Source organism: Amblyraja radiata, chromosome 1 (assembly GCF_010909765.2).
Source record: "Amblyraja radiata isolate CabotCenter1 chromosome 1, sAmbRad1.1.pri, whole genome shotgun sequence".
Lineage (NCBI taxonomy): Eukaryota > Metazoa > Chordata > Chondrichthyes > Rajiformes > Rajidae > Amblyraja > Amblyraja radiata.
In genome coordinates, this window is record NC_045956.1 from 134,683,957 (window position 1) to 134,821,414 (window position 137,458).

Sequence of the window (137,458 nt, forward strand, 5' to 3'; positions counted from 1 at the left end):
TGTCTTAACCGTAATAGTACATTTGCATTTATGAAAGATCAATATCATTAAGGCAATGCAAAGGTCATGACAATTACTTAAGTTTACAATGATAGTTCACAAGCAAAATAGTCAATGATGCACTTTTCAATGAGCATGCACCAAGCTCATACTGACTACAATTCTTATACCACCATGTCCTCACCTTTTGGCTATCTGGATCTGTTAATGTGTAATACATACTGTTTTATCATTAAGAGGTTGAATTTGGTCCAAGAAGAACTCAACAAGTCAGGCAACATCGGTGGAGAAAAATGTTTCGGGTCTGGACCTTTATTCTGAATTTTGTACATCTTTTTCCCTGACTGTTAATTTCACGGAATAAATTTGCATAATTCACATCACATCTCAATTTTATAAATAATCTGCAATCCACTGGTGACCTATGTTTGGTTGCCATGGTAAACAATGCTATTCATTTCACACCTGGGTAATAACCATATAACCATATAACAATTACAGCACGGAAACAGGCCATCTCGGCCCTACAAGTCCGTGCCGAACAACTTTTTTCCCTTAGTCCCACCTGTCTGCACTCATACCATAACCCTCCATTCCCTTCTCATCCATATGCCTATCCAATTTATTTTTAAATGATACCAACGAACCTGCCTCCACCACTTCCACTGGAAGCTCATTCCACTCCGCTACCACTCTCTGAGTAAAGAAGTTCCCCCTCATGTTACCCCTAAACTTCTGTCCCTTAATTCTGAAGTCATGTCCTCTTGTTTGAATCTTCCCTATTCTCAAAGGGAAAAGCTTGTCCACATCAAGTCTATCCCTCTCATCATTTTAAAGACCTCTATCAAGTCCCCCCCTTAACCTTCTGCGCTCCAGAGAATAAAGACCTAACTTATTCAACCTATCTCTGTAACTTAGTTGTTGAAACCCAGGCAACATTCTAGTAAATCTCCTCTGTACTCTCTCTATTTTGTTGACATCCTTCCTATAATTGGGCGACCAAAATTGTACACCATACTCCAGATTTGGTCTCACCAATGCCTTGTACAATTTTAACATTACATCCCAGCTTCTATACTCAATGCTCTGATTTATAAAGGCTAGCATACCAAAAGCTTTCTTTACCACCCTATCTATATGAGATTCCACCTTCAAGGAACTATGCTCGGTTATTCCCAGATCCCTCTGTTCAACTGTATTCTTCAATTCCCTACCATTTACCATGTACGTCCTATTTTGATTTGTCCTGCCAAGGTGTTGCACCTCACATTTATCAGCATTAAACTCCATCTGCCATCTTTCAGCCCATTTTTCCAAATGGCCTAAATCACTCTGTAGACTTTGGAAATCCTCTTCATTATCCACAACACCCCCTATCTTGGTATCATCTGCATACTTACTAATCCAATTTACCACACCTTCATCCAGATCATTGATGTACATGACAAACAACAAAGGACCCAACACAGATCCCTGAGGCACCCCACTAGTCACCTGCCTCCAACCCGACAAACAGCCATCCACCATTACCCTCTGGCTTCTCCCATTCAGCCACTGTTGAATCCATCTTGCTATTCCTGCATTTACACCCAATAGTTGAACCTTCTTAACCAACATTCCATGAGGAACCTTGTCAAAGGCCTTACTAAAGTCCATATAGATAACATCCACTGCTTTACCCTCGTCAATTTCCCTAGTAACCTCTTCAAAAAATTCAAGAAGATTAGTCAAACATGACCTTCCAGGCACAAATCCATGTTGACTGTTCCTAATCAGACCCTGTTTATCCAGATGCTTATATATATTATCTCTAAGTATCTTTTCCATTAATTTGCCCACCACTGAAGTCAAACTAACAGGTCTATAATTGCTAGGTTTACTCTTAGAACCCTTTTTAAACAATGGAACAACATGCGCAGTACGCCAATCCTCGGGGACTATTCCCGTTTCTAATGACATTTGAAATATTTCTGTCATAGCCCCAGCTATTTCTACACTAACTTCCCTCGATGTCCTAGGGAATATCCTGTCAGGACCTGGAGACTTATCCACTTTTATATTTTTCAAAAGTGTCAGTACTTCTTGTACTTTGAAACTCATAGTATCCATAGCTACTCTACTAGTCTCCCTTACCTCACATAATTCAATATCCTTCTCCTTGGTGAATACCGAAGAAAAGAAATTGTTCAATATCTCCCCCATCTCTTTTGGCTCTGCAGATAGCTGTCCACTCTGTCTCTCCAATGGACCAATTTTATCCCTCATTATCCTTTTGCTATTAATATAGCTGTAGAAACCCTTTGGATTTACTTTCACCTTACTTGCCAAAGCAACCTCATATCTTCTTTTAGCTTTTCTAATTTCTTTCTTAAGATTCTTTTTACATCCCTTATACTCCTCAAGCACCTCATTGACTTCATGCTGCCTATAACAGGCTGCCTATAACAGATAAGGGTAGAAGAGTGTTGAGCTTCTGCCAGCATGTGTGCGATAAAAACCATCTCCGTTTTATCCCACTGGGGACTGATGAAACAGGGGACTGTGGCGCAGGCTGAGGGGCGTCGCCACTGGCAACGCAGCCGTTGCAGAAGTGGGTTGTTGTGCTGGTATAGGCGGATTAATGCCGCTGGATATGGACGGAAGTACACTTGTACGGTCTGGATAATACGGAGGTGGAGCTGGCTCATTCACAGGCAGGATATGTTGTCTGTTATGCCTGTAGGTGCCGCCATCGGCACTGACCAGATATGAGCGTGGCTCAGAAGCAGTTCCAGAAATTACACCGAAACGGTCATGGCCTTTGTCAGTCTGCAAACAAACCACCTGTCCCTTGGTTAACGGTGGCAGCAGATTACTTGTTTTGTCATACCACTGTTTTTGAATGTCACGCTTTTGTTGTAACCTGGACTGGACTTCCAATGGCGGAACCACCTGTGGGATCAATGCCTGATCCACCACAGGCACCATTGCTCGGGTCTGCCTCGACAATAAACGTTGAGCAGGTGAACCGAAAATGGGGTTGCAGGAGATGTTGCGTAAGTTGAGTAGATACAGGAACACATCGGAATTAGCTCTGTAGGAATGTTCCATGAACTGTTTAGCACTTTTGACAGCCCCCTCAGCTAGTCCATTCGACTGTGGATATTCAGGGCTGCTGGTGATGTGGCGAAAACCCCATAGTGCAGCAAACTCCTTAAAATGTTGGCTGGTAAATTGACTGCCGTTATCAGGTAACAGTATGCACGGAGCTCCGTGGTCTGTAAAATGGCGAGCAAGCTTCGAAACTACTCCGCGAGAAGTGGGGCTGCTAAGAAAATTAATGTCAAACTATCCAGAATACGAGTCGACAAGTACCAGGTACTGCTTGCCATGCCACTCAAATATGTCAGTTGTCACTGTAGACAACGGGAGGACAGGAGCTGGATGTGAAAGAAGTGGTTGCTTTTGTTGATGAGGTGCCAGGCTGTTACACACTGCACAGGACGCCACATTCTTGGTGATGTATTCGGCCATGCCAGGCCAGTAAAACATGTTTCTTGCCCGTAGGATGGTCGCTTCAGCGCCTGGGTGCCCTGCGTGGACAGCGTCAAAATACTTGTTGTGCAGCGAAGCAGGGACCACAGCCTTGTGTCAATAGACAATAGACATTAGGTGCAGGAGTAGGCCATTTGGCCCTTCGATATGATCATGGCTGACCATTCCCAATCAGTACCCCGTTCCTGCCTTCTCCCCATATTCCCTGACTCCGCTATTTTTAAGAGCCCTATCTAGCACTATTTTAAGAGCCCTTCCTATCTGTCCTTTTACAATAATGCCATCCTGCAGCACTACTTCATCACGGACGGCAAAGAAAGGCCGAACTGGCAGCGGAACGTTATAGTGTTGATCTGGCCAGCTGTGCTTAATGGCAAGCGACCGTAAAGTACTGTCAGCAGCAGTGTGAGCAACCATGTTCTCCATACAGGATGAAGGAATGAAAGACACAGTCATTACGATAAAGTCATCATCCGGCGAGGACGGACCCTCACATGTCCTTCGGGGTGCAAGCGAGAGAGTGTCAGCCAGGTGCATATCCTTAACACGTTTGTAGGTCAGAACGGTGTCATATTTTTGAAGCTGCAGCAGCATCCGCTGTAGGCGCCCTGCAGAGGCATGAATCGGTTTGTTAAAGATGCTGATCAGAGGTTGGTGCTCAGTTTCAATCTTAAACGTTTGTCCGAAGATAAAGTCATTACATTTCTTGCAGGCGAAAACAACCGGCAATAGCTCTTTCTCAATTTGGGCATATAGTTGTTCTGTGTCAGTCATAGTGCACGAGGCATAGGCAACAGGCTTATTACCGCTACCATCATTTTGAAGACATGCTGCACCTAGTATGTGTCACAAACAAAGTGACCGGTGGTTTAGGATCAAAGTAACGAGAGCAGGAGTACAAGACATCTGCTGCTTAAGAGTGTTGATCGCCCTCTGCTGTTGCTCGTACCAGGTCCAAGCAGCGTCTTTGTGTGTAAGCTGCCGCAACAGGCGGGATATTTCGGAATAAATTTGCTCAAGTAGTTAACCATGCTAAGGAATCTCTGCAGACCGAGCATGTCTGTGGGTGCTGGGAGCTCATTGATAGCACTGGTTTTCGGCACATCAGTTTTTAGGCCATCTTTAGTGAACACATGGCCTATGTATTTCACCTCACTTACCCTGAATTTACATTTTTGAGGGTTTAGCTTGAGGTTAATGGCCTTGGCACGATCCAGGACCTTCGTCAGATTAACTTGGTGTTCTTCGACAGTTTGTCCCGCAACGAGGATGTCATCCATTAAATGGAGCATGGGTAACCTGCAAACAACTGCTCCATAGCTTGTTGAAATACTTCACCAGCAGAGCTTATGCCAAAAGGCATGCAAAGAAATCTGTAACGCCCGAATGGTCTGCTGAAAGTGGTTAACTTGGAGGAGTTGTGTTCGAGCGAAATCGGCCAGAATGAACTCTTGGCATTAGTACTGTGAATACTGTGAATACAGATAAATGTGATCAGCCATGATCATATTGAGTGGCGGTGCAGGCTCGAAGGGCCGCATGGCCTACTCCTGCACCCATTTTCTATCCACTTTGGTAGCAAAAACAGGAAGGCAGATTACTATCTAAATGGCGTCAAGTTGGGAAAAGGGGAAGTACAACGGGATCTGGGGGTCCTTGTACATCAGTCTATGAAAGTAAGCATGCAGGTACAGCAGGCAGTGAAGAAAGCGAATGGCATGTTGGCCTTTATAACAAGAGGGATCGAATATAGGAGCAAAGAGGTCCTTCTGCAGTTATACAGAGCCCTAGTGAGACCACACCTGCAGGATTGTGTGCAGTTTTGGTCCCCTAATTTGAGGAAGGACATTCTTGCTATTGAGGGAGTGCAGCGTGGGTTAACAAGGTTAATTCCCGGGATGGCGGGACTGTCATATGCTGAGAGAATGGAGCAGCTGGGCTTGTACACTCTGGAGTTTAGAAGGATGAGAGGGTATCTCATTGAAACATATAAGATTGTTAAGGGCTTGGACATGCTAGAGACAGGAAACATGTTCCAGATTTCTGCTTCCTGCCTCCCATTCTGTCTACTAGCTTTCTCTATTTGAGTCCCTCGCCCCAACCATTCTAGTTTAAAGTCTCCCCAGTAGCCTTTGCAGTAGCCTATGGTAGGTTGAAGACTATTCCATGCTTTAATTGTGCGGGGGAACTCCATGGAGCAGCCAGCATCTCTGGATAGAAAAAAATGGGTGATGTTTCGGGTAGAGACCATTCTTTACATTTCCTCTGGTTTTAGTGTTTTTAGTTCAATTTAAAGATACAGCGTGGAAACAGGCCCTTCGGCCCACCGAGTCAACGCCGACCACCGATCACCCATACTCTAGTTCTATCCCACACATCAGCGACGTAAGTCAAGAGTGTTTTATTCTCTCACGTCCAAATAGAACAATGAAATCCTTACTTGCAGCAGCACAACAGAATATGTAAACATAGTACTCTGTAAACAATGTTATAAACGAGAAAACAAAACTCCATATAGACAGCACCCATATTCAGGATCAATTCCGGTTCTCTGGCAATTTTAGATTGCAAATTTATGGCCAATGTACTGCCCCAATAGCCTTGAACTGAATTAAAACATAGTTATCAACGTATAATTTTTTGCGTGTTGGAAAATAAAATATAGTGGCACAGCTGGTGGACTTGCTGCCTCACACGCCAGAGATCTGTGTTCGATCCTGTCCTCGGGCACTGTCTGTGTTAAATTTGGACATTCTCCCTGCAAGCTTGTGGGTTTCCTCCCACACCCCAAAGACGCATTGGCTTTGTAGGTTAGCTTGTCTCTGTAAAATTGCCCCTAATGTGTAGGGAGTGGCTGAGGAAAGTGGGACAATATCGTGTGAATGGGTAGACAAAAATGCTGGAGAAACTCAGCAGGTGAGGCAGCTTCTATGGAGCGAAGGAAATAGGCGACGTTTCGGGTCGAGACCCTTTTTCAGACTGATGTCGAGAGGGGTGGGGGGGGGGGAAAAGAAAGGAAGAGGCGGAGACAGTAGGCTGTGGGAGAGCTGGGAATGGGAGGGGAAGGAGGGAGAAAGCAAGGACTACCTGAAATTGGAGAAGCCAATATTCACACCGCTGGGGTGTAAACTACCCAAGCAAAATATGAGGTGCTGTTCCTCCAATTTACGGTGGGCCTCACTCTGGCCATGGAGGAGGCCCAGGATGGAAAGGTCGGATTCAGAATGGGAGGGGGAGTAGAAGTGCTGTGCCACCTGGAGATCAGGTTGGTTATTGCGAACTTAGTGAGGTGTTGTGCGAAGTGAGGTGTTGGTCTCACCGAGGTTGATCATATGCTGAATAACCATATTTTTGTTTGGAAGTGAAAAGAGATAATAGAAATTGCATTCATTGCAACGTGTAAAAAGAGATGAGATAACCATATAACAATTACTGCACGGAAACAGGCCATCTCGACCCTTCTAGTCCGTGCCGAACACGTATTCTCCCCTAGTCCCATACACCTGCGTTCAGACCATAATACAGAGATACTGTATTATAATTTTGCTGCATGTCATTGTGGTATATATCATGTCTTGATATATCGTTTGTGACTTTATTTGAAGCAGAAATAATATGTGAATGCATCATTGAGCATAATTCCTACTGGTAACTACGCACTTCGTCCGAGCACATTATCGCACGTGTCATGCAAGCCATCTTAAATGACCACCTAAACTGTTATTTGGCAACCTAAAAAGCTGCCGAGGTTGCCCGGCTGGCAACAGGGAATAAAAGTAAAGCGAGGGCCCTGACAGTGCGTATGAGATAGTGTGGTCTTTTAATGACAGTGTTTAAATCTGATACAAATCCATATTTCTTCCTTGTTCTTTTTGGTTGCTGCAACCGTGGTTTAGTAATAACATTCACTCCGTTAATGAGGAGAGTGACCATGGGATCTCGGTGTTTACAAAATAACTCTGACAAGGAATGCATGTTGATACTCAGTCCATCGACAGCAGGTATGAACTTCATCCGAACAAGGAATTTTATTGCAAACTGGTGTATATATCAGTAAACTATTCTGAATCTGACATTATTTTTTGCATCTCTTTAAATCTATGTCTCTTAGTCTTTCAGTCATCCACAATGGGAGCAGCTTCTATTTATTTTAACAAAAGTCCGGGGCGGGGCAAAGAAAGGAGAAAGGAAGAGGAGCCCGTCGGCTGAGGGAGAGCTGTGAAGGGGAGGAGACGGCAAGGGCTACGGGAAATTGGAGAAGTCAATGTTTATGCCGCTAGGGTGCAAACTGCCCAAGTGGAATATGAGGTGCTGCTCCTCCAATTTCCGGTGGTGCTCACTCTGGCCTTGGAGGAGGCCCAGGACAGAAAGGTCGAATTCGGAATGGGAGGGGGAATTGAAGTGCTGAGCCACCGGGACATCAGGTTGGTTAATGCGGACTGAGCGGAGGTGTTCAGCGAAATGATCGCCAAGCCTACACTTGGTCTCACCGATGTAGATCAGCTGACATCTAGACCAGCCGATGCAATAAATGAGGTTGGAGGAGATGCAGGTGAACATCTGTTGCATCTGAAAAGACTCCTTGGGTCCTTGAATTGAGTCGAGGGGGGAGATAAAGCGACAAGTGTAGCATCTCTTGCGGTTGCAAGGGAAAGTGCCCGGGGAGGGGGTGGTGCGGGAGGGAAGGGAAGAATTGACCAGGGAGTTACGGAGGGAGCGGTCTTTGCGGGGGGGGGGGGGGGGGGGGAGATGGAAAGATGTGGCGAGTGGTGGGGTCACATTGGAGGTGGCGAAAATGACGGAGGACTATATTACCTGATACATTTTACTAAATTAATAGAATAAAAATGTTTCAGTTCCATCTGACTCATAATCTACAACTAGATCTTGAACTATCCAAAGGATAGGCTGTGAATATTGAGTACATTCCTAAACCTTTACATCTCTACCTGATTCCTTCAATGGTGTCATATGAACAGCTATAAAATAGTAAAGCACAAAAAACAAAACAACCAAATGAGAAAGAGTTGGGAGTAGGAGTACGTGACAGCATCTCTGTGAAGGGAAAGTGAAAAAGGTGATTGGTTCGTGAGCCTGATAGCCCTGAGGAAGAAGCTGTTCTTAACTCTGGACTTTTAGGCTTTCAACCTCCTATATCTTCTTCCAGAAGGCAGAAGATTGGAAAGGGAATTACCCCAGGTTGCAGGTCTCCATGACAATACTTTCAGTCTTCCTGATGTAGTCTTTCTGTTAAGGCAGTGACAAGCTTCTGATATATCGGGCAATGTTCTGCAAGTTTAGGTGATCAAGAGCAGAACTGTTGCCATACCAGGCTGCGATGCACCCAGTCAGAATACTTCATAGTGTGCTCTGGTTGAAGTTCAAGAGAATCATCATCGACATGCTGACCCTTCTCTCAAACTAAAGTAAATTTGCTGACATGCTTTCTTAATCTCCGCTCACTTGAAGGCATTAGGCTAGGTTGCTGGCCTAGCAACATGAACCTATCAACTTGAAATGCTATGGGAATACCATATTGTCAGAAGTACTGCCTTTTCCATCAAGATTCCACCGGGTGGCGCCGTCAGCGATGGCAGCCTCGCCAACAGTCTGTCTGTCTTTTTGTCTTTTTTTTTGTTATTTTTAGTGTTTTAAAAGTATGTGTTAATGTTCTTTGGTTTGTTTTATGTGGGGGGTGGGCGGGGGATTGGGGGAAACATTTTTTCAATCTCTTACCTTGCCGTAGATGCGATTGTTTTCCGGATCGTATCTCCGGTCGCTCCGCGGACTAAAGTCATGGAGCTGGTGGTCTTACTCGGGACTGACTTTGAGCCCCACCGCGGGGATGTGGACTTACCATCAGAGCCGATCCCTTGCCTGGGATCAGCGCTCCAACCACGGCCTGCGGATTTTACCATTGATGAGTTCTAAGTCTCGGGTAGAGACCGATGTCAGGAGCTCCAAACGACACAGAAGGTTTCGACCTGCCCCGACCCGGGGTCAGATCGCCCGGCGCGGGGGAGCTGAGATTCCCTCCCGATGCAGGAGCTTGATCACCCCAACACGAGGCCCCAAACACCACCTGCTATGGGAGCCAAGAAGGCCCCATGAATGGAAGGCTCGAGAACAAAAACAAAAAAGGGAAGATATTGAACTTTTTTTTTCACCTTCCATCACAGTGAGGAATGTGGAGGAATCACTGTGGTGGATGTTTATGTTAAAATGTATTTTGTGTGTTCTAGTGCTTTTTATTGGTTATGACTGTATGGCAAATGAAATTCCTCGTATGTTGCAAAACATACTAGCTAATAAAGTATGATTATGATTATTTTCAACAAGGAATTAACTAAAAACTCATCGGGTCTGATCTGTGATCTTATACTGTATTGTTTCAATAAGAACATGGTAATAATCCCTGGAGTCCTGGCGAAACTATAACTCTTAATATCTCTTAATATTACTACTAATATTGTAGGATGGAGGATTCTGCTGCACACACATTTGTGACATAATTTCCTATTATTGACTGACTATAATTCTAAAATGCTTAATTGGCTGCAGAACTCTTTGAGACATCCTGAGATAATGAAAGGTACAATAACATATAATTTGCATATTTCATTATTTTTTGTATTGTTAGACAACATGTTTTTGATCTTTTCTCTCCTCCAGTTTATTCCCTCCCCTTCCACCTTTACTTTCAATCTGAAGAGAGTTCCGACCTGAAACATCACCTATGCTTTTTCTCCAGAGATGTTGTCTGACCCGCTGAATTACTCCAGCATTTTGTGTTTTATGCGTGGGCATTGTTTGTCAGGAATTTAATCACCATTGATGAATCAAATGTTTTAATTTAGAATTAATATACATACATCTTTGAACAGAACAAACTTTTCATAGGAAGTTTTGCTGTCACAAACGAACTACAAGTGACTCAGATATTGTTATCTACTTCACTTTATCTATTCTATCTTTTGATTTAGTTTATGGACTTTAATTCTTGGCTTCTTTGAGTATTTCCTCTACCTCATGGATCTTGAAATCTACATTTGTCACACGTGGAACTCTTTTGTGGTATGATCCAGCGAACTGCTCTTCTTCAGCAACTTGATAATTGCTTCTTGATTGAGGTGATGGATAAAGGGGAGAGCCACTACACAACTCGATTGGAAAAACTGTGTGCAAAAAAAGTTGAACGTTTTACTTTCAATTAGTGTAGACAGTATGAAAATCCAGGAAAATGTGTCCAATCAAGTATTCAGGGAACATGTAATACAAAATGATTTGATGGATTAATGTGTGTATTGACAGTCCATTTCCCTGCATTAAAGTCGGAGGCTTGCAGGGATGGTCATTTTTCCTGCAAAATTTTCAGCCCCATCAACGGATTAGCATAAACCGAATCTTCTACATATTCAGAAATGAGTAAGACCCTGGAGCAGGGAGAGCCTGCATTTCCTGATTACGAAAAATATCATCTTTGTATCTTATGGACCTACAAAAGCTGATTAAGTGAAAACTTCTCCTGAGAAAGCATTCCATCAGAAATGTATCAGCCTATTAAGCACTTTGCTTATGCGTAGATAAACTATTTCACTTGGGATGATGGCAGTCCTAGTGATATTTATTTAGTAGCATTAGATTAGCTACACATCTTATGTGAACTTATTTGAACTTATAAATACACAGCTTATTTATTTATTTTACTTTTCTTTTTCATCGGTTGGAGCTGCATACTAAATCTCGTTGCACTGACGTGCAATGACAATAAAAGATATTATTATTATTATTATTATTATTATTATTACATATTGTGAAATTTGTCACATATATTCCATACGAGATGGGGATAGCAGAATCTTCCTTTGATGCTTATTAACAAACTAGTTGAGTTTCTGCTACAATCTGGAATTTTCAGAATGATTTTTCAGATGCTAGCCCAAACCTACCAATTTCACAATTTTGAACTTGCAATATTTGAAGTCCTAGTTTGGTACTACAACTACCAGACAACAGCTGTTAACAAAAGGTAACATTCTTTTGTTTAATGGAAGGGATATATTCATATTGCCGACACACACATGCAAACCATAGCCGAGTTGCATTCATAAGAATTAATGGAGAAGGTTATTTTGTTGTTCCTCCTGTTTCTGCACCTGCTGTCCTGAAGCAATGTACTGACATTCATTTTGGTAGCTGATCGGCAACCGGATTTTACTGGTTGATGTCAAGGTTTAAGAATAAATCAATAGATCTGAAAACCTGCTTAACATCAATAATCAGGGCTTCAAATTTCACAGCTTCCCTATCCTAAGTTACTATTTTAGTGTTCTTTCAAATTCTTGATGTGTGTTAGTAAATTTTTCGAATAGGAGTAGCATTTTCCCTGCCTCCTCATTTTCCACCTCTGAAGACACCCTTTAAAATATATCTTTACCAGCTTTCATTTAACCATCCTTATATCTCTTCTTTTCTCTTCACATCAGTACTTGTCAGAGCATGCTTTCGTTTGAGATTCCTTTGTCTGTTCAGTGTGAAGTTTTCGTTGTATATTTTTTACTGGGTTCATGTTATTAACGATGATCAACTGGGTTGGTTCCTACATATTTGAGAATGGGTTTAACTCCAAATGTCCAATATCTAATTTACTTTCTGAATTCAGTAGTGAGAGCAACAGCAGTTCATATCAATGGTCTGGTAAACACAACATTAATGAATAGTTATTTCATATATTAGTTTAGAAGAGATCCATATTAACTTTGATTAAAATAAAGTGCCTGAAAGATATTTATACTATATGCAGGTTATGTAATTAATGTGTATATAAGAAGAATTTGCTGTGTGCATATACATCACATATGCAACTGTACTTTAAAGATTTCTTTGTATCATTCTGGTTTCATTTACTTTGTTCAATTTTCTTCATTTCCAGGTAAATCTTTCTGTTCTTCTCAGGGTATGTTACTTCATGCAATGCTAATTTATAGATGGCTTTGCGGTTACTAGTCATCAGGAGAAACATAATTGTTGAAAGGCAGAAGGGCCATGTGCACGCAGGTAATCCAAACTAGAAAGCAACACATAGTAAAACAGTTAGATAGCAGCATCATTTCTACTTCAAGCTATTGATGAATGTGTCTGAATTAATGCTTTGATAGAAGACATGCTGCTGGAAAGAATTTTATTGTTCAGCAGAATGCAGTTGATAGTCAACTTTTATCGTTTATTTTCATATTAACGCTGTTCATTTGCATCAACAATGCAAAAAGTAATCTAAATATAGTTTCAAGAATGGAAATACAAAGTTAATATTTATACATTCCATAAAAGGCTTCAGGGTATTTGAGATTGTGCTATAAGTTTGTGCACTCTAGATACAGTTGCCTTTGATATTGGTTTGGTCATTGTTAAACCTGAGTTAGCTTGTGTCTGCTCAAACTGGTGCAATTAGGACAAGGTATTCAGCCACAATATATGAATATATCTGTCCATATTTTTAGCATGCATTGCTTCATTTCCCCTGTTAGTTTGCATTTCACTGATTAGTGGCTCAGTACTGTGCACCTACCTGACCAAGTGATGAGCTGACTAACCTAAGAGTTATAGCCTGCAAGCCACAGTTTACTGGGGCTGTGTGCTACTGTACTGTCTGCAAAGGAGACAGCATGGAAGAGCAGCTGCGTTATCTCACAGGCATGGATCTTCGAAAGATAGAGTTATACAGCATGGAAACAGTCCATTTGACTTGCCATGTACATTCCAAGCGGTACGAACCAATTTAAATTAATCTCATTTTCCAACAGTCTAGAAACATAGAAACATAGAAATTAGGTGCAGGAGTAGGCCATTCGGCCCTTCGAGCCTGCACCGCCATTCAATATGATCATGGCTGATCATCCAACTCAGTATCCCGTACCTGCCTTCTCTCCATACCCTCTGATCCCCTTAGCCACAAGGGCCACATCTAACTCCCTCTTAAATATAGCCAATGAACTGGCCTCGACTACCGTCTGTGGCAGGGAGTTCCAGAGATTCACCACTCTCTGTGTGAAAAAAGTTCTTCTCATCTCGGTTTTAAAGGATTTCCCCCTTATCCTTAAGCTGTGACCCCTTGTCCTGGACTTCCCCAACATCGGGAGCAATCTTCCTGCATCTAGCCTGTCCAACCCCTTAAGAATTTTGTAAGTTTCTATAAGATCCCCTCTCAATCTCCTAAATTCTAGAGAGTATAAACCAAGTCTATCCAGTCTTTCTTCATAAGACAGTCCTGACATCCCAGGAATCAGTCTGGTGAACCTTCTCTGCACTCCCTCTATGGCAATAATGTCCTTCCTCAGATTTGGAGACCAAAACTGTACGCAATACTCCAGGTGTGGTCTCACCAAGACCCTGTACAACTGCAGTAGAACCTCCCTGCTCCTATACTCAAATCCTTTTGCTATGAAAGCTAACATACCATTCGCTTTCTTCACTGCCTGCTGCACCTGCATGCCCACTTTCAATGACTGGTGTACCATGACACCCAGGTCTCACTGCATCTCCCCTTTTCCTAGTCGGCCACCATTTAGATAATAGTCTGCTTTCCTGTTTTTGCCACCAAAATGGATAACCTCACATTTATCCACATTATACTGCATCTGCCAAACATTTGCCCACTCACCCAGCCTATCCAAGTCACCTTGCAGTCTCCTAGCATCCTCCTCACAGCTAACACTGCCCCCCAGCTTCGTGTCATCCGCAAACTTGGAGATATTGCCTTCAATTCCCTCATCCAGATCATTAATATATATTGTAAATAGCTGGGGTCCCAGCACTGAGCCTTGCGGTACCCCACTAGTCACTGCCTGCCATTGTGAAAAGGACCCGTTTACTCCTACTCTTTGCTTCCTGTTTGCCAGCCAGTTCTCTATCCACATCAATACTGAACCCCCAATGCCGTGTGCTTTAAGTTTGTAAACTAATCTCTTATGTGGGACCTTGTCGAAAGCCTTCTGGAAGTCCAGATACACCACATCCACTGGTTCTCCCCTATCCACGCTACTAGTTACATCCTCGAAAAATTCTATAAGATTCGTCAGACATGATTTACCTTTTGTAAATCCATGCTGACTTTGTCCAATGATTTCATCACTTTCCAAATGTGCTGCTATCCCATCTTTAATAACTGACTCTAGCAGTTTCCCCACTACCGATGTTAGACTAACTGGTCTGTAATTCCCCGTTTTCTCTCTCCCTCCCTTCTTAAAAAGTGGGGTTACGTTTGCTACCCGCCAATCCTCAGGAACTACTCCAGAATCTAAAGAGTTTTGAAAGATTATTACTAATGCATCCACTATTTCTGGAGCTACTTCCTGAAGTACTCTGGGATGCAGCCTATCTGGCCCTGGGGATTTATCGGCCTTTAATCCATTTAATTTACCCAACATCACTTCCCGGCTAACCCGGATTTCACTCAATTCCTCCAACTCCTTTGACCCGCGGTCCCCTGCTCTTTCCGGCAGATTATTTATGTCTTCCTTAGTGAAGACGGAACCAAAGTAGTTATTCAATTGGTCCGCCATATCCTTGTTCCCCATGATCAACTCACCCGTTTCAGACTGCAAGGGACCTACATTTGTTTTAACTAATCTCTTTCTTTTCACATATCTATAAAAACTTTTGCAGTCAGTTTTTATGTTCCCTGCCAGTTTTCTTTCATAATCTATTTTTCCTTTCCTAATTAAGCCCTTTGTCCTCCTCTGCTGGTCTCTGAATTTCTCCCAGTCCTCCGGTATGCTGCTTTTTCTGGCTAATTTGTACGCATCATCCTTCGCTTTGATACTATCCCTGATTTCCCTTGTTATCCACGGATGCACTACCTTCCCTGATTTATTCTTTTGCCAAACTGGGATGAACAATTTTTGTAGTTCATCCATGCAGTCTTTAAATGTCTTCCATTGCATATCCACCGTCAACCCTTTTAGAATTAATTGCCAGTCAATCTTGGCCAATTCACGTCTCATACCCTCAAAGTTACCTTTCTTTAAGTTCAGAACCATTGTTTCTGAATTAACAATGTCACTCTCCATCCTAATGAAGAACTCAACCATATTATGGTCACTCTTGCCCAAGGGGGCACGTACAACAAGACTGCTAACTAACCCTTCCTCATTACTCAATACCCAGTCTAAAATAGCCTGCTCTCTCGTTGGTTCCTCTACATGTTGATTTAGATAACTATCCCGCATACATTCCAAAAAATCCTCTTCCTCAGCACCCCTGCCAATTTGATTCACCCAATCTATATGTAGATTGAAGTCACCCATTATAACGGTTTTGCCTTTGTCGCACGCATTTCTAATTTCCTGTTTGATACCATCTCCAACTTCACTACTACTGTTAGGTGGCCTGTACACAACACCCACCAGCGTTTTCTGCCCCTTAGTGTTTCGCAGCTCTACCCATACCGATTCCACATCCTGCAAACTAATGTCCTTCCTTTCCATTGCGTTAATCTCCTCTCTAATCAGCAACGCTACCCCACCTCCTTTTCCTTTCTCTCTATCCCTCCTTCTGCTACCAGGTGATTCAAGTTCTCGTCCTGTCACTTCTTAAATGCTGCCAGTGAATCTGCTTGCAACACTCTATCAGGCAGTGTATTCCATGTACTTTCCAATCTGGATGGAAAAGTTCCCCCTCAGATCCTTGCATTTCTTACCCTTAATCATCACTGCATGGCTAAGCACAGCCCCAATGCCATCTATAAATTTGCTGATGGTACCATTGTGGCTGGTTGAATCACTGGCAGTGATGAACAATCAAGACTCAAGGATGGCGTTTTGCCTCCCTAGTGCCAGGGTCCAGGTTGCAATGGACTGGCTGCCGAACATTCTCAAGGGGAAGAGGGAAAGTCGTTGTGCACATTGGCACAAATGACCGATGTAAGAAAAAGGATGATGTCCTGCAGAGTGAATAGAGGGAGTAAGGCGAAAGGTTAAAAAGCAAGACCTCAAGGGTAGTGATCTCTGGACTACTCCTGGTGCCATGTGCTAGTGAGGGTAAGAACAGGAAGTTAGAACGATTGAATTTGTGGCTGAGGAGTTGGTGGAGGGATTTGGGATTCAGATTTTTGAACGATTCAGTTTGCTTCTGGGGCAGTGACCTGTACAAGAGAGACAAGATGCACCTGAACTGAAGGGGGGACCAATATCCTGGCAGGCAGGATTGCTAGTGCTACCTAGGATCATTTAAACTAGATTGGCAGGGAGACGAGTTGCAATTCAGGAGTGAGGCAGCTGAGAGGCTGGAAGTCGGTATAGAAGGCAATGAAAGCAAATTCAGACTGGATAGGCAGGAGCACGGCAAGGAGTGAGGAAGAACTGTTGGATTAAATAGCAGTTATTTTAATGCAAGAGGCCTGGCGGGTAAGGCAGGGATGTGGGATGGATATTATATGAAGGATAGGGATGTGCAACTGGATATTATAGTCCTTACGGAAACAGGCTAAGGGGGGGGGGGGGGGAGTACAGACGGAGAGGACTAGCATCTTAATATTCCTGGGCACAGCTACTATAGGTAGGGTTAAAAGAAGAGGTGGAGTTACTTCGTTGATTACCTCATGGCAAAAGTCTGATATGACCTTTCTGTTGATTCGTCCAGTGAGGTTATAACTGTAGAGCTGATACATAAAAAGGGGATGATCACCTTGTCGCTAGTGCACTATACGACCCCAAATATTCAATTGGACTTCGAAGAACAAGTATTCTTGGAGATTTCGATCTCGGATCGGTCAAAGTCGGCATGGATTTATGAAGGGGAAATCATGCTTGATTAATCTTCTGGAATTATTTGAGGATGTAACAAGTAGAATAGATAAGGGAGAGCCAGTGGATGTGATGTATCTGGACTTTCAAAAAGCCCTTGACAAGGTCCCACACGAGAGATTAGTGCGCAAAATTAGAGCACATGGTATTTGGGGTAGGGTATTGACATGGATAGAGAACTGATTGGCAGGCAGGAAGCAAAGAGTAGGAATTAGCGGATCCTTTTCAGAATGGCAGGCAGTGACTAGTGGGGCGCCACAAGGCTCAGTGCTTGGACCCCAGTTATTTACAATATATATTAATGATTTAGACGAGGGAATTAAATGTAACATCTCCAAGTTTGCAGATGACACAAAGCTGTGTGGCACTGTGAGCTTCGAGGAGAATGCTAAGAGGCTGCAGGGTGACTTGGATAAGTTGGGTGAGTGGGCAGATGCATGGCAGATGCAGTATAATGTGAATACATGTGAGGTTATCCACTTTGGTGGCAAGAACAAGAAGGCAGATTATTATCTGAATGGTGTCAGATTAGGAAAAGAGAGGTGCATCAGTTACTGAAAGTAAGCATGCAGGTACAGCAGGCAGTGAAGAAATAAAATGGCATGTTGGTCTTCATAGCGAGAGGATTTGAGTATTTGAGGAAAAATATTTTCACTCAGAGGGTTGTAAAGCGGTGGAATTCTCTGCCACAGAGGGCAGTGGAGGACATTTCATTAGATGGTTTCAAGAGAGAGTTAGATTTAACTCTTCGGGCTTAAGGAATCAAGGGATATGGGGAAAAAGCAGAAACGGGATACTGATTTTGGATGATCAGCCATGATCATATTGAATGGCGGTGTTGGCTCGAAGGGCCGAATGGCCTACTTCTGCATCTATTTTCTAAGTTTCTACGTTTCTATTGCAAATAGCTGCAAGACTAATAGGGTTTTCATTGTAGGAGATTTTACGTGTTCTAATATAGACTGGGGCTGCCATAGTTCCAAATGTTTACAGGGGATCAAATTGTCAAATATGTTCAGGAAAGTTTTCTTAGACAATATGTAGAGAGCCTAATGGGGCTTTCTCACGGGGCGACTTGACGCAAGAGGTAACCAGGGTTGAACATCGTGGGAACCTCGTACGATAACCGTACGGCATTCGTGGACCACCGTGGACCACCGTGGCGCTAACGGCAGGTACTCGTGTAACTTGTTGACTCGGGAGAAAATTCAAGCAAGCTTGAATTTCTCCAAGAGTGACTTGTACACTTGTGGTTGAACATTGAAACATTATATGGACGTAGTGGCCAGTGCGATATCCGTAATAACTCTTGCGTTTACCGTGGGAACTCTTGCGAACGGTGAACCCGGAAGCTGGACAGAGGGGACAGAAGGTGAGTAAAAAAGGTGGTCTCAATATCGCCAATGGAACATGTGTCCATCGAGGACGTCCCACCTCATTGTCATTGTTGGAGAATCTTTTTCACTGGAACACTTGCAGAGATGGCTCCCAGAAAAGCTCAAAGAAAGGGGGTAAAGCATGTCAGAAAGGTTTTTGCCATGCAGGAGAATGAGGAGAAGACGCAGCAAGAGAGACAGGTGGAGAGGCAACAGGAGATGCCACATATAACACTGCCTGTGGGCTCCTTGGAGCAGGGAGAGGGTGAGCAAGGTGGATTTCAGATTGCCTCCCCAGTAGCCGTTGTAGGAATAGCCTCAACAGATGCGTATATAAAGGGAAGATGGCAGAAGGTAAGGCCATATAACTTCACCAGGGAACAAGAGGGGGAACTTGTAGAATGGTACCAATTCAACAAAATTCTTTACGATAAATCCAGAGAGGATTACAGAAACAGGGAGAAAAAACGGAACCTGCTGGAGACGAAGGCTGCGGAGTGCTCATGTGAGTATATATAACGATATATTAGTACATCAACAGGACAACCATTTAATGTTATCCATGATTTAAAAACATACATTGCTATTGATGTAAAAGTGCTGTTTTTGCAGTTAACTTAAACTTCTCTTATAAGTGTGTCTGTGCCCTGCAGCTGCAAAGTAAAAAAGTCGCAGACAGCTTTTACACGCTCTGTGTTTGAAGTTGGAATCATGTCTCCAAAAGCCATAAAATAAATTATGCATGAGGGCAGGCAATTTCCTCTTCGCACAGCACATTAAGCAGTTTATCATATTGTCCAAATAGAGGTCTCCATTGAAAGATGGGCTTCACCCAGTGAGACTTCCTCTTAATTCTCTTTTTAATTAATCTCACCCTTCTGCCTTCACGCAAGCGTCCTCGATTCACATAGAGGGCTGCTGCATACAGCGCGTCAATGAAAAGCACCACCATCCAGTACTCGAAACTACTTAGTACAGGCATGTCTCCAAATGAGCCAATTCAACCAAGGGAGGATATTTATAGTGTGTGAAAAAAAAAGTGACATCATTTGTGCCACGTGATGATTTAACAACACTTCACAGTTCATAATGTTCATTCAAGATTTAACGGGAAAGCTCGGGAGACGGACAAGTCACTCGCACAAATAACAGAAATGCCGAGTACCCGTGGGAACTCTTTATCTACCCCCCGTTATATCATGTGATATCGTGCTAGACCACGACCACTTCACTCTGGTTACATCTTGCGTCAAGTCGCCCCGTGAGAAAGCCCCATTACAAGGGAGAGGGTAAAGCTTGAGCTACTCTTAGGAACTTGGGAAGGGCAAGTGACTGAAGTGACAGTGGGCAAGCTGTTTGTGCCTGTTGTCAATTTTAAATTAGCTTTAGATTATTTATGGATAACAAAAGGACAGACCCACAAGTTAAAGTTCTGAATTGGGGCAAGGCCAACCGATGGTATTAGACAGGAACTCACTAAAGTTGATGAGAATCGTTTTTTCCAGAAAGAGGGATGACTGGAAAGTAGGATACTTTTAAAAGTGTGATGTTGAGAGTTGAAGGCTTGCATATTCCTGTTAGCATGAAGGGCAAGGCAGGTGAGAGTAAGAAATGATGAGTAAAATTAAAGCTCTCGTCCGTTAATAGAAGGAAGCATGGGCCATGGTAAGCAGCTGGGGGCAAGTGTATCCCTGGAAAAGTGCAGGGATCTGAGGAGCATATTTAAGTAGGAAATCCAGAGATCAAAAAGTGGGCAGGAAAGATTAAGGAGAATCAAAAAAAAAAAATGAGAAGGATATAAGGGAAAGAGGATAACTAGAGAGCGAATAGGTTCCCTCAGAAACCAAAACAATCATCGGCGTGCAAAGTTGCAGGAGATGGGCAAGGTCCCTAATGAGTATTTCTCATCCGTTTTTACAGGAAGAAGCACATGAACTCTAGGGAACTTGGGACAGTTTATATACTGTAGATATTTTGATAACAATCTATATTGCAGTTGAGGAGGTGCTCGGTATCCGAAGGAGTATGAAGGTTGATAATCTCCTGAGCCTGATCAGATATATCCAAGATCACTATGGGAAGCAAGAGAAGAAATTGCTGGCTGAGATGTATGATTCATCGTTAGACACAGATGAGACACAGATGAGATGCCGGATGACTGGAAGATGACTAATGTCGCGTCTCTATTTAAGAAAGGCTGCAAGGAAAAGCCTGGGATCTATAGACCAGTGACCTGAACATATGTGGTAGGTATGTTATTTTTTGGACTGGAGGCCTGTGACCAGTGGTGTGCCTCATGGATCAGTGCTGGGGCTAGTGTTTGTGATTTATTAAAGCAGGTAGTATTGTAGAAAGTGAAGATGGTTATGAAGAATTACAGCAGAATCTTAATCAGCTGGGCAAGTGGGCTGAGGAATGGTTAATGGAGCTTAATGCAGATAAGTTTGAGGTATTATATTTTGGGAAGTCAACCCAAGGCAGAAGCTTCACACTGAATGGTGGGGCCCTGGAGAAAGCTGTAGAGCAGGGGATCTTAGGAGTGCAGGTACATTGTCCCCTGAATGGGGGGTCATATGTAGATAGGGTGGTAAAGAAGGCTTTTTGTGCATTGTTTATGTAACAAGCTGCCAGAGGAGCATTTAAGGCAGGTACCATAATAATATTTAAGAGACACTTGGACAGGAACTTGAATAGCAAAAGGTTAATAGGGATATGGGATGTGCATGGGCAAACTAGGCTAGTTTAGATATGACATCTTGGTCAGCATGGAAAGTTGTATTGAAGGGCCAATTTCTGTGCTGTATGACTGTCATTATAGTCAGCGAGCAGAGAGATAGAACATCTATAGAGTGGTGCTGCAAAAACAACCTCTTCCTCAATGTCAACAAGACCTAGTAACTACTCAATGACTTCAGAAATGGGAAGTTGGGAGACCACACGCTATTTTTAATTGGTGGATCAGCATATTCCTGGACCTTAACATCTCAAATCACCTGTCCTAGACCTGGCATGTGAGGTGTAATTGCGAAGAAAGCATCTCTTCTTTCTTAAAGTTTAAAGAGATCTGGCATGTCACCAAAAACATGAACAAACTTCTGCCGATGCACTGTAGAAAATATCCTGACTGGTTGCACAATGGCCTGATTCAGCATTTCCAATGCAGAAGAAGGCAAGAGGCAGCAGAGAGACCTGTCTAGTGGGTGAGTGGGCAGATGCATGGCAGATGCAGTATAATACGGATAAATGTGAGTTTATCCACTTTGGTGGCAAGAACAGGAAGGCAGTTTATTATCTGAATGGTGTCAGATTAGGAATAAGGGGAGGTGCAACAAGACCTGGGTGTTCACTGAAAGTAAGCATAGCAGGCAGTGAAGAAAGCTAATGGCATGTTGGCCTTTATTGCGAGAGGTTTTGAGTTTAGGAGCAAGGAGGTCCTACTGCAGTTGTACAGGGCCATCGTGAGACTGCACCTGGAGAATTGTGTGCAATATTGGTCTCCTAATTTGAGGAAGGATATTATTGCTATTGAAGGAGTGCTGCGTAGGTTCACCAGATTAATTCCCAGGATGGCGGGACTGACATATGATGAAAGAATGGGTCGATTGAGCTTGTATTCACTGGAATTAGAAGGATGTGAGGGGATCTTATAGAAACATATAAACTTCTCAAAGGATTGGACAGGCTTGATGCAGGAAACATGTTCTCGATGTTGGGGGAATCCTGAACCAGGGGTCACAGTTTAAGATTAAGGTGTAGGCCATTTAGGACTGAGATGAGGAAAAACGTTTTCATCCTGAGAGTCGAGAATCTGTGGAATTCTCTGCCACAGAAGGCAGTGGAGGCCAATTCACTGGATGTTTTCAAGAGGGGGTTAGATTTAGCTCTCAGGGCTAAAGGAATCAAGGGATATGGGGAAAATGCAGGAATGGGGTACTGATTTTAGATGATCAGCCATGATCAGATTGAATGGCGGTGCTGACTCGAAGGCCTACTCCTGTACCTATTTTTTCTCTGTTTCTATGTTTCTATCACAGACACAGCCCTCCCCATCATCAAAAGTATCTAATATGAAGTGCTGCCTCATGAAGGTGGCATATTTCAACAAGGATCCCCACCATCTGGGCAATACACTCTATTCACTGCTGTCATTTGGCAGAAGGTACACCTGAGGTCCCACACTACCATGTTCAGGAACAGTTACTTTCTCGACTCAAACCCCATAAATCTATATGTACCTCAACATTGTGAACATTGACGACTGCCTATTGCACTACCATGGACTTGTTTTTTTTACTATTAGTGTTTTGCTCTAATTTATTTTTTTTGTGTAGGCTTTTTTTCTTTTTACGGTCTTGCAGAATTTCTATGTGTAATTTATATGTAATTTTCTGTGTGTTTGCCTGAGTCTATGTGTCTGTGAAGCTACTGCATGCAATTTCTTCATTGTACCTCTACCTCACCGTATTTGTGCATGTGACAATAAATGCGCTAAGACTTGATTGACTTGGATGTCTTCTAGTCTAATCTGCCTCTGATATGGAGAATGGTCAATAGCAGAAAACCTATCTATACATGCCCCTTATGATTTTATATACCCTCCTTAACTTCCACCCCTCCTGGAAATACATACCTCTCCTTTCCAAACTATTTTCATAATGGAAATGCTACATGCCAGGCAACATCCTAGTGAATCTTTTCTGCACCTTTTCCTGATTTATAACATCCTTCCTATTATGTGGTAACTAATGGTAATGTCTGAGAAACATTTTTTATAATTGGAGCATAATCCCCCTGCTCTTGTCTTCAGTGTCCCAGCTAATGAAGGCTAGTATACCATTTGCCTTCTGAATCACGTTAACTACCTTCACTGCCAGCTTCAAAGATCTTTCTGGACATGGTAGCAGGGTAGGAAGCATCCAAAGAAATTCCATGAGAACAGCCGGGAATCCCCGTGAGAAAAGAGATGAACAGAAGGTGGCAGCAGACACCCGCACAAAGATTACCAGTCATCGCCATACACTGTTTTCTCCCCAAATCTCACAAAATAAGCTGTTTACTTTTTCAAAGTACAAAATCCATACTTAGTCACAACAAATGAATAATTATATATTTTTAAATTCCTATATTTCAATATTAATTTTCTATCAGAAGATCCATGACTTTTCCTTTCACTGATAAAACAGAACTAGTAAAATAATGATCATTTTTCTTGTAGATATATTATGGTGCACAGGGTCTTGGGTTTTAGTGGACAGTAACTCATATTATCTGATAATTGGGGTCAACATATATTTAACCTGCTCCAACACATCCTCCGAAATAATTCTGAACACTGGTGGCCCAAACAAAGCTTTTCACTGTTCCTTGGTACACGTGACAATAATAAACTTAAACGTAAACTTAAGGGGCTGTCCCAATTGGGCGACCTAATTGGCGAGTTTAGAAGAGTTTGAAAAAATGACATGTTGAAGATCTCCTTTGACTATGTTGAAGATCAGCTACAACTAGCTACAACTAACTTCGGGAAAATTGGACACTGAATGGTGGAGAGTGAAGCCAACCTCCTTCGCCCTCCTTCAACCTCCCTTTGACCTCCCTTTGACTATGATGAAGACTATCTACGACCCTTCGACTACCTTAGACTAACCTTGATTATCTACAACCAACATGCCGACCTACATCGACCTACTACAACTAAACCTACGAGTAAAAAAAGTATCGATTTTTTCCATGACAATCTTTTTTTATTTGCGGGCATTTTTTAACATATTGAAAAAAACTCTGCGACCTAGCTGAGGCCTCGAGTATGCGGAGACCACTCTCGAGCATGAAGGAGAGTTACGAAGACCTCCTACGACCTCGTGTCGACCATGCTGTGAGTATGAGTCAAGGGCAAACTCGCCGGAACTCGCGGATTAGGTCGCCCAAGTGGGACAGGCCCTTTACCAAGAGATTCTTTATAGCCCTTTCCAGATTGTCTGCTGCGTTTCCTTTAAGCTTCGGAAACACCTTGCATTATTCTGAGTTTATGAAAGCCACCACATAAATGCAAGTTGGCTCTTTGAATAACTAAACCTGTGAATTTAGTTAATGATATTGATCCATGGGTTGAGTTTTAAAGGAGAATGCATAAAAATTGTAATAATTGAGGATGATCACTTACCACAGACATTATATTCATGAGTGCTTCTCCTAAGTAAGCACAGAAAATTGCTTTTGGGAAAAAGAAGGAAAGATTAGTAAATATTAGAAAGATTAATTACTTTTATTTCATAAAATTAGAACACATACTTGTCTAGTCTTAAGATTGAAATGCTTTACAGTTTATTTGAGATGTAGAATAAAAAGAATAGGTTTTTAAAGTGTGGAAGCAAAATGTATATTGTAACATGTTTAAATCTGTGATGATGCGGGGACAGTTGATGGTTAAGTGAAATGCGTGTTGTGGTGTCAGGTGGAAAAAATACCCTGTAATATTGAGAAATGTATTTGAAGGACATGAAGACAGAAATAGGGACTGCCATTGGGTTAAATAACCAGCAGAGCTAGGCAATGACAGTCTGACAGGGGAGGAATAGTCTGTACATTGAGAGGCTTTGCAACACAAGATTTTTAATGAGCAACTTTGTGAGGTGTGTCATGTACATATTAGAGATGAGACTATCAGAGAAATTAGTACCCTTAGGAATGAATGTTTCAACAGTGAAGTATGCGTATAATATTTTGGGGATTGAAGGAGATAGTCCAGAATCAGATGTGGGGTAGAAACATGGTCCTGTTTGAAGAGAGTACCAAGATGTGCAGTCTGATCTAATTGAAACGCAAATGATTCCAGGGAACATTGATAGTGTCGATGCTGGGTGACTGTTTCCCCCAACTGTGGGGTTCAGAGCAAGGAACCCAGTTACCTGAACTACACTTCCTCCCACCCTGCCTCTTGCGTAGACGCTATCCCTTATACTCAGTTTTACTGTTTCCATTGCATCTGTTCCCAAGATGAGACTTTCCATTCTAAGATGTGCGAGTTGTCCTCTTTCCTTAGTAAACATGGTTTCCCCCCTGCTGTCATATATGGATCCCTCACCCACATCTCCTTTCTGTCCCAAAGTCCTGCTTTCACTCCACTGACCCACACCTACCCCACCGGACGCCTCCCTCCGTCACCTTCAATATGATCCCACCATCAGTCACATCTTCCCATCCACACCCCTCTCTGCCTTCCACAGAGAGCAACCAGCTATGCCTGCCTTCCTCGGCAACTCCTTGGTTCACTCATACCTTCCCACCTAAACTACCTAATTCCCAGGTATTTTCCGCTTCAACTGCAGGAGATGTAACACCTATCCCTATACCTCCTCACTCACCTCCATCCAGGCACCCAGGCAGCACTTCCAGGTGAGACAGAACTTTAAATGCACTTTCACTAACCTCATCTACTGCATCTAGTATTCTCAATGTGGTCTCCAGTACATCAGCAAGACTAAGCTTAGACTTGGTGATTGTGTTGTCGAACACTTATGCCTGGTCTACCATGGCCTACTGGACCTCGTGGCTGCTAACCAATTTAACTCTGCTTCCTATTCCCACACTGAGCTTTCTGACCTGGACCTCCTCCATCTCAAGGAACAGCACCTCATACTCTGTTTGGGTATCTTACAACCTATTTCTCCACACCCTTCCCCTTCCCACCTATATTCTTTTCCCTAGTTTCACAATTCGCTACTTGTCAATCCTTTTGTCTTTTACCTCTGTAATTTCATCTCTGACCTTTGTTCAACCATCTGCCTATCAACCCCCCCCCCCCACCTGCATCCACGTATTGTCTTAAGAAGGGTCTCGACCCAAAACGTCACCCATCTCTTCTGTCCAGAGAAGCTGCCTGTCTCACTGAGTTACTCCAGCTTTTTGTGTCTATCTACGGTTTAAACCAGCATCTGCAGTTTCTTCCTACACACGCCAACTATTACTTGCCAGACTTTGTCCTGCCCCTCTACTCTTCCAGCTTTCTTCCCCCTTCCCACCTCCCACAATCAGTCTGAAGAAGGGTCCTGACAAAAAACAGTCCCGACCCGCTGTGTTACTCCAGCATTTTTGCCTGTCCTGACCTAAGACATCACCTATCCACGTTCTCCAGAGATGCTGCCTGATGTGCTGCTACTCCAGAACTTTGTGTCTTTTTTTGTAAACCAGCATCTGCAGTTCCTTGTTTCTTCATGATCGGTACATTGGTGACTCACTCAGCCTGAGGTAAGGTTACTGGTGTGCACTAAATTGTTCTTGTAAGACTAATAACAGTTGTCTGCCAATTGGAAAATTATCTGTTTATTCTTCTGCTGCTTAATCTCCTTTAAGCAATTACGAATGTATTATCACAAACATGATGAGTGCATTGTTTTTGCAACCACCTTTAATGTGGTTTATTCAGCATTTTATGAAATGCCTACTGAAAATCTAAAGCATTTAAATGCTTTGAGAAATTAAATTAGATTTTTCAATTGCCATTTTGGATTTATAAAATCATGTTTGCAGCAGTTATTCACATTGTGTGTTCAATTATCATTTTAATAATGGACCGACACTTTCCAGACAACAGAAATCAAACTAACTAGCCTGTTCTACCTCTCTTTCATATATCACTTTTGAAACAGTCTTTCACCAGTAAAAAATCACTTGCTTCCACTCCATTTCTGTGAAGTATGTGATGGTTTATAGGCATTATATGGGACTGGCAGACTTTGCTGCAAATGGTATGTAAGGCAGGTTGTATATATATACAATATATCTACATCTCTGCGGCCATCACCAGAATGTAGGCCAATAAATTCCCATATAACTTTTTTTTTGCAAGGCATGACTTGGTCTTGTCACAAGACCTCTTGTCAACACCTTAATCCAGGCATTGGATTTGTTAGATTATGTCACCAGCCCCGCCAAGCAACGACTGTTAAATTGACCACAACCCTATCCTCTCTTATTTTTCTATTCAGCCTGACCACAAAACAAAATAGCAACACAGGTGTTGAAACAAGAAAATCATGGTTAAAAGTCTCAATGAACTCTTATGGATATATTCCCTGACAATATGGTAACCTCCAACTAATGGAATGTTTACAAGGTCTTGAGCTCCTTGAAGTCCACCATGATTAGCAACTGTGAGTAAACTCTTGGCTGCTTTACCAGAAAACAGTACAAATTATTTAGTGGCAATGACCAGCAGAACAAAGAGCTAATTAGTTGGAAATGCAATGCATGATTTCATTCCTTAGCCTTACTCAAATTACTGTATGATCTTGATATTTGTCTTTAGATTTAGAAATTTCCCCTCGGTTGAAACTCCATCCACACTTCCAAGCAGCGCATTTGGAAAGCAGTGACAGGATCGGTCAAAGTCTGCATGGATTTATGAAGGGGAAATCATGCCTGACTGATCTTCTGAATTTTTTTGAGGATGCAACAAGTAGAATGGATAAGGAAGAGCCAGTGGATTGGGTGTATCTGGACTTTCAAAAAGCATTTGACAAGGTCCCACACAAGAGATTAGTGTGCAAAATTAGAGCACATGGTATTGGGGGTAGGGTATTGACATGGACAGAGAACCGGTTGACAGACAGGATGCAAAGAGTAGGAATTAACGGGTCCTTTTCAGAAAGGCAGGCAGTGACTAGTGGGTGGGCAAGGCTCGGGTGCTGCGACCTCAGTTATTTACAAAATATATTAACGATTTAGACGAGGGAATAAAATGTGACATCTCCAATTTTGCGAATGACACAAAGCTGGGTGGCAGTGCGAGGCTGCAGGGTGACTTGGATAGGTTGGCTGAGGTGGCAGATGCATGGCAAATGCAGTATAATGTGGATAAATGTGAGGTTATCCACTTTGGTGGCAAAAACAGGAAGGCAGATTATTATCTGGTGTCAGATTAGGAAAGTCATAGTAGGTCATAATAGGCCGGTGACCTTAACATCTTTCGTTGGTAAATTACTGGAGAGTATTCTAATGGATAGGATGTACAGGCATTTGGATGGGCAAGGGCTGATTAGGGATGGTCAGCATGGTTTTGCATGTGAGAGGTCGTGTGTCACAAATCTGATTGATTTTTTTGAAGACGTGAGCAAAAAGGTTGATGAGGGCAGAGCTGTACATGTTGTGTACATTGACTTCAGTAAGGCGTTCGACAAAGTTCCGCATGGTAGGCTGCTCTGGAAGGTTAGATCACATGGGATCCAAAGAGAGATAGCTGAATGGATAGCAAATTGGCACCATGGAAGGCAGCAGAGGGTAATAGTGGAAGGTTGGTTCTCAGATTGGATGACTGTGACTAATGGTGTGCCTCAGGGTTCAGTGCTGAGTCCATTACTGTTGGTCATATACATCAATGATTTGGATGAGAACATATAGGGCAAGATTAGCAATTTTGCTGATGATATAAAAGTTGGTGGTTTTGCAGATAGTGAAGATGGTTGTGAATGATTGCAGCAGGATCTGGATCGATTGGGCAGGTCGGCAGAGGAATGGTTGATGGAATTTAATACAGAGAAGTGTGAGATGTTGCATTTTGGGACGTCGAACAATGGCAGGACATACACAGTAAATAGTAGGCCTCTGGGTAGTGTTGTAGAGCAGAGGGATCTAGGAGTACAGGTGCATGGTTCCTTGAAGGTCGAGTCACAGGTAATAAGGTGGTCAAAAAGGCTTTGGCCTTCATCAGTCAGAGTATTAAGCATAGACGTTGGGAGGTTATGTGCAGTTGTATAAGACGTTGGTGAGTGCATTAAAATATTGTGTTCAGTTCTGGGCACCATGTTAAAGGAAAGATATTAGAGTTAGAGTTTCCTTTATTGTCATTCAAACAATAGTTTGAACGAAATTGCGTACCTTGCAGTCATGAGAAAAAAAAGCAACAGAACACACAATGAACACAGTTTAACGCAAACATCCATCACAGTGAATCTCCAGGCACATCCTCACTGTGATGGAAGACAAAAAGTCTTAAAGTCAAGCTTGAAAGGGTTCAGAAAAGATTTCCGAGGATGTTGCCAGGATTAGAGAGTATGAGCTCTAGGGAGAGGTTGAGGAGGCTGGGTCTCTATTCCATGGAACGCAGGAGGATGAGGGAAGATCTTATAGAGGTATACAAAATCATGCGAGGAATAGATCGAGTAGATGCACGGAGTACTTTGCCCAGAGTAGGGGAATCGAGGACCAGAGGACATAGGTTCAAGGTGAAGGGGAAAATATTTAATAGGAATCCGAGGGGTGACATTTTCACACAAAGGGTGGTGGGTGTATGGAACAAGCTGCCAAAGGAGGTAGTTGAGGCTGGGACTATCCCATCATTTAAGAAACGGTTAGATAGGTACATGGATAGGACAGGTTTGGAGGGATATGGACCAAACCCAAATAAGTGGGACTAGTGTTGCTGGGACATTGTTGGCTGGTATGGGCGAGTTGGGCCAAAGGGCCTGTTTCCACACTATCACTCTATGACTCAATGACTATGACTAGTAATAAATGTGGGCCCAGCACAATATTCACATCCAGTGATTTAATAAAGACAAAAAAGTTGAGTAGAACTTTATTCACTGTTGTTGCCTGTGTGGCGGTCCCTGGGGGTTAGGCCACTCCTTGGGTCATCCCCCTCGGCTCTTGAGGGACAGGGATGATTGTCTTCCCACGGGGTTTCCCAAGTCCTGCTCGGGGCTGTTCTGTGTGTTTGCGATGATTCATTAAACTGAACCTGCCAGGCGTCTGGCCTTTTCCTGACCGCATCCAGGCCACTACAACTGGTGACCCTGATGTTCATCACGAATCGTGATGGAAAACAACGTCGTTGCGCTGAAGCTCCCGACTTTGTGGACTGAAGAGCCAGATATCTGGTTCCAGCTGGCAGAGGCACAGTTTGCTCTGCGAGGGGTGATGGTAGATGAAACTAAGTACTTTTACGTGGTCAGCGCGTTTTGACCAGGCGACTGTGAGGCGGGTTAAACCTTACCTCAGCGCCCCCCTGTTAACTAACAAATATAGGGGCCTTAAGGACCTGCTTATCAGGAGATTTGGCCTTAGCGAGTCTGAGCGGGCAGCTCGGATTCTCCGAATGGACGGCCTAGGTGACTGCAGGCCGTCGGTGCTCCTGGAGGACTTGCTCACCCTTATGTGCGACCACCAGCCCTGTTTTTTATTTAAATATGCTTACCTGCAACAGCTCCCGCCTGACATCCACCTGCAGCTCACAACCGATTCTTTTGCTGACACGCAGGCGCTGGCCGAGCGCGCAGACCAGCTGTGTATGTCCCGTCAGCGTGACCTGGAAGTGCCGGTCGTCCTTCCCGCGGCGTTGGGAGGTGCGGAGCAGTTCGGGGCCGCTATCGAATGTGTCTCCGCTGCCCCCGGTCGACCTCCGCGGAGTAATCAGGCCGCCATCCGGCATTCCAGCGCAGGCACGTCTCTCCAGCATGGCCCGTCGGCAGTTCCATCCGATGCCAGCAAAGGTCGCTATGGTTCAGCCCAGCCAACTTCACCTGCTATTCCACCAGATGCCAGCAGAGGGGGTTGGTGCTATTATCACTGCCGCTGGAGAGCTGCAGCCAGGCAATGTCGCCCGCCCTGTGCGTTCCCGGGAAAGGCAGGGGTCGGTCGTCAGTGATTCCTTCGATGGCCGGCCATTATCATCGCGTCTTCGCCTGGGATCGCCGCACCGGGGGTCAGTTCCTCATCGACACAGGGGCGGAGGTGAGTGTGCTGTCTCCCTCCATCGCTGACATCCGTGCGGGCAAACGCGGCACCCTCCTCACCGCGGCGAACGGGAGTGCTATTCGCACCTACGGAGTTCGCACCATCTCCCTCAACTTTGGCCACAGCTGCTTTTCGTGGGAGTTTGTCATCGGCGACGTTTCCCAGCTGGGCGCCGACTTCCTTCGATCCCATTCAGTCCTCGTTGATGTCAAGTGGCGGTGCCTGGTGCACTCCGTCACGCTGGAGCCGGTCTTCTTCTGTGTTGGTGATCTGGTTGCACGCCCTGATGGCCCCCTGTCGTTCGTGGATGCAACTTTCGCGCACATCCTGGTGGATTTTCCGGACATCCTCGAATCCCACTTCTGCTCCTCTGCCCCCAAACACGGGGTGGAGCACCATATTCTCACTACTGGCTCGCCCGTGCACGCCCGGGCGTGTCGTCTCGCACCAGATAAGCTCCGTCTAGCTCTGGAGGAGTTTCGCCTGATGGAGGCGATGAGCATCGTGCGCCCTCCGATAGCCTATGGGCATCACCGTTCCTCATGGTTCCCAAAGCAGGAGGGGGCTAGCGCCTGTGTGGGGATTACCGTCGCCTGAATAATGCGACCGTCTCTGACAAGCACCCAGTCCTGCACATTCAGGACTTCAATGCCCATCTGGCCGGAGCATCGTTGTTCTCCAAGGTGGACCTCGTGCAAGGGTACAACCAGATTCCGGTCCACCCCGACGATATCCCTAAGACAGCCATTGAATTTTTGTGGATGCCGTTTGGGTTGAACGCCATGCAGGCCTTCCAGCGGCTTACAGACTGTGTGTGCCGTGGCCTGGCCTTTGTATTTGTGTACTTGGACGACATACTCATGGCCAGCCGCTCATGGGAGGAGCACTGCATTCACCTCCATCAGCTGAGTCAGCGCCTCAGTGATTATGGATTGGCTATCAACTCATCCAAGTGCCGTTTTGGGGTGACGACCATCGAATTCCTTGGCCACCGCTTAACTCCACAAGTGGTGGTGCCTCTGCTGGCCAGGGTGGAAGCTGTCCGCTGGTTACCCCGTCCGACCACAGTTAAGGGCCTCCAGGAATTCGTGGGGATGGTAGCGTTTTATCACCGTTTCTTGCTCGCGCCGGCCGCAATTATGCGCCCGCTTTTCCACCTGATCGCTGGTCATCGCAAGGAGGTTGAGTGGTCCGACGAAGCAGTTGCGGCGTTAGAGAGTCCTAAGGAGGCCCTGGCTGGGACCATGATGCTCGTCCATTCACGAGAGGATGCCCGACCATCCTCATAGTGGACGCTCCTGAGGTGGTGGTTGGGCGTGTGTTGGAGCAGCTCGTTGATGGATGCTGGCGGCCACTCGCCTTCATCAGCAGGCACCTCAGTGGTGCTCAGCGGCATTACAGCACTTTCGACCATGAGGTCCTTGCCCTGTATCTCGCCGTACGGCACTTTCGCTACTTTCTGGATGGGAGGCCTTTTACTGCATTTATGGATCACAAGCCGCTAACTTTCGCATTTGCCGAGGTTTCAGACCCGTGGTCTGCCCGGCAGCAGAGGCAGTTGGCGTACATGTCCGAGTACACCTGCTCCATCCGTTTCGTCGAGGGCAAGTATAACAGGGTGGTCAGAACTGTGGTCGGCCATGGCACGCCTCCGGGGCGTTCGCCTACACCACACGACGGTGTATCATCTGCAGGCGAACGGACTGGTGGAGCGGTTTCACCGTCAACTCAAGGATGCCACAGGCAAGGAAATCATTAAAATGTCAACTTAACCCCAAAGGAACACAAAGAGCTGGAGTAACTCAGCATGTCAGGCAGCATCACCGGAGAACATGGATAGGTGACGTTTCAGGTCAGAACCCTTCTTCAGCCTGATTGTGGAAAAGAAAGCTGAAAGAGAGGAGGGCCAGAACAACAGCCTCCTCTTGAATGTAACTAAAACTAAGGAGCTGATTGTAGGTATGTTACAAAACTTACCTTCAGCGGCGCTGCAGTTCTGTCACTGCTCGTGTGGCGACTTTGGCGCCTTTGAGAGGGGGGCAGGATTAATATGCTGTTTTTTCCCAGCCTGTTCAAATCGATTTTTGTCAGGCTGTTTAGCTGCTGAAGAATAATCGCACTGACATCGGTTTTATTAAGTTTTTTTTAAACTACACTGGATATTTTAATAGCAGGAGTAATTTAAAAATCAACTTCTAAAGCCGTCAACACCGACAACGGGGACGGATTTCACATACAGGACAAGTAAAGGAAAGCCGTTTATTTTGCATATAAACATGTTTCTTAGGATGCCTTTAATCAAAATTTTACGTTGCGAAAAGGTGACTTAGGACCCATACAAACCGGCAGTATTTTTCCTGCCGATATGGGGTTTAAATTCACCGCAACCGCAACATTCCAAACGATCGCGTTCCACAAAATCCCACTCGCAAGATGATTTAAATGGCCATTAATTTACGGGAATTAAACACTAAATTCCTTCCATTTGGCCTATAAATTCATGACAATGAGATTTTAAAATCATGTTATATTGTGAATTCTTGTGTGAATGTTATTTGGACACTTAAGCTATTTAAAAATGTTCTTAAGAAATTGATAGATGTTTAGATCTAGTAATTGAATGTTGTAATTAGCTACAATTAGGTAACTAACTAATTATATGCTTTAATTTCAGGTCATCCAAGTAAGATTGTTTCATATTTATTTCAGAATGCTTCAATCTATAATAACTGAAAATGTCATTCAGTTCTCTTAATTTTTAAGAAAGTTATGGGCTTTTGACTGTCCTTGATCACAGCTTTTGAGTTAAGTCAATGGAAAAGCAATAGGGAACAAGATGCTAATTTCCGAGTATGAAAATGGCCATAACTTTTTTAATACTGAAGATATGAAAGTGAATTAGGTGTCAAATTAAACTTCTTTTTATGCTTTATCTGATGGGATAAATTGCAGACTTGTTTTTTAAATCTCAACATTTTGTAACATTGCTACTGATTGTGGACTTTAGAAGGGCACAACAACCGAGGACGTACACGCCACTGGGGATAAATGGGACTACTGTGGATAGGGTGAGCAGCTTTGAATACCTGGGAGTCCAAATCACTGAGGATCTGACATGGACATCACACTGCCGCATTCGTGAGAAAGGCAAGGCATCGCCTTTCCCACCTCAGGAAGCTAAGGAAATTCAGAGTCTCTCTGAGGATCCTTCAATCCTTCTACTCTGGTGCAGTAGAAAGTATGCTGACTGGAAACAACTCGATCTGATTTGGCTACAGTTCTGCCCAGGACAGGAAGGCTCTACAGAGAGTAGCGCATTGGGCCGAACGCACCAGGGGAAATGCACTCCCCCCCCCCCCCCCCCTTGCAGGACCTATACACCAGGAGGTGCAGATCCAGAGCTAGCAAGATCATGAAGGACACCTACCACCCCAGCAACGGACTGTTCCAGCTGCTGCGGTCAGGCAAGCGCTTCCGCTGTCACGCTGCGAAAGCAGAGAGTATGAGACAAAGTTTCTTCCCACTGGCCATCAGGTCTGTAAACTCTGATCTCACCGGGGCATAATTACTGTTGTGTCTTTATTTAAAAAATGTAAATACTGGTTCTGTTCTGTTGTTCTGTTGTTTTTTCACAATCCCGCAGGCATTGCCACTTTCATTTCACTGTACATCTTGTATGCGTATGTGACAAATAAACTTGACTTGACTTGTACAACTGCAGTAGGACCACCTTGCTCCTAAACTCAAATCCTCTCGCTATGAAGCCCAACATGCCATTAGCTTTCTTCACTGCCTGCTGTACCTACATTCTTACTTTCAGTGACTGATGTACAAGCACACCCAGGTCTCGTTGCACCTCCCCTTCTTCTCTGACACCATTCAGATAATAATCTGCCTTCCTGTTCTTGTCACTAAAATGGATAACCTCACATTTATCCACATTATACTGCATCTGCCACACTTCTGCCCACTCACCCAACCTATCTAAGTCACCATGCAGCCTCATGGCATCCTCCTCTCTGCTTACACAGGCCCGTGCGAAGCTTTTCAAAAAGGGGGGTGGCATGACAGGATTACAAAAAACTTGATGTGAAATAATGTGCGCGCTACGCACATCACAAGCGCGAAGCGTGAAGTCCCTCGATGCCAGGGGTTTTAGATGCTTTCTGATGCATTCTGAGCCTTATTTTGGAGCATTTTTGCACCAAATTAATGACCAATATTTCAGAAATTAACAGGCATCTGAGAGATAGTTTTTTTCACACAAAGGGTGCTGGGTGTATGTAACGAGCTGCCAGAAGAGGTAGTTAAGGTTGGGACTATCCTAATGTTTAAGAAACATTTGGACACGTATATGGATAGGACAGATTTAGATGGATATGGGCCAAACGCGTGTGAGTGGGACTAGTTTAGATGGGACATGTTGGTCGGTGTGGGCAAGTTGGGCTGAAGGGCCTGTTTCCACACTGCATCATTCTATGACTAAAAAGTGAAGAAGGAAAATGCATGTAGATAAGTAGAGCAGATTTGAAAGAGGAGGGAAACGAAAAGGCAGAGAGAGGTTTATGGGTGGAAAGGAACATAGGAAAGGAGGGGGGAGAGTGGGCTTGGGCAGATGGGTAAAGGGAAAATAGTCACAAAGTGCTGGAGTAACTCAGTGGGTCAGGAAGCATCTGCGGAGAATATGAATAGGCGACATTTCACAGAGTGCTGGAGTAACTCAGCGGGTCAGGCAGCATCTCTGGAGAACATGGATAGGTGACATGTCACAGAGTGCTGGAGTAACTCAGTGAGTCAGGCAGCATCTCGGGAGAAAAGGTATAGATTATATTTCGGGTCAAGACGGTTCTTCAGTAATATTCATGATGTGACATGCATAGACATTCCTGAATGTTACCCAAACCGTCGTGAGCTACTTTGTTACGGTGCTTGCCCTCTCCTATAACGTCTCTGCTGCCTTGGGTGATGCAGGATAGGACACAAGCTTTGTGAAGCTGTTGCCGTCTGTCCCAGCCTGGTAAAAACCTGGATGGAGTGGATTTGGACAGGATGTTTCCACTAGTGGGAGAGTCTAGGACCAGTGGCCACAGCCTCAGAATTAAAAGACATTCCTTTAGGAAGGAGATGAGCAGGAATTTCTTAAGTCAGAGGGTGGTGAACTGTGGAATTAATTGTCACAGACAGCTATGGAGGTCAAATCAATGGACGTTTTTGAGGAGGAGATTGATAGATTCTTGATTGATACCGGTGTCAGAGGTAATGGGGAGAAGGCAGGAGAATGGGTTTGAGAGGGAAAAATAGAGTCATAGAGTGATACAGTGTGAAAACAGGCCCTTCGGCCCAGCATGTCTCATCTGCACTAGTCCCACGTGCCCACGTTTGATCCATATCCCTCCGAATCCATGTACCTGTCTAACTGTTTCTTAAATGTTGTGATAGTCCCTGCCTCAACTACCTCCTCTGGCAGCTTGTTCCATACACCTACCACCCTTTGTCTGAAAAACATACCCCTCTGATTCCTATTAAATCTTTTACCCTTCACCTTAAACATATGTCCTCTGCTCCTCGATTCACTTACTCTGGGCAAAAGACTCAACCATATCTATCCAAATCATGATTTCATACACCTCTATTAGATCATCACTCATCCTCTTGTACTCCATGAAATAGAGTCCCAGCCTACTCAACCTCTCCCTATAGCTCTGGCTCTCTAGTCCTGGCAACATCCTCGTAAATCTTCACTGTACCCTTTCCAGTTTGATGACATCTTTCCTATAACATGGTGCCCAGAACTGAATACAATACTCTGAATGCGGCCTCACCAACTTCTTATGCAACTGCAACATGACCTCCCAACTTCTATACTCAGCCTGATCCGCTGAGTTACTCCAGCACTCTGTGAAACGTCATAGAACAGGGCAAGATTAGCAAGTTTGCTGATGATACAGAAGTGAGTGGTTTTGCAGATAGTGAAGATGGTTGTGAAAGATTGCAGCAGGATCTGGATCAATTAGCCAGGTGGGCAGAGGAATGGTTGATGGTTGCATGGTTCCTTGAAGGTCGTGTCGCAGGTATATCAGGTGTCAAAAAGTATTTTGGCACTTTGGCCTTCATCAGTCAGAGTATTGAGTATAGAAGTTGGGAGATCTTTCCCTCTCAAACCCATTTTCCTGCCTTCTCCCCATTACCTCTGACACCCGTATCAATCAAGAATCTATCAATCTCCTCTGTGGGGGTGGCGGGGATGGCGTGGGCCCAGCGGGGGTCAGTGGGGGTGGCGTGGACCCAGCGGGGGTCAGTGGGGGTGGCGTGGGCCCAGCGGGGGTCAGCGGGGGTGGCGTGGGCCCAGTGGGGATCAGCGGCGGTGGCGTGGGCCCAGCGGGGTTCAGCAGGGGTGGCGTGGGCCCAGCGGGGGTGGCGTGGGCCCAGCGGGGGTCAGTGGGGGTGTCGTGGGCCCAGCGGGGGTCAGCGGGGGGTGGCGTGGGCCCAGCGGGGGTGGCGGGGGTGGTGTGGGCGGGAGATGGCTTGGGCCCCGGCGGAGGGGGTAGGTGAGGGGAGCGGGCCCCGCCGTAGTGGCGTCTGGTGTTGGGGTTACAGCTGGGTTCAGATTCAGCCACTCCCGCCCGGCGACGGGAGAACGGAGAACTGGCCGTTTCCAAGGTGGAAACGCTGATTTTTTTTTTCCCGATTTTTTTTTCCCTTACTCTGGGAAGGGGTGGTGGGGGTGGTGGGGTTGTGGAAAGGGGGGTGCGGTCGCACCCAAAGCACCCCCCCTTCGGACGGCCATGTTACACTGTCACCCAACTTTGTGTCATCCACAAATTTAGAGATGTTACATTTAATTCCCTCGTCTAAATTGTTAATATATATTGTAAACAACTGGGGTCCCAGCACCGAGCCTTGCGGCACCCCACTAGTCACTGCCTGCCATTCTAAAAAGGACCCGTTATTTCCTACTCTTTGCTTCCTGTCTGCCAACCAGTTCTCTATTATCCATGTCAATACCCTACCCCCAATACCATATGCTCTCATTTTGCACACTAATCTCTTGTGTGAGACCTTGTCAAAGGCTTTTTGAAAGTCCAGATACACCACATCCACTGGTTCTCCCTTATCCATTCTATTTGTTACGTCCTCAAAAATTTCCCCTTCATAAATCCATGCTGACTTTGGCCAATCACTGCTTTCCAAATGCGCTGCTATAACATCTTTAATAATCGACTCCAGCAACTTCCCCACTACCGATGTAAGGCTAACTGGTCAATAATTCCCCATTTTCTCTCTTCCTCCTTTCTTAAAAGGTGGAGTTACATTTGTTACCTTCCAGTCCACAGGAACTGATCCAGAGTCGAGAGAACATTGGAAAATGATCACCAATGCATCCACGATTTCTGAGGCCACCTCCTTGAGTACACTAGGATGCAGACCATCAGGTCCTGGGTATATATCTGCCTTCAGTCCCAACACTTTACCTAATACCATTTCCTGACTAATATGGATTCAGTTCCTCCCTCCCACTAAATCCTTGGTTCCCTAGTATTTCCGGGAGATTGTTTGCGTTTTTCTCTGTGACGACAGAACCAAAGTAATCGTTTAACTGTTCTGCCATTTCCTTGTTTCCCATTATAAATTAATCTGTCTCTGACTGTAAGGGACCTACATTCGTCTTCACTAATCTTTTCCTTTTAATATACCTAAAGAAACTTTTACAGTCTTTTACAGTCAGTTTTTATATTCCTCGCAAACTTTCTTTCATGCTCTTTTTTCCACCTCTTAATTATCTCCTCTGTCCTCATCTGTTGAGTAAATTTCTCCCAGTCCTCTAATTTTCCACTTCTTCTGGCCAATTTATATGCCTCTTCTTTGTATTTACCACTATCATTGACTTCCCTCGTTAGCCACGGTTGAGCCGCCTTCCCAGTTTTATTTTTTGGCCAGATAATTTCTGGAGTTCATCTTTAAATCCACTGCATCTCCACTATCAACACTTTAAGTATAATTTGCCAGTCTATCCTAGCCTATTCCCGTCTCTTACCTACAAAGTCTCCTTAATTCAAGTTCAGGACCCTCGTCTCGGAATTAACTGTGTCACTCTCCATCGTAATTCAGAATTCCACCATATTATAGTCACTGTTGCCCACGGGGCCTTGCACAAAAAGATCAATAACTAATCCTTCCTCATTACACAATACCCTATCTAGGATGGCCTGCCCTCTAGTCAGTTCCTCTACATATTGGTATAAAAACCCATCCCGTATACATTCCCGTACCGATTCTACAGCAACCAAGCTAAAGTCTCTCTTTACTATTGTATTAATTTCCTCTTTAACCAGCAATCCCACCTCATCTCCTCTTCCTTTCTGTCTATCCTTCTGAATATTGAATATGCCTGCATGTTTAGCTCCCAGCCTTGGTCACTCACACGGTGAGGTTACAGGCGAGTTTTTTTTTGATAAGCAGAAAATAGGACAAAGGCTAGAGATGAAAAGATAAAAGTTGAGAGATAAAGATAGAAGAGTCGCTAATTGTGAAGACAATTAGGAAGGAATGTAGGTGGAAGGAGGGAGAGGTGAAATGGGTACATCCAGGTGGGGCATAGGGAAAGAGGAGGGGGGAAAGGGTATGTAGTTGTCTATAATTGGAGAATGTAATGTTCATATCATTGGGTTGCAAGCTACGCTAGCAGAATATGGGGTGCTGTTCTTCCAGTTTGAGTGTTGCCTCACTGGCAATTGAGAGAAAGGTCAGTATGGGAATGGGAAGAAGAGTTAAAGTGGTTAGCAACCAGGAGATCCAGTAGGTCTTGTTGGACTGAGCGCAATTGTTCAGCGAGATGGTTGCCGAACCCTAAAGGGTAACTAGGAATATAACTAGGAATAGAATAGAAGGGCTGCAAGGAATAGAAACCCAGCCTACTAAACTTCTCCATATAGCTCACATCCTCTAGTCCTGAAAACATCCTTGTAAATATCTTCTGAACCCTTTCAAGCTTGACAATATCTTTCCTATACCATGGTGTGCAGAACTGAACACAATATTCTAAATGCAGTTTCACCAACGATTTATACAACTGCAACATGACCTCCCAACTTCTATACTCAATACTCTGACTGATGAAGGCCAAAGTCCTTCCTAATTGAACGTCCTTTAATTCAGAGGCTATGACGTCTAGTCCTAGACTCTTCCACTAGGGGAAACACCCTCTCCACATCCACTCAATCCAAGCCTTTCACTATTCTGTATATTTCATTCTTCTAAACTCCAGCGAGTACAGGCCCAGTGCCGGCAAACGCTCAGCATAAGTTAACCTACTCATTCCTGGGATCATTCTTGTAAACCGACTCTGGACCCTCTCCAGAGCCAGCACATCCGTCCTCAGATTTGGTGCACAAAATTGCTCACAATATTCCAAATGCGGACTTACCAGCGCCTTATAGAGCTTCAGCATCACATCCCTGTTTTTGTATACAAGCCCTCTTGAAATAAATATGAGCCTTGAGTTTGCTTTCTTTATTGCCGTTTGACTTGTAGATTAACATTTTAGGAATCCTGCACCAGCACTTCCAAGTCCCTTTGCACCTCCGATTTTTGGATTCTCTCCCCATTTAGAAAATAGTCTAATAGCTCTCCAAGATCTTCGGTTTCGTTCCACACTCCAAAGATGTACAGATTTGTTGGTTAATTGGCTGGGTATAAATGTAAAATTGGCCCTCGTGTGTTTAGGATAGTGTTAATGTGAGGGACCATTGGTTGGTGGGGACTTGGTCTGCTGAAGAGCCTGTTTCAGTGCTGTATCGCTAAATTAAACAAAACTAAACAATTACAGTAAATTGCAGCAAGTTCATGCTTGGCTGTCCAAAATCAGAAGGCAGCTGGGATAATAGCATCAGACAGCAAGTTCTGATCTTTGGCTCTTGTGTGCGAATCTTGAAATCCTAATAGCGAGGGAGGTTAATTCTGGCAGGTCAATGTGAACTGCTGGCAGTTTCTACTAAGTTTTAGCTTAACATTTCTCTGTTATCCTCCTTCAGTTCTCCCTCTCTCTCTTTCTTCCTAGCTGCATCATATCCTCATCACACTCATTCAGCTCTCTATATCAAGTCTCTATTTACATTAAACATCTCTCAACTCTGTAACATTTTCCCTCTCAACCCCATTTTCCTGCTTTCTCCTCAGAATTCTCTTTCAGAATCTCTCTGAAAACCCAGCAGATTCTGAGTGATTTCAACATTCTCATTCTCTGTTTTCATATGCTTGCCAACATCAGACAGCTCTCTCTAGTTCTTGCGATATGTATTTGAACCCAGGTCACTGGCGCTATGAAGCAGCAACGCTACATGCTGCACAACTGTGTGACTCATATTCAACACTTATACTCTAACAATCTTTTTCAGCTCCCACTCTCCATTAGCATACATATGGGAAATGAGTATCCTGGATGTGAAAAATACATGGGAGATCAGAGGAGGATGCATCAACATTGACCATATAAGCAATTGGAAAACACATGCTTAAAGAAATGTAATGTCCAGATATATAATGTAATGGGGCTATATCAGCATTACATAGAAACATAGAAAATAGGTGCAGGAGTAGGCCATTCGGCCCTTCGAGCCTGCACCGCCATTCAATATGATCATGGCTGATCATCCAACTCAGTATCCTGTACCTGCCTTCTCTCCATACCCCCTGATCCCCTTAGCCACAAGGGCCACATCTAACTCCCTCTTAAATATAGCCAATGAACTGGCCTCAACTACTTTCTGTGGCAGAGAATTCCACAGATTCACAGATGAAATTTTGTTTTTCTCATCTCGGTCCTAAAAGACTTAAACTGTGACCCCTTGTTCGGGACATCCCCAACATCGGGAACAATCTTCTTGCATCTAGCCTGTCCAACCCCTTAAGAATTTTGTAAGTTTCTATAAGATCCCCCCTCAATCTCCTAAATTCTAGCGAGTACAAGCCAAGTCTATCCAGTCTTTCTTCACATGAAAGTCCTGCCAACCCAGGAATCAGTCTGGTGAACCTTCTCTGTACTCCCTCTAATCTGTCTTCAGATTAGTAGACCAAAACTGTACGCAATACTCCAGGTGTGGTCTCACCAAGGCCCTGTACAACTGCAGTAGAACCTCCCTGCTCCTATACTCAAATCTTTTTGCTATGAATGCTAACATACCATTCGCTTTCTTCACTGCCTGCTGCACCTGCATGCCTACTTTCAATGACTGGTGTACCATGACATCCAGGTCTCGTTGCATCTCCCCTTTTCCTAATCGGCCACCATTCAGATAATAGTCTACTTTACTGTTCTTGCCACCAAAGTGGATAACCTCACATTTATCCACATTATACTGCATCTGCCATGCGTTTGCCCACTCACCCAACCTATCCAAGTAACCTGGCAGCCTCCTAGTATCCTCCTCACAGCTAACACTGCCCCCCAGCTTCGTGTCATCCGCAAACTTGGAGATGTTGCATTCAATTCCCTCTTCCAAATCATTAATATATATTGTAAATAGCTGGGGTCCCAGCACTGAGCCTTGCGGTTCCCCACTAGTCACTGCCTGCCATTCTGAAAAGGACCCGTTTATTCCTACTCTTTGCTTCTTGTCTGCCAGTCAGTTCTCTATCCACATCAATACTGAACCCCCAATACCGTGTGCTTTAAGTTTGCATACCAACCTCTTATGTGGGACCTTGTCGAAAGCCTTCTGAAAGTCCAAATATAACTCATCCACTGGTTCTCCCTTATCCACTCTACTAGTTACATCCTCGAAAAAGTATGATTTACCTTTCATAAATCCATGCTGACTTTGTCCAATGATTTCACCACTTTTCAAATGTGCTGTTATCCCATCTTTAATAACTGACTCTAGCATTTCTCCCACTACCGATGTTAGACTAACTGGTCTGTAATTCCCCGTTTTCTCTCTCCCTCCCTTTTAAAAAAGTGGGGTTACATTAGCTACCTTCCAATCTTCAGGAACTACTCCAGAAACTAAAGAGTTTAAAAAAATTATCACTAATGCATCCACTATTTCTGGGGCTACTTCCTTAAGCACTCTGGGATGCAGCCTATTTGGCCCTGGGGATTTATCGGCCTTTAATCCATTCAATTTACCTAACACCACTTCCCGACTAACCTGGATTTCACTTAGTTCCTCCATCTCATTTGACCCCCGGTCCCCTGCTATTTCCGGCAGATTATTTATGTCTTCCTTAGTGAAGACAGAACCAAAGTAGTTATTGAATTGGTCTGCCATTTCCTTGCATCAATTCACCTGTATCTGACTGCAACGGACCTACATTTGTTTTAACTAATCTTTTTCTCTTCACATATCTATAAAAGCTTTTGCAGTCAGTTTTTATGTTCCCTGCCAGCTTTCTTTCATAATCTGTTTTCCCATTCCTAATTAAGCCCTTTGTCCTCCTCTGCTGGACTCTGAATGTCTCCCAGTCCTCTGGTAGGCTTCTTTTTCTGGCTAATTTGTATGCTTCATCTTTTGTTTTGATACTATCCCTTGTTATCCACAAATGCACTACCTTCCCTGATTTATTGTTTTGCCAAACTGGGATGAACAATTGTTGTAGCTCATCCATGCGGTCTTTAAATGCCTTCCATTTCATATCCCCCGTCAACCCTTTAAGAATCAATTGCCAGTCTATCTTGGCCAATTCATGTCTCATACCCTCAAAGTTACCTTTCTTTAAGTTCAGAACCCTTGTTCCTGAATTAACTATGTCACTCTCCATCCTAATGAGGAACTCAACCATATTATGGTCACTCTTGCCCAAGGGGCCATGCACAACAAGACTGCTAACTAATCCTTCCTCATTACTCAATACCCAGTCTAGAATAGCCTGCTCTCTCGTTGGTTCCTCTACATGTTGGTTTAGAAAACTATCCCGCATACATTCTAAGCATTATGCGATAAAGATAGACTATTCAGGAAAATGATTGATAGTAAGGGTCAAAATGTTATTAGAAATTGGAAAGACAATCTGGATTTCTTCAGGGACTATTTCTGACATTTTGTCAAACTTACAGCATATTATTGCCAATATGTGAGTCTGCCATGTTAAGGCATAAAACATTCCACCCACAGCAATGCAGGCAAGGACAGAGTTATAACTCCATAATCCATTATAGATTTTCTGAAATGGCGAGGCCAAAGACAACCCTGCAAAAAAGTAAAGATAAAAGCAGTTTAGCCTCTTAATGTTTTCTATTTGTTTACATCCTCTTCCAATAAAAATGTTTAACAAATACCTTTTCCTTTAGTTAAATCTAAATGAATTTCTTATGTAATTAAAAAAACAAACAAATGAAACAAATAGAGAAAACGTGTCTCATGTCAGTGCCCAGAAGTTTGTCAGAAACATAAAACGACAAAACTTTTATACAATAATTATTTAATTTAAGTAGCTTTGTTGTGAGGTGTTCCTACATGTCAATTCCTCCTCATAATGAATTTATCATGGGAGAAATTGGGATCGGGCATCTTATGTTTTCATTCTAATCTATGATGTCTACATAAATAGTTTATTGTTTTATAAGGCAATGATTGTCTAAATCTCTATTTTCATAGGCTCAATTACATTTTACATGAGAACTTTGAAATAGATAAGAAAACTCATGTCAAATTTTGAAATCAGCGTAAGTTAAATTAACAGTATAGTAATTTTAATTTCATGTTATTCAATCTGTAAAATCCAAAAATTAAATGAATCTAAAGAATATCCTCAAATTCCAGCATAGCAATTTGTGAAAAATTTCAACAAAAAATAAAAGTTCCACGAAGCTAGTGATCTGTGAAAAAAAATCTTAGAAAAATAAACTTGCCATCCTTACCTGTGGTTCAAGTGCCACAGTAGAGACAGTACAGTGGTGCAGTAGTGGAGTTTCTGTCTTACAGTGCCAGAGACCCATGTACGATCCTGACCACCAATGCTCTCTGTCCGGAGTTTGTACGTTTTCTCTGTGATCGCGTGGGTTTTCTCTGGGTGCTCTGGTTTCCTCCCACATTCCAAACACAAGCTGGTTTGTAGAGTAAAGGGCCTGTCCCATTTGCGCGTCACACAGATGGCGCGCAAAGATTTTGTACATCCCAAAATCACCATGACGTGTAAATTATGTCACGTAAATGATGCCCAAGTGGCCTAGCATATGCACTTCTGTGAATTATCAATAAATCTTGACCTTGCCCAAGAAAAAGGTACTAAGTAAAATTGTACACAATACTCTTTAAAAGTATAAAGAAGTGATGTATGTAGACACACCTGCCAAAGTACCCACACAGGATCCAATTACAGCATGCAGACATATGATTGGAGATGAGATAAATAATGCAGCAAAGAAAATGCCACCAGTCCATGGATTATCACAGCCATACACCTGTCCAACTCCCACAGGGATAGACCTCAAGAGCTGAATAAAATAGCAACACAACATTAAATGATTTTCGTGAAATATGAACATTATTTTATTAAATTGTCAATTAAAAATAAACAATCATAGCTAAACTGGCGATCATAGAGGAAATACTGTGAAGACTTCAGAGGGATTGGTTTTGTGTTCAGAGGGACCTGAAAGTCCTTGTATGCAAGTTACTTTAAATTAACATGCAGATACACCAAACTATCAATAAGGCAAATGGCACATTAGCTATTTTTGCAATAAAATTTAGAGTGTAAGAGTAAAGATATCTGACTGGAATTACATAAGCATTCAGCAGGACCACACCTGAAATACTCTGCACAGATCTGGTCTCCTCACCAAAGGAAGGATAGAGGGAGAACCAAGAAGGTTTATCAGATCGATTCCCGGGATGGTGGGGATGGTCTTGCGAGGAAAAGATTTGCAGGCTGGGCCTACGTTCTCTCGGGTTTAGAATGAGACATTATCTTGTAGAAATATATGAAATTCTTACAGAGCTTATCAGGGTAGATGCAGAGATGATGTTTCCTCTGGCTACGGTGTGCATAACAAGATGTCAGAGTTTCAGAATAAGGAGTCAACTATTCCGTAATGAGATGAGCAGAAATGTCTTCACCTGGAAAGTTGTGGGAATTCATTACCAAAAGCATGTGGAGATTCAGTGACTGACTATATTGAAGAAGTAAATCAATAGAGTTTGAGAAATCAAAGGAATTATGCGGATACGAGTTTATTCCAGGAAAGTGGTTCTGATGTAAAAAATCAGCTGTGGAATCTTATTAAATGGCAGTTGTTACATTTGTACCAACACGACTATATAAAATACTTAATTGGATTATCTTCAATGCAATGATGTTTATTTGTTATGCAATTGTCTATTTTTCAAAGGATTTAGAAAGTAGTTCACAATATTAACTCAGGTTCCAAATGCTGTGTTACCTCAGACTACATCACTGAAAATGACTTGTATTGACTACATTTGGATGAATGAATATTGCCATTTTAACTGAACATTGTTGTGCACAGGAGAAAATATTATAAGATCTATTAACAACTGTCTTTGTGGGTTAGATAGTTTAGCAATATGGAAGCTCTGGGGGCAATCACAAAGATGGGGCAACTTTGTTAAAAATATTTGCAAATCCACGGAACCACATGATGGCAACAGGAAGAAGCATCAATCTAGAAAGAGAGGGTTAAAATTGAATCATTTTTAATGTTCCTGCAATGCCTAATATACCAAACTGCATATTATCCTATGTGCGGTCCAGGTGTGAAAATTAGCTGGCATTTCGTTAGTCCACGCCGATTGAGGTACGATAATATCCTGGGATCCCAATGCAGATTTTAGTTCCACCAGGTTGAGCGTTTTCCCTGAAAACTAAATGTACTGATATTTGTAATGAGCAACTCAGAGGTTCTTAAAAGAACAACTGTTGTAATAAGAATAAGTTGGACTAAATTTGTTTTCCTACTGTCAGGAGAGATATTACTGATACATCTTACGAAACTGCCCTTCATTCCTAACCTTCTGTGGGTCATACTTCGTATCAACCTTCCCTCACTCATATTTTCCACCACTAAATGTACTCCCATTGAAATACTCAGCTACCTCAGGCAGTTTAATCAGTAATAGTGAGTTTATATTGCAGCAGCAGGTGGACATGGTGTCACAACTGGCTGTGCTGTTGCCCTGGTTAATTTCTGACTTTAGGTTCTGGCTGTGTGGAGTTTCTTGAAAATGTGGTAAATAAAATAGAATAAGTGATAAAGGGGTAGTTGATGTTCGACATAGACCTCATACGCCAAGCAGTCTGAACCATATTGTATCTCTTCAATGACTCTAAATTGTAGTCAATTTGTATTCACTCATCTATTTTCAGGTGATTTCTTATGCCTTCAAAAATATCCAAAATTGCATACATGAAGAAAAAATGTGCATAAATATAAAAAATTGTTATCGTGAAAATATATCTTTCTGAGTTAGTTATATTTGAATAGATATCTTGAGCATTTCTGATGTGTTCTCTATTAATCTAATGCAATTGCCATCTTACAACATTTAAAGATTTAAAAGGAAGGATTGTATTGCTTACCATTGGAATACTGAGATCAGGCCATGTGATATTGTACGATGTAGTTACAGGTTCAATAAGAATCTGAGGAAAATGATGATTGTAGTGCCCCGTAGCAGCCATGAACAAACCAACACTTAAGTTAAAAGGCAACGTGAAAACCGGTAGATCCCATTTCCCCAAGACCGCAGCCAAGGCACTTGAAATAATAGGGCTGTAAGTAGAAATGTATTTAGTGCAAAAATAAGATAACATTTTAATATCACTCATTAAAGAGCTTGATTGTGCTGTTTTCGCACAAACTATGTAAAGCTTTGTTCCTGTACCTTTTCTACCTATTTACGATTCCTTACAATCCCATTGCCAATATCTATAGTGCCGACTTACTATACGGATTGAAATATCAAGTCCTATTAGCTCTACCTTACAATGTTGACTGAAGCTATACTCGTTGATTAGACTCGTTGAGTCTGTGCCAGTTTTCAGAGCAAGTCCACCCGTCTCAATTCCCCACATTATTTTCAAACATATTCTTTTTCATAGGTCTATTAATTGTGCCATGATTGTCCTACCAGGTCAATCTACAGTTGGAAATTAACCTACCAACAGAGGCATCTTTTTGACGGTATTAATTTGGTTTGGTATTGGTTTATTATTATTGCCACGTGTATTGAGATACAGTGAAAAGTTTTATTTGCCTGCTATCCAGTAATATCATACTAGACCCGAGTATGTCCAAGCCATGCACAAGTAGTGAAATAGAGAGAAAAACACTGGAGTACAGAATATAGTATCACAATATAGTTGCAGAGAAAGTGCAGCTATAAAAAAGTACAAGGGCGGCAATGAGGTAGCGTGGATGATTAGGACTGCATTCTTAGTTTATGAGAGGACCGTTGAGCGGTCTGATAATCACAGGGAAGAAACTGAATCCGGTTGTATGTGCTTTCAAGAGTGTGTGGAGTTGATTGGAGGGAGGCTGGTTTGTGTGATGGACTGAGTTACATCCACAATTCTCTGCAATATCTTCCGGTCTTGGGCAGAACTATTGCCAAACCAATGATGCATCCTGATAGGAGGCTTTCTATGATGCGTCTGTAGAAATTAGTTATGGGCCTGTCCCACTTAGGTGACTTTTCAGGCGAGTGTTGGCGACTGTCAGAGTGGAACCCAGTGGCGTAGGGTGGGTTTTGAGCGCCCGGGGCAGTTTAAAATATTGCGCCTCCTCATTAGCGGCTAGCCATGGCCCATGAGCTGTTATAAATCCAAGTTTTGTATTTATTTTCTCAACCTAACAAAAAGATGGTGGCGCTGCTTTAGCAGCTGCGGCTCGCCTGCAGTCTGTCTGTTTTTATTTTATTTTTTTGTGTTGTTCTTTTGTCCTGTTTATTTAATTTTTGGTTTATTATGTTGTGTATGTGGGGGGGGGGGGAAACACGTTTTTGGTCTCTTCCTTCGGGGGGATGCGACTTCTTTTGTCGTATCCCCCGTCTCCGCCTGCGCTGAGGCCTAATGGCGGAGCTGGCGGCCTCGGAGCTGGGGCAGCGGCAGTGGCGGCTGGGACAGCAGCAGCGGCGACCAGAACTCGGAGCTGGGACAGCGGCAGCAGCGGCTTTGACAGTGGCAGCGGCGACCTGGCCTCGGAGCTGGGACAGCGGCAGCGGCCGCCCGGCATCGGAGCTGGGACGGCAGTGGCAGTGACTGGGACGGCGGCAGAAGCAGCGACAGCGGTGGCCTGGCCTCGGAGCTGGGTCAGCGGCAGCAGCCGCCCGGCATCGGAGCTGGGACGGCGGTGAAAGCGGCTGGGACGGCGGCAGAAGCAGCGACAGCAGCGGGAGCGGCCGCCCGGCATCGGAGATGGGACGGCGACAGCAGCGGCCTGGCCTTGGAGCTGGGGCAGCAGCAGCGGCCGCCCAGCATCGGAGCTGGGACGGCGGTGGCAGCGGCTGGGACGGCGGCAGTGGCAGCAACAGCGGCGGCCTGGCCTTGGAGCTGGGACAGCGACAGCGGCGACCTGGCCTTGGAGCGGGGGCAGCGGCAGAGGCCACATGGCATCGGAGCTGGAGCAGCGGCAGCGGCGACCTGGCCTCGGAGCTGGGACAGCGGCGACCAGAACTCGGAGCTGGGGCACGTTCCGGCGGCAGCGGCCACTCGACCCGACCGCGGGCCCAGTGGACGACAGCAGCGGCTGGGACAGCGGCAGCGGCCTCGGCGCAGGGGGAGAATAAGAAGGGATGAGACAAAGACTTAAGACTTTTGCCTTCCACCACAGTGAGGAGGTGCCTGGTGAATTCACTGTGGTGGATGTTAATTTGTGTTTATTGTGTGTTTTGTCATTTTTACTATATGTAGGACTGCAAGGCAACAAAATTTCGTTCAGACCGCAAGGTCTGAATGACAATAAAGGCTACTTGTTACTTGCTACTATAATTACACTTGCATAAAATTTATTTATTTATTTATAAAATAAAATTACTTCTTTGCAGCCATTAATATTTATTTCAAAATTGTAACAACATTTTACAGGTTCCAATGAAAGTATTACAAAGTGTTCGAATAATAGGGAAACAGAACACATTAAATGTTAGACATTGTCAGTATATTGCATTAATTTAAAATCTTCTGGATTTTATTCTTGCAAATTTTTCAATTACACTATCAAAATTTACATGAAAATTTCTCTCAATAGACAAAATTGCAAGGTTACTTAATCTTTCCTGGCTCATTGTTGATCGCTGATATGTCTTTATTAACTTTAATTTGGAGAAACCCCTTTCACAACTAGCATTGGACACAGTAATTGTTAAAAAAATTCTCAGTGCCACAACAATGTTAGTTAAACTTTCTTGCAGCTTCCACTTAATTATCCAGCAAAGCAAATCTAAAGCTGTCCATGTAGAAATGCTCTCTTCTGGATGAACTTCTTTAAATAAAGCAATATGGCGTCTAATACGATGTACTTCAGCAGTCATAGCTGTAGCATTCAAGTCAGAATATTTCACACATAAATGCTGAATGTGTCGAACAATTAAGTCATCTTTTTCTGCATCTAACAATGTTTGAATTTGCAGAAAAGCAAATAGCTCATGAAGTGTATTCATCTGTACTGTACGTTTTGTAATTTCAGCTGTTAGCTTATCTACTGCCTCAAGTTGTTCCCGACGTGTTTCCTGAATTAAACTTAAGCCAGAGTCACTACTTTTTTCACCTGACATCTTCTTTCGTCTTCCAATTCTTCTTTCTGTAGAAATATCATATGTATTGCATATCTGCATAGCTCTCTCAGCTGCCTCTGTGACTAGAGAATCACGCTTTTCCTCACAAAATAGAATCAATGCTTTTAGCTTTTGAACACATTGATCAAGTCCAAGTCCTCTTTGTTGTAGGTATATCTGAGCGTCATTCACTTCAGTAAGCACTGGGCTCCAAAAATAAAGGAATGCAAAGAAAGGATAGGTCATAATGCAAACTAACAAACTGCCTGCATCTCCTTTGGTTTCTGAGGTTTCTTCTAATCCATCCCTCAAGACTTCCAAAGCTTCTATTATTTTTTCAGTGTACTCAGCAAGAACGTGTACAGCTTCATGCTTTGAACTCCATCTTGTGTCACAGGATCGCTTCACATTAACTGGCACGTTCTTTAAGAACATCCCACCTGTGTGTAGAGCTTGAGAAAAATGTGTACACTTTTTGCACAGTGCCAAAAAAAGTCACAGATTTTGTTCCAACACTAGCTGCATGTAAACCAGCAAGATTAAGTGAGTGATTGTTACATGGCACAAACACTGCTTTGGGGTTTACATCTAGAATACGTTTCTGAACACCACGTATGTGGCCAGCCATAGTTGCAGCATTATCATATCCTTGTCCATAGCAGTACTCAAGTTTTAGACAATCTGCTTGCAACTTGTCACAAATTTGTTCTGTAATTTCATTAGCTGATTTCCCATGTAACTGAATGAAGTCGATAAAGGACTCCTCAACTGTGACTTCTGTATCTTCAATATGCACATACCGAATTACTTGGGACATTTGGGCGGTATGCAAAATATCTAGTGTACTATCAAACATGATAGAGTAATACTAGGCATTTAAAATTCTTTGAAAGATATCTGTTTGGATGTGATCACCAAGTAGTTGGATGAACTCATTTTGGCTGTGGAGAAAGATAAGACACGACATAGCCATCTGCTTGTTGAACTTTGTGAAGATGTTGATTAGCAACTGGGTCATATTTGGCAAGTAACTTGAAAACTTCAAGGAAATATCCAGTTATCACTTGCACTTAGATCTTCTGAGTGGCCACACAAGGGTAAGGATTGTCTGGCTAAATACAGCACACAATCAAGAATTCTTGATAATACAGATTTCCATTTCTCAAATGACTTCTGTTGTTCTGTCTGAACAGCAGCATCGATTGTTTCACATTTCTGTAGTCGCATTTCAAGTTCTTTCCACTTTTCAAATGCTTCGACGTGATGGCAACTTTTTTCATGATCTAATACTCTGGGGTTTAGCTTTTTCCATGTTTTAAATCCATCTGGCTGTGCAAAAGAACTTCTTCCTTTATTTTTTTGAAAAAGCATGCAAGGAAAGCAATATACAGCACATTTCACCGGAGAATACAGCAACCATGTCCTTAAAACTCTCACCATTATCTAAATTCATAGAAAACCAATCCTTAGAGAATGATCTGCCATTATTATCTCTTGAAAAAAATGCATCTTTATTCTGTAGTTCAGACATCCCTCTCTTAACAAGTTCATTTTTCAAAGTTTTATCTACATTTTCTGGCCAATAACCAATATCAGTGAAAACTTTCATATCAATATGCTCTGAAAGAGCCCTTGACTGCCCAGATGTTGAAGCATGTTCAGGCAAAGCTGTCTCTGCTTCTAAAGCAGAAGGTGAACAGTTTACAGGCAGTGGATTATCTGGACATACAGATTCTGGTGTACTTTCATCACTGGTGCTATCAGCAGTGTTCACAATAAATCTGTCAAGACTTCCGGTTAGTTTAGCAAGCTGTTCTTGTTCTGTTTTTCGTCTTTTCCTGCCCTGGGCACCAGATTCCTTTCTTTTAGACATTATGGCTGAGATATATTCTGATATATATACGGGTGCTGTCTGTATGGAGTTTGTACGTTCTCCCCATGACCACTTGGGTTTTCTCCGAGATCTTTGGTTGCCTCCCACACTCCAAAGATGTACTGGTTTGTAGGCAGCAGGCTAATTGGTATAAGTGTAAATTGTCCCAAGTTTGAGTGCGGAGATCGCTGGTTGGTTAAAATTGTTGGATTAAAAAAAATTATAAAATGGCAAACAAATTTACATTTTATTACAATAATTCAAGGGAAGGCTGCCAAAGAGGTGCAGCGTGCCTTTAGAACAATTTTTTTTGCCATTTTATAATTTTTTGTTATCCAACAATTTTTTTGCGCCCCTAAAAATTTAGCGCCCGGGGCAACCGCCCCTCTGGCCCCCCCCCCCCCCCCCCCCCACGCTACGCCACTGGTGGAACCAACACACTCACATACACACTCCGCTTCCTTCACCAGCCCGTTATGCAGGTGGGGAACAGGGCAAGCGGGGGGACCACTGTCTGAGTGAAATTCACACTGTGCAAAGCCAATGTGATACAGACACACACCACGATAAACAGGAAGGTTGGCGCTATAATTAAGACAGTGAAAGCACAGTGTACGGGAAGGGTCACGTAAGTCCTTTAAAAGAGGGGGGGGAGAGGGAGGAGAAGGGGGAGACGGGGTGGGGAGAAGGAGTGGAGACAACTTTTAAGAAGCCAGAGATACACGGCTGTGAAGCTAGGCGGACATTAACATTACCGGTCGGTTATTCTTGGTTCTGAAAACTATTGCTTACGTTTTTTTTCCAATGAGCCAATGAAACTCACCGGTCAGCACCGGCTACAACCTACGAGAAGCTACGAGAACCTACGACCTCCTGGCAACCGACTACCACTGCACTTACGGCACGAGAATTCTTGCTACTTTCCATGGCGGCTTCATTCTGGTCGCCGCTAATTTTTCATCATGTTGAAAATTTGTGGTGACCATAATGAGGCCGCGACTAGTTCCCAGAATGTGGGAATTTCTCATGACCATAAAGGCGACTCCCTGGCAACATGTGGCAACCACATGGCGACCGCATAGTCTCCTGCAGTCGCCTCATAAGTCGCCTAAGTGGGACAGGCCCATGAGTCATTGGAGTCATGATGAACTTTCTTAGTCTTCTGAGGAAATAAAGGCATTGGAGTGTTTTCTTAGCCAGCGCTGTAATTTTTCCAGGATAAATTTTTGGTGATATTTACACCTAGAAATTTGAAGATCTCGACTATCTCCACTTTGACAGCATTAATGCTGACTGGTGCACTTCATTTCCTGAAGTCAATAACTAGTTATTCCATCTTGCTGATGTGGGAGGAAACATGATCATCTAGTGAAATCCATGTGATCATAGGGAGAATATGCTAATCACACAAAAACAGCACCTTAAGCCAGTCTAACCCAGATCACTCGAACTATAAGGCAGGAGCACTACCAGCTGTAGCATTTTTTAATGCTGTAAATGATACCTTGGTCCAAAGGCTTGGGCAGGAAGGTATATTTGGGGGGGGAAATATTGCCAGATTTTTTTAGACACTAATGCATTCGTAAACAGCTGCACAGAACAATTGTCCAGGAAGAGGGCTTTCCGGCAATTTTTCAACAGCCCTTCCTGTGTCAGTGTAGCTGAGCTTCCACCGTAACGTGATTGTCAAACAACCCAGTAGTCATCTCCAAAGTAAAGCATGGAAAAACACCTTTACTCCTTTCACTGCTCTCAGCTAATACATGCATGCCATGCATGGACAGTCAATGCACCTGGAGGGAAGAATTGAACAATTATTCTTTTAAAATCTTTCATAAATTGAAAAACCCCTTGCAAAGCGAGCCACTGTTTATTCTTTCCCCCTATGTATAATCTCATGTCTTTTATATCAACCCTGTACATTTTCCTGCATTCTTTGCAATGCAATCATGTTTTTTTTAATATAACATAGTGATCTTACCGGGATTAAATACATGTTTGGCTTAATTTCCCTAAACTTCAGTGCCATCTATTTTTCTTTGTGGATATAACAAACTACAGCTTTAATTTTCATGACTCATATATGAATGTACTGAGATCCATTTGTTATTCTACCCCTCTTAAACAACCACCTTCCTAGTAATAATTGGCTTATCTATTCTATCCTCCAAAATATATGACTTCACCTTGAATATTATTTGTCAATTATCCCTACTACAAAATCATTATTATCCCTCTGTTGACTGATTCTCCTCGAACCCCAGTTTGGTATCATCAGTTCTGGGCACCATGTTATAGGAAAGATGTCGTCAAGCTGGAATGGGTACAGAGAAGATATACAAGGATGTTGCCAGGACTAGAGGGTTTGAGCTATGGGCACATGTTGAGTAGGCTGGGACTTTATTCATTGGAGTGCAGGAGGATGAGGGGTGATCTTATAGAGGTGTATAAGATCATGAGAGGATTAGATTGGGTACATGCACAGTCTCTTTCCTAGAGTAGGTGAATCGAGGACCAGAGGACATAGGTTCAAGGTGAATGGGAAGAGATTTAATAGGAATCTGAGGGGTAACCCTTTTACACAAAGGGTGGTGCATGAATGGAACAGGCTGCCAAAGGAGGTAGTTGAGGCAGTGACTATCCCGACATTTAAGAAGTAGTTAGACAGGCACATGGATAGGACAGGTTTGGAGGGATCTGGACCAAATGCTGGCAGGTGGGACTAGTGTAGCTGGGTCACGTGGGCCGTTGTGGACAAGTTGGGCTGAAGGGCCTGTTTCCACACTGTATCACTCTATGACTATCTGCCAAATTATAATTTATGTTTATGTTTCCATGGTCTAAATTATGTAAATTATGAAGAGCAGTGGTCCCAGGAGCGACCCTTGTGGAATAGGACTATCTACTTCCTACCACTGTTTGTCGTGATCCTTTACTTTTACTCCGTTTTCTGTCCTGAAGTCAATCGCCAATCAATTATGCTGCTCGCTTCCTCCTGACTGTATTTTCTAACCTTTTCTGGGATATCTTATCAAAAATCTTTATAAAATTCTGGATGAATTACAGCTATTGTATTATTGTCTACTCCCTTAATTCCTACATGAAAATGCATGTAAAGTTGGTCAAGCAAGGAGTCCCCACCGATTGTTCATTACTATAATATTTTGTTTACCTTTTCTTCTATTCTCTTCATTATGTTTCCTCCCATTTAAGTTAAGATTACTATCTATAATTTCCTGTACATGTTCTAAGATCAAAGAGCATAATTTTAAGGTGGGAGGGAAAAGATTTATAAGGGACCTGAAGAACAACCTTTTCCTACATAGGGTGGTGAGAATAAGTAGTAAGCTGGCATTGATAATTTAAAAAAAAGATAATTTTGTCAATATCCATTCTTTTGTTCTGAATTTTCCTTTAATTACCCGAGCCCATCCCTTTTTTCATATTTTTGCCAGTTTTGACGAAGGGTCTTTGACTTTTTATCTTTGTTTCTCTTCCCACTGAGGGCCTAACAAGTATTTTCAGCATTTTCTGCTTTTAATTCAGATTTCCAGCATCTGCAGGTTCTTGATTTTCCATAATTTATTGTTGCATCTGTAAGACATGTCACTATTTTTGTTCCTTTATTATTTAATATTCCTTTTAGCTTTCAAATTATCTTTAGTCCTTTCATGTTAATCACTTGTGAATTTTCTGCTATCAAAGTGCTTAATGATACATAAATAAAACACAAATATAACAACGAAACATACAACAATGCAGTGAAACACAATTAATGTAAATTGTAAATTGAACCCCCCGCTGCACCACTGCACTGTTGCACTGTTGTATGTTTCACTGCATTGTTGTATGTTTCGTTGTTATATTTGTGTTTTATTTGTGTATGCATAAAAGCAATAAAGACTAAAGTGAAAAAAAATGCTTAATGCATTATTTCCTTACTCTTAATTGTTCCCTTACCAATATTATGGGTGTTTATACTGGAAATGTTCCACCGTATTGCTGTGACAACAAAGATAATGTACGGGAAACAAAATCTTCAGTATTCCAAATCACATGACATGAGTTCATTTTTCTCTCAATCAAAAATAGCAGAACAAAATGGACAACTAGCCACCTCTCCTGAACCAAATTCATGAATGAATCATACCATCGTTAATCCATTCAAAAGTCAAGTAATCACTGTACTTAGGAACATTTGAACGCGGTTAACACCAACAATACTGAACAATGTACAACAACTAATCACTTTATTAAAGGGGCTGTCCCACTGCGGTGACCTAATCTGCGCGTTTAACGAGTGCCTTCGACCTTCAGGCTCGAGGGCACTCGCCTGGAAAACCTCGAGTTGGATTGACCGTCCACGTTAAAACCGCGAGCTGGATCGACCGACCGCACACACGCACGCGCACACACACACACACACACACACACACACACACACACACACACACACACACACACACACACACACACACACGCATGCACACACATTTCAAAGGCGGGGCCAGGGAAAGCGTGGGAGCGCTGTCTGAAATTCGCACCCGCGATAAAGAGAAAGGTAAACAGTTACAGTATGGTATGTTGTCCTTTATAGAGCACGGGGGGGGGGGGAGAGAAGGGGAGAGAAGGGGAAAGAGGGAGAGAGGAGGGGAGAGAAGGGGAGTGAAGGGGAGAGAAGGAGAGAGAATGGGGGGAGAAGGGGGTAGCAGGGGGGTAGAAGGGGGAGGAGAAGGAGTGGAGACACTTTTAAGAAGTACTAGACCAAGTGCAGACCCGTTGGTCCTTTTCCTCCAACACGCAGTTGCGGGGGGGGGGGGGGGGACTGATGGGGGCAGTCTGCGGCATCACACGCACTAACCACCCCCACACACACACACTAACTACCTCCCCGCACACACGCTAAATACCCCCCTTGATATTATATTAATATTATTCATTTGTTCCTTTTACCCCATAACCGCCCTATCCACTGACACATAGCCCCCAACTCACAAGCGCATCTAGAGAGGGAGGGGGGGAGTAGAGAGTGAGGGCAGAGAGAAAATGGGGAGAAACAGAGAGAGGGGCAGAGACAGAAGGGCAAGAGACAGAGAGAGAGGGGGGTGGAGGGGAGGAGGATAGAGAGAGGGGAGAGAGAGAGAGGGGGAGAGTGAGAGGGGGAGAGAGAGAGAGAGGAGTGGGGCAGGGCATCAGGTCGGGGGGGCCCGAACGATCTGAGGACCAAAGTTCCTATAGCGAGCTATATGCTCTTTGCTGAGGACTGCCAAAAGCTTCTGCCAGCATTACAGAGGATCGGGCCACGGACACGGAGAGGAGGCGAGAAGAGGAGGGGGGGGAGCCAGGTGAGTGAGTGGGCTGCGAACAGCGGAGAGAGACAGAACCGGCTTGAATCTCTGGAAACCAGCAGCTGAGTGAGCGGGCGGGCAGGCAGGGGATGGGATGGGAGGCGCGGGGCTTCACAAGCTGCGCCTGCAGCGTAGAGAAGCTTCTTCAGCGCGTGGGCGCTGCTGAGCTCAATCTGCAGAACAAAGATCCTATAGGTTGCCCGGCTGCCCCCCCCCCCCCTACAGCTGCCCTCGACTGCCTGCAACTAAATAGCCACCCCACTCCACTGCACTATGAGTTAAAAAAAACCAGGCCGACCAAATTTTACTCCCGGAAAACATTTCAACATGCTGAACATTTTCCACGACCTAGCCGAGGCCATGATTATTTGGGAACTTCCCTCGAGCATTAAGGTGACTTCCAGTGACCTCATAGGACCTCCGAGGACCTCATGTCGACCATGCTGCGAGTTTGAGTCGAGGGCAAACGCGTCTAAACTCGCAGATTATGTCGCAGCAGTGGGACAGCCCCTTTAGGAATTTTTGGATGCCATTATCACCAACAATACAGAACAATGTAAAACAGAACCTCTCGACATTCGGTATTATTTTCCTTGTTTAGTAAGGTACGAGTACGAAGATATTTTCAAAAGAACAATAAAACATTTTTTTTAGTGGGGTACTGATGGAAAATGAACAAGTGACAGTCCGTTCGTCGGTTACCTCTGTACCCGTCGGTTACCTCTGTCGTTGCAGTCGGCGTGCACAGGGCAATGTAAGGTCAAGGCACATGTTAAACGCTCCCGCTCAACTGTCCTTTCAACCCAAGTCCAGCTGCCCTGGCCGATGAACCTTGTCCCCAGGTTCTCCTTCGCTCGCTGACTTCTATGATCTCCTTTAAGTTTCACACTGCCCGTTACTTGTTTGGTGGAAAACCGCGGAGGGATTATCTGATGCGTTTCAACATATAGCTGTTCATGAAATCAATAGAAAAAAAACAAGAATGTAGAAATAAGGAAGTGAAGATGCTAGTTTACAAAGGAAGGCACAGAGTGCTGAAGTAACTCAGCGGGTCAAGCAGCATCTCGGGAGAATGTGGATAGGTGACGTTTCAGGTTGGGATGTTGTGCTCGCCTGGGATGCATCATGGAGTTCTACAGATTGTCAGAGATTTGGGGGAAAACATGGAGAGTTTCCAAGTGTTTTAATAATATTTTAAATTGGTCAAATTCTCTCATAATCACACATACATTTATATAATTATATTAAAAAAATATATGTATAATTATTAATAATTAGTATAATTAGATAGTAATAAATGCTGATCTTGCCACAGTGTACAATTTCTGAGAACGTACAATACAAAACAGCCAGAAGAACAAAAGCAATGTACAGTATATATCACTGCGGTTGCCATATGTTTTGCAATTCTAGGTTGCTAGGATTTGTTTCAGTCTTCACCACCTATTTTACTATCATCGGTCTGCTGGACAGGTACAGGGGTAGGAAAGATTTTGTGGGATATGGGTCAAATGCGGGTAGGTGGGACTAGTCTAGGGTACCTTGGTCAGCATGGGCAAGCTGGGCCAAATGGCCTGTTTCCATGCTGTATGGCTCTAGGACACTGTAACACCAGTGGACTGAGCACCTATTCCTGTGGCACATCGTTGGACATAGGTCTCTTATCGATCTGTAAAACAATCCTCCACTATAACCCTTTCTCCTTCCACAGAGCCATGTTTTATCCAGTTGGCTAGCTTGCTCCATATCCCAGGTGATTTCACCTTCCAGACTAGCCTATAATGCGGGCCCTTGTCTGAAGTTTTGCAGAATTCAAAGTAGACAATGTCTACTCCCCTGCCGTTCTCAATCCTCTTGGTCACCTCTTCAAAAAATTCAATCAGATTTGAGAGACACAATTTCCCATGCCCAAAGCCATGTTGACTATTTCTGATCAGTCACTGCCTCCCAAACACTAATATTATGCTCACCAGCATGCAGTTCCCTGGCTTGTTCTTGCAGCCCTTCTTGAATAAAGGCACAGCATTAGCACCCTCCTGCCTTTGGATACCTCTTCCATGGCTAAGCAAAGTACAAAAATCTCTCTAGGCCTCCTGTAATTTTTACCTTTGCTTCCCACAACCTGTTAGGATTCACTTGATCATATCCCAGGGATTTATCCACCTTAATGTGTCTTAAACACTTCCTCCTTCATAATGTCAATATGTTGCAGGGCATCATTGTTCTCTTTTTAAAATTCTGTGGCATCCACAACCTTCTCCGCGGTATTTACAAATGAGAAGTTTACATTTAAGTCCTTGTCCATCTCCTGTTGCTCCACACATAGACGGCCATGCTGATCCTATGGGCCAAGCTATTCTCTCTGTAGTTACCCTTTTGCTCTTATGATTATGGAATCTGTTTGTCCTATCAAACACGTTTTGTTGCCTGCCCCATTGAAATCACCTGGATCTCCTGCCATCAGGCAAGAGATACCGCAGCATCAAAGCCTGGACAACCAGATTGCTAAACAGCTTCCTTCCACAGGCTGTGAGGCTGCTAAACAGTCACTCCACCTGATTCTGTTGCTTTTTTTTTTGCACTGACACTTTAATAACAAACTCTGGCACTGGACACTTAAATCAGCTGCCCTGGACAATTCATGACTGTTTTTGCTTGTGTTTTATTGTTGTTGTTTTTTATCTGCACTTTTTTTTACTATTCCTACTGTTTCTATCAGGGGCTGGATTGTTTTTATTTATGTGTGAAATGTTTAAGTTTTATGTGCGATGGTCTGGTATTCCGTGGGAAACGTCTTCTCATTTTGCACTGTACAACTGCTGCTTTGCAAGATGACAATAAAGGTTGATTTCATTTGGTTTGATTTGATTCGTGCCATCTGACAAGTCTCTCTTGAGGAATATCTTTCTCTCTTTCCTGGGCATCATTCTCTTGTGTCTGACCACATGCAAATTTGATCCCTGTGTACCCTCTAAATTAAATGCAATTTCAGTATTTGTGTGTAAACCTTCGCTCTTGTTCCCTTGTCTGACCAAGTGGCTTTCTTGGTTATCTGGAGTGTAAAAGGAACAGGAATGGCATTGTTCCTGAGGAAGAGGATGTTTGCACTATTATTACCTTCTATTACAGAAGCAGGGTGGTAGGCAGCTGGGATGTGAGAAGTGGATTAGGTCTTAATACCGCCAGCTTCTCTACGTGCCATGATTTAGGAATAGCTATTCCAGTGATGTCTTGTCCCAAAACTGTATGCAGATTAGGATATAGACAATAGACAATAGACAATAGGTGCAGGAGTAGGGTATTCGGCCCTTCAAGCCAGCGCCATTCAATGTGATCATGGCTGATCATCCACAATCAGTACCCCATTCCTGCCTTCTCCACATATACCCTGACTCCGCTATCTTCAAGAGCCCTATCTAGCTCTCTCTTGAAAGTATCCAGAGAACTGGCCTCAACCGCCCTCTGAGGCAGAGAATTCCACATACTCACAACTCTCTGTGTGAAAAAGTGTTTCCTCATCTCCGTTCTAAATGGCTTACCCCTTATTCTTAAACTGTGGCCTCTGGTTCTGGACTCCCCCAACATCGGGAACATGTTTCCTGCCTCTAGCGTTTCCTGCCTCTAGCGTGTCCAAGCCCGTAATAATCTTATATGTTTCAATAAGTTACCCTCTCATCCTTCTAAATTCCAGAGTGTACAAACCCAGCCGCTCCATTCTCTCAGCATACGACAGTCACGCCACATGTAAGCATGACTCTTCTACCTTCTCCTCTGCTTAATCTTCCTGCTTCACAGCTATTGCAAGGGATGTAATACATGTTGCCAAAGTTTACATTCTTTATGATCACATTGATCACATGGACCATGATCACATTGAATGGCGGTGCTGGCTCGAAGGGCCAAATGGCCTTCTCCTGCACATATTGTCTATTGTCTATTATCTGCTGCCAAAAGCCGCAGGCTCCTCTGGGTTGGTTCAGTGTGTGAAATTGTTATTTCAGTACTCTAGGAGTCCAATTTACCTCATTGTCTATGGCAGCATCTTTTATTGTGTACATGTCAACCACATGTGCATGGATCATGCACCAGAATTCAGCCAGACCATCAGTGGAGAGACATTCTATCTTTATTCTCATGGCTCCAATGCAGGGGCCCCGTGGACTATTGAAGTTATCATGACTATTGCCATGAAACCGGACATAAGACTGAAAGATGGTTAGGCGAATCAAAGGTTAACGCAATGAGTCATGCAAAATGCGCAAAACTTTAGACTTTACTTTGGAGATACAGCGTGGAGACAGGCCCTTTGGCCCACCAAGTATGCACCGACAGCAATCACCCCATACACTAGCACTGCCCTACACATTAGAGACAATTTAATACTTTTACTGAAGCTAATTAACCTACAAACCTGTTTGTAGAATGTGGGAGGAAACCAGAGCACCTGTAAAAACCCATGTGCATCACTGTTGCAAGCATCACATCTGTAATGCTTCCTTTATGCATTGAGACACTGCAAATAAATATTTTCAGAGGTAGCTTAATTTCAAGGCAGCGCATAAACACTTTACATGCTGGATTTCTAAAATGTTGCTGCAAACTGAATGACAATCAAATATTACATTTGAAAGGCATATGCAGCACATTACATAAATACATGCACAGAAGAAGCTGCATGTTCGTTGCTTAAAGATACATTACAATACTCATATCTTACTGTTTTCACAATGCCTGGCATTTAACAATGATGGTCATGTCACTGAAACAGTATGTTTAATATCCAGGTCTCTTTGAATACCCACATTTCCAAAACTCTCACTATATTAAATAATGCTAACCATTGAAAGTATTGACATGCTTATTTGATTGCTACTGCTTGTAGATGCTTAAACGATTATACAGAACAGGCAGCACAAACTAGTTGGTTCTGCTTTGCAATTAACTGGCACATTAATTATGCTTTCAATACATGTGGTTGTTTACAGGATTTATCAAGTTTAAACTCCAAAGGATTTCAGCTTCCTTAATAAAGTTAAGCTTAATAAATTAGCTTACCACATGCCCCATCTGGTTTCACGGAAAGAATTTATGGTATTAACATTGAAATAAATATGACCTTCATTATCACTCGCACTACTTTTTTGGTCTTGTGACATTCAGTGTTCATAGCCTTAACTTTGAAGCTGACCAGTGTATCTCCTACATTCCTGTTGTGCTTATCATGTTACACTATTGAAAACTGTTCTTGTTCGTTTTATCTAAACATTTCCCTGCTTATATTACAAGGAGACAAGTGTTATTATGTTATTATGGAAGCCTGTGGGATATAATTTACATTCAATCTGTGATAATACCAGTTCAGGTCTCTTTACTGACCATCGTTTTGAGCTAATGTAAACTGTCAATGTAGACCTGCCACTTAAACAGGGCAGGCATTTAAATTAGCTACCATAATTAGCTGATTTTCATTTCCATTGTCCTCAACTGATCATACAAGAAGGTGCAAGAGCATGTATTTTGCTTAGGAAGTGTAAGAAAGAATGTTCTGATTCATGGAGGAGAGAAAAGAAAACTTGTGGCAGGAAGAAGAAAATAAATTAAGAATAGAAGATGATAGATCAAGGGTTCCAAACTGGATTTGTACATATTTGTTCTCATTGACTGACTGTGTTTGGTTCTGGTATACCAGTATCTGTTCATCATTAGTTGTTCATAAATAAGTGAAATAACATTGTTATGTGCTATTTTACTTCGGAGTCACGTGAGTGACTACGTGAAGAACCCCGCCAGGACGCATGCGTGCCTATCGCTACACGCATTACAACAAGTCACAGCAAGGGGAGAACAACGTTCCTCTAGCGGCAAAATTTGAAAGCCAGGAACAGCAGGTAAGGAGACTCTGCGTTCCAGAATTTGAAAGTCGGGAACAGCAGGTAAGAAGACTCTGCGTTCCTTCCACTTACCTTTTAGGTGGAGACATGGACCGGATCCATGAAGACTGCGGGAAAGCTGGTGGGGGAGAACCGCGGAGTTGCGGGCAGCCGGCAGCAGCAGCCAAAGGCACGCTAATCTCCCGTAATGGGAACAGCTGTGCCCGACTTTCGCTCCCGACTCACTCCCGCACCGGGCCGGGCGGGAGAGGGAAGCAAAACTAATGTTCCCCGCGCTGGTTTCACAGGGGGGGAAGCTGGACAAAATAGTCTCCACAAGTGCTGCTAGGAAGCTGGCTGGGGAAGACAGCAAAGTTGCGGGAGCCAGCAGCAGCTGAAGGCACAAGCCCCGTAAGGGATCAGCTGTGCCGACTTTTGGTCCCGCACCAGCCAGAACACCACGGCCGGGCGGGAGACTATTTAAATGGGGCCGTTGACTTTTGGACAAGTCAATAACGGCAGCAGACGGGGTGGAACGACGTTCACCCGTAGCGACAATTTTAACCTGGACCTGCAGGTAAGAGCTGCGGTCTTTTTATGTTTTTACCATGCTGATTGCGGGTGGAGAAACCCACGGGCTGCGACAAAGCTAGTGGGCTAGATGGGATCAGCTGTGCCCGATGTCGCCTCCACACCAGCCATATCCACTCCACGGAAGGGCAGTAAGGACAAAGCTGGAGAAGGAGGACCGCGGAGCAGCGGGCAGCCAGCAGCAGCCAGCGGCACTCGGATCACCGATAGTGGGATCAGCTGTGCCCGATGTCGCCTCCGCACCGGCCAGATCCACACGGCCGGGCGGAAAGGCTAGACACAAAACAAACAAGGTCGTGGACTCAGAGGAGTCCGACTTTGAACAACCGCGGGCGGCCAGCGCCCGAGAGCGCTGGAGCCGGATGGAGCGGTGTATGGAGCTTTGCTCCAACGTGACAGACTCCAGGAGATGGAGTCGGGTCACTGTGGGCCCTATGATAAACCCACAGCAGTACCTCTTGAAGGGCTGCACAGTGCTTCTACCTCATCAGAGGGGAGCACTGCGGGTCAGTTCTGGGCTGACCTGGAAGAGGGGTCCGCAGAAGGAAAGACAAGTGTGCAGGGGATGCAGGAACAAGAGAACCTACTGGAACCCACTACGGCCAAAGACAGCACCCCCACGCACCCACCAGCAGAACTGGTGAAAGCTCGAAGGTCCGCTACCCAAAACATGAGTCTTTTTAGGCCATGGCCCAGGCCGGCCTTCTTGGAAGATGCGGGGACCTCCAACGCCAACCAAACCGAAAATCCAGACCCAGCGCGACAACAGCAGCGAAGAACCTACAAAAAGTAAACCTGCCACTGGTAACTATGGAGGTAGGTGGGTCTGGTTCCCTACAATATACAGAGAGCACGGAGATTGGGTGGAGATTACACTCTTTTCTGAATGCATGGAGCATGATAACAACCGATACTTACATCTAAAGCAGTATCCAGGGATATACAATAGAGTTTATACACAAGTACAGCCCTCCAGTTCAACATATACTGAACCGAATGTTCGTGCCTTCTGATAAAGGAAAATCGAAAGCGCAAGCTGAACTGAAGCGGCTTTACATAAAAGGTGTAATTGAGAAAACTCAACACGAACCATTAGAATTCGTGTCCAATATATTTATCAAAAACAAAAAAGATGATGGTTATCGCATCATCATAGATCTGACAAAATAGATACCTTTGTTACTGCTTAACACTTAATTTCCAAAGATTACTTCAATGGCCAGCATCGATTTAAAAGATGCTTACTATTCAGTGCCTATACGAGGTGACCACAGCTGTTACTTAAAATTCAACTGGATGGGACAACTCTGACAGTATAAAGCACTGCCAAATGGGTTATCATCAGCCCCAGGCTGTTTCACAAAAATTTTGAAACCAGCCCTAGCGTTTCTACAGAAACGTACACACATGGTCATGGCATATTTAGATGACATACTCATTGTGGGCAAAACTTTGGAATTGGCCAAACAAACTGTAACAGCCACAAAAAAGTTATTTGGAAAACTGGGATTCATTTTTCATCCAGTTAAATATAAACTAACGCCTTCCACTACTATGGACTATCTGGGGTTTCACCATTGACTCAGTTCACATGTCGGTGACTCTGCCTAAGGGAAAGGCTAGAGATTTAATAGAGGCTTGCAATAACCTCACTGACATCAGCAAACCATCCATCAGATTGGTAGCAAAAGTAATTGGCATAATGATGGCTGCCTTTCCAGCCACACAATTTGGACCTCTACATTACCAAAACTTACAGAGAGCAAAATACAAGCACTCTAAATTATGCAGGTCACTTAGACAGATCTGTGAAACTACCAATCAAGCTAAAATGGAACTAAAATGGTGGATAGATAACATCTGGCTTTGTTCCAATCCAATCATTGTCAGTAACCCTTCCATGGTACTACAAACTGATGCCAGTGTACTTGGGTGGGGAGCCACCAATACCAACACCACCGTGGTAGCATACATTGACCACAGGGTGGAAACAAATCGACATCCTGTGACAATCTGGCTATACAATTTGGCAATGGTGTATCCAGAGAGATATTTGGATATCAGCCACTTACCTACCAGGAAGACTAAATTCAGTGGCAGACACCAGGTCACGCAAATTTAATGAAAACACCAAATGGATGTTGAATAAAATAGTATTTGCTGATATTACAGCAAATATGGAACACCAGATATCGATTTATTCGCATCCAGACTTAACCACCAGTTATCAAATTATGTTTCATGAAAACCAGATCCTGGGGCAGCGGCGACAGATGCATTTTCGCTGCATTGGGTGGGGGGGGGGGGGGGGGGGGGGGGGAATTGTTTATTTACGCATTCCCTCCTTTTCCTGCCTCATCAGTCGGGGTCACAGTTTAAGGATAAAGGGGAAATCTTTTAGGACCGAGATGAGGAAAACTTTTTTCCACAGAGAGTGGTGATTCTGTGGAATTCTCTCCCGCAGAAGGTAGTTGAGGCCAGTTCATTGGCTATATTTAAGAGGGAGTTAGATGTGGCCCTTGTGGCTAAAGGGATCAGGGGGTATGGAGAGAAGGTAGGTACAGGATACTGAGTTGGATGATCAGCCATGATCATATTGAATGGCGGTGCAGGCTCGAAGGGCCGAATGGCCTATTCCTGCACCTATTTTCTATGTTTCTATGTTTCTATATTAAGGAAATACAACAAGACTCTGCATCTGGTATTGGTAGTACCCGATTGGCCTACACAACCATGGTTCCCAGTGGTATCAAACATGGTATCAGAGACATGAACATCCCGTCTGTTCTGGAATATCTGGCAGGCCTCCACCATGATGAGGGGCTCAGTTAAAGTGCCATCAACTGCGCCAGAAGTGCCCTATCGACTTACCTATGGCAGGGGACAGAGCATTACACTGTTGGGACTCACCCACTGGTACAAAACTTATGAGGGGAATTTTTAATACTATCCCCAAGAACCAGATACTCCCAAATATGGGATGTAAGAATAATCCTGAAGATGCTCAGGAATTGGTCTCCAGCAACAGTTCTGTCCCTACACAGACTGACATTAAAAAAGTCATGCTAATGGTATTGGTCATGGCACAGAGGATACAGTCACTGCAAAAACTAGACTGGACAACATGACTTCCTCAACAGTAAATATTACGTTTCATATTTATGAGTTAGTAAGCAGAACAGAAAGGGATCAGCAGGCCTCAATATACAATTAGGTCATACCCAACAGATGACCGTCTGTGTATAGTAAGACATCCGTCGTTATACATGGAGAAAACGAATATCCTAAGAGGCAATGAAAAGGCACATTTTGGTCAGCCACTAGCAACCACACCAAGAGTGACGGTCCAGACCATCTCAAGATGGCTGAAACAGGTGCTAACACAGGCTGGGGTGGATACTAATATTTTATAATCTATTTCCACCAGGGCTGCAGCTACATCGGCAGCAATACAGTTGGATGTACCAATGGACCAAATCCTCAAGGCAGCAGGATGGTCTGGAGGGGAAAACATTCCAATTATTTTATAATAAACCAGTAATGAAACCTGGAACGTTTGCAGAAACAATTTTAAGTTCTGTAAATTAATTTAAACACATAAAAAGGGGTTATAAATTTGTGTTAACAAATTTTATGATTTCAATGTCGAATTTATGTCCAAATTATGTTAACACAATTCCTCCCACAGTCAAGGCAGACGTGATGCATGGACTCGTTTCCACGGCATGAAATCACAGAGCTTTAAAATCTTCACGTAGTCACTCACGTGACTCCGAAGTAAAATAGTAAGATTAAACGAGAACTTACCAGTTTGAAGTTTGATCTGTATTTTATGAGGAGTTACGATGAGGGATTACGTGCCCTCCGCTCCCACCCTGATCATATACTTAACTGGTATCTCTCCTCTAATCTTACTATGTTTAGTCATTACAGTTATCTGTGATTTCACACCACTGCTTTGAAGAATGACACGCATGCGTCCTGGCGGGGTTCTTCACGTAATCCCTCATCGTAACTCCTCATAAAATACAGATCAAACTTCAAACTGGTAAGTTCTCGTTTAATCTTACTATTAAAGTTGCCAGGGGTAAATGGGATGAAAAAGGTTGGGAACCCTTGTGATAGATTATCAAAGGACAATCTTTTCTACAGTACAAGTGTGGCCATGCCATTTAAATGTAAGTGAGACACAGAGACCAAAGATGTTAAGACAAATGAAGGATTAAGGACGGAGCTTTAAATTTTTTTTGCAAATTTTAAGAACAAGAGTTATTGGAGAAGAATAAAAGTATACCATTCAATTTTTGAAAGAATTGTTGAGGGGTTGAGACCATTTCTGGCATTTTTAGTTGGTCAATTGTTGTATTCGGCTGGCTGCCAGGGATGTATATAAACAATATTTGTCAACATTGAGATGGGCACACATGCCGTTTTACATCCATGATGGATGCAATTAATACCAGTTATTATTTCACTTATTTTTCTATTTCTACCACAAGGATTGACTAGAAAGCATTAAAGTACCAAATCCTATAAACAACGTAGATCGTAAGGTGCTGTCCCACTTGGGCACCTAATTGGTGAGTTTAGAAGAGTTTGAAAACCTCCTTTGACTATGTAGAAGACCTCCTTTGACCTCATTTGACTATGTTGAAGACCAGCTTCGACTAGCTACGACGAGCTACGACTAACTTCGGGAAAATTGGACATCGAATAGTGGAGAGTGAAGACGACCTCCTTCGATCTCCTTCGACCTCCCTTCGACTATGATGAAGACTATCCAGAAGACTCCAGAACAAGGGGTCACAGTTTAAGGATAAAGGGGAAATCTTTTAGGACTGAGATGAGAAAAAAAAAATTTACACAGAGAGTGGTGAATCTCTGGAATTCTCTGCCACAGAATGAAGCTGAGGCCAGTTCATTGGCTATATTTAAGAAGGAGTTAGATGTGGCCCTTGTGGCTAAAGGGATCAGGGGGTATGGAGAGAAAGCAGGTACAGGATACTGAGTTGGATGATCAACCATGATCATATTGAATGGCGGTGCAGGCTCGAAGGGCCGAATGGCCTACTCTTGCACCTATTTTCTATGTTTCTATGTTTCTATCTACGACTACCTTCGACTACCTTCGACTACTCTCGATTACCTATGACTAACAGGCCGACCTACTACGACCTACTACAACCTACTACGACTAAACCTACGAGTAAAAAAGTATCGATTTTTCTCATGGCGATCTTTTTTTATTTGCGGGCATTTTTTAACATATTGAAAAAAACGCCGCGACCTAGCTGAGGCCTCGAGTACGCGGAGACCACTCTCGAGCATGAAGGAGAGTTACGAAGACCTCCTACGACCTCGTGTCGACCATGCTGCAACTCGCCAGAAGTCGCGGATTAGGTCGCCCAAGTGGGACAGCCCCTTTAGTTGCTAAATGCTGCACACACTTGCCCTTCTATTCAGTCATGTCTGAAATGGAAAAAAAAACCTTTTCCATAATTTTCAATGACCCAAATGACATTGGTTATTCTTGAGCTGATTTCCAAGAGACTTGGCCCATGATTTTCCCATTAAATCTGAAAGTAGTAAGTATTCTTTCACAGTTCTGTTATTTGCCTTCTAATCTGTTCACCACTGAGAATTAACTCTCTCAGTAATGCTGTAATTTCTTCTTTCGAATTGTATCTTCTCCCTTGTTATAATAATTTTGTTTTCTAGCTGAAGAGTTGACAGTGTCACTTGAACTTACAAATGTTCACAGTTTTTTTCCAGCTTATTCTCTCCTTTTCAAGTTTAATCAAACTCTGTTCATGCCCCTTGGTTTTAATAGATTTGGTTCTCATTATGTTTCTAAGTTGCTAAACAGGTACCAAAGAATCTGCAAAATCTTGAAGTGAATTTAAACTCTGTTTGGTATCTTCAATAGGTTGTATTAACATAGGATTACAGATGTTGAAGTTGGCAACTAGGATACTGCAGTTCTAGGAATTGCTGACTGTTATTCAGGTCATATCATACCATTTGCTATGCAACACGGGGGCCCCACAGGGGATGGTCCTCTCTCCCTTCATGTTCACCATCTATACCTTGGACTTCAGATATAACTCAGACTCCTGCCACCTGCAGAAATGTTCAGATGTCTCTGCAATTGTGGGCTGCATCAGTGACGGGAAGTTGAATACAGAGAGTTTGTTGAGTGGTGTGGGCTGAATCACCTGCAGCTCAACACTAAGGAGTTTGTGGTGGGCTTCAGGAGGAGAGGAACACACCTGTCCCCTGTCTGCATCAATGGTGTGGATATGCAGTTTACCAGTGAGTACAACCAAGATGCAGTACAAAACGCCACAGGAGATCCTTCTTCCCTGTGGCTATCAAACTGTACAACTCCTCCCCCTTCTATCGTGGCACGAATTGGTTGCCGCTGCTCTCTCTTCACACTGTGTTTTTGATTTTCTGTTTTTGGAATGAATTCTGTTTTTAATTTGTGTCTCTGTGATGTCTTTATTACTTATTTTATTCTGATTATATGTTTTACTATGTAAGGTGTCCTTGAGATTTTGTATGAAAGGCGCCCATTAAATATAAAATTTATTATTATTATTATCGTGGGGTAGGCTGATCAATTTCCCTCCTGGGATAAATAAAGTTATATCATATTGTATTGTATCGTATTTAACATTTCACTTTTAAAATTGTCCTTTTCTGATACAACATTTTTTTCCTATGCTTTCATTGTTCGCTTGAAAAATGAAACACGAATTAAACTTGCTCTGAAATACTTCAAATAGATCTCAATGTCTGGTGCTTCAAATAGATCTCAATGTCTGGTCTCAAACCCCTGATTGATACCATATATCACACTGTCTTTCTGCTATTTGAATATGTTGGCTTTAGATCCATAAAATAACCCCAATCTCCATAAATGATTTAACCACCATTCAGTTAATGACTTCTGTTATTTTTGTGGTTAGGTCATTTACAAAGGTTGAATGATTATGTTATTTCCTTTTAATTTGCTATTTGATTGTATCTCAATTCATTTTATGTTCCATTGCTTTTAGTCAGCAGGTATTTCATTCTCTGGTTCCATGTTACTTCATCCAGGCTGTCAGTAAAAGCTCAAGACCTTTCCAGGCCACTTCATCCACCTACAATGCTTGAACTCACATCTACCTCATTTTTGGTCTCCCGAAGAATTACAATTATTTGTGTTATTTTCATGGAATGGGCCACAATTTTAATTAGCAACCGATCTACAAAGTATTATTGAATCAAACTGAGAATCTGTTTTTATTTATTTAAACCAAGTACAAGAATTAGGTGACAGACATTTGCTCTTGTGCTACTGACGAGTACCTTTGTCATTGAAAATGCCTACAGGATATTTGGACAAGCCCCAGAGGTTTTCGTATTGTCAGTTTTTTGTCAGAATATTGTGTTTACAAAATTTCTATTTTTTTCCTTTGTGATCTAAATTTACTCGTGGGAAATAACTTCCACACAATTATTTCATATTTTTGGCTAAGAAATTCCAAATTACAGGTGTGACAAGTGCCAGGGAACACATCTCTTTCTGAAGAGCAGTTAGAAATGGACAATTATTGTTGATTTTACATGCAAACCCATATCCAACGAAAAGATTAAATAAACAATAATAATTGTTTAACCCTCAAATCTATGAGGTAAAAATTAATCTGACCTCCAAATACAAAAGAACAATAATTATCATGCAACTTTTAAATCTATTGGGATGGTGGGACTGTCACGTGATGAAAGAATGGAACGATTGGGCTTGTATGCACTGGAATTTAGAAGGATAATAGGGGATCATATTGAAACATATAAAATTATTACGGGATTGGACAAGCTAGCTGCAGGAAACATGTTCCCGGTGTTGGGGGAGTCCAGGATCAGAGGCCTCAGTTTAAGAATAAGGGGTAGGCCATTTAGACCCGGTGCGTGGCCTTGCATCACCCGGCGTGGCTTTAATGGCTGCGGGACATTTAACATCGCCCGCCGGGGGCTTTGACTCTGTCTTTGACTCTGACATGGGGGGGGAGAGGGGAGTGCAGGGGAGAGATATGTTTAAGTTTTGCCTTCCATCACAGTGAGGAGGACGCACTGTGATGGATGTTTATGTGAATTGAATTGTGTTGGTGTGTGTCTTGGTTCTTTTTTTGTATGGCTGCAGAAACCAAATTTCGTTTGAACCTCATGTGAGGTTCAAATGACAAATAAAAGGTATTGTATTGTATTGTAAAAAAATAAATAAATTAAAAAAAAAAAAAATTTAGAACTGAGATGAGGAAAAACGTTTTTCACTCAGAGAGTTGTGAATCTGTGGAATTCTCTGCCTCAGAAGGCAGTGGAGGCCGATTCACTGGATGCGTTCAAAAAGAGTTCTTAGGGCTAGCGGAATCAAGGGATATATGGAGAAGGCAGGAACGAGGTACTGATTGTGGATGATCAGCCATGATATTCACATTGAATGGCGGTGCTGGCTCAAAGGGCCGAATGGCTTACTCCTGCACCTATTGTCTATGTATCTATTATCTATAAGGTAGAAATTAATATGACCGAGATTTTATTTGTGTCCAGAAGTAATACTACACAAGCCTAATCAGAAAAGCCCAAGTCAGCATCTATATTGCGCTTCAAGTCTCACGTATACATTTAGAATGAGCAATCAATATCTGTCAAATCTCGACCAAAAGCAAAATGAAATATTGGAAACAATCCTCAGATAATATCTGAGATCAGGCAATTTGGAAGTTAACTATCAGTACTGTGAAGTCGCAAAAGTACATATAGTCCTTATTTAAGGGTTCATGCATTAAATACCGTGTGATGTACATTCATGTTTTTTTGAACAATTCCCATGCAACTGCATGTTCCGCAGTCCCAATGTATGCTAGATGATGATAGTATTCTCTACAATGGGTACCTAAAATATACAATTCAAGAAACCCAATGGTTCTGTACCTGGCTCATCGGGTGCTGGTCCTGTGCTCCCTTTAAACTTACCAAGGCACATGAAAAACGTTTTATACCTCTGTGTAACACATTTAAATAACAAATTTAAAGTTTGATGGGGTTCATGGGAGTAATATCCAATAGTCAGGGAAATCTATGTTCCAAACCATCAAAGTTGTCTTCTATCCCCATCTCCTTATCTCACACGTTTTGTATTTTCATCTCTGCCCTTTGTTTAGCCATCTACAAATTACCCCCCTCCCCCTACACCTGCATCCACCTTTCACTTGCCAGACATTGTTTCTTCCCCACTTCTCTTCCTACTTTCTACCCCCCTACTACAATCAAAGTGTCGTCTATCCATGTTCTCTTGAAATGCTGTCTGACCCACTGAGTTACTCTAACACTTTTTTGTAAACCAGCAACTGCAGTTTCTTGTGCCTAAAGTTCCAATTGTGCTGGGCGGTAGGTGTTTCATTGCAATCTCTCTTTTGAACACCTGTACAGAAGTGACACAGTCCTTCCCATTCCATCCTTCCCAACATTTTATTAACCTTTCCTTTATGATATCCTTTCTGTACAAGACCTTTTATAGGTATATCCCTAAGGAGAAAATACAGATGAATTTATTTTTTTTGCCTCTTGGCAAGGCTTAAAGTCGTTATTTCCGTATAACCATACCTGGCCTGAGTGTTCTATTCCTTCTTCCAAATAATGTTTTAAACACACCAAAATTCAACAAATATTTTATGCCAGTTTTAAAGAAAGATATTAGCACACTGATGGTGATATTAATGGTCAAAAACATGATTTTAGGCATTTCTTTGTCTACGTGAAAATAAAATACACGGAATCACCCAATGAAATCCATTGCTGATCCTGACATAATTTCATAATGTGGTTCCTATATTTAAACCTCAACCAGGATAAATTGTATAGTATTGTACAATTGTATAGTATAGTAAATTGTATTACATTACAAACCCACTGACTCACATGGCTATCTGGACTACACGTCTTCCCACCCTGCCCCCTGTAAAGACTCCATCCCCTACTCCCAATTCCTCCGCCTACGCCGCATCTGTTCCCAGGATGAGACATTTCATACCAGGGCATCGGAAATGTCCTCGTTCTTCAGGGAACGGGGATTCCCCTCCGCCACCATAGATGAGGCTCACACCAGGGTCTCATCCATACCCCGTAACACTGCTCTCTCTCCCCATCCCCGCACACGCAACAAGGGCTGAGTCCCTCTGGTCCTCACCTTTCACCCCACCAGCCGGCAAATACAACATATAATCCTCCGCCATTTCCGCCACCTCCAACGTGACCCCACCACTCGCCACATCTTCCCATCTCCCCCTATGTCTGCCTTCCGCAAAGACCGCTCCCTCCGCAACTCCCTCGTCAATTCTTCCCTTCCCTCCCGCACCACCCCCTCCCCGGGCACTTTCCGTTGCAACCGCAAGAAATGCAACACCTGTCCCTTCACCTCCCCCCTCGACTCCATTCAAGGTCCCAAGCAGGCGTTCCAGGTGCGACAAAGGTTCACCTGTATCTCCTCCAACCTCATCTACTGCATCCGCTGCTCTAGATGTCAGCTGATTTACATCGGTGAGACCAAGCGTAGGTTGGGCGACCGTTTCGCCGAACACCTACGCTCAGTCCGCAATAACCTACCTGACCTCCCGGTGGCTCAGCACTTCAACTCCCCCTCCCATACCCAATCCGACCTCTCTGTCCTGGGTCTCCTCCATTGCCAGAGTGAGCAACAGCGGAAATTGGAGGAACAGCACCTCATATTCCGTCTGGGGTCCTTGCGTCCTTATGGCATCAACATTGAATTTTCCCAATTTGGCTAGCCCGTGCTGTCCCCTCCCCTTCCTTCACCCTCTAGCTGTCTCCTCCCACCCTCCCATCCGCCCGCCCTCGGACTCCTCCTCCTCCTCCCTTTTTCCTTCTTTCTTTCCCCACCCCCCATCAGTCTGAAGAAGGGTTTCAGCCCGAAACGTCGCCTATTTCCTTCGCTCCATAGATGCTGCTGCACCCGCTGAGTTTCCCCAGCAATTTTGTGTACCTTAAATTGTATAGCAGTTGAGATTCCTTTTGAAGTCTAATTATGCATTAGCACAAAGGTAGACAAAAATGCTGGAGAAACTCAGCGGGAGAGGCAGAATCTATGGAGCAAAGGAATAGGTGACGTTTCGGGTCGAGAGCCTTTCAAGAAGGGTCTCGACCCGAAATGTCACCTATTCCTTCGCTCCATAGATGCTGCTTCACCCGCTGAGTTTCTCCAGCATTTTTGTCTACCTTCGATTTTTCCAGCATCTGCAGTTCTTTCTTAAACATGCATTAGCACAAGATTATTTTAAACATTTCTTTGTTGTCAAAATACGAGAGGAAATCTGTAGCTGCTGTAAACAGTATAGTATAACTTCATATAACAGTTCAATTATTCACTTACCAAAACATTGACATCAGGATCACAGCCAGCAACAACCACCAATACCAATCTCCTTTGTCACAAAACACAGCCAATAAGAGACCGACCAAGATGCCATTATAGCCAGAAAGCCCGGCTGCAATCATAGACCTGCAGTTTAAAATAGTGAAATAGTTTCATTTTAGAACTGGTTAGTTGTTTGTATGGATTTAAAAATATTAAAATTCTTATGATTTAATTGGGTTATTAAAAGGTGGTGAACTAATGCAAAGATGTAAAAGGATATTTTTGTAATAAACCAATATTCAACCATATTGATAGCAAATAATTTCCATTCTTACATTGAAGAAAAAATAAAAAAACACTTTTAAAAATATTGTCTGACTGGTGTTTCATCTCAAATTTTACATTTGGAAATACGCTTCAGAAGAAGGGAGGAAAAAAATGTAATTCAGGCACAATTTATGCCAGTACTATTGGTTCCACCTAACCCAAAACTCAGATAAGAAATGCACATTTGCCTGAGATTATATTTTCTTCTTCTGATCTCCTGTCAAAACTTTGATCTCCCAACCTCTAACCCACAATCATAATTGTGCCTGTAGCCTGTTGTTGAATGCTGACTTGCCTGAATGCCAGCCAATCTAGCCACAATAGAAAAATAAGAACTGATATTCAATCTGAACAGTCCCAGCCTGAAATGTCATTTGACCATTCTCTCCACAGATGCTGCCTGCCGTTGAGTTCCTCCAGCATTTTAATTTTTACTCAAAGTACTGATAACAAGTTTATGACATTTAGTTTGAATGAACATGAAATAAACTTGTTTTTTTTTAATCTTCCAAAAGTAAAATTGTATTCTTCCAAATCTATAATTCCATCCCAAACTCCTCTATGCCTCCATGTGTCAGGAATGTACAATCACTTATCCTTGTGCTCTGAAATTCTACTGGTTTCTTAGAGAATCATTGAAAGGATCTACAGACTTGTAAACTTGGTTCTTAGCAATTAATGGCAAGATCTTATCTTAAATAAGGTTGGTACTATAACTAGAAATGTGCAGAATATAATTTTGATATATTTCACGAGAACAATTTGAACATCAAATATTTATTGCCGTCGCACATTTACCTGTCATGATTAAGCAAAAGTGCTGCCAAAGTGGCAAACACTGTACCCAGGAAGCCATTCAGTGCCCACCATGGATTCTGCACAACCAGTCCAATTAAAATAACAAGCCCACTCAGAGGGTTGTTGACAAACATCACCTGAGCGGAACCACGCAAGACCCAGTCGATAAATTGAAAGGTAATGTTCTGCTCTGAAATGGGGCCAGAGAAAAAAAGTATATGACTATTAAATAATATAGTGAGCAAGTACAGCCCTATAAATGCAGATTTTAGATGCTGCCATGCAGTGTGTAAATGTTATTTAATCCCTAAAATAACCTTATTACAGCAGGTATTTGCATAATAACCCAAATAATTTTAGGCGGCTTAGTGGCGCAGCTGGATGAGCTGCTGCCTCACGGTGCCAGAGGCCCGGGTTCGATCATACATGCTGCCTGTGTGAAGTTGGCATGTTCTCTCATTAGGTCATGGAGCCTTAGAGTGATACAGAGTGGAAACAGGCCTTTCGGCCCAACTTGCCCACACCAGCCAACATGTCCCAGCTACACTAGTCCCATCTGCCCGTGTTTGGTCCATTTATCTCCAAACCTGCCCTATCCATGTACCTATCTAACTGTTTCTTAAACGTTGGGGCTAGTCCCTGCCTCAACTACCTCCTCTGGCAGTTTGTTCACACACCCACCATCCTTTGTGTGAAAAGGTTACCCCCTCGGTTTCCTGTTAAATCTTTTCCCTTTCACCTGTAATCTATGTCCTCTTGTCCTCGAATCCCCTACTCTGGGCAAGGGACTCTGCATCTCTGTGCAACTCTAATGTGCATCACTGCGCCACAGAGTATGCATTATTTATGCTCCTTAAGATTTTATACAGCTCTATAAGGTGACCCCTCAGTCTCCTACATTCCAAGGAATAAAATCCAAGGCTGCCCAACTTCTCCCTATCTCAGGCCCTCAAGCCGATAAAATTCTTGTAAAACTTATTTGCACTCTTTACAGCTTAATGGTGGGTAACTAAAACTGTGTACAATTCTCCAAGAGTGGCCTCACCAATGACTTGTACAACTGCAACATAATGTTCCAACTCCTGTACTTAGTGCCCTGACTGATGAAGGTTATCAGGCCAAGTGCCTTCTTGTTCACTCAGTCTACCTGTGACATCACTTTTTAGGGAGGTATGTAGTTGCCCTCCAAAGTCCCTCTGTTCTACAACAATCCCTGGGCCACTACTGTTCAACAAAGTCCTGCCTTGGGTTGACCAACAAAAATGCAACATCTCAACTTTATCTGAAATTTGCCACTCCTCAGCCCACCTGCCCAGCTTTTCAAGATTGGGCTGTAATTTTTGATAACCTTCTTCACTGTCTACGATACCTTCTATGTTAGTGTCATCTGTAAACTTATTAACCTTGTTCTGTCTGTTCTCAGCCATATTGTTTAAATAAATGACGGATTTAAGGGACCAACTCAAATGCTTTCAGCACACTATAACCCATAGGCCTCCAGTTTGAAAAACAACTTTCCACCGAGCTTTCTCCCATCAAATCAATTACGTGCCTAATTAATTAGCTCTTCCTAGATTGCATGCTAATTTTCCAGATGAGCCTATCATGTGGGACCTTGTCAAAGGCTTTGCTGAAGTTCTTATAGACTATGTCCAATGCCCTGCCTTTATCAATCCTCTTGGTTCCCTCTTCAAAAAGCTCTTAAATTTGTGAGACACAATTTCCCATGTATGTATCCATACTGACTAATCCTAAGTTATTGTCTATCCAAATGCTGGTAGATCCTCTCCTTCAGAATACCCTTCAGTAAGTTTGCACATGCTTCCTGTGACCATGTGGGATTCTTCTGGGTGCTACGGTTTCTTCCCACATCCCAAAGATGTGCGGGTTAGTAGGTTAATTGGCCTCTGAAAATTGCCCCTAGTGTGTAGGGAGTGGATGCGAAATTGGGATAACATAGAACTAGTGTGAATGGGTGATCGATAGTTGGCATGGATTCGATGGACCGAAGGGCCTGCTTCCATGCCATTTCTCCAAACTAAACTAAGTTGCCCATCACTGATGTCAGGCTCACTGGCCTGTAGTTCTCTGGCTTCTCCTTGCTGCCCTTCTTAAATAACAATACACAATTAGTCTTCTGGAACTTCATCTGTAGTTAAACATGAAACAAATCACTCTACAAAGGCCTCCACAATTTCTACCCTTGCTTCCCACATGGTTCGAAGATACACTTGGTCAGGTCCTGGGGATTTATCCACCTTAATGTGCTTTAAGAGTGGCAATACCTCCTCTTTGATAATTTGTTCCATGGCATCACAACTCATTTGGCTCAACTCCTTCACCACAGTAAAAACTGATGAGAAATATCTCTATACCTATAAAAGTCTCATCTTGTGTGTCGTATGTGTGTTGTATCTTTGTATGTTTGTATGTTTGTTTTTTTTGTATCTTCCTCAAAACGCTACGTGCTATCGCTAGCGCTTAAATGTTTACATATTCTGACTCCCATTTCCCCCTCCACGTCTTATTCAAGTTCACTTAAGATTTCATCCTATATTTCACCATAAAAGTTTTTAAAAAAGCCAAAAAACGCTTCTCACACACAGCCTTTTTTCCAGGAGCTTCCAATGATGATGTCACAATGCCACTCTCAGTGCACCAATCACAATGAACTCTCAAGCTGCTGAGTGCCACACCCCCCGCCCCTCCCCCCCGTGTTATTCACACCCCCTGCCCCCTCCCCCCGGGTTATGCACACCCGCCGCCCTCTCCTCCCCGGTTATTCACACCCTCGCCCCCGCCCCCCCCGGGTTATTCACACCCCCGTCCCCTCCCCCGTGTTATTCACACACCCCGCCCCTCCACCATCCGCTGCCTAAAAAAGGCAGCCAACACCCCCCTCCGGGTTATTCACACCCCCCGCCACCTCTCCCCCCCCCCTGGATATTCACACCCCCCGCCCCTCCCCCACAGGTTATTCCCACCCACCGCCCCCTCCCTCCGCTGCCTCAAAAAAGCAGCCAACATCATCAAAGAACCACACCATCCTGGCCACACACTCATTTCACCACTGCCATCGGGAAGAAGGTACAGGAGCCTGAAAACTGCAACATCCAGGTTCAGGAACAGCTTCTTCCCTACAGCCAAGCAAGCAAGAATTTCATTTGACAATAAAACACTCTTGACTTGACCTCCCCCCCCACCCCAAAACAACCCCTCCGCCTCCCACCCCCCCCTCGATGGGTTACTTTTGCTTCTATATTTTCTATTCTTATGTTACGTTGTCAATTACAGAACCTAATTATTGTGGGTGGGAAGGAACTGCAGGTGCTGGTTTAAACCAAAGATAGACAGAAAAAGCTGGAGTAACTCAACGGGATAGGCAGCATCTCTGGACAGAAGGGATGGGTAACGTTTCGGGTGAAGAAGGGTCTTGACCTGAAACGTCACCCATTCCTTCTCTCCAGAGATGCTGCCTGTCCCGCTGAGTTACTCCAGAATTCTGTGTCCATCTAAATATTGTGGGTGTGGAATACACTTTTAGGTGGTTTCAACCAGTGCTTACAAAATTTTACCCTGAGTATAGTAAAAAGTAATAAACAGCAGTTAGGAATGACTGAATTCTGCAATAATGTGTTGAGATGAAACATTAGCTGTGATTAGATGCTGCCCAGTTTAGCATCCATATAATTCTGAATCATGGAGCCATTATCTGTAAGCTAATTTTAAAAAAAATGCATGGAGTGCTAGTATTTGTATTATTGTGCTCTTATGTAAACATGGACATCTCAATGTGCTAATGATGCTGCATAAATGTAGATTGATATTGTTGAAGTGGAAAAATAAGAAGTATTTTAACAAAAAAATTATTGAGGATAAGATAAAAGGATAGTAGAAAAGAAAAAGTATAATCTACTCTCTATACAATTATTTCGCAGATAAAGATGAAAAATAATCCTATTTTTGACTATATCAAAATCATTCCATCTCTTGATAAAGGATTCTGTAAAGTATTCCTGTACCCAAGCAAAGTTCAGAACTTATTAGACTTTTATTTTACTTTATTTATATGTGTTCATGTCTTTGGCCTGACGTTATCTCAGTAGGTCAAAACTTATCACAATCTGCACAATATTCCCTTACTATGTTTCTCTATAATATTGTACCTAACTAGATAATCTCAACTGTTTTGTCTATGTTTATTGACAAAGTTTTATCTTATCTCTATAATACATAAATGTAGATATATTCATTTGATTTACATTTATCTCAGGTAATTCACCTGCCTTCTTCACACCCCTGTTATTTTAAAATATTTTCTTGCATTGTTGGGATGCCACATTGAGAATAAATCTTCAATATTCACTTACCTTTGATCCAGTTGCCAAATTCTCTCATATCACCGGACAGATAGCGTACTCCTTTCGAAAGGATGTTTTTCATGTTATTTTGTTGCACGAATGATAACTCCTCAATTGTTTTCTTTGACTCCATGAGTGATTTCTGTTTCTCAAACTATTACAAGAAAGTCAGTGTACCATGATTTCATTGTGATGATAACTTTACATATCTGGTATCTTGTACATAACAAATGCATTGAAATTAATCTCATTTAAAATGAGGCTGGGGAATTGTGGTAAAAAACAATTCAGATATAAGATCATACATACCTGTAAAGTTTCAATTTAAATATTCAAGCTGTTTTTGTCTTCGCTGATAAACTCCAGGGAAAGATCGAATGCTTTATGCAGTATAAATAGTGTGTAAAATTTGAAAGCAGATTGCTATCAAGATTGCCAATTTGTTTAATGAGCTTGTAATTGCATTGCCTGGGGTGTTCTGCGTATGTGATGAAATATTTTACTTCCTTATCGATTAATAAATTACTTATGAAAAGTTTACAGAAATTCATAATTTGGCACAATGGAAAGTTACGATGGCTTTAGTCCAGGAGTGAATTCAATGATTTCAAGTCTTTGATATATTCAACTAACATTCCTGAGCAGGTTCAAGTCACCATCTGAGTGGCTCACCTCTTATTTTGAGACTGTGACCCTACTCTGAGTAAGCATCGATTCTGCACCTATCCCAAGAATTTTGTACATTTCTCTTAAGATTTTCATTGATGGGTTGGCGATGGACAGAGTTAACAGCTTCAAATTCCTGGGAATTAACATCTCGAATGATCTGTCCTGTGCCTAGCACATAGGTGTAATCACAAAGGAGATGAGATGCCAGCACTTCAAATTTCTTTGAAGTTTAAAAGGATTTGACATGTCATTGTAGGATGTATCATGACTAGTTGAATCATGGCTTGATATGGCAATTGCAACACACAGGGGCATGAGAGGCTGCAGAGAATAGTGGACTCAGCCCCGTCCATCACAGGCACAGCCCTCACTACCATTTTAAGTGTCTACATGAACCACTGCCACAAGAATGCAACATCAATCAACATTGGAAAATTTGTTCAGTTAACCCATTAGTTTAGATCAGATGTTGGTTCAGCAATTCCATTCATATCAATGGAAAAACCCACAGAAGGAGAAAAGTTTATTTTTGGTTAAACATTTTAGGGTCCGAGCACTGCTTGGAACTGCACCAGTCAAGTAGGACCACGATTATTTGTGGCAGTTTGTGTTGGGGAAACAATTTAAGGTGACTAAAATTAGAGCACATGGTATTGGGGGTAGGGTGTTGACATGGATAGAAAATTGGTTGGCAGACCGGAAGCAAAGAGTAGGAGCAAGTGGAGTGGCGAATGGAGTGCCGCAAGGCTCGGTGTTGGGGCCGCAACTGTTTACCATATATATTAATGATTTGGAAGAGGGCATTAGGAGCAACACAAGCAAGTTTGCAGATGACACAGAGCTGGGTGGCAGTGTGAGCTGTGAAGAGGATGTTAGGAGGTTGCAGTGTGACCTGGACAGGTTGAGTGAGTGGGCAGATGCGTGGCAGATGCAGTATAATATAGATAAAGGTGAGGTTATCCACTTTGGCGGCAAAAACAAGGGGGCAGATTATTATCTCAATGGGGTTAGGTTAGGTAAGGGGGAGGTGCAGCGAGACCTGGGCGTCCATGTACACCGGTCACTGAAAGTTGGTTTACAGGTACAGCAGGCAGTGAAGATAGCTAATGGAATGTTGGCCTTCATAACAAGAGGATTTCAGTATAGGAGTAAAGAGGTTCTTCTGCAGTTGTATAGGGCTCTGGTGAGACCACATCTGGAGTATTGTGTACAGTTTTGGTCTCCTAATTTGAGGAAGGACATCCTTGTGATTGCAGCAGTGCAGCGTAGGTTCACGAGATTGATCCCTGGGATGGCAGGACTGTCATATGAGGAAAGATTGAAAAGACTAGGCTTGTATTCACTGGAGTTTAGAAGGATGAGGGGATATCTTATAGAAACATATATAATTATAAAAGGACTGGACAAGCTAGATGCAGGAAAAATGTTCCCAATGTTGGGCGAGTCCAGGGGCCATAGTCTTAGAATAAAGAGGAGGTCATTTAAGACTGAGGTGAGAAAAAAATTTTCACCCAGAGAGTTGTGAATTTATGGAATTCCCTGCCACAGAGGGCAGGGGAGGCCAAGTCACTGGATGGATTTAAGAGAGAGTTAGATAGAGCTCTAGGGGCTAGTGGAGTTAAGGGATATGGGGAGAAGGCAGGCACGGGTTATTGATAGGGGACGATCAGCCATGATAACAATGAATGACAGTGCTGGCTCGAAGGGCTGAATGGCCTCCTCCTGCACCTAGTTTCTATGTTTCTATGTAAGGAAGTAGTAAATTCAGTGGATGGATGACGTGAGTGGAAGCTGTATTTGTAGAGGTTTTAGACCAATATTTCAAGGTCAATCAGAATCAATTTGGAGATCAGATCCTTAAGATAGGAAGCTATTCATTTTAAACCAGTCTAATAGCTGCCTATCTGAAGATAGCTATATTATATTAATTAAACTATTATTAAAAAATTATGAAAATGCTTTACGTTTACAAGTTGTAGGTTGCACTATAGCATGCTGCATCATTTATTATGATTGCTTACATATGCAACAAATGTTGTTTATTTTATCTTTTTGCTGCCTGGAAGGAAAATGTAGGTTAAATAACGTAGTAAACTGTTATAAAAAACAATAGGAGTATGCTCATGTTATTAATAGTGCTCAATCAGACTCTTTGATGTGAAGCTTTGTCTTTTTTCACTCCTATAATGATTTTCATGAGGCTAGGTGTGTCAAAACTCTTATATATCACTGTGTACATTGTGTACAAAATTCTGAGCGATCGGGTAAACGCACAGCGTGTCTTGCCCAGAGTTGGGGAATCGAGAGCCACAGTAGGTTTAATGTGAGGGGGGGAAGATTTAATAGGAAACTAAGGGGTAACTTTTTTACCCAAAATGTGGTGAATGTATGGAACGAGCTGCTGGAGAAGGTAATTGAGGCAGGTACTATCGCAATGTTTAAGAAACATTTAGACAGGTACATGGATAGGATAGGTTTAGAGGGATATGGGCCAACCACAAGCAGGTACGACTAGTGTAAATGAGACATGTCGGCCAGTGTGGACGAGTTGGGCTGAAGGGCCTGTTTCCATGCTGTATCACGGGTCAACTAACCTTTTTTTTAAAAGAATTGACTAATATTATCTCATACCTTTGGGCCAGCTCCTTTATTGGGATCTGTAAAGATAACATTCTGAATAATTGTTGGTTTGTCCAATAAGACTCCTATGTTCTGATAATCCATAACTGGAATTGTTTCCTGACAATAATGAAAGTGAGTCAAGGTTTTACATTTATAAATTTGGTATAATATAAAGCAATTTATTTTTGGGGTCTCCACACAAATATATTGCAAATTATTTAAATTAGCTTCATTAGAATTGAAAGCAAAACATAGGTTTAATATACATATTGTTAGAAATGTGCTTGTAATTGAACACGTTCTGAAGTTTGATCATGCTGCCCGGTCAAAGGAAACCATTCTGAATAAATTTACATTTTACATTTTTAAATGCAGTGTAATCAATTGAGATTCCAATCAAGACCACAGGCAAGTATTAATAACTTTGCTTAATGAGTTTGCTATCATACCATTTATAATATTCGATGAACATGAGCAAATAATTCACCCTTTTATTAATCAATGACAAGAAATACTGAAATGAATTATTCACCACAATGAAAAAATTGAACACCTGTGTTCCCAGAACCTATTTGATTGGTGACTTTATTCCACATACCAAACATATCGATTTGAAACAAAGCAAATCAGAGTTGAGAGTTACGGAGAAGGTTGGTAGGAATTGAACAGTGCTGTTATCATTCTATAACAATTCTTTCTTTCTTTTGTACATAAGACGTGACAAAGATATAATTGATGGAGTGTACTGTCAACTTAAAAAATCCTCAGGATTGATTATCTGTATTAATCAATAATGCAAGCCATCGTTAGATAAAAATTAGGAACTGAACAATAAAAGTACTTGTTTAGTACTTGAATATGTCCTTGCATATTCCATTCTGTCAAGGAAAATTCCTAACTCATTGTTATCTTAAAGGTCGAAGGGCTTATAAACTAAACCGTGTACATAAAGTTTGCACTAGGATTTCTTGGGGGCTGCTCTTGTTTTTTTCATTTTTATTTCCAAAAGTAATGGTGAGTTTTGTTTACACCTCTGAGTGCAAATATAGCAGTAGCAACAGACTGAGTGAGACAAAGATGCGAAGAGGGAAAAAGAGAGGGAACGTCACCTATCTGATGTGAGTAAAAACATTAAGAATCCTTGTGCTGCTGGAGGCAATTTGGTAGCTTGGGAGAAAACTGAATAGAACACCACCCATTCTGGTACAATCCGCTCATCGTTCATTGTAGTAAAGGAAAAACAAGTTAGAACAGACTTTCTAGGTCCTTGCAAAAATGCAAGAAACTGTTTAATTGAGGATCCAAATAATTTGCCTTCCACTGTGGACAACCGAACACCACTATTTTATTATCAGTATAGGCATATTGCCAAAAATAGATGGTTTACATAAACAGAATTCAGATGGACATTCAACACTGGATTTTTTAAGTTTATAGCAGTGTAAGCTATTGACTTGAGGGATTGAAAACAGGAAACATTTTCTTAATGATTGAAGGATAGACAATAGACAATAGGTGCAGGAGTAGGCCTCTCAGCCCTTCGAGCCAACACCGGCATTCAATGTGATCATGGCTGATCATCCCCAGTAGGTACCCGTTCCTGCCTTCTCCCCATATCCCCTGACTCCGCTATCTTTAAGAGTCCTACCTAGCTCTCCCTTGAAAGTATCCAGAGAATCGGCGTCCACTGCCCTCTGAGGCAGATAATTCCACAACTCACAGACTCACAACTCTCTGTGTGAAAAAGTGTTTCCTCATCTCTGTTCTAAATGGATTACCCCTTATTCTTAAACAGTGGCCCCTGGTTCTGGACTCCCCCAACATCGGAACATGTTTCCTGGCTCTAGCGTGTCCAAACCCTTAATAATCTTATATGTTTCAATAAGATGCCCTCTCATCCTTCTAAACTCCAGAGTATACAAGCCCAGCCGCTCCATTCTCTCAGCATATGACAGTCCCGCAATCCCGGGAATTAACCTTGTAAACCTATGCTGCACTCCCTCAATAGCAAGAATGTCTTTCCTCAAATGAATGTAGCTAACAAAACTTTCTCGATTAGTACAGGTGTCAGAGGTTATGGGAAGAAGGCGGGAGAATGGGGTTTGGAGGGAGAGATAGATCAGCCATGATTGAATGGTGGAGTGGACTTGGTGGGCTGAATGGCCTAATTCTACTCCTATTCCTTATGACCTTATGACCTAACAATGGAATTGAGAATGCTGGCAAGTACTTTTAATTATATCAGCAAGTATTAGTTCATCAAAACTGAGATGTATTCTGTCCCATAAGCTCCTGGCAAGATTGGCAAAAGTGAAGGTGAAGGAGACGGAATTTAATGCTTAAATAATGTCATCACTTTTATAATAAAATAGACCAACAGGGAGAATTGATATTTTCACCAAAATAGATATTGGAATTTTAGATGCCATATTCAACGGAACTTTTTTTTTCTCACAGGGGATAAATCTTAACTCCAAAGAGTCTGAAATACAAATCAAAAACCCTTGCTTTCCTCCTCAGCATGCCAATCCACATGCAGTTTTAATGAAGGTAGGTTAAGAGGCAGGCAACCAATCTGTTTGCAGGAGATTGGTTGAGCATTTGCAGAAGATAAATTGATCAGATGCAAGAGATGGATTGATCAACTGTCCACCTTCATTCTAGGAGTGGTTCTTTTTTCTCTCTGCCCTCTAGACCAAGATGTGTCTGCCCCCTCACAATCAACCATCACCAGCACCTTGCCACCATTGAACACCATGTTCACCATCAACTATGCAATGTCTGCTTTCAAAATATCCCTAAGTTTTGATCCCACCTCATTGTTAGATTCCATGCTTTCCCAGACTTGTTCGCAATTGTCCTGGATATCATACTGCGTCATTTCCAAGCTGTCAGTTAGAATGAATGGTAGAGAAAAACCTGCAGGAAGAAATTTGACATTTCAGGAAATCCTTACATCTCCAAATTGACACTCTTATCATCACCACATCCAGGCCACCATGTCTAGGATGAACATCAAGCAGTTTCAGCATTGTGCTAAAGTCAACAGAGCTGAGGGTCAAGAGTGTTTAATTCTCATGTCAGAACACTGAAATGCATATTTGCTGCAGCTTTAATGCAATAACACAATAAATAAATATACAATAATCAATAACACTAAATCATCAGTAATATTAGGTATTTAAGAAGGAACTGCAGATGCTGGAAAATCGAAGGTAGACAAAAGTGCTGGAGAAACTCAGCGGGTGCAGCAGCATCTATGGAGCGAAGGAAATAGGCAACGTTTCGGGCCGAAACCCTTCTTCAGACTGTATAAGGTAACCAAATCCCTTCAATGGTAGCAAGGTCAATACCTGTGATGGACCAGTCCACCACTTTCATTCTTGGGTGTTCAAGTTACCCAACCAGGCAATAAGTCAGTGTGCTCTCTACCGTACGTATACCTGTAGAATTTAAACCTGGAATTTGGGAATCATAAGTTATGAGTTGAACTGAATGTGATTTCTACTGACATGGCTTTGCTCTACTTTGCTTCAATGGCAGTTTTGACCTTAAATTACAGTTTTAGTAAAATGCCACCTGTCTGAAACTTCAATTTTTTGAGTGATCAGAATATGGATTTTCTTCTGCTAGAAAGTTATCAAATTTGTTCATGTAGAAATCTAGAGATATATATCTATATAATTAAAAGTCTCATCTTGACCACTTCCTGTCTGCGCTGTACATTGATTTTAGAAAAAACACTACCATATATCGCTATGATTTTTGGCCATCTTAGTCACAGTGCCTCTCCGCTGAGCAGGCCCCGAAGATTTTTCCCATTGATGAAAAATAAAAAAGTTATGAGTGTTTAAAAAACCTTGAGATCCTCTCGCCTGTCAATCACCGCGATGAAGGTAACGCCCCTTCCGGGGGGGGGGGGGGGGGCAGGACTATAAAACCCCGGATGCCTGGATGTGACTCAGTCACTCTGCAAGATCGCAAGGGGGAGAGGCCACGACTCTCATTCTAGGCTGTGAATCAACTGAACTGTGAGTCTGCAATGTACTTACAATAAATGATTTGTTAGCCCTTAATGACAATGCTATGACCTGTTTGGCCTGCTGCCCTGCCTGTGCTTGAAACTGCAATGCTTTATTAGGTCCGAGTTTGTTTGGAAGGAATAAATGCTTTCTTAGGTCTGACTGTGTTTGGTTCAAAAGTCCCGCTCATTTCGTGACTTCCGTTTAGTGGACAGGTCGCGCTGATTGCATAATTCCCGGTGAGTGCAGAGGTCGCGTTGATTGCGTAATTTCCGGTAAGTGCAGAGGTCACGCTGATTGCGGAAGTGCCGCTGACTACGGAAGCCCCAAAGTGGAGAGCCGCGCTCAGCCGTGTGAGTATTCAAGAAAGTTTACTGCCATATATATGGTGTGTAAGTCAGTGAATGTGTGTGAGTGTATGTGTGTGTGAGTGTATATGTGTGTGAGTGTGTGTGAGTATGAGTGTGTGTGTGTGTGTGTGTGTATGTGTTTGTGTGTGTGTGTGTGAGTGTGTGTGTGTGTTTGTGAGTGTATGTGTGTGTGTGAATGTATGTATGTGTGTGTGTGTGTGAGTGTGTGTGTGAGTGTATGTGTGTGTGTGTGGGTGTGTGTGTGTGTGTGTGTGTGTGTGTGTGTGTGTGTGTGTGTGTGTGTGTGTGTGTGTGTGTGTGAGAGTACGTGTGTGAGTGAGTGAGTGTGTGGTCTCAGTGACTGAGCTGCCAGCCCAAGAATCCATTTGGCCCACAATTTCCATACTAGCCCTCTGGAAACCCGTCCCTTCGGCCCACAACATCATGCTAGCGCTCCTGAACCTCCCCCCCCCCCCCCCACTGGCCAGCAATAATGGAATTGGTGGAGAGGTGGAATATTGTGTTGGGGAACCAGCCCTCCCGGGTCGCACTTAGTCTAGCAGGCTGCTAAAATTTGAAATTCTCAAAAATAAATCTTGATAGATTTTTTAATGTACAGCTTTGTCTGTGGAATGTAAAAGAATGATTAATATAAAAATCCAAATAGCTATTTATGTTTATACAAGTTGTCATGTGATTAATTTTCCTAGCCTATAGCTGTTACCACGCTACAGTATTTTAGTGATTCTGCAGCTTCCAAGAAGCTCAAGTATTTTTCATTGTTGCTTTAAATCTCTGCTAAAACAAAAATAAATTGAAGACTGGCACTCAAAATGAAATAAATATTATTAAGCTAAGAAATAAATAAATAAATATATATATTTTGCTGCACCTAGTGCGCTGGATTCATTGATTTTCCACATGGCAATTAAACCAACCGGCAATATTAGGTCTTTGACATCTGGAGATGTTTGTTATGGGCTGGTGTAACTTTTCTTGCAAAGTTAATGCTAAAACTCTGTGATGTTTAGGAATAGAATACAAACAGCAAAACAATAATGTTGTTATCTTCAGAGTAACCGACATTACACAAGCACCGTAAAATATGTTGAGATCAATGAAATACCTTCCAGCTGAAACATTGCCGTAGAATATTGCTGGTATACGCCAGCAGTACCTCAGTGAATACACAGCATTTACCGATGTAAAAGCAAGCAAGTTGGGGACTTCAGCAGCCGGCTGACATTGAATCTATCAGTGCTTTCCCAATGTGATGGAGAAACTCAATGTGCTTTCACACAGCTCATATCAGCTTCTTGTGACAAGGGCCCATTCATGGCAGTGGACGTTTTACAGTTATGAGGAAGAAAAGTAAGATCAGCAATTATGTTTCTTTTAATTATTATGCTTGCATGATGGCTTTTATCATTTAAATATTTGTTGTGAATTTATTGTTATATAATTTCATTTAAATAGTTGCTGAAAACTCATGAATGTCAGTGACATGCAATCCCAAATGCTTTGCAGTTTTGTCACGAGGCAACGGTGGGCCGACTGGTGGTTTGCTGCATCCCTGGAGAACATGGACAGGTGATGTTTTGGTGTAGGGAAGGAACTGCTGATGCTGGTTTACACCAAAGATAGACACCAAATATTGGAGTAACTCAGTGGGACAGGTAGAATTTCTGGATAGGAATCGGTGACATTTCGGGTCGAGACCTTTCTTCAGACTCAGTTTTCTCGCAGTTGTGGAGGTGAGTCAGTTCCTTGTCCCCCAACATGGCCTAACTATTTTGCTTTAGCCCATACCTTGAATTGAATTGAATTGAATTGAATACTTTATTGTCACATGTGACAAGCCACAGTGAAATGTTGTGCTTGCATACCAAGTGTTGATTTTGTTAGCCCTAAGAGCTAAGTCTAGCTCTCTCTTGAAAACATCCAGAGAATTGGCCTCCACTGCCTTCTGTGGCAGAGAATTCCACAGATTCACAATACTCTGTGTGAAAATGTTTGGAAAAGCATTGGGTCTCTGCCACAGTATCATTCTCCAATAACCTAATGTTCTAACAAGTGCAGTATATGCCTACTGAGATCAACAAACACATCTATTAATATTACTTCTCCATAATATAACCTTTTCACAACCCCATTACACCAGGGTATAATCTTTGCATAACTACAATGGTTATTGAGTACCCGATAACAGCAATGACAGATAGGGTTATTTTGCTCCACTGGTCTGGAGACATCCATGTTACATGCCTCCAGTAAGACCCTCCTTCAATGCTTTTGTAAGCTACATTGATTAATTGGAAGAAGGATTAAATTAGGTAATTGTCAGGAGCTCAATGCCTGAAAGGATAGTTTAAGCAGAAAAGCTCATAACATTTTAACAATATTTGATATGTGCCTTGAAGAGCCATGACCTGCACTGCAATAGACCTCGTGCTAGAAAATGGGATTAGGTTGGGTAGCAATTTTTCATCAGAAGAAATGGGCTGAATGTTTTCTATGATTCTATATCTTTACTGTGCAATTCAGGAGAATGGGATTACAGGCAACGACACCTAGATTTAAGGAGGTTAAAGGAAAATAGAGTTTGTTATAAGGACCGAATTTCACGAAAGTCAACACAATCAGTCTCTGTCCACTCCACATCCATTTTTTGACCCCGATGCTCATGCCTGCACTCAGAAAACAATAATTGCAAATACTCCAAACCCCAGAAGAATTGCACGCTGTTAGTTTATTCTTTGTTCTGAAGAACAGTTCTGATCTAAAAAGTCACCTGTTTATTTCCTCCCCAGATGCTGCCTGATGCACTAAGTGCTTCCAGCATTTTGTGTTTTTACTCAAGAATTCAGCATCTCAATTTTTTGTGTCTATATTATATCTCCTGTGATGTTTATGCCAGTTACTAGTAATGTTATATAATTCTCATCTTTTGCACATGTCATGAAAGAAAGTCATTGGTCCATTGAGTCTATGCAAGCTCAGACAATCCCAGCATCCTAGTCCCTCACTAACTTCCAGATAATTCCTTCTATCTCAAATGCCCATTAACATATCCAACTTCCCAAATGATTCTCCCTCTTCCCACCTGAACTAATGGCAGTTTTGTTACCAACTAACCAACCAATTAACACATCCTTGGAAAACCAGAGCAGCTAGGAGAATTCCATGTGGTCATCTGGTTTAGTTTAGTTTAGTTTAGAGATACAGCGAGGAAACAGCCTCTTCGGCCCATCGGGTCGGCGCCGACCAGCGATCCCCGCGCACTAACACTATCCTACACCCATTAGGGACAATTTTTACATTTACCAAACCAATTAACCTACAAACCTGGACAAAATTTGGAGTGTGGGTGGAAACCAAAGATCTTGGAGAAAACCCACGCAGGACACGGGGAGAACGTACAAACTGTATTCAGGATCGAACTCGGGTCTCTGGCGCTGCATTCGCTGTGAGGCAGCAACTCTACCTCTGCGCCTTATTTAAAACATACTAGACCAAGTGCAGACCCGTTGGGTCTGTTTCCCCAACGGCGGTTGCGGGGTGGGGGGGGGGGAGCGGTATCACACTCACACTAACCACCCCCCAAACACACAGGTGGGGGTAGGGGGGAGAGGGAGATGGGGTGGGGAGAGAGGAGTATGAGAAGAGGGGAGGGAGGGGAGAGGAGGAGGAGGAAACGGGAGTGATTTGTGAGGGAAAGGAGAACGGGGTATGGGGTGAGAGGGGGACGGGGAGAGAGGTGTGGAGGAGGGGGGGGATGGGGAGGGAGGGGAGGAGGGAGGGAGGGGGAGAGGGGTGGGGGAAGAGAGGGGAAAGAGTGGGGAGGGATAGTGGAGGGGGAGGGGGTAGAGAAGTGGAAGAGTGGGGAGGGAGGGGGTGAGGGGTAGGGGGAGTGATGGAAGAGGGACAGAGGGGAAGGGGGCGGGGGAAGAGAGGGAAGGGGGTGGGGTAGAGAGGGAAGGGCGCTGGGGGAGAGAGGGATGGGGTGGGAGGAGGGGAGAAGGGATAGGGAGAGGGGAGGGGGAGAGATGTGTGGGGGTAGGGGAGAGAGGAGGAAGAGTGGAGGGAGGGGAAAGAGTGTGGAGGGGGAAGGGGTTGGGGAGAGAGGGAAGGGGTGGGAGAGAAAGGAAATGGGGGTGGGGAAGAAAGGGATGGTGGTGGGAGGAGGAGAGGGGTGAGGAGAGGGAGAGCAGAGAGGGGTGGGGGAGGGGGAGGAGAGAGGGATGGGGAGGGAGAGATAGGTGTGGGGGAGGGGAGGAGGGAGATGGGGTAGAGGGGTGGGGGGGAGGGAAGTTGAGTGGGAGAGAGCGGGATGGGAGGGGGGGGAGAGGGAGAGGGGTGAAGAGGGAGAGGGGGAGGAGAGAGGGATGGGGATGGGGAGGGGAGAGAGATGTGGGGGGGAGGGATGGGGACGGAGAGGAGGAGGGAGGGGGTGGGGGAGGGAGGGGGAAGAGTGTGGAGGGAGGGTGACGAGTGTGGAGGGAGGGGGAGAGGGGGGAAAGAGTGGGAAGGGATAGTGGGAGGGGGGGAGAGGTGGAAGAGTGGGGAGGGTCAGAGGGGTAGGGGGAAGGTGTGGGGGAGAGAGGGGAGGGAGGGGAGGGAGGGGGAGAGAGAGGGGTGGGGGATGGAAAGGGGTGGAGTGAGGGAGAGAAGTGGAAGAGTGTGGAGGGAGGGGGAGTGGTGGAAGAGGGACCGAGGGGTAGGAGGAAGGGGGCGGGGGGAGAGAGGGAAGCGGGTGGGGTAGAGAGCGAAGGGGGGTGGGGGAGAGGGATGGGTGGGAGAGGGAGAGGGGTGACGAGAGGGAAACATACAAACATAGAAATTAAGTGCAGGAGTAGGCCAATCGGCCCTTCGAGCCTGCACACCATTCAATATGATCATGGCTGATCATCCAACTCAGTATCCTGTACCTGCCTTCTCTCCATACCCCCTCAATCTTCTAAATTCTAGCAAGTACAAACCGAGTCTATCTAGTCTTTCTTCATATGAAAGTCCTGACATCCCAGGAATCAGTCTGGTTAACCTTCTCTGTACTCCCTCTATGGCATGAATGTCTTTGGGCATTGGGCATTGTGACATCACACGATGGAACGTTCACCAGGGGCTGGGGCTGGTGCAAAGGCATATGTAAATGGATCCATTCCGATTGGACATATGCGAACATTGGGCATTGTGACATCACATGATGGAATGAAACAAAAGGCAGAAAGGCAGCCGGCCGGACGGACAGCGGCAGCCACAGACTTTTAATATATAACTAGACCAAGTGCAGACCCGTTGGGTCTGTTTCCCCAACGCGCATTTGGGGGGGGGGGGGGGTGTGGGGTGAGGCGTCACACTAACCACCTGGGTCTATTGGGTTGATCCTCCAAAGCACGGTTGCGGGGTGGGTATCTGGCTGGGGCTGGGGCTGGGGCTGGTGCAAAGGCATATGCAAATGGATCCATTCCGATTGGACATATGTTAGCATTGTGCATTATGACATCACACGATGGAAACTAATCAAAAGGCAGACAGGCAGCCGGACGGACGGACGGCGGCAGCCACAGAGTTTTAATATATAACTAGACCAGGTGCAGACCCATTGGGTCTGTTTCCCTAACGGCGTTTGCGGGGGGGGGGGGGGGGAGGGCTGCGGCATCACACTCACATTAACCACCCCCAAACACACAGGTGGGGGGAGGGGAGGTGAGAAGAGGGGAGGGAGGGGAGAGGAGGAGGAGGACTGGGGCTGCTTCTATGGGTGAGAAGCCAGTATTTTCTGAAATATTGGGGGGGGGGGGGGGGGGGGGGGAGAGCGGTGAGGGGAGAGAGGGGAAAGAGTGGGGAAGGGGGGAGAGAAGTGGAAGAGTGGGGAGGGAGAAGGAGAGGGGTAGGGTCTGTGTGAAAAATGTTTTTCTCATCTCGGTCCTAAAAGATTTACCCCTTATCCTTAAACTGTGACCCCTTGTTCTGGACTTCCCCAACATCTGGAACAATCTTCCTGCATCTAGCCTGTCCAACCCCTTAAGAATTTTGTAAGTTTCTATAAGATACCCCCTCAATCTTCTAAAATCTAGCGAGTACAAGCCGAGTCTATCCAGTCTTTATTCATATGAAAATCCTGACATCCCAGGAATCAGTCTGGTGAACCTTCTCTGTACTCCCTCTATGGCAACAATGTCTTTGAGCATTGGGCATTGTGACATCACACAATGGAACATTCATCAGGTGCTGGGGCTCCTGCAAAGGCATATGTAAATGGATCCATTCTGATTGGACATATGTGAACATTGGGCATTGTGACATCACACAATGGATCGTTCACCAGGGGCTGGGGCTGGGGCTGGGCTGCTTCTATGGGTGAGAAGCCAGTATTTTTTGAAATATTGGGTGGGGGGGGGGGGGGGGGGGCTGCGGCATCACACTCACATTAACCACCCCCCAAACACACAGGTGGGGGGAGGGGGGTGAGAAGAGGGGAGGGAGGGGAGAGGAGGAGGAGGAAACGGGACAGATTTGGGAGAGAAAGGAGAGCGGGGTAGGGGGTGATAGAGGGGGTTGGGGGTGATAGAGGGGGTTGGGGAGCGATGTGGGGGAGGGGGGGATGGGGAGGGAGGGGAAGAGGGGTGGGGGGAGGGAGGGGAAAGAGTGGGGAAGGAGAGTGGAGGGGGTGGGGGGAGAGAAGTGGTAGAGTGGGGAGGGAGGAGGAAAGGGGTAGGGGGAGTGATGGAAGATGGACAGAGGGATAGGGGGAAGGGGGGCGGGCGGGATAGAGGGAAGGGGGTGGGCGAAAGAGGGATGGGAGAGGGAGAGGGGTGAGGAGAGGGAGGGGGAGGAGAGAAGGGGGAGAGAAGTGGCAGAGTGGGGAAGGAGGGAGGAGTAGAGGGGTAGCGGGAGTGGTGGAAGAGGGACGGGGGAGTGGTGGAAGAGGAACAGAGGGGTAGGAGGAAGGGGTGGGGGAGAGAGGGAAACGGAGGGGAAGAGAGAGGGGTGGAGGAGGGAGAGGGGTGGAGTAAGGGGAGAGAAGTGGATGAGTGGGGAGGGAGGGGTAGGGGGAGTGGTGGAAGAGGGTCAGAGGGGTAGAGGAAGGGGGCGGGGGGAGAGAGGGAAGGGGGTGGGGTAGAGAGGGAAGGGGGGTGGGGGAGAGAGGGATGGGTGGGAGAGGGAGAGTGGTGTGGAGAGGGAAACATAGAAACATAGAAATTAAGTGCAGGAGTAGGCCATTCGGCCCTTTGAGCCTGCACCACCATTCAATATGATCATGGCTGATCATCCAACTCAGTATCCTGTACCTGCCTTCTCTCCATACCCCCTGATCCCTTTAGCCACAAGGGCCACATCTAACTCCCTCTTAAGTTCCGATTGGACATATGTGAACATTGGGCATTGTGACATCACACAATGGAATGTTCACCATGGGCTGGGGCTCCTGCAAAGGCATATGCAAATGAATCCATTCCGATTGGACATCTGTGAGCATCGGGCATTGTGACATCACACAATGGAACGTTCACCATGGGCTGGGGCTCGAAGGGGAGGGAGGGGAGAGGAGGAGGAGGAAACGGGACAGATTTGGGAGGGAAAGGAGAGCGGGGTAGGGGGTGAGAGAGGGGGATGGGGAGAGAGATGTGGGTGAGAGGGGGGGGGGAATGGGGAGGAAGGGGAGAAGGGAGGGAAGGGGAGAGTGGTGGGTGGAGAGAGGGGAAAGAGTGGGGAGGGAGAGTGGAGGGGGAAGGGGGGAGAGAAGTGAAGTGGAAGAGAGGGAGGAGAGAGGGATGGGGAGGGGAGAAAGATGTGGGGGGGAGGGATGGGGACGGAGAGGAGGAGGGAGGGGTAAGAGTGTGGAGGGAGGGGGAAGAGTGTGGAGGGAGGGGGAGAGAGGAGGGGGGAGAGGGGGAAAAGAGTGTGGAGAGATAGTAGGAGGGGGTAGAGGTGGAAGAGTGGGGAGGGTCAGAGGGGTAGGGGAAGGGGTGGGGGTGGAGAGGGGAGGGAGGGGGAGAGAGGGGTGGGGGACGGAAAGGGGTGGAGTGAGGGAGAGAAGTGGTAGAGTGGGGAGGGAGGGGTAGGGGGAGTGGTGGAAGAGGGACAGAGAGGTAGGGGGATGGGGGCGGGGGAGAGAGGGAAGGGGATAGGGTAGAGAGTGAAGGGGGTGGGGGAGAGAGGGATGGGTGGGAGAGGGAGAGGGTGAGAAGAGGGAAACTTAGAAACATAGAAATCAGGTGCAGGAGTAGGCCATTCGGCCCTTCGAGCCTGCACCTCCAGTCAATATGATCATGGCTGATCATCCAACTCAGTATCCTGTACCTGCCTTCTCTCCACACCCCCTGATCCCTTTAGCCACAAGGGCCACATCTAACTCCCTCTTAAATATAGCCAATGAACAGACCTCAACTACCTTCTGTGGCAGTGAATTCCAGAGATTCACCACTCTCTGTGTGAAAAATGTTTTTCTCATCTCGGTCCTAGAAGATTTCCCCTTATCCTTAAACTGTGACCCCTTGTTCTGGACTTCCCCAACATCGGTTTCTATAAGATCCCCCCTCAATCTTCTAAAATCTAGAGAGTACAAGCCGAGTCTATCCAGTCTTTCTTCATATGAAAGTCCTGACATCTCAGGAATCAGTCTGGTGAACCTTCTCTGTACTCCCTCTATGGCAAGAATGTCTTTGAGCATTGGGCATTGTGACATCACACAATGGAACGTTCACCATGGGCTGGGGCTCGAAGGGGAGGGAGGGGAGAGGAGGAGGAGTAAACGGGGCAGATTTGGGAGGGAATGGAGAGCGGGGTAGGGGGTGAGAGAGGGGGATGGGGAGAGAGATGTGGGTGAGGGGGGGGATGGGGAGGGAGGGGAGGAGGGAGGGAAGGGGAGAGGGGTGGGTGGAGAGAGGGGAAAGAGTGGGGAGGGAGAGTGGAGGGGGAAGGGGGGAGAGAAGTGAAGTGGAAGAGAGGGTGGAGAGAGGGATGGGGAGGGGAGAGAGATGTGGGGGGGAGGGAGGGGGAAGAGTGTGGAGGGAGGGGGAGAGAGGTGGGGGGAGAGGGGGGAAAGAGTGGGGAGGGAGGTGGGGGGAGAGGGGGGAAAGAGTGGGGAGGGAGGTGGGGGGAGAGGGGGGAAAGAGTGGGGAGGGATAGTGGGAGGGGTGAGAGGTGGAAGAGTGGGGAGGGGTCAGAGTTGTAGGGGGAAGGGGTGGGGGTGGAGACGGGAGCGGGAAGGGACGGGGAGAGAGAGGGGTGGGGGAGGGAAAGGGGTGGAGTGAGGGAGAGAAGTGGTAGAGTGGGGAGGGAGGGGTAGGGGGAGTGGTGGAAGAGGGACAGAGGGGTAGGTGGAAGGGGGCAGGGGGAGAGAGGGAAGGGGATAGGGTAGAGAGAGAAGGGGGGTGGGGGAGAGAGGGATGGGTGGGAGAGGGAGAGGGGTGAGAAGAGGGAAACTTAGAAACATAGAAATCAGGTGCAGGAGTAGGCCATTCGGCCCTTCGAGCCTGCACCTCCAGTCAATATGCTCATGGCTGATCATCCAACTCAGTATCCTGTACCTGCCTTCTCTCCACACCCCCTGATCCCTTTAGCCACAAGGGCCACATCTAACTCCCTCTTAAATATAGCCAATGAACAGGCCTCAACTACCTTCTGTGGCAGTGAATTCCAGAGATTCACCACTCTCTGTGTGTAAAATGTTTTTCTCATCTCGGTCCTAGAAGATTTCCCCCTTATCCTTAAACTGTGACCCCTTGTTCTGGACTTCCCCAACATCGGCTTCTATAAGATCCCCCCTCAATCTTCTAAAATCTAGCGAGTACAAGCCGAGTCTATCCAGTCTTTCTTCATATGAAAGTCCTGACATCTCAGGAATCAGTCTGGTGAACCTTCTCTGTACTCCCTCTATGGCTAGATAGATAGATAGATAGATAGATAGATAGATAGATAGATAGATAGATAGATAGATAGATAGATAGATAGATAGATAGATAGATAGATAGATAGATAGATAGATAGATAGATAGATAGATAGATAGATAGATAGATAGATGAAATGTTGGAATTAAAATTGAAAATGCTGGAAAGACTCAGCAGGTTAGATAGCATTTGTGGAAATTGAAGTACAGGTACGTTGTATGACCTGATTTCATATATTTAACATGATTTTAACCCACAATAGAAACATCATCTTTTATTCCATATACAGAGCACTTCTAACCAAATAAACACTTTGACAAAAATATCAGGTTTCCAGTGTTTCTTTACCTGTATTCCATCTTAACTAAATATTAAAATGTCAATGAAACTAAAAGACTGCAGGTGCTGAAAGTCAGAAATTAAAACAGAAGATGGTGAAAAATTCTCAGCAGGTTAATGCTGATGACATTTTAAAAATGTGGTTACAATTTCCTCCTGAAATGAAGTTATTTGGTGGGGACCCTGCTCATAATGTGAAGTCTCAAGACATGAAATGTCTTGGGATGTCCTGGGATGGCAGGACTTTCATATGAAGAAAGACTGGATAGACTTGGCTTGTATACGCTAGAATTTAGAAGATTGAAGGGGGATCTTATAGAAACTTACAAAATTCTTAAGGGGTTGGACAGGCTAGATGCAGGAAGATTATTCCCGATGTTGGGGAAGTCCAGAATTAGAGGGCACAGTTTAAGGATAAGAGGGATGTCTTTAAGGACCGAGATGAGAAAATCATTTTTTACACAGAGAGTGGTGAATCTGTGGAATTCTCTGCCACAGAAGGTAGTTGAGGCCAGTTCATTGGCTATATTTAAGAGGGAGTTAGATGTGGCCCTTGTGGCTAAAGGGATCAGGGGGTATGGAGAGAAGGCAGGGATGGGTTACTGAGTTGGATGATCAGCCATGATCATATTGAATGGCGGTGCAGGCTCGAAGGGCTGAATGGCCTACTCCTGCACCTATTTTCTATGTTTCTATGTTTCTATGAAAATGTGGTGGAGAATCAGCTAGAATGTCATAGTGATCGTTTTACCTGTGAATAAAATGTATCAACCCATTCGCAGTGTGAACTTTGTTTTTAATGTATTATTCTCAGCTAAACTAGAAAACTCAGAGGGAGAAAAAGCTCACATCTTTAGCATAGAAATATTATTGAGAGAACTCTCCAAAGAGTTAATTGTGTTAATGTACTCTCAATTAAATACTTTGTCAAATCCTTAAAGTTAGCAGTCTTTCAAAGGTATCCAAAATGTCTGGATTAATAAAAGTAATCCTGTGCACCCAGTTGGAGACGTCGCTAAAAAATTCAGCATAATTAACAAATGCACGTTGTCGGTATTGTGTGCTTTTATTCTGGGCAATGGCATTAATTCTATGAATTTTGACTCAATTATTATAGAGAAATGTTTCATCATTTGAAAATATTCCCAGGGCTAGGTAAACCACTAATTAGTAAATTTCAACCATATGACTGCACAATGTATCTAAACTTCTTGACAACATGAAAAATAATTAGACTTTTGTACTAGTCTTTTCTTTTATCGTTTGAAGCGCAGATCTTATTATTCTATCCATTAAATCATGGATAAATCAGCCATGATTAAATGGTGAAGTAGGCTTTAGGGGCCTAATGGCCTAATTCTGCTCCTAGAACAATGAATTTATGAACCAATGTCACACTGGATACTCTCTGCAAAATGCACTGTGGTTACTTACATATGTCAATCAAACACCAACACCCAAACCTATGACCTTTAAAATATGGACAAGGAATTCAGGGGTGCAGGAACACTACCAGCTGCTGATTTCATCCAAGTCACATACCATCTTGGAAACGTCTTGATGTTCCTTTATTTTTTGCTCGATCTAAATCATAAATGGACATTTGATAGTGTGCTGTGATTCCAGAAGATGTCTAAGCACGGTTGTCTCAAAGGCAATTAGATAACGGACAATAACCGTAGGTTTTGCAACAAATGCTCACATCCTGAATATAAAATGTAAAAAAGCTACATAACTATTAATATCTAACAATGGTGAAATGGCAGTATTTAGTGCCTGGAATTGATTTGCTGCTCCTCATTTATAGGGACTTCAAGAGTTCTTAGATATCAAGAATGGTATCCATGATGCTGTACGTGCTTGTGTTAAGAGTTGTTGAAAGCTATATTGATAAGGTAGGTCCAAATTTGATCCAATACATTTTTAAAATTCAAAACTGCAGCTAATTTTTAATTTCTGAATGTGCATTCTTCCGTGGAAAGGTGAAAGCTAATGATAATTAAAGAATCATTAAAAAATATACGAATAAATTATAAAATAATTTTAAAATAAATTATACTGTGAGTTAGTTGTTGGTTGGCTTCATGATGTTGTAATTCTTTAAGTGATTGGCACTTATTAATTTTGATTCAAGTTGCACAAATCTGCCAAGGCCAATAAGACAGGTGCTCCAGATGGGTTTTTTTACTAACACTTTCTAGTGCACTAATCTGCTGCTCTGTCACAGGCACTTCCCTTACAACACAATACAACACAAATGGGAGAATAAGCAGAGTATAGAACTTTGCTCTATTCACCTTAAAACTATGCCCCATTGTCTATATTATTAAAAGTCTGATCTTGACCGCTTTTGGCCCACTGTGCTGCGATTTCCGAGAGAACGCCGCCACCTACGGCTGTCATTTTTGGCCACATCACTCAGAGCCCCTCTCCGCCTTCCAGGACCAGAGGATTTTTCCCATCGATGAAAAATCAGAAAGATATTAATGTTTTTTTTTAAATCGCCATTCTCTCTGCTGCCCCCGCTGGCGGCAGGGGGGAGAGACTATAAAATCCGGAAGTGTAGTCCCTCACTCAGTCTCTGCCAGACCCACGAAGTGAGAGGGTCACGGCTCTCTGAGCTGCGAATAACACTGAACGCACGTCTACTCCACGGTGAGTCCCCTCGATGCGGCTGTAAAGTGGCTGCAGCCCAATTGTTTGCCTCGCCTTTTTAAAAAAGTTTGTGTTCACAAAATGAATTTTGGTTGTCAGGTGTGGCTGCAGCCCAATTGTTTGCCTCGCCTTTTTAAAAAAGTTTGTGTTCACAAAATGAATTTTGGTTGCCAGGTGTGGCTGCAGCCCAATTGTTTGCCTCGCCTTTTTAAAAAAAGTTTGTATTCACAAAATGAATTTCCTCGCCTTGGCTTTTAAAATCGTTGCAACAGTTGGCTGCCAGCCCAAGAATCCATTCGGCCCACAATGTCTATACTAAACCTCTGGAAACAAGTACCTTCGGCCCGCAACACCCATACTAGCGCAACAGACAGCCCCCCCCCCCACTCCCCCACTGGCGTGCAATATTGGAATTGGTGGAGAGGTGGAATATTGCATTGGTGACCAGCCCTCCCGTGTGATGCTGGGACCCAACGGGTCCCACTTAGTCTAATATTAGATATTTCCATCCCGGTAAAAGGTTCTGACTGTTTGCCCTATCTATGCCTCTCATAATTTAATATATTTCTATCTGATGCTGGAGATGCTGGCTTTCAAGAGAAAAAAATCCAAGTGTGCAACTGCTGTCTGTAGCTAATACTCCCTAATCCAGGCATCATTCTGGTAAACCGCCTTTGGAACCTTTCCAAAACCTCCACATCCTTCATGTAATGGGGTGACCAGAACTGCATGAAAGTCTCCAAATTTGACCTAACCAAAGTCCGATAAAACTGCATAATGACTTCCTGACTCTTATATTAGGTAGTCCAGCCTATCAAGGCAAGCAAACAATATGCCTTCCTTACCACTCTATCTACTTATGTTGCCACTTTCAATGAGTTATGGACTTGGACCCCGACATCTCTCTGCACATTAATGCTGTTAAGGATAGTTTGTTATTGTTAGTTATTTTAGGGATGTGAGAGAAGAGAGGAGGGTGATACTCAAGATCTTCAAAGAACAAGTTTTCTGCGATAAAATCTATAAAATCTATTGCCATCCTAACGTGATGTTCTGTCACCAGTTATACTGATGGAAGTTGACAAACAGGAACAGATGCAGCGAAAGTTTGGAGAAAGACCAAGTGAGGAATTGCTATGCACAACCACTTTTTACTTGGAGTGTTCCTGAATAATTCAACTGGTGTCATTGCAATCCCCTTGTGACCACCACGATATTCCATTCATTCATAGTTTTGCACTTTGCTTCCACCCTATCACTGACTATATGAGAACATTTAATACATTCTATCCCAAATATAGAATGAAACCATACCAGATTACATACAACAATACTTATCATTAATCAAATTTATAGGTCTTTGAATATAGTAATATTCCTTTTGGCCTGGCTGGGTTTAAGTTAGAATTTTAATTACTAACAAAAAATAATTAATGATTTTCATTGAAGCGCAACATTTATCTTTGAAAGTTATTTAATGTAATGCAGTGTTCTTCCAACAATTTTGTTTTTGTTTTTAAATACGAAATGTCTCTCCAAGAAAAGGAATTTCACAGCACGAAGTATCAATTTTGGCTCAATTGTAACATTCCAGCTTTTGTGTCGGAGGTTAAATCCCATTCCAAAAACATTTCACGTGTGATACTAACAGAATGCTGGTAAGTTAATGGTGCCAATTTTTGGGTAAAAATTAAACCGAAGGACAAAAATTAATCTGTAATTTCAGGTGGATTTCAAAGGATGTTTTTTACAATTCATTCAGGGGATGTAAGTATCTCCGGCAGGGACATCATTTATTTCTAAAAGACCATTTCAGAGATGGTCAATAGTCAAGTCTATTGCTCTGACTCCAGAATTACACATATGCATGATTTGTAAGTAATTGATATCGCACATTAGCTTCTTGCATATTAGTTTAGCTATGAGGCTATAAACTGTGTGAAGGACCTTGATGTATGAGGGTGTAAATTGTTTGCAGCAAGAATATGGCATAGGCTTTAGGATGAAGTACAAATCTCAGGAAAGATATTTGCAAACAGTGGTGCAGCTGGTCAGGTCAGGGGGTGTTCCCCCCACCACGGGTACCATGTAATCCTGTGCTACCTGCTCCATGGTCGGATAGTCGGCGACTAAACTGTCTCCCACACTTGGTTTGCCAGGTGTGGAGGGGGCAGTGCTCCCAGCAGGACCAAAAACAAGACGTCAAAGGGGGAATGAATTTCTAGCGAGCCAACGGCCATCCACACTTCAGTAGAAGTTGCGATCACTGTCGCACATTGCATTGTAAGGAATGATGATAAAGCACACGCTACAAAATTCTATACTTCCAGCGGCGGAAGTCCGCAGGAACTGGAGGACAGAGATGTGTGGTGCGTCCGTCACCCTTCCCTTTGGAAAACAGTACCACTGCGTCGTTAATGTTTTCAACAATGATGAATGAATGGTGCAGCTGGTAGAGCTACTGCCTCACAGCTCCAGAGACCCGGGTTCGATTCTGACTTTGGAGTGGACTTCTATGTGGAGTTAGCATGATCATTCTGTGACTGCATGGGTTTCCTCCAGGTGCTCCAATTTCTTTCCACATCGCAAAGATATGTGTTTTGTAGATTAATTGGCCTTTGTAAAATTGTCTGTAATGTGTAGATAGTGGATGGGAGAGTGGGATAACCCTGAATTAGTGTGAACAGGTGATTAATAGTCGGTGCTGTATCACCATATTTAACAAAACTATTTTATGATAAAGGACATAATGTGCTGATTAGATTGAGATGTTTAACAATCTGAATGACTGGGGATGATCCAATGTTCTCATACGAAAGTTTTAGAATGGGGAAAAAAATGGAAGGCTTTAAAGATGGCAGACAAGATTTTTTTCTTCTATTGGTTATGGCTTGTGGAATGCATTATCAGAATTAACGGTTACATTTGGGATCATCTCAACATTTTACGAATAGGTCAGGTAGTGGTTGAATGAAAGCAAGGTGAATGGATACAGGAATGAACGAGGCATGGGATTAAAATCATTGTTCATTCTCAATTGTTGAAAAATAGAAACAAATTTATATATTTGTATTTCTGTTAAATTTTCTTGAAAAACTTTGTACAGGGTTTAAGTCCCAGTTTCATGCTAACAATTCTTTGGCACTTCTTGTCAATCTGTATCAGTCAATGGAATATGATAGTTTACCTTCTCTGTTTCAAAGTTACCTAAAGAAAACTCTTTATATCTGCTGCTTCACTAACCTCTGAATGGTCGCATTCTTTACTCCTTGCAAAGGCACAGCTGGTTTTGACTTTTGCATGGGCATAGATTCACATTGGCTCATTGATAACAGTTTTGATTTCTGAAACCAATTTAAGTTGAATCAATCCTTTTCATATTGTCCGGGTATTGCAATGGGCTTCAAGCCAATCAGCTATGTATTGACAATTTTCTGCTGCAATGTAAGGTATGCAGATGGCTGCAATAACAAGTGTCAGGAGAAACAAGTGAACTGAGTGTGATGTTGTAGTTACAGCTGAATTGGCACAGCTGAATGGAAAGCATTTGAATTCTGATACATGAGGCATAATACGTATACATTATATTGGATGTTAAGGCTCTAAAAATTGGTTGCATCTCCAACAACTTTCTACTCAATCATTGATTGTTATGTCAATAAAATGTTTAGGAAACTCATCCAAAAATAGTCTGCATGTATCTTATAGTAAGTAACAAGGTGAGTACTGAACAGACACATATCATAAAGGAATAAAAGATCAGAGAAGAAAAAACTGCTTTCAGAAACATTGGTTGTAATGAAAAAAATACAGACCAAGAAAGCGACTTGCCCAAGCTGCTATTTGCATAGATGCTGCTGCACCCGCTGAGTTTCTCCAGCATTTTTGTGTACCTGCTATTTGCCCAACGTTGCTGCAGGGCCACAGAGATTCTAATTGGGATCCAGGATAAAATGACATACCAAACTGTCCAAAGTCCTCTACTAGTGAACATTTCATCAATGGACCTTGAATACTTTAAACCTTTGTGTAAAATTACATTGATTTATTTAAGCACATGATATTTATCAATTAGTAGCAGATAAGCATGATACTGGTCTTTGACTCACCATACATCTGTGACCGCCGAGATCAACACCTCTGGGCTGCGGGTCTGCGGAGCGGAGCGGGCGGCGCCGGCTTTAACATCGGGAGCCTGGGAGCTCCAAACCGGCTGGGCCTTGTCGGCTTCGGAAGCCTCGGTCCCCAGTTAGGAAGCGGCCGTTCCAGGTGGCCCAGCCACTGAAAGGACTCTCCCGACGCCGGGGCAACAGCACCCGGCCAGAACAGCCAGGAACATCGGGCCTCTGTAGAGGCAATAGCGGAGGCCTCAATAGGCCTGACTTTGGGAGAACTGGGGATGGGGACTGGACATTGTGCCTTCCCCCACAGTGGTGTCCATTGTGGGGGGATGATTTTTTGTGTGTAATGTGAATATGTTAGTTTGTGTCCAAGATGGCTGTCGGAAGGGAGAGTGGAAGCTGGCGCGGTTTAGCTGCCGCTGCTCTCTCTTCACATTGTGTTTTTGATTTTTCGTCTTTGGAGCGAATTCTGTCTTTAATTTGTGTATTGGTGATGTCCTTATTATTTATTTTACTCCGACTATATGTTTTTTCTCTCTTGTTAATTTTCTGTAAGGTGTCCTTGAGACTTTGAAAGGCGCCGGCAAATAAAATGTATTATTATTATTATTATACAGTACAGGAGATAAGTGAGTGAGTAAATGTAAAATGAATGTGTTAATGCCAAAGTGTTAATATTTTACTTCAGTTTCTCATTACAAAATGTACCAGGACACCTTGGACTATCTAATATTGAAGAGAACAAAATGTGCTCTTGTTATCTATTTGGCATTGTTGTGCCATGAATTAGAATTGAAGAAAGGGAAAGAAGAACTGATGTCAGGTTGTCATGCCAGCCCTTGAACATAACTGTCTTATTTACCACTTTACCCATGCTTTCTCAGCATATCCCTAGAAATAGTTATTTTCAATTACATGTCCTGTTGCCTTTGAAAGTTTCTCTGGAATCATCTTCTGAATATTCAGGTGGCACAGATGGTAATTATACTTTTACTTCTTCTGCAATTAACTGCACCCCGGGGGAATCCAACCTCCTACGTCATTTTCCCTACAGGGAGAACATGCAACTTGCTATGGGGAGCTCATCTGTAGCTTTGACATCCTCCCTGTAGTGTGTGGCATCCATTATTTTACACTACACTCCTGGCTGAAGCTGATGTATGGAAAAGGCATACTTTGTAGCTAATATAACTGATACTATAAATCCATGTTTCTTAATCACCTTGTCAATTTGCCCTTCTCAAATCTCTCAATAGGCATCCCCGGTGTATCTCTGCAAAATACAACTATGTAGCTAATACTGCCTGACCATCTTGTTTCACCTAAATTGTATCACTATTCCTTATAAGATTACATCTGCCAAATGGCCATATACTTCACCAGTCCATTTCCTCTCAAGCTCTGCTACTATCCTATCCGCAACTAACTCCGTTGTGTGTTGTCCAAAAACTTTGGCAATGCATGCCCTAAACCCAAGTCCAGGTCATTATTATATCCAGAAAGAAAGTCCTAGTAATTGGGCTTTGAAGGATTCCACTCTGTTTTACAGCAAGAAAAAATATAATCTATTAATTTGAAATGTCTTTTATTGCAGACAAGCAGAATGCTTTTCTAAATGACATTGCCACCGCTTCTACAGCACTGCAGTATACAGTATCTACTGCACCACAGTGAATAGTGAAAGGCTTGGATAGAGTGGATGTGGAGCGAATGTTTCCATTAGTGGGAGAGTCTAGGACTAGAGGTCAGAGCCTCAGAATTAAAGGACTTTCCTTTAGGAAGGAGATGAGGAGGAATTTCTTTAGTCAGAGGGTGGTGATCTTGTGGAATTCTGTGGAGGCCAAGTCAATGGATATTTTTATGGCAAAGATAGATAGATTCTTGATTAGTACAGATGTCAAAGATTATGGGGAGAAGGCAGGAGTATGGGGTTAGGAGGGAGAGAAAGATCAGCAATGATTGAATGGCGGAGTATATTTGATGGGCCAAATGGCATAATTCTGCTCCTATCACTCATGACCTTGTGACCTACTTCATAAAAGCACTTAAACAGGCAGCACTGACACAATTTGCCTTTTTTTTTAAATTGTGCAAGTTGTCCATGAGCTTCTCCAAGTGAAAACTAATTTTATTCCTGACTATGCCTTTTTGACTATTTTTTCTACGTCCTTTTACCCATAAGGATCAATGTCATACTTCAATATCCTCTTCTTTATTGTAGATTATTGTGCCTTGTTGCCTCCCACCTTTCTGCTCAACTGACCACATCATCTACATGTTCCTAAAGTTGTTCCTCTTTACCTTGTTTACTCTTATTTAGCCACAGCATGCTTTTACACTGACAACACATTTTAGGAACCCTTTCATGCAAGTCACTTATCATTTCTCATGGTCTCACTTTTCCCTTCTAGAATCATTCTTTAATTTCGCCAGCACCCTTTTGTCAGTGAGTTTAGTTTATTGCCATGTGTACCGAGGTACAGTGAAAAACATTTATTGTGTGCTAACCAGTTAGTGGAAAGAGAACACATGATTACAATCGAGCCATCCACAGTGGATGTTGCAGTCGACCTGTTGTAATTAATATTTGTCATAAGTGTAAATGGGACATTACACACGTGTGACTTTGAAATAGTCTTTAATACATACTCAGACTTAAACAACACATAAGTAGTGACTGACTCCAGTCTGCTACTGAACTGCGCAGAGGGAGAAGTGGATTTTATTATAAATGATACCTAAGGCGGGATTAGTGGTGCTGAGGTAGCTATATGATTGGTTGCATGCATAAACCATCTACATCCTTCCCCTTAGAAGATTAAACATAGTATGTATCCATGCCAACAAAGTTAAACAAAGTTAAACGAAATTAGACAAAATCGCCATACCTAACAGGCGGCCTACTGATGCGGCCCGAACGTGTATGGACCAAACCTTCCCCCCCTTCATCAGAAAGACCCGAGGACGGCGGCAAATCCGAAGGCGAGAAAGCCAATGGGGGGACAGAAGGTGGCAGGGGGGTCAAGCATGCAGGAAGGGCGAATCTGCAGGCAGATATAGCCGTGCCACGCGGAGGAGAACGGAACATGCGAGGGGTATCGGGCATGCTGGGGCCGGTCACGGGATCAGCAGCGGACGGCGGTAACTGGAGTGGTGGAGCGTAGGGTCCAGCTGGAGGCGGATGGGGCTCATGTACAGCAACCAGATGCTGACGGCTCCTGCGGTAAACAGTCCCCTCATAGTCCACAAGGTAAGATCGAGGCGCGTCGGCTGTGCCAACAACGGTGGCCAGACGGGAATATCCACTTGCAGTTTGTAGGCGAACGACCTGTCCTGGCAGCAGGGGCACGAGCGGTTTGCATGACCTGTCGTGGGACCGTTTCTGGATATCGTGCTACACCTGAATGCGCGACTGGATGGAGGCAGGCTCCCGCACATGAGGTAGCAGCATGTGTTGAGCAATCGGAATTGGTGGTCGCGTCGTTCTGGACATTAACCGCTGGGCTGGCGATCCCAGGGTTGCGTCTCTGGCAATGTTCCTGAGGTTAAGTAGATCAAGTTAAAGTCTGAATTAGCCAGGCGCGACTGCTCCATCAGCTGTTTAGCGCTCCTGACGGCCCGCTCTGCACGTCCGTTACTCTGCGGGTACTCAGGGCTGCTCGTGAAATGGAGGAAGTTCCATTTGTTGGCAAAGAGCTTGAACTCGTGGCTGGTAAACTGCCTGCCATTGTCGGCCTGCAGACGGACAGGCGAGCCGAATGTTGAAAAATGTTTCCTCAGTTTGCGGATGACCATTTTGGATGTGAGGGAGGTCAGGAGGTCTTCTTCGAACCAGTTCGAGTACGAGTCGGCTAGGACAAGGTAATAATAATAATAATAAATTTTATTTAATGGGCGCCTTTCAGACATCTCAAGGACACCTTACATAGTAATCGGAATAACATATAATCGGAATATAACAAGTAATAAAGACATCACAGAGATACAAATTAAAAACAGAATTCAATCCAAAAACAGAAAATCAAAAACACAGTGTGAAGAGAGAGCAGCGGCAGCCAAAGCGCGCCAGCGTCCACTCTCTCTTCACGGCAGCCATCTTGGACACAGACCTACAGGACTACAATTAGACAAAAAAAATCATCCCCCCACAGTGGATAGCACTGTGGGGAAAGGCACAATGTCCAGTCCCCACCCCATGTTCACCCCAAAGTCAGGCCTATTGAGGCCACCGCAATTGCCTCTACGGAGGCCCGATGTCCCTGGCCGTTCTCACCGGGTGGTCTTGCCCCGGCGTCGGGAGAGTCCTTTCGGCGGCTGGGCCACCTGGAACGGCCGCTTCCTGGTTGGAGCCCGCGGCTGCCGAAGCCGGCAAGGCCGCGCCGGTTTGGAGCTCCCAGGCTCCCGATGATAAAGTCGGTGCCGCCTCTCCGCACTGCCGCCTCTCCGCACTGCCACCTCGCCGCACCGCCGCCTCTCCGCACCGCCGCCTCTCCGCTCCACAGACCCGCAGCCCGGAGATGTTGCTCTCGGCGGTCCAGCTCGCCAGAGCTCCAGCGCGTCGCTCCAGCGCGGCGACCCAGGCAAGGCATCGCCCGCTCCACTCCGCTCCACTCCAGCGCTCCAATGCTGTGCCGCCGCCGAGGCCAAGGTGCTGGGCGGTCCCCGCCAGGAAATGGCGCTCCAAGCCCGCAGGTAGGCCACGAGGACGGGTCGACGGGCAGCCCGGAGAAAAGGCTGCCACACCGACCAGGTAGGGACCTAGAAATAAAGTTTACACCTACCCCCCACATTAAAAAGACCATATCCCCTACAAACAAAAAACAGGACTCACTAAAAACTATTAAAAAAAACGGATTTAAAACGGTCGGCCGCTGGCTAAGAGCCGTTCACCAAGATGGCTCCTCCTCCTCGAAGGTAATGCTTACCGCGCCACTCGAAAATGTCAGCAGCCACCGAGGTCCAGGCCAGGGCTGGCGCAGGTTGTTGCAGTAGGGGCTGCCTTTGCTGGTGAGGTGCAAGACTGTTGCAGGTAGAGCAAGACGAGACACGGTCTCGAATGTACTTGGCCATCCCAGGCCAGTAGAACTGGCACTGTGCGTGGGCGATCGTAGCATCAACACCCGGGTGGCCGCTGTGTGCCACACTGTAGTATTTGTAGTATAGCGAGGAAGGGATCATGACCTTGTGGCCCTTAACAATAACGCCGTCCTGTATGACCAGTTTGTCGTGAACTAGGAAGAACGGCTGTGCCTCTGCTGGTGCGCTGGCGCGCTTGTTCGGCCAACCCCCTTTGATCACTGATGATAGTCGTCGTAGTGCGGGGTCCGCGGCAGTATGTTCGGCCAGGCACTGTAGTTCCTTGGTGGGGACAAAGTTGACGCCGAGCACTAGAAGGTCTTCCCATTCATAGGGGTGGCGGTCACAGGACACTCGAGGTGCACGAGAGAGAGTGTCAGCAACGTGCATGTCAGTACCTTTTTTTATAAACAATGGCGAAGTCAAAACGCTGGAGCTGCATCATCATACGTTGCAGTCTGGCAGGTGCAGCATGGATCGGCTTGTTCAGGATCGTCACCAATGGCTGGTGGTCAGTCTCAACTATGAAGTTGTTCCCGAGGAGAAAGTCCCTGAACTTAGAGCAGGCAAAAACGACAGCAAGCAGCTCCTTTTCGATTTGTGCGTAGCGTTGTTCCGTGTCGGTCATGGTACGGAACAACGTCGGTCATGGTACAGCAGGGAACCATTGGCAGAGGATTGTAGGCAGGCCGCACCAAGCCCGAATCGCGAGGCATCGCAGATGACAGTGATAGGGCGTTTCAAGTCGAAAAATGTCAGAGTCGGAGTGCAGATTAGCTAGGACTTTAAAGCATCGAAAGCCTGTTGATGCTGCGGGAACCAGGACCAGGCAGTGTCCTTTATAGTCAGTTGTCGCAGGGGCAAGCTCAACTCGCTGAGGTTAGGAATGAATTTCCCAAGATAGTTCACCATACCCAGGAAACGCTGTAGGCCGACCACGTCGGTGGGGGCCGGCATCTCAGTGATGGCAGCAGTTTTCTGTGGATCGGGCTTGAGTCCGGCAGGAGTGAATACGTGACCAACGTAGGTGACCTCGGAGACCCGGAACCTGCACTTATTGGGGTTGAGCTTGAGGTTGATCTGTCGTGCCCGCTCCAGGACACACCGTAGGTTCTGGTCGTGCTCCATCGCGTCTTTGCCGTAGACTAGGATGTCGTCAACAATGATAGCGCACGGTAGGCCAGCGAACAGCTGCTCCATGGTCCTCTGGAACACCTCGCTGGCGGAGTTGATGCCGAAAGGCATTCGCAGGAACTTGAATCTGCCAAACGGTGTTGAAAACGTAGTTAGATTCGATGACCCCTTGTCCAGTGGTATCTGCCAAAACGAGCTCTTTGCATCGAGGACAGAGAAGACGGTGGCCTGTCCGACCTGTGCAGCAACATCCTCAACTGTCCTCATGGGGTAGTGGGGGCGCCTGATGGCAAGGTTCAAGTCTTTAGGGTTAATACACACACGGGTCTCATTCTTGTCCTTTTTTAACGTGGCAACCATGGTGGACACCCACTCGGTGGGCTCGCTGACCGCTTCTAGCACACCCATGGAGACCATGTCGTTTAACATGGACTCAACTTTGTCCTTCATGGCGTGTGACACTCGGTGCGGTGCACGAATAACAGCTGCTACCTTTGGATCGGTAGATATTTTGTAGGTGACAGGCAGCTTGCCCAGTTTGTCATCAAACAGATCAGGGTATTCCTTTATCGGGTCCATCGATATCATCAATTTGTGAACCGTTCTGTCGAACGACACCAGTCCCAGATCTTGGCACGCCTGGTTGCCCAGCAGAGTCACAGAGTCAGAGTTCAAAACGTAGAAGGTCAAAGCACGCGTTGTCTTTTTTAGCACACGTGGAAGTGTCAGCACCTCGCCCCCGTAAGCATGCAGAGTGGAGCGGTCTGCAATCAGGAGCTCATTATTCCTTATCTTCTTGAAAAGGCTTATTGAGATTCGCCCCCATGTCGAGCTTAGCGTGAAAGTCGAAATTGTTGACAGTTATCAGAACAGTTGGATCGGGTAACCGGCCAGGTGCATGAAGGAGTGAGTACACACTTGCCTCCCCTTGTGAATTAATTGGATCAGCATCGTGGGCAGCGCCGAGCAAGGACGGGGAGCCGTATTTGTTATCGACCTGCATCAGCATGTTTAGGTTAGGTCTGGAAGCTGGTGGAACCTTCCCATGAGAACGGCAGGCAGCAGAGAAATGGTTCAATTTTTTACAATAGTTGCAGGCTTTTCCATAGGCAGGACAAGGTGACTGCCTGTAGTGCAGATAATTGCAATTCGGTCATTTCTTGGGGGGCTCGTTACCAGACGCGGGGTTGGCCCGGGACATAAACCTCGTATTGTCCATTTGAGCTTGCGGTCTATTGAATCCAGTTAGATTAATCGATTTGGTGTCTGAATCACGCTGACTGTTCGGTGGGTCAATGACCTCAGCCATTCTGCAGGCATGCGCGGCTTCATCTAAGGTCAGATCTGGTTTGCGAAGGAGCTCCGATCTCAGCTTTTGATCGAGCATCCCTGTCACCAGAATGTCTCTCGTTAATTGGTCAGTCATGGCTTCGAACCTGCACCTCTGGGCCAGGTAGCGTAAATCAGCGATAAAGCCCTCAACAGGTTCGCCTGGCAACTGCTTGCGAGTAAAGAATCGTGCCCTTTCTAAAATATGATTAGAGGGCAGGTCACAAATCTCCGTGAATTTGCGCATCAGGACATTCGGGTCGTCAGCTGTTTCTACGGGGATCAGTACCTGATCGTCCTCACCCAGGACCGCTGGGGAGTACCGGAAAGTCCTCGCTCTTCTCATGGCATCTGGGCCGGCAAGGTTGAGTAGAAGAGAGGCCTTGACTTCATCTGGTTCGTTGCGATGCGCGATGTTCATGTAGTGGCGGTAGTCCAATTCGAAGGTAGCCCAGCGCTCAGCGATATCCGAATTGAAGATGAGCTGGGCAGGCTTTCGGCAAGAGGAAGCCATCGTCAAAATGAAAATAAAAACTTAATGAAAGAAAGAAAAACCGGTAAACAGGAGAAGCGAGTAGTCTCTATCTGACACCATGTAAATGGTTCATTACACACGTGTGACTTTGAAATAGTCTTTAATACATTCTCAGACTTAAACAACACATAAGTAGTGACTGACTCCAGTCTGCTACTGAACTGCGCAGAGGGAGAAGTGGGTGTTATTATAAATGATACTTAAGGCGGGATTAGTGGTGCTGAGGTAGTTATATGATTGGTTGCATGCATAAACCATCTACAATAAGTTTAAGATAAGATTTGTTACAAGCTTAAGATCAGCGGGACAGGCCGCATCTCTGGAGAGAAGGAATGGGTGACGTTTTGTCTCAGATTAGAGAGTGTAGAACTAGAGATCATAGCCTCAGAATTAAAAGACTTTCCTTTAGGAAGGAGATGAGGAGGAATTTCTTCAGTCAGAGTGTGGTGAATCTGTGGAATTCTTTGCCACAGAAGGCTGTGGATGTCATCAATGGATATTTTTAAGCAGAGATAGATAAATTCTTGATTAGTACGGGTGTCAGCGGTTATGGGGAGAAGGCAGGAGAATGGGGTTAGGAGGGAGAGATAGTTCAGCCATGATTGAATGGCGGAGCAGACTTGCTGGGCTGAATGGTCTAATTCTGCTCCTATCAATTATGACCTAATTAGAATGAATGTGCAAATCCACGGAGGATTAGAAAAGATTTTGTCGAGTAATCTCCGGAAATAGGACTTCAGTTAAGCAGACAGGCTAGGTAAACTTACATTTTTGTTTACCTTTGAGCAGAAAAGCTTGAGAAACAGCTTGATATAAGTGTTCAGATTCATGAAGGATCTAAACAAAGCAATAATAGGGAAACTGTTGCTAATGTAGAACAGCAAGAGTGAATGGTGAAAGGACAAGGAGAGACACAAGGAGAAATATTTTTATTCAGGGAGTGATCAATATCTGGAGTTCTTCATTTAAAAGCTAGATTCACTTTGTGAGTAGGATAGATTTATTCGGTAGATGTAGCTTTGCAGTGACCAGCGAAGTGGCATGGGGAATATTGCAAGGCAATCATTAAAGAGCTAACCAAGTGGATAACTTTTGTGGAGACCATCATGAATTCACTGAGCAAATCCTCCATCTCTATTGCCTCCATGTCTACCACATCTGAACCACCAAAACCCTAGCAGATTAAGTTGTCAGTTATGTCCCCCCTTGCCACCATGTTTCTGCAATAGCCACACATTATAGACCCATGCATCGGTCCACGCTCTGAATTCATCTACATTCCCCACAATATTCCTTGTATTGAAATAAACGCACCACAGCCCATCAGCGTTACCATGCTCCTTCACCTCACCCTGCCTGTTCTTCCTTTGAGTCCTTCCACGTTCCCTTCCACCCCTTCCAATTTCTGACCTACTACACTGCTTCCCACTTCTCTGCCTCTTTAGTTTGAACCCTCCCAAGCTGCACTAGTTGTCACATATTGGTACTTCAGAGTATTTAAGTACTTATCACATATTAATACCTCAAAGTATTCAGGGTCCATGCAATCTACTAGATTATCTTTAATTACCATCAGTGCATGGAAATATAAACTCACATTTCTTTTAAAGAAATAGCCTGGTTGCTTGGCTGGTTTTTATCTCTCCCACGAAACCACATAACCACTTGAGCTTTCAGTCTTTTTTTTGGTTTTGCACTATATTATTTTTTTTATTTATTGAACTTTTGTTTTGGTTTATTGTTGAGTACTGTGTTTACAAACCTGTTGTGCTGTTGCAAGTAAGAATTTCATTGCTCTGTTTTGGTATATATGATCATTAAACACACTTCATTCATTATCTCTTGAAGTTTCAGGAGGGTAGGTTTTGCAGCTATTATAATAAATAAGATACAATTGTAGGTGACAGGTTAAATGATCAGATGATCCTCAGCAGTTCTTTGTTTGAAATGAAAGCATTTTACATCATTTTTGGAGTTGTGCTGTGTAATGAACTAAAAAAATTGCAGTGTGGACTTACATTTATGAAAAACAATAATTTTAGTAAAGGGTAACATAGATGCACTATGATGGTACTATCATGCTTATTTGACACATAATGACCCTTCTTTTTTACGGCTAATCAAAACCCTCCAGTTGCATTTTGGTTTCAATGAATACTAATCTGACTATGTGGATCTGCTGATAAATAGTAGTAGTAGTAGGCCCCCTTCGGTCATGACTGACCAGGGGTGATGCATCCTAGTTTGCAGGTGATGTGTAGTCGGATGCAAGCCTGGGCGATGTCATATGGAGGACAGGCTGTTGCCCATGCAGCACGTCCCCCCTCTCCACGTCGCTGATCGATCCAAAGGAACAGCAGGGCCGTTACGGATTGGCACCAGCGCTGTTGCAGGATCTGACAGAGTGAGGTTGTAGACAACGACGAACTGCCTTAGGGGCTCCGGCTCCAGATATTCTTGAGGTTTACTCCGGGAGCCTTTTCCATGACTGGATATGGCCACACGACAGGGGAAGTTTTAAATCAGAGTTTTCTCTCTCCTAGATGGAATGCCTTCCCAGGCTGACGATCCCCATCTGCCCTAGACTCATGGGGGCGGGAGCGTCTACCTTCCCGTGCAGGTCTATAGCACCTGCCCACTGCCCTAATATGAGATTAGGCAGGTGCTAAACTAAAGTATCTGCCCACTGCCCTATAATGGGATAACAATGCACAATGTTATCTCATTTCCTAGGAATGTGGAAAATAAACATTTTTCTAATAACTTTCCATATCACCCAGTGATATTGGTTACTGTTTCCAACAACGGTGTATTTACAGTATAATCTGAATTTTGTGCTTCAGCATTGGACTGTTTGTAGCTGCGTTCATTGTAAAACCTTATTTATAATTACAGAGAAATCATGATTGCAACATGGCATAAAATTCAAGCCCTTGAAATTGTAACCATGAGTATACAGTAAGTACAAAACTATCAGTAAATAAGTAAAGTGGAAATTTAGTAAATATAGCTAAATAAGAAATGGACTGTGTCAATTCATTAAATAAGTGTACTTTGGTTTTATTTTTGTTGTTCACTATCATTTGTGCGAGGATAAACTTGGGCACCGACATCACTGAAGAAGACAAAAGGAGCATTATGTGCAAAGGCCTCTCTGCGTGGATTGCATTATAATGAACCTTCAATACTGTTATGTTGCCTCCTGTTGATTTACATGATGGCAGAGGAGCAGCAACCTAATTAGAAGTACATTTAAATTAAAGGCCGGCAATTCTGATTGCTCAAAGCATAATACAAAAGGACATATTAGGAAGGATGTCATCATCTAACAACTGAACATCCAAGTATCTGCAGAGTAGCCAAGTCATGTAACAATCAATACTCACCACACTAAAATGGACAAAATTGGAGGTGAATTAATCAGCTAATGTCATGGATTCGACTCCCGTGGAAAACTCACCTGCTGTATTAATTACTTTGTTAATAATTGATAAACGGTGTTCCAAAAGGAGTAAGTTAATAAGCTTTTTTCCACAATGTACAGTTTTTGTTATCTACATTGATCGTTTTACACAAGAAATTGAGCATGTGTGATTTTAAACATAGAACTCTCTACAATTCTTGATATTTTAGGGTTCTAGTGCAGAGCATTTGCCAAACCAAACTGTAATGTACCTGGATGGGATGTTTTTTTATGGTTCATCTATTGGTGCGTCTTTGGAAACAGGCGGAATTTTTTTGGTCTTCTAAGGGAGAAGAAATATTGGTGCACATTCTTGACTGTAGTACCAATATGATTGGACCATGTTGGCGATATTTACATTAAGGAACTTGAAGCTCTTGACCATCTCCACATTAGCACCATTGAGGGGCATGTACACCCCTTCGTTTTGCTGACTGGATAGTATGCAACAACAAAGCTTTTCACAGTATCTCGCTACACAATAATAAACTAAACTAAAGTCGATGGTCAGCTTCATTATTTTGTTGACATTGAGGGATACCATGCTACTAATCTCCTGATCTACTTCCTGTACTTGTCTCATCATTGTTTGTGTTCTGGCCCATAATGGTGGTGTCATCTGCAAACTAGTAAATGGAGTTAGAGCAGAATTTGGCCTTGAAGACATGAGAGTATAGGGATTATGTTAAGGGGTGGATAATGCAACCCTGTGGGGCATTGTCTTGAAAATTATCATATTTTTTTAACTTATCCTCATTGATCTATGCAAACAAATTATGGTACAGCGATTCTGTTTTCTGAAAAATAATGAATGAATGAATGAATGAATGAATGATGAATGATTGATGAATTAATACTTTGTTGTCCCATGTGACAAGTCACAGTGAAATTCTTTGCTTTCATACTCAAGGTATGTAAATAGTCATCACATAAAGGGTGCTGACAAAGTTACAAAGTATCCCGCGCCATGTCCACCCATGTTCTCTCCCCCTTTGCCCCCCACACCGAGTCCTCCTTTGTTCTCCCCCTCCCCTCACGGTGGTTCCCCATGGCAATGGCACTGTAATTAAAGTAGTACACATAAAATACACTTTATTTTATTGAAAGCTTTGGACTGCTTTTCAAAATTGAGAGTGGCTACTTAGTATTGTAGAGGGCTGTGTGGATGACTCACCTGGGAGACAGTAGTGGGAGTAAGTTGATTCCTCTATGAGGGAAGACACCGATGACATGAAGTCATATAGCAGGTGACCTCACAGGGGACTGGGTGTAACTATGTGCTGCCACTCAGACTGCTCAACAGATGATTCAGCTTCTCAAAGCAATATTGAAAGATCCCATATCACAGGTGCCTGGTTCCAGTCTCTGATATGGTGCTGTCATCATATCCAGTCAAGGTCAACTTCAGTTGGGTCTGGCGGGTCTCCACTACCTTGGTGTCTCCAAGCAAAAATGTATTTAAATTTTCTTTTCTGTGAATTAGGGAATCCTATTTCTCTTCCCTGCATCCTCTATCTGTTCCAAGGCATCTCTTAGTGTCATTTAGTTAAGTTTAGTTTTGAGATACTGCACAGGAACAGGCCCTTTGGCCCACCGAGTCCACGCCGTCCAGCGATTTCCCCAGACTAATATGATCCTACACACACTTGGGACAATTTACAATTTTACCAAGCCAATTAGCCTACAAACCTCTACATCTGTGGAATGTGCGATGAAACCAGAGCTCCTGGAGAAACACCACACAGGTCATCGGGAGAATGTACAAACTCCATACAGACACGCACCCACAGTCAGGATCAAATCTAGGTCTCTGGTGCTGTAAGACAGCAACTCCACTGCTGTGCCACCATGCCACCCTATGCCACATCTCTTATGCGTTACTGATATTGGCTGCCATGGGAGTTGTACCCTCTGGGCTGACACCTTCTGCTATTTTTCTTAATTTTAAAAATAATATTTTGTTTGTAACAATAAATACAGGACATAATTTGGTACACATCATTCTCTACATTCTAGCACCATCGAATCAATACATTCTCCTACAATGTGCCAAATGCTAGTCCTGATTTCTCCTTAAACAATTCATAGGACTCTTAGTGTCCAGTGGCAACAGGACCCTAGACTTTGGTCATCTCCTTACACTGAAAGACCAAGAGGTTTCAGGCAGGTCAAAATTCATCTTTCACTGAGCTAATGATCTTCGCAAAACGAGGAAGCCTGAGGATCACAGTTTGTGCTCAGCTGCTCAGGGCAAAACTTAGTGACACCCTTTTCTGATTTCTATGTAGCATAGTAGGTATGTTACAATACTTACCTTCAACGGCGCTGCAATTCTGCCACTGGCCGTGTGCCCGATTTTGGCGCATTTGAGGGGGGGGGGGCGGGGTTAAAACACGTTTTTTTTCCTACCTTGTCCTGGATTATATTTGGTTGGAGTGCAAGCTTTTGCTGAAGAATCGTTCAGATGGGCGTTCTGTGTATTTTTGTTTTAAATAGCCTGACTCGTTCAGCGCTGGAGTCATTTTAAAATCAGCTTCTAAAGCCGTCAACGCCGACAACGGGGACGGATTTCATGTAGGTGACAGGTAAAAGAAAGCTGAAAAGTTGTCCTTAAGATACCTTTAGTTCACATTTTAAGTTGCGAAACGGTGATTTAGTCCCCATACCAACCGGCAGTGTTTTTCATGCAGATATGGGGGTCTAAATCACTGCAAACCGCAACGTTCCAAATGGTCGCGTTGCAGAAAAACCCACCCGCAAGATGATATATATAGCCATTAATTTACAGGTATTAAACATTAAATTCCTTCCATTTGGCCTATAAATCCATGACAACGAGATTTTAAAATTATGTTATATTGTGAATTCTTGTGTGAATGTTATTTGGACACAGGCTATTTAAAAATGTTAATCTATTCTTAAGAAATTGATAAATGATTAGATTAGATTCCTTTATTTTTCATTCAGACCTTTCGGTCTGAACGAAATTTCGTTGCCTGCAGTCATACATATAATAATAAACACCAAAACACACAATAAACACAAACTAATATCCACCACAGTGAGTTCACCAGGCACCTCCTCACTGTGATAGAGGCAAAAGTCTTAAGGTCACTGTCTCTTCCCCTCCTTATTCTCCCTCTGCACTGAGCCGATCCAGGCCTCCTATGTTGTTACCCCACCGGGCGATGGTGATTCAGTCCCACGGCTCAACCGAGCTCGCGGCCCGGGGTGGTCGAAGCTGCCGAGATGTTGCCCTCCAATCCAGCGGACGCAGCTGTTGCCGCGGGAGCTCCGTGAAAACAGGCACCAGCCTGTGACCTGCGAGCTCCCGACGATGTCGTCCACTGGTCCGCGGCTGAGCCCCGGATTCAGGTCGCCGCTGCAGGAGCACCGCCTCAGCCAACGGAACGCCGCCTCAGCCACCGGAGCACCGCCTCAGCCGCCGGTATGCCACCTCAGCCACTGGAGCACCGCCTCAGTCACCGGAGCACTGCCTCAGCCGCCGGAATGCCGCCTCAGCCACCGGAGCACCGCCTCAGTCACTGGAGCACCGCCTCAGCCACCGGAACGCTGCCTCAGCCACCGGAGCACCGTCTCAGCCCGAGTCGTGCCGCTGCCACCGGAATGCCGCCACAGCTCCGAATTCAGCCAGCGTCGCGTTGTGAGTCCTGGCTGGCTCTGCCTCCGGAGCCTCGAGGTCGGTCGCAGTTGGAGGCCGACAGCTCCGCCATTAGGCCTCAGCGCAGACAGAGGCAGAGGAGGGGGGTATACAACAGAAGAGTCACATTCCCCCGAAGGAAGAGACAGAAAAGCATGTTTCACCCCCCCACCCCCCCCAGCCCACACATAACATAACCTAATAAACCATAATTTGACTAAAACAAGACAAAAAAGAAAAACAACAAAAAAAAAGTAAAAACAGACGGACGGCAGGCGAGCCGCAGCCGTTCAACAGCGCCGCTACTTCCGGATCTAGTAATTGAATTTTGTAAATAGCTACAATTAGGTAATTAACTAATCATATGCTTTAATTTCAAGTCATCTAAGTAAGAATGTTTCATATTTGTCATCTAAGTCATCTAAGTAAGAATTTCATATTTGTTTCAGAATGCTTCAATCTATAATAACTGGAAATTTCTTTTAATTCTCTTAATTTTTAATAAAGATGGCCATTTGTCTGTCCTCGATCACAGCTTTTGTGTTAAGTCAATGGAAAAGCAATAGAGAACAAGATGCTAATTTCCGAGTATGAAAATGGCCATCTTTTTTAATACTGAAGATATGAAAGTGAATTAGGTGACAAATTAAACTTCTTTTTATGCTTTATCTGATGGGATAAATTAGACTTGATTTTTTAAATCTCAACATTTTGTAACATTGCTAAACATAGTGTCAACATCTGCACTGAATTTAGTGTAAACCTGATTGAATACGCTGCAGATCATATTTTAATATTTTATGAGTGCAAACCACCTTAAGGTTTTTGAATAATTGCTGTTGACCAATTCCGCTATTTTTTAAAGGGAAGCCTATTTGGTTCTAGAGCCAAATAGGTGATTGTTTGATTGAAAGATACAGCATTGAAATAGGTTCATCGGCCCACCTGGTCCACGTCAACTGATTGCCCGTTCACACTCGTTCTATGTTATCCCACTTTCGCATCAACTCCCTACACATGAGGGATAATTTATCAAGAGTTTCTTTTGCTCAATTAATCTACAAAACTGCACGTCTTTGGGATGTGGGAGGAAATTGAGCACCCAGAGGTGCCACATGCAGTCACATGGAGAATCTGCAAACTCCACACACACAGGATCAAACCAATTTTAAAAGTGAAGTTTACTATCATGTGTGCTAGAATAAACTTGGGCAGTTTATGGATCCAGCAAATGTCAGGTTTCTTTCTCTACATGGTTCATCTCAGAAAGTAGTTATTGTAACGAGTTGAGTTGTACACACGTCAAGATACAACACATATTTATGAAAGTCCACTTACAGCATTGGTCTGCAGGACATTACAGTAACTAGCAGCTACTCAGACTGAATTACGTAAGCAAGCCCTTGGTGCTCCTACTCCCTCCTCCCTTCCTCTAATGAGCAACTTGACCGTGAGGTAATCATGATTGTCAATAACAAGCCTGTGATCACTAAGATTGACACGGGAGCGAAATGTAATGTCATCTCGTTATATGAGTTAAAAAAAAAACGTAATGCTGAACATGTTGAAAAGGCCTCGGCCAAGCAATGGGCCTATGGGGGTGATTTTCCGCACTTGCTTGGGGATATTGATTTAAACTGCATCATAGACTCGCAGTCTCATACCCTGAAGTTTTATTTTGTCAAGGGGGATTCTGAAACTCTGCTTGGTATCAATGCATGCCACGATCTAGGCCTAATCTACTTTGGCCGCGCTGTCCATCAACTCTTTCTCACTGGGGGCCCCATTCAACAAATACTCTCTCAATATAGAGAACTGTTTAACGATGAGCTTGGCAAGCTGCCCCTCAAGTACAACATTACCATATCTAATGGTCCGGCGATGTTGCAGTACAAATCCACATCTCCTCCTTTCACCGGTGAAGTGACTGGGGAGGAGATCGGGGATGTGACCTGGGCCAGCACCGGAGACCCGCCAGGTGGAGGTGGTGAAATAGGCGAGTTGGGCGCTGAACGCCATGGAGAGGCCGCGGGGGCACAGTCTCTGGCTGTGGAGCAGTCGGCCCGGTAGTGGGAGGGTATACAAAACACGAGACCTCTGGATACGGAGTCGCAGGACACGGTTCCTTCACAGGAAGGAGATGTTGACGGTTGCGTCTGTAAATGGCCCCGTCTGAGCTAACCAGGGAGGAGCGCGTGTTCTTTGGCAGGGCTGTGGATGTGACCCAGACGGCCATAGCCCTTGTTGGTCTGGAGGCGAACAACTTGTCCACTGGAGAGAGGTTTAAGTGGCTTACTGTTATCATATGCAAGCTGGCTCATTGCTTTGAGGAAAATTAGCCAGGGGTTACATCTCTGATCTCTACTGAGCTGCCACAATTGTTGTTCTTTTGTAGATATCTGGAAGATATCGAAACCAAGTGGAATCCGATTTCTGGGCAAATTGGTGTAATACAATCTAAAATGAAAATCTGCTTAAATCCACTGATTGTGTAGGTGAATGAGAGGATTATGATTAATTATGCAATAAACATAGTTATAACATTTTTGCTTGCATCTCAATGGGTTGCTAATTTCCATTTCCATTTTGAATCACTCCATGGATGGCCACCTATATTCCTCATGTCTCTCACACACAGCATCAGTAGATTTTACGAGCAAATGTGTTTGTGTTAGGTACAATATTTGAAGGATGCACAAGGATGTGCAACAGTGCATAAGATTCCATGGTCGTGTAGTTAACAGAGTTTGAATTTTCTTGTTATCGCATTGGTATTTTAAAATATCAGCAACTGACTTAAGCTTCTTCCATTTTTCTTTCTTACTCTCTCAAAGCAACTGAATCAACTTACGCAACCTATAAGCACCTATACTACAACCCTCTGATCTTTCATCCAATCACCTTTTCTCATGTGTGGGAGCATTGGGATGAATGTTGGCAAACTATCAGAGCAACGAGAGCAACATGACCTAGTCCAAGCCTGAACTCCCTGATATCTACAAAGGAAAAAAAACTGTAGTGGTGGCTTCTCAGTAGGGATTAGGGATGTAATTCCTGGCTAATTTTCCTTGAAGCACCGAGCCAGCTTTCATATGCTCTCTACTATCTGAGATGACCCATATGGATTTGAACCTGACATTTTCTGTTAGCTTCATTTCCACCTCTGTAATCCACAATGGTGATGAAGAAATTGTTACAAATATGAAACACATACAAAAACAATTTGCTGCGTCTGCACCTTCTTGTGTTCCCTCTGACATTTTGTATCTATGAACTCAATTTGGCAAAGAATATAGAATGGGTATTACACGATTCCTTTTTATTCCATTCTTACGTGAGAAGGGTATAGATTAGAAGATTTTAATATGACAAAACTATTGTTTTAAAATAATGTGTAATTATCTGAAACATCAAGGCAACTCACAACTGTTCAACGACAATTCCTCTCCTACTGTCTCATGACGGCAAAGAAACTACCGCTCATATCATGGAAAAAAACAACAGCTCCCAATTCCAGGATGTGGCTTCATGACTTGACCAGTACATTACATTTAGAAAGAATAAGATATGTTTTAAAGGATAGAATCAACCAATTTAATAAAATCTGGCAACCATTTATGAAATTTCTTGCACAGAAGAATATTGACACATAACACAAACCTATCTACACACTAAACTATCCATTTTAATGAAATTATGAGTAAGGGATAGAAGACAAGAGAGTTATAGCCCTGTCTCACGGTGTGAGTCCACCCACAAGTGATCCCAAGTTTAAAACAAATCAAACACGTGGTAATCACGTAGAATTAACATAGCGGGAACTTCGGAACTCGTAATGCTAACGGCAAGTACTCGAGAAACTTTCAACATGATGAAAGAATTTCACGAGTCAAATTTACTCTTCAAGTAAAAATTTTAAACTTTTAAACTCGTTGTAAGAACGTAGTAGCCCGTGAGTTTACCGTAGTGACTCGTGAGTTTACCGTGGGCACTCTTTAACTCAGCGGGACAGGCAGCATCTCTGGAGAGAAGGAATGGGTGATGGGATGACGTTTCCAAAATTCTGCTGCATCTTTGTGTTACTCCAGCACTGTGTATTCACTTTTGTCAACCAGCATCTGCCCTTTCTTGTGTGTGACATTATTTGTAAAGAGAGCACAACTTGTTGGATAAAAGAGATTGTCACTTGGCAGCATCTCCCCCCTCCCCCCCGTCCCGTCCCGACCCCCTGGGAAACTGAAGGGAGCGACAATCAACTGCCACGGATACAAATAATGTTACGTTACGAGTTCCGACATTCCCGCTACGTTAATTCTACGTGATTACCACGAGCCATGATCATATGGAATGGCGGTGCAGGCTCGAAGGGCCGAATGGCCTACTCCTGCACCTAATTTCTATGTTTCTATGTTTCTATGTTTTAAACTCGGGATCACTCGTGGGTGGACTCGCACCGTGAGACAGGGGTTTTAGAAGCTTTAGAAACAAGAGTCTTCACAAAGAATTATTGCACTGAACTGCTCCCTGTGTACTGTTGTCGCCTTCTGCACTTGACATGTATTTATTTATTTTAATTTTTATTATTTACTCTTTTTTTCACCCATTATTTATTTATTTATTTTTAATTGTTTTTTAAAAAGAAAAAAAAAGTTTATAAACATGCCCGTCCATATTGTTTGTATAATACTCAAATGTTCTGTTTTGATATGTATATTTGTAAAAAATGAGTTTGGATATGGCAACATAATCTATACCCATTTTTTGATGGCTCAATAAATGTTTTAAATAATTTAATAAAAAATTGCAAATGTTAGAAATTAAAAAAACCTGAAAATGCTGGAAGTACTCAGCCGATCAGTCAGCATATGTGACGATAAACAGTTAATGTTTCAGGTTGGTACCCTTCGCCAGAATAGGAAAGAAAAGGTTGCAAAGATGATAGGGAGTGGAATGGTGGAACAAATGGAAAATCTCTAAAAGGGATAGTGTAATGCAGCAGTTCCGGAGCATCTATGATCAGATTAAACTTCTTTGTATATAACATAATGTTTTGCAATTAAGGCCATAGGGCAGGCCAAACTAAACAAAATAATTAAATTAAAAACATCCAAATGAAGTTCAGGCAAAAAATGGCCAATTCTGTTCCAAAGAGAAAGATAGAAAGAGTAAAGGGCCTGTCCCACGAGCATGCGACTGGATGCGGCAAGCGCGACCTAACGTGGTCGCTTGAGCCGTACGGCCTCGCGGGGCCGGTCCCACTTTGATCGCCGGAGCCGTATGGAGTTGTGCGGAACTGGTCCCGACATCGCGCGGGGCTTCGGAAAACTGACAGTGTTCAAAAATTCCACGTGGCAACGGCCTGCCGGCCCGCAGCCGCATTGAGGCCGTAAGCAGCGCCTCGACGGGCGTACGCATCGTCTCGACGCCGTACGCAGCGTCTTGACAGCGTACGCCTAGCGCGAACTTCCTGCGGACTTTGCTCGAACTTCCCGTCACTCACTCAACCTCCGCGCGGCCCCTGTTTCTGGTTTGGTCGCGCTCGCCGCATGCAGTTGCATGCTCGTGGGACAGGCCCTTTGAGTTGTTGAACGTAGTTAATGTAGAAGGGGTAATGTACAACTGTATTGTTATAATGTTAGTATCTATGTAAAGGAATAGCTGATTCCTTTACATAAGGGTTAATGTAAGTTTAAGATACAATAATTTGTAATTAGTAGCCCGCATGAACCATGCAGTTTAAGACTTCTTTCCTGTGCATGGTTCATACGGACTATTAATTACAAATCAATGTATCAACTTCATAGGAAAGTTGCCAAATTGATATTGCACTTTAACTTACGTTATATCTGAATTATTCATGTTCCATTCTTGGTTGTGTTGCCAATTTCAAAGTTACAGGCTAAAACAATGGCCTAAAAATTCAAATTACAGTTGTACTCAGAGAGTGGTAGCTGTGTGGAATGAGCTTCCAGTGAAGGTGGTGGAGGCAGGTTCGTTTTTATCATTTAAAAATAAATTGGATAGTTATATGGATGGGAAAGGAATGGAGGGTTATGGTCTGAGCGCAGGTATATGGGACTAGGGGAGATTATGTGTTCGGCACGGACTAGAAGGGTCGAGATGGCCTGTTTCCGTGCTGTAATTGTTATATGGTTATATGGTTATATGGTTATTCTGTGGTTAACCAAGTCATCTTTTAAAAGAATGCGTCATTTTAATTAATTTTTAGGCCATTGTTTGTGGCTATCAATCTTAATAATGTGTATTGTTTGATGCCAAATTAGCAATAAACGGCGAATATACATCACCACTCTGATTCAGTTTGACCCAGTGTTAGATCAGTATCCATTTATTTATCCATGATATTTATTTTTACTTATTTTGTTTTAAAGTTTTTAATGGTTCCATACTTTTTAATAGGCCTTTGAAAAATTATCTTTGGAAAACCATCCATGTAATTGTAATAATTTTGACCACTTAAAACATTTTGAATGACAGTGAAGATGGTTATCAAGAATTACAGTGGGATTTTGATCAGCTGGCAAGTGGTCTGAGAAATGGTTCATTGAGTTTAATTCAGATAAGTGTGAGGTGTTACATTTTAGGAAGCAGGACCTTCACAGTGAAAGGCAGGGACCTGGTGAGTATTCTAGAGCAGAGAGATCTAAGAACACAAGTGTATCGTTCCCTGAAATTGGCATCACAAGTAGATATGGTGGTACGATACAATATGATAGAACTTTATTTATCCCAGTAGGGAAATTGATCTGCCAACAGTCATTAAAAACACAAAGTACATGAAACATGAAATTAAAGTGAAGAGTGGAAAGGATTGGGGATGTGCATTGGGGGGGGGGGGGGGGGGGGGGGGGGGGGGGAGGAGGGGGGGAGGATAGGAGTCCGTCTCAGTGTCAGTCTACCCCATGACAGAAGGGCGAGGAGTTGTACAGTTTGATAGCCACAGGGAAGAAGGATCTCCTGTGGCATTCTGTTTTGAATCTTGGTGGAACCACTCTGTTGCTGAACATACTCTTCAGGTTGGCCAGTGGGTCATGGAGGGGGTGGGCTGTATTGTCCAGAATGCTTTAGAATACTTTGAATACTTTTGGCATGCTGGGCCTAATCAGTCAGGGAATTAAGTACAGAACACCGGGTAGCGCCACCGTCGTAGCAGCCTCGCCAACAGTCTGTGTGACCTTTCTACTGTTTTTATTATTTTAAGTATGTTCTAAAAGTTTGTTTCAATGTTTCTTGGTTAGTTTATGTGAGGGGTGGGGAGGGGGGATAATAGGGGAAAACTTTTTTCAGTCACTTACCTCGACGGAGATGTGATTTTCTCTGTGTCGCATCTCCGCTCCCCCCCCCTCCCTTTTTGCAGCCTAACAATGTGGAGTGGTGCGGCCTTTCCTAGAGACCGGCCCGGAGCTTCAAGCCGCGGGCGTGGCACGGACTTACCACCGCGGAGCCGGAGACCCTGTGCCGAGGATCGTCAGAAGAAGAGCTCCGACCGTGGGGCCTGTGCACTTTAGCACCGTGAAGCCCGCGGTCACCGGTAAGAAGTGGCCGACTCGGGAGCTCCATGCCACAGAGTGTTCCAATTCATCCCAACGCCGGAGTTTTGACCATCCTGATGAGAGGGCTTGGACATTGGACTGTCGGCAACGGCAAGTGCGGAGGGTTCAAGGCCCCGACCATGGGTGAACAAAGAGGAAGATTACTAAACTTTATTGCCTTCCATCACAGTGAGAAATGTTGATTCCACTGTGGTGGATGTTTATGTTAAATTTATTTTATGTGTGTATTGTGTTCTTTTCACTTAGTATGGCTGTATGGCAACTCAAATTTCACTGTACCTTAGTTGGTTAAGTGACAATAAACGCGAACTTGAATGAAGTTGAACATGGGACGTTCCATGTTTTGATTGTGCAAGACATTGGTGAGGCCGTGCTTGTTCAATTTTGGTAATCATGTTACACAAAAAATGACATCAAGCTGGAAAGGGTGCAGATATTTATGAGGATGATGTCAGAACTCAAAGGGCTGAGCTATAGGAACAGTTTGGGCCGGCTGGGAGTTTATTCCTTGGAACGTAGGAGGCTGAGGTGCGATCTTAAATATACAAAATCATGAGGAGAATAGAAAAAAATCAAGAATCAAGAACTGGAGGGCATGGGTTTAAGGCGAGAGAGAAATGATGTAATAGGGTAAACTTTTTTACACAGAAAATGGTAGGCATTTGTATCGAGACCCTTCCTCAAATTGGTTAAAGTTTAGGGAAACAAGAGATATCGATGGTGATGTGGAGAGATAAAGAACAATGAATGAAAGATATGCAAATATGTAACGATGATAAATGATGATAAAGCTGTTTGTAGGGTGAAAGTGAGAAGCTAGTGCAACTTGGATGGAGAAGGCATAGAGAGAGAGAATGCCGGGGCTACCTGAAATGAGATTAATATACTGGCCCTATCCCCAAACTATATTTCTGTTACATTGATGACTGCATCGGTGCTACCATGCAGAACTCACAGACTTCATCAACTTCACCACCAACTTTACTTGGACCACCTCTGACACCTCCCTCCCCTTTCTTGATCTCACAGTCTCCATCACAAGAAATAGACAATTGATTGATGTCTACTACAGACCCACTGACTCCCACAACTATCTCGACTACACCTCTGCCCACCCTGCTTCCTGCAAAGACTTTATCCCCTACTCCCAATTCCTCTGTCTATGTTGCAACTGCGCCCAAGCTGAGGTGTTCCATACTAGAACATCCGAGATGCCCTCATTCTTTAGGGAACGGGGATTCCCCTCTCCCATCATAGATGAGGCCCTCACTCGTGTCTCCTCGTCCTTATCTTCCACCCCATCAGCCATCGCATACAATACATAATCCTCTGAAATTTCTGCCATCTCCAATGGGATCCCACACTAGCCACATTTTCCCATCTCCAACCCTTTCCTCCTCCCGCAGAGACCGTTCCCTCCCCAACTCCCTGGGTAACTCATCCCTTCCCACCCAAACCACCCCCTCCCCAGATACCTTCCCCTGCAACTGCAGAAGATGCAACACCTGTCGCTATACCTCCTCCCTCGACTCTGTCCAGGGATCCCGACAGTCCTTTCAGGTTAGGCAAAAGTTTAGCAATGTTACAAAATGTTGAGATTTTAAAAATCAAGTCTTTAATTTATCCCATCAGATAAAGCATAAAAAGAAGTTTAATTTGACACCTAATTCACTTTCATATCCAGTATTAAAAAAGTTATGGCCATTTTCATACTCGGAAATTGGCATCTTGTTCCCTATTGCTTTTTCATTGACTTAACACAAAAGCTGTGATCAAGAACATTTAAAAGCCGATAACTTTCTTAAAATTTAAGAGAACTGAAAGAAATTTTCAGTTATTATAGATTGAAGCATTCTGAAACAAATATGAAACAATCTTACTTAGATGAAATTAAAGCATATAATTAGTTAGTTACCTAATTGTAGCTAATTACAAAATTCAATTACTAGATCTAAACATCTATCCATTTCTTAAGAATAGATTAACATTTTTAAATAGCCTAAGTGTCCAAATAACATTCACACAAGAATTCAGAATATAACATATTTTTAAAATCTCATTGTCATGGGTTTATAGGCCAAATGGAAGGAATTTAATGTTTAATACCTGTAAAAGAATGGCCATTTAAATCAGCTTGCGAGTGGGATTTTCTGGAACGGGACCATTTAGAACGTTGAGGTTGCGGTGAATTTATACCCCCATATCTGCAGCAAATACACTGCCGGTTCTTCGGGGGGAAAAATCACCATTTCGCAACTTAAAATGTGAATTAAATACATCTTTAGAAACACTTTTATACATAAAAATAAACTACTTTCTTTTACCTGGTCCTCCATAAAATCCGTCGCAGTTGTCGGCATTGACGGCTTCAGAAGCTGATTTTAAAATCATTCCAGCTATTAACTTGTCGGGTGATTTAAAAAAAAAAACACACAGAACGGCCGTAGGAACGATTCTTTAGCAACATCTTGCACTCCAACAAATATAATTCAGGACCAGGTCAGGAAAAAACCCCGTTTTAACCCCGCCCCCCCCCCCCTCAAACGCGCCAAAATCGCGCACACGGCCAGTGGCAGAATTGCAGCGCCGCTGAAGGTAAGTTTTGTAACATACCTACAAAGTTCACGCACCTCCTCCAACCTCATCTACTGTATCCATTGTACAAGATGTGGACTCTTTTACATCGGCGAGACCAAACGCAGACTGGGTGATCGTTTCGCGGAACACCTTCACTCAGCCCGCGTGAACCAACCTGATCTCCCGGTTGCTGGACACTTTAATTCTCCTTCCCATTCCTACACAGACCTTTCTGCCCTCGGTCTCCTCCATTGTTAGAGTGAGGCTAAACGCGAATTGGAGGAACAGCATCTCATATTTCACTTGTGCAGCCCAGTGCCATGAATATTCATTTCTCTCACTTCAGGTAGTCCCGGCATTCCCTCTCTCTCTATCCCTCCCCCACCCGTCCCACTAGCTTTACATTTTCATCCTACAAACAGCTTACAATTGCCTGTTTCCTTTATTCATTGTTCTGCATCTCTCCACATCACCATCTATATCTCTTGTTTCCTTTATCCCTAACCAGTCTGAAGAAGAGTCTCGACCCGAAACGTCACCCATTCCTTTTCTCCAGAGACGCTGCATGTTCCACTGAGTTACTCCAGCTTTTTGTGTCTATCTTCTGCTCCAGACTGAGATGGGGGTTCTGGGGCATAGAGCTCAGTAATATGCAACATCACGATGTCCTAAGGTAGTCTCCTGGGCATAGAGGGTCAGACCCTCTATGAGGCTCTACATCTTGGCCAGGTACATAAGGATGTGTTGGGGCTACAGTCAGTAAGTTTCAGAGACATGCTGAATCCATCAGTCAGCTTAGGGAGAAGATAACTTATGAATGCCATTCATTTACTTTAGTTTAGTTTAATTTAAATATACAGCATGGAAACAGGCCCTTTAGCCCACTGAGTCCGCGCCGACTAACGATCCCTGTACACTAGCATTATCCTACACACTAGGGCCAATTTGCAATTTTAGTGAAGCCAATAAGCGAGTTAGGTATAGTCCAGATGATAGGTCACTTGCCATAAACATTGTCGTTCATGGATCTGCTGTGTGTTATCAGACCTTCGTTTCATCCGTATTTTCCTGCTTTGATTCTTCTTGGTAAGAAAATACAGCTTCCAAACTATGAATTAAGTGTATTTATTGTTGCTTTGTGTAAAGCTACGATGATTTTGTCGTATTTATTGCTTTATGCTTTGGTGAATGCTTTATGCTTCGTGCAGCTCCGGGGTCCATGGTTGAGGTCTGGCATGGGTCTCCGGCGCTGCGGGCGCTGTTGAGTTGCTGCTGGGCTGACCCCATCCCCTCCCGGGTGTCACACCCTGTCCGGAGGTGGCCGGAGGTGTCGGGCCGGGATCGCAGCCGGCGCGGTGTGGAGGCGCTGGCTCCAGCTCAGTTCCAGCCGGCGCCAGGGGGGTTGGCCGGCAGCTGCTGGGTGGCGCGGGGGGTACACTGGTGGTCCCCGGGCAGGGATGGGACACTCAGTTGGGGGTGGGGGGGGGGAACAATACGGTCCAATGGCAGTTCGACAGCGATTGTGGTGCCGGGGACCACAATCGCTCTTGGTTGCGGATGATGCAGGGTCCAGTGTGCGCTCTCGCTTATCTCCCACTTGCATCTGCCCCCCCTCTCTCGTTGTTACACCCCACTCTTCCGCTACCTGGCACCCCAGTTCCTCAGATTAAATATATTTTTACACATAAATTATGTATAAAGATAAGAATTTATACACAGTTTCTTCAGCCAGTGCTTCGTTCGCTGTTTCTTTATGGCGAATGATCTGTGACAAATCCCATGATTCGCTGCGTTTTTCAAAACACCTAAATCGCTTATTAACCTACAAACCTGTATGTCCTTGGAGTTTGGGAGGCAACCGGAGTACCCGAAGAAAATCCACGTGGTCTTGGGGAGAACGTACAAACTCCGTACAGACAGCACCCGTAGTCAGGATCAAACCTTGGTCTCTGGCGCTGTAAGGTAGCAACTCTACTGCTGTCCCACCATGCGTAGTTGAAGAATTAATAATGTAAATAAATAGAACCACAATCATTAATCACTTTTAATATATGCAGAATACAAACTACATGAGATAAAATGCTTACATCATTTGAATGGTCAGCATATTAACATTATAGAAGCATAGAAAAATAGGAGCAGGAGTAGGCCATTCGGCCCTTTGCGACAGCACCGCCATGCAATATGATCATGGCTGATCATTTAAAATCAGTACCCTGTTCCTGCTTTTACCCCATATTCCTTGATTCCTTTAGCCCTAGGAGCTAAATCTATATCTCTTGAAAACATCCAGTGAATTAGCCTCCACTGCCTTCTGCGGCAGAGAATTCCACAGATTCACAACTCTGTGGGTGAAGAAGTTTTTCCTCATCTCAGTCCTAAATGGCCTACCCCTTTATTCTTAAACTGAGACCCCCTGGTTCTGGACTCCCCCAACATGGGGACCATTTTTCCTGCATATAGCCTGTCTAAACCATTGAGAATTTTATAAGTTTATACAAGATCCACTCTCATCCTTCTAAATTCAAGTGAATACAAGACCAGTCGACGCATTCTTTCATCATATATCAGTCCCCCATCCCGGGAATTATCATGGTGAACCTACACTGCACTCCCTCAATAGCAATAATGTCCTTCCTCAAATTAGGAGACTAAAATTGCACACAATACCCCAGGTGTGGTCTCACCAGGGCCCTGTACAACTGCAGTAGGACCTCTTTGCTCCTAAACTCAAACCCTCTCGCAATGAAGGCCATTACCTTTCTTCACTGCCTGCTGTACCGGATTATTCCTGATACATTTATGGAATCTGAGAATGGTAACATCATCATGCTTTACTTTTCTAATGCAGGTTTCAATCATAGAAATGCTTAATATTATCTGACCTCTAGATATTGTGGAAAAATAAACCTCTCATCACAGACCATTATGCTTCAGAAAGTATAATTTGATTGTTATAAACAATATGATATCAATGCCCTTAGCAATTCTCTTTTTGAACTGCTGAGAATTATACTCCTCTATTACAAAACTAATAAACATACTTCACATCATAATTCAAAGTATTCTATAATTCCAATAAGAAATTGTGACCTGGCAATATATTTATGTGCATATTATTAATAGTTATGCAGAACATTTAACACTGCAGATTATAAATGTTTCATTGTTAACATTTACTCACAATTGATAGCTTTGGAGTTGTAGAATATGTCTTTTTAATCACTTATGGGATGTAGACATCACCAGGAAGGCTAACATTTACTCCTATCATTAACAGTCTTACAGTAATGGACTGGAGCTATCTCCATGAACTGCTCCAGATTAGTCTCTCATTAAGAGATACAATCCTGTAGAATCACCAGACAACATATTTGCACAATGCTTTAGAACCTTTGGTTATCATCACACAATGCATTAGAACCTCTGGCTATTATCTCCACACAGTGTTGTAGAACCTCTGGTCATTTCTGCAAATGTCAAAGTATCTCTGGTTTTTATACTCACGCAATGCTCTAGAACCTCTGATTATTCATACAATATTGTTGAATCTCTGGTTATCATACTCACACAAATTTGTAGTGTGCATCACTATATGACAACATTAAAACACAATGGTAGCATGGTGGCTAAATTACCAGATTAATAATCCAAAGATCTGGACTAACAACGTAACTCTGTGGCTCCTGGAGAAAGCAAGTTTTATGAATTAAATGATCTGATGTATGATTTTAGTAATGTTGACCATGAAACTAGTAGATTATAAAGTCCCATCAGGATCACTAATGTCCTTTGGTACTGAGAATCTGCTGCCCTTGCACAATGTGGGCTGCTCCCTTGACCTTGCTGCAACACTCCACCCAAACTTGGCGATTCATCTCATGCATCCAGACCAGCCTCCAATATATGGGATAAGTCATGGTGGAAAGAAATAATAGATACTAGACTAAGTGGGACCCGTTGGGTCCCATGTTCACATGGGAGGGCTGGTCCCCCAACGCAATATTCCACCTCTCCACCAATTCCAATATTGGTGGCCAGTGGGGGGGGCTTTCTGAAACGCTAATATGGGTGTTGTGGGCTGAAGGGACTGGTTTCCAGGGCTAGTATGGACATTGTGGGCCGAATGGATTCTTGGGCTGGCAGCTTGGTCACTCAAGCCTGGTGTGCTGGCAGCTCACTCACTCACGGCTGGTGGGCTGGCAGTTGACTCACGGCTATTCCTTGAAATTCCATTACAAGCAGGGTGCAAGGCCACCAAACACAAGTGCAGTTTTATACCATTTCAAGCTGGGTGCAAGGCCACCAAACACAAGTGCAGATTTATACCATTTCATGCAGGGTGCAAGGCCACCAAATTCAAATGCAGTTTAATACCATTTCCAGCAGGGTGAAACCACCATAAAACACCACAAAACCATATGAAAACCACATAAAAACCACACTAACAATTCAGTAGATATTCAGTGTGTTCAATTGATTCACAGCTCAGACAGAGAGTCGTGACCTCTCGCTCCCCCATCTTGCAGAGACTGAGCCACGCCCACATTTCCGGGTTTTATAGTCCCTCCCCCTCCCACCGGAAGGGGCGTGACCTTCATGGCATGATTGACCGGAGAGAGAATCTCAACATTTTTTAAACATTAATAAGTCTCTTATTTTTCATCGATGGGAAAAATCCTCTTGTCATGCACAGCGGAGGGAGTAAGATGGTCAAAAATCACAGCCGTAAATGGTAGCGTTTTTTCTAAAATCAATATGCAGTGCAAACAGGAAGTGGTCAAGATGATACTTTTAATGATATAGATTTAATATAGTGCCTACTCTCCTGGAATTATATGGTTCAGCTGCCTGGAATAAGGCAGGCGGTTTATTACTGTTTCTATGGATGTTGGCTACGGTGTGATGTTATTAAACCTCCTGTAGTATGGGACAAAGTCCAGAGGGTATCACCACTTGTTTTTAGGAGATGTAATAAATTGCAGATGCTGGTTTACATAAAATAGGCACAAAGTGCTAGAGTAACAGCATATCTAGAGAATATGGATAGGTAATGTTTTGGGTTAGGAAACAACTTCTGTCTAAAACATCACCTATCTATGTTCTTCTGAGATGCTGCATGATCTGCTAGGTTACTCCAACACCCAGGTTTATGCTCTCTGGCCAACTCCTCATCTCCGCCAAAGGAGTTTTCACCCAGCTCTTTCGCCAAGATTTCAATGGATTAATTTCCAGCAAAGCTTAAACATCTTTTTCACCATACTTTTAAGAGTTTATCTAAGAGATGATGCCAATCAACAAAATGGTTAGTTTCAGCAGGTGCAAAGGACTCTTGAAATTACTTGAGCTTTGCATGCGCGAATGGGGATAGTGTCGAGATTGCTCTCTCCAGAGCTTGCCAAAGATCTGTGCATGTAAATTGTACGGATGCCAAGCCAATCTGTCTTATATGGCATGTTTCCATGGGTTTAATGGATTTCTCACCTTCTTGTACATTGTGTTAAATGCTATAGTGCTGACAGAACTGGAATTCTGCACGTATCTACTACAATTGTTGATAGTTATACCCCTTAAGATTTGGGATTGGGTCACTGGCTGTTGAAGACATACGGTAGGGTATGATGAATTGATAAGATTGTGGAGAACATAAATTGCACCCTGTGCTGGAACATA

At 43.7% G+C, this 137,458-nt stretch overlaps 1 protein-coding gene across 1 annotated transcript; it reads right to left on the minus strand.

The window, feature by feature from the left end:
* Positions 1–10,449: 10,449 nt before the first annotated feature.
* On the minus strand, positions 10,450–87,959 carry LOC116979621 (urea transporter 2-like). The gene is made up of 10 exons (XM_033031237.1): positions 87,871–87,959; positions 81,774–81,918; positions 77,404–77,593; positions 76,294–76,422; positions 47,981–48,173; positions 45,728–45,875; positions 44,494–44,628; positions 24,876–24,925; positions 12,442–12,601; positions 10,450–10,709 (listed from the first exon to the last, which is right to left on the minus strand). Exons 1-10 carry the CDS (start codon positions 87,934–87,936, stop codon positions 10,528–10,530), a joined length of 1,398 nt encoding a protein of 465 aa, XP_032887128.1. The 5' UTR covers positions 87,937–87,959; the 3' UTR covers positions 10,450–10,527.
* Positions 87,960–137,458: the final 49,499 nt, after the last annotated feature.

What these genes read in the sequence shown, in the direction of transcription:
- LOC116979621 (XM_033031237.1), bottom strand. Translation starts at nt 87,936, where the DNA reads ATGACGCAGTATGATATCCAGGACAATTGCGAACAAGTCTGGGAAAGC. An exon ending in ATCCTGATGTCAATGTTTTG is followed by an intron (nt 48,174 to 76,293) that starts GTAAGTGAATAA and finishes TTCTACTTACAG; the next exon opens with CCCTATTATTTCAAGTGCCT. An exon ending in TCATGAATATAATGTCTGTG is followed by an intron (nt 12,602 to 24,875) that starts GTAAGTGATCAT and finishes GTTGCTTTCTAG; the next exon opens with TTTGGATTACCTGCGTGCAC.